General features: G+C 39.4%; 11 protein-coding genes, 1 non-coding gene and 1 pseudogene across 15 annotated transcripts; 7 read left to right on the top strand and 6 right to left on the bottom strand.

The window, feature by feature from the left end:
• The first annotated feature begins 62577 nt into the window (after positions 1-62577).
• LOC122022668 (rop guanine nucleotide exchange factor 1-like) lies at positions 62578-65880 on the top strand. The gene is made up of 5 exons (XM_042580720.1): positions 62578-62888; positions 62955-63071; positions 63142-63671; positions 64748-65098; positions 65296-65880. The coding sequence occupies exons 1-5, from the start codon at positions 62717-62719 to the stop codon at positions 65707-65709; spliced, it is 1584 nt and encodes a 527-aa protein (XP_042436654.1). The 5' UTR covers positions 62578-62716; the 3' UTR covers positions 65710-65880.
• A 112-nt stretch (positions 65881-65992) lies between these two features.
• LOC122022670 (RNA pseudouridine synthase 2, chloroplastic-like) lies at positions 65993-70932 on the bottom strand. Of its 2 annotated transcripts, none has more exons than XM_042580722.1 (8): positions 70552-70932; positions 70237-70380; positions 68467-68733; positions 67798-68000; positions 67156-67234; positions 66774-66949; positions 66629-66695; positions 65993-66314 (listed from the first exon to the last, which is right to left on the bottom strand). In XM_042580722.1, exons 1-8 carry the CDS (start codon positions 70888-70890, stop codon positions 66297-66299), a joined length of 1293 nt encoding a protein of 430 aa, XP_042436656.1. In that variant the 5' UTR covers positions 70891-70932; the 3' UTR covers positions 65993-66296. The 2 variants fall into 2 exon arrangements, with proteins under 2 accessions (XP_042436656.1, XP_042436655.1); XM_042580721.1 differs by lacking the exon at positions 65993-66314 and adding an exon at positions 66448-66547.
• Positions 70933-71261: 329 nt separating this feature from the next.
• Positions 71262-74579, top strand: LOC122022672 (trafficking protein particle complex subunit 2-like protein). Its single transcript, XM_042580723.1, has 5 exons — positions 71262-71431; positions 71495-71591; positions 73218-73296; positions 73395-73476; positions 74207-74579. Exons 1-5 carry the CDS (start codon positions 71399-71401, stop codon positions 74345-74347), a joined length of 432 nt encoding a protein of 143 aa, XP_042436657.1. The 5' UTR covers positions 71262-71398; the 3' UTR covers positions 74348-74579.
• Positions 74580-78741: 4162 nt separating this feature from the next.
• LOC122022671 lies at positions 78742-80305 on the top strand (annotated as a pseudogene).
• A 1583-nt stretch (positions 80306-81888) lies between these two features.
• On the bottom strand, positions 81889-87437 carry LOC122022779 (probable galacturonosyltransferase 3). Of its 2 annotated transcripts, none has more exons than XM_042580897.1 (8): positions 86501-87437; positions 86171-86419; positions 85423-85482; positions 85208-85345; positions 83887-84000; positions 83482-83816; positions 82459-83401; positions 81889-82311 (listed from the first exon to the last, which is right to left on the bottom strand). In XM_042580897.1, the coding sequence occupies exons 2-8, from the start codon at positions 86237-86239 to the stop codon at positions 82039-82041; spliced, it is 1932 nt and encodes a 643-aa protein (XP_042436831.1). In that variant the 5' UTR covers positions 86240-86419; positions 86501-87437; the 3' UTR covers positions 81889-82038. The 2 variants fall into 2 exon arrangements, with proteins under 2 accessions (XP_042436831.1, XP_042436832.1); XM_042580898.1 differs by having other exon boundaries at positions 82459-83398.
• Positions 87430-88712, top strand: LOC122022780 (probable long-chain-alcohol O-fatty-acyltransferase 4). The gene has a single exon (XM_042580899.1). The coding sequence runs from the start codon at positions 87464-87466 to the stop codon at positions 88478-88480; it is 1017 nt and encodes a 338-aa protein (XP_042436833.1). The 5' UTR covers positions 87430-87463; the 3' UTR covers positions 88481-88712.
• Positions 88713-100797: 12085 nt separating this feature from the next.
• On the top strand, positions 100798-103772 carry LOC122023387 (protein PLASTID MOVEMENT IMPAIRED 1-like). Its single transcript, XM_042581462.1, has one exon. The coding sequence runs from the start codon at positions 101053-101055 to the stop codon at positions 103606-103608; it is 2556 nt and encodes an 851-aa protein (XP_042437396.1). The 5' UTR covers positions 100798-101052; the 3' UTR covers positions 103609-103772.
• Positions 103660-105397, bottom strand: LOC122023388 (pentatricopeptide repeat-containing protein At1g50270-like). The gene has a single exon (XM_042581463.1). The coding sequence runs from the start codon at positions 105395-105397 to the stop codon at positions 103808-103810; it is 1590 nt and encodes a 529-aa protein (XP_042437397.1). The 3' UTR covers positions 103660-103807.
• A 39-nt stretch (positions 105398-105436) lies between these two features.
• LOC122023389 lies at positions 105437-107654 on the bottom strand. The gene is made up of 5 exons (XM_042581464.1): positions 107208-107654; positions 107054-107103; positions 106881-106968; positions 105788-105904; positions 105437-105693 (listed from the first exon to the last, which is right to left on the bottom strand). The coding sequence occupies exons 1-5, from the start codon at positions 107652-107654 to the stop codon at positions 105640-105642; spliced, it is 756 nt and encodes a 251-aa protein (XP_042437398.1). The 3' UTR covers positions 105437-105639.
• Positions 107655-108023: 369 nt separating this feature from the next.
• TRNAV-AAC lies at positions 108024-108097 on the bottom strand. Its single transcript has one exon. It is a non-coding gene; the product is annotated as a tRNA-Val (tRNA).
• Positions 108098-108262: 165 nt separating this feature from the next.
• On the bottom strand, positions 108263-110237 carry LOC122025757 (E3 ubiquitin-protein ligase RMA1-like). Its single transcript, XM_042584629.1, has 2 exons — positions 110027-110237; positions 108263-109207 (listed from the first exon to the last, which is right to left on the bottom strand). The coding sequence occupies exon 2, from the start codon at positions 109162-109164 to the stop codon at positions 108511-108513; it is 654 nt and encodes a 217-aa protein (XP_042440563.1). The 5' UTR covers positions 109165-109207; positions 110027-110237; the 3' UTR covers positions 108263-108510.
• Positions 110238-128198: 17961 nt separating this feature from the next.
• LOC122025091 (cysteine protease ATG4B-like) lies at positions 128199-133865 on the top strand. 2 transcript variants are annotated; one of them, XM_042583851.1, is made up of 9 exons: positions 128199-128369; positions 130495-130963; positions 131024-131109; positions 131206-131256; positions 131391-131776; positions 132476-132614; positions 133181-133236; positions 133323-133393; positions 133477-133865. In XM_042583851.1, exons 2-9 carry the CDS (start codon positions 130498-130500, stop codon positions 133701-133703), a joined length of 1482 nt encoding a protein of 493 aa, XP_042439785.1. In that variant the 5' UTR covers positions 128199-128369; positions 130495-130497; the 3' UTR covers positions 133704-133865. The 2 variants fall into 2 exon arrangements, with proteins under 2 accessions (XP_042439785.1, XP_042439784.1); XM_042583850.1 differs by having other exon boundaries at positions 128199-128387.
• An 882-nt stretch (positions 133866-134747) lies between these two features.
• Positions 134748-136092, top strand: LOC122024580 (aquaporin PIP1-1). Its single transcript, XM_042583235.1, has 4 exons — positions 134748-135155; positions 135244-135539; positions 135613-135753; positions 135838-136092. The coding sequence occupies exons 1-4, from the start codon at positions 134828-134830 to the stop codon at positions 135931-135933; spliced, it is 861 nt and encodes a 286-aa protein (XP_042439169.1). The 5' UTR covers positions 134748-134827; the 3' UTR covers positions 135934-136092.
• The last annotated feature ends 6925 nt before the right edge of the window (positions 136093-143017 follow it).

Raw genomic sequence — 143017 nt, 5'->3', positions numbered from 1 at the left:
AGGGCGAGACTCTAGGCCTTCTTGAGTATGGGATCATCCACCCCTTCCTAGACAGAATCGCTCAAAGTAATATATATTCAATTTCCTTTTTTTTTGAAACTCCTAGATTTAACTAGAAAGTATAAATTACGCCTAGATCCTTAAGCTATTCTAGTCTAAGCATGTATATTGCAAGAAAAAATAAATAAACAAGCATCAATCAGTTCTACTTATTGGTAAAGATGGTCTTTCTATAGGCTTCCCCTGGATCATAGACTCGATATGGTCTATCAAGGTAATGGATCTGATCTTTGGGGACCCAATAGTGACCAGGTCCAACTTGATTAACCAAGTTTGACTTGGGGCCCCATGCTTGAATTATGTTTCTATTATTTCTATTTACTAAAGATAGATATGATTTATATTTGTTCTTGGTTTTAAATCCAAGTCCGGATTTGTTGTAAATAGCTCATTATTTTCCAAGAATCAGATCCAAATTCTTGGAACTCATAGTGAACCGTTCCAACATGTCCTTGAGTTCTTTAATTTGAGTTTTCAAATTGGAATTTTCTTCCTCAAGTTGTTGGACTTGAGTTGAACTTCCAATTTGAATAGGCTCATTTAAAGGACTCAAGTTTGTCACTTCCTTAAGGGTTGTTACCTCCTTTTGGAGTGACTTGACATGAACATTGGATTTAGCCAATTTCTTAAGCAAGTAAGGAATTAACTTTTGCAAATCAAATTGAGTTTCAGCAAGTTGGGCACTTACAGTGGGGTTCGGTCCTTCGGAAACGGATACAGATTCGTGGCTTTGCTCGGACTCAGTTTCTGACTCGCTCTCGGTTTCGGACTCGAATTCGGACTCAGTTTCGTCAATATTTACTTGTGCTGGCAACGCGAGGAAGCTTGTTAGTTCTTCTTCATCGGACTCGGATTCATATGATGACTCGGACCAGGTTGCCTTTAATACCTTCCTTCTTGTTTGGACAATCTGGCTTGTAGTGCCCCTTCTGGTTACAGCCATAGCAGGTCACTTCGAATTTGTCCTTTGAGCTTGGTTGGGCTTCTTTGGACTGGATGACCTTTCTGACATCTTTTTGTTGAAGCCCTTCTTTTTGCAGAGTTTCTTTACCAGGTTGACTATTTCGGTTGTAAGCTCGTCGTCGTCGTCCGAATCTGGTTCTTCTTCTGACTCTGGTTCGATTCTGCGTTTTATCTTTGATTTGCGCATTCTCCCTGTTCCAACAACCAAAGCCAACCCTTTCTCGGCTGGGCGTGCATTAATCTGTTCATGAAGTTCAAATTCTGCAAAAAGTTCATCTAACTTAATGGTAGATAGGTCCTTAGAAACCTTGTAGGCATCTACCATGGATGCCCACAAGGTGTTCCTTGGAAAGGCGTTTAAAGAGTACCTTATGATATCCCGGTTATCTACCTTCTGTCCAATTACATGAAGTCCGTTGAGCAGATCTTGAATCCGGGCGTGGAGTTGGGCAGCTGTCTCACCTTCCTGCAGTTTGATATTAAATAATTTATTGAAGATCAGGTCTCTTTTACTTACTTTGGTGTCGGACGTTCCTTCGTGAAGTTCAATGAGCTTCTCCCATAGCTCCTTGGTTGAAGGGGCCGACGTGGTTAAGTTCTTCTTTTGATAGGCCACACTGGAGGGTGCAGGTCGCCTTGACATTAGCTTCCACCTTTTTAATCAGAGATGCGTCCCAATCCTCGTACGGTAGTGGCTTGCCGGCGCTGTCAGTTGGTAGTTGGAGTCCGGTTTTGATGATCATCCAGACTTCGAAATGAGTCTGAAGATATATCTCCATCCGACCCTTCCAGTACCCGAAGTCGTCTCCGGTGAATAGCTGTACTGTAGCCTTCTTGAAGGGCCATTTTAGATCAACTCGACAACAATAAACAACAAGAACATTCTAGGACTTGGTCCTGGATTAGTAGTGCGGGAAGTATATAAAAGTAGAACACGAACTCGGGTGGTGTTGCACCAACCTCGAGCAAAAATCGATTCGAGAAAAGAATTAGAATATAGCTATAAGGCTAAATTCTAATTGACTCCGAAAAAATCTAAAAATTACCACGAAAAAATTATTTTGAATAGTGGTTGCACCGATTCAAAACAACCCCGCTCTGATACCAATTGTTGGATCGAGATCGCGCTAGAGGGGGGGTGAATAGCGCTCGTGGCTATTTTAATGAGTTAAAACTAACAGTAGAAACACAGCGGAAAGTAAATGCAAACACATAGAAGACACAGTAGAATTACTTCGTGCGGAGCCTAGCTCGACTCCTACTCGAAGGCCCGCGATCCTTGATCGCTTTCGGTGGGCAACAACTATAGGCTCGTTAAATGATTACAATTTGAAGTACAATAATTAATAACCATAAAATATACCAACGACAATGAAAGATGGAAGAACTGAGCTCTGGGTCGTCGGAATGATGATGCAGCACTTAGGGATTGACTTGGTAGCAGCAGGAAGTAGAAAGTTCGCTTCTGTGATTCGAAGCTGCACCCCAAGGCTCCCTTTTATAGCTCTGTAGACGCTGATCCAGATCTCCAAGTCTCGGGATCAGGTTTGACCCGAAGCGGATCAGTCGACCGATCCCAATGTTCTGTCGACCGATCAGGCGATCTTCTCCCATCCGATCCGCCCGATCCTCTCGCTCCGCTGGTCAAACATTATCTGAGGTTCGATCGACCGATCACCGTTTTCGGTCGACCGATCAGCTGTTCTGACTCAGCCCAGGCATCTTGATCCAGTCGACGCCTATCCCAGGTTCGGTCGACCGATCCCAAGGTCCGGTCGACCGATCCCTGGTCGAGCCCGGTCTAACTCCTGGAAACCTGATCTGCCAGCTTGGGGGTTCGGTCGACCGATCCCAAGGTTCGGTCGACCGATCCCAGTCAGTTCTAACCCTGCACGAAAATATTAGTTTCCTGCAAAACAGAGTTAGAACATAGAAAGATAATACGATAAATAAAATTGTCAGTCATCGGACTGACCGGGTCTGATTTCGGGTTTCCCACCGGAAACCCTAGGTCGACCCGACGCCTATTGTGTTAGGATCCTTCGTACGGAGGCTAGAGAGGGGAGTGTGAATAGCCGACCCCAAATCGTCATTTCTTTCTACAAAACGTGTTAGCGCGGCGGAAAATAAACACAGAAACGAAAGGGAAAGAAGACGAACCTCAAACAAACCGATGTAACGAGGTTCGGAGATAAACTCCTACTCCTCGGCGTGTCCGTAAGGTGGACGAAGCCTATCAATCCGTCGGTGGATGAGTCCCCGGAGAACCGGCTAATAAATGCTCCTTGTGGGTGGAGAAACCTCGCCACAATACTTGTAACAACAAGAAAGGAGTACAAGGAAAGCAAGAAGCAAATACAAAAAACAATATGAATGCAACACTCGCTTGCCTTCTCTGTCGACCGGAGGCGATGAAGTAGCAACTTCACAACCCAACTGCAACAGCTGATCGACGACTGGAAGCTCACGCGAAGCTTCGGAAGCGAGCTCAACAAAGCTCAGAACCTCAGAGCACAGAAGCAGAAGCTTCAATCCAAGGAAGAAGAAGGAGAGGAAGAAGAGTGTCAGCCCTGTAGCCCTCGACCTCTTTATATTACCTGTGCCTGCGAAGAACCTGCAACGAAGACAGAAGACGCAGAACCTAGCCGTTGTTACTCACAACGGCTAGATCCAGACCGATCAGGCTTCACCCTGATCCGTCTGGGCCTTGCCTGATCGGTCGTGGGGACCGATCAGGCCCTGTGCTGATCGGTCCCCAGCTTCACAGAGAGTTGCCCAACTCTCAGTGGAATCTGATCGGTCCTCGACCGATCCCACCTCGTGGTAGCGTCCCCTGATCGGTCCGGGGCCGATCAGCCCATCTTGATCGGTCCCGCATCGAAGCCCACGTAACCATGATCGCCTTGTTTGTTATCCGATCGTTACTGCACCGATCGATACACAACGACATCGATCGGTCTCAGATCGATCCGAGCTTGGTTTTTGCCCAAACCAAGTCCCAAACCTTCCAAACCAATATCCGGTCAACCTTGACCTATTGGTACATCATGCTTAGCATCCGGTCACTCCCTTGACCTGCTAAGACTCCCCACCAAGTGTCCGGTCAATCCCTTTGACCCACTTGGACTTTCCTCTTCGTGCCAAGTATCCGATCACTCCCTTGATCTACTTGGACTTCCCAATATCAGATGTCTGATCACCCTTGATCCATCTGGATTTTCCCTTGCCCGGCTTAACTCACCAGGACTTTCACCTAGCTTCACTCACTAGGGTTTTCACCTGACTTCACTCACCAGGATTTCCAATCTGCCTGGCTTCACCCACCAGGACTTTCCCTTGCCTGGCTTCACTCACCAGGACTTTCACCTTCACCTAGCTTCACTCACTAGGATTTTCACCTGGCTTCACTCACCAGGATTTCCCGACTGCCTGGCTTCACTCACCAGGACTTCTCCGACTGCCTGGCTTCACTCACCAGGACTTTTCCCCGTGCCAAACTCCCTGTTTGGACTTTCCCCGTGCCAAGTCTCCATACTTGGACTTTCCGCGTGCCAAGCTACCTGCTTGGACTTTTCCCGAATCAGGTCAACCAGGTCAACCTTGACCTAAGGTTGCACCAAACACCTATTCTTGTCAAACATCAAGAATACAACTCTCTTCTCGTCAAACATCGTCAAACATCAAAACACAACTCGAGTCAGGTCAACCAGGTCAACCTTGACCTAAGGTTGCACCAACAATCTCCCCCTTTTTGATGTTTGACAAAATCCAAAATCAAGTTAGGTTAACCCGATAACCTAACTTAGGTTTTCCAATGTTCTTCCTTGAACATTCTTCCAAAACCTACACTCTCCCCCTTGGGACATCTCTCCCCCTTGGGACATCTCTCCCCCTTTTTGACACACATCAAAAAGAGGGAATCAAGGTCAAGAGTTTCTTCCTAATGAAAGTCCCATACCTTTCATTGAAACCCTTAATTTCCCCCTTGATACTAGACTCAACACTCAACTTAGTGACAATCCCATATCACTAATCCTCAAAAGTCTTAAGGAGTAAAAACTGTTAGGATCGGTTGAGCTAGAGGGGGGGGGGGGGGGTGAATGGCTCACTTCTTTTGCTGACCAACTTTGTTTTGCACAGCGGAAATCTGAAGGCAATGCTAACACCGGTATTTACTTGGTATCCACCTCCTCAAGGAGGTGACTAATCCAAGGATCCACACCACTCACACTCTTTCACTATCGAAAACCCTCCTTCTCGGAATCACACCGAAGGTGGAGAAACCTTAACAGAAATACACCTCTCCCTTTTCTTCAAAATAAATATCACAAACGCTACAAAGAAGAAGTAGAGAAGGATTACAAGATTTAACCAGCTTCTTCTTTGCAGGTGAGATTTCAGTACGTAGTAGAGAGGAGCTTAAACCCTTTGCTTTGAATCTTTATCACTTGAGAGCTTTCAAAAGGCTTGGAGAGCAATGGAACAGTATATGTTTCGTTGTGTTTGTTTTCCAGTTTCTTCCCGTGTTTTATACGTTGAGAAAACTAGCCGTTTCTCACGCCGCCATCGCCGTGGATCGATTGAGGTTATATTCCAATCGATTCACAACTATCCGTTGGAAGCCATCGCGTCAAGATCGACGGTGCAGATTCTTTTATTTGACTTGGATCGATTGGAGGCAGCGTTTGAATCGATTCAGCCGCTTGCTCATGAAATCGCAGCTGCTTGAATCGATCGGCCGATCGATTCAATACATTGAATCGATCGGCTGATCGATTCAGAGTGATTCTGTGCTTCGCACAGAATGTTCACGGATCGATCGACCGATCGATTCAATAACTTGAATCGATCGACTGATCGATTCAGAAGCTAGAATGTTCACGGATCGATCGGCCGATCGATTCAGTACCTTGAATCGATCGGCTGATCGATCCAGACGCATTCTGTGCTGCGCAGAACTTTACCAATCGATCAGCAAATCGATTGCCTTACCTTCAATCGATCGGCTGATCGATTCAGAGGCAATTTGCCGCACAGCCATGTCTGAATCGATTTTCCATTCGATCTCTGACAGTGAGCCTATCACACACATAATCTTGTGACTTGCAGGAGCTTCTCTTGCCAAGAATCCGGTCCCCGACCTTCTTGGACTTCTCTTGCCTTGCATCTGGTCTTCTGACCTGCAAGAACTCTTTTTGCCAAGAATCCAGTCCTCGACCTTCTTGGTCTTCTCTTGCATCTGGTCTTCTGACCTGCAAGAAACTCCTCCTGCAAACTCACAATGCATGTTAGTTCCACCGTATTATCCTAAACTTAAATAATTGTCAACACATTGAAACTTCCAGGGCATGATTGCACCAACAATCTCCCCCTTTTTGATGTTTGACAATCTATTTAAGTTTCAGCTAATTTCCAATACAATGATAAATAATGATTGTAGCTTGCTGAAATAATAATTGCATAATTGCAGTAAGCTTGATTTTAATTTACTAAGATAGTCATAAGCAATAAGCATAAACTTCAACATAGATCTCCCCCTTTGTCAAAAATCAAAAGCAAATAACTCCCCCTCAATAAGTGCACAAAGCAAATACGATAAATCCAAGGAATGCTCCCCCTAAAACACACATATATCAACAGAATAGAACAACACTGAAATGTAGAATCAAAAGGAGAGCGTAGCATAAAAGTATATCATACATTCAAAATAAAAGAGAGTTCACAAAAAGGACCCCAGAACAACCATCCATACAACAAGATAAAAATACATCAAATAGGAACGTAAAACTCGATAAGCTCGTCTCCAGGAGGGGTGAGATCAGGATCAGCAGCTGGAGCGGACGTAGTAGCCGGAGCAGGAACCGCCGCAGAGTCAGGATCAGGGGCATCCTCAGCAGGAGGAACAGGGTGATGGATGCGACTCGGAAAGCCTAGAGGTCCACTGTCCACTAGTTTTGAAGTCTGCTGCTGGACCACGGTATCCATCATGGTACGCAGGCTGGCTACCTCCAGGGTCAGCTCCTCAAGGCGAGTGGAAACCGTCTCCTCAAAACTCGGAGAAACTGGCCCATGGAACTCCTCCTCAGCCTCATCCTCCGCAGGAGCCAAGGCCTGTGCCTCCCCCCTGTGGCGAGCTCGGGGTCCCTCCCCAAAAGCACGGCCATCGATCCATCTAACTCCAGTTGGACCACCAATCAGACCCGACTTCTTGAAAGATCGTGAAGAAATCCGAGAATAAGCCACGGTCATGTGCTCCAAACGTCCCCTGGAGACATCAACCTTCTGGGACGCCAACCAATCTGTGATAAGATGCCTGAAAGGCATATGTATCGTCTGCTGTACGGGCTGGGTGAAATGGATGATGCAATGAAAGATATTCAGAGTGATGTTGATGTCAAGGGAATGACGAATGGCGTAGAGAGCAAACATATGAGGCGGTCGGAGAGTGGCTAGGGCACGAGAGGCAATGGGGAAAAGACAGTTGATGATCACTTTAAAAAAAGCGGCATTTTCAGCCGATAACTCAAGAGAAGAGAATTTGGTGACATGAGCATCTGGCCCATCCGGACGCGGACGACCAAAGAGAAATTGATGCATGGATGCGATGCTAATACGCTCAAAAGGTGGAGGGAGCTCATCGGGAAGAGTGGGATAAAAGACAAAATCATTATCTGAAGGTAGACATTTAAGATAAGATTGAAGAATCTCATAGGAGAAGTCTAGGCTCCGTTTTGCTACACGAGTACGATAATGTACACCATCTGTAGTGTGTAAATTATTATAAAATTCGAAAACTAGACCTATATTGATATCCCTCTCACAAGTCAACAAGGAGTCAAGTTTATAATGTTTGAACCTATTATAGGTATCAAAACAAGAGGATCTATAATATTGCAAGTTCACTGATCTAGGGGAAATAAGTTTGAAAGCATTTTTGGTGAAAGCTTGTTGCATTGCAGCATTTGGAAACCTAGGATCAGTGGGAGGTTGAGGACGTGAGGAAGGGACAGACGACCCTTCGCCCGATTCATGGACCTTTTGTTTCTTTCTATGGGATAGAAAACAAATGCACGACATGCCCAGGGTTGACAGTGAACGGGAAGGAATGCAAGTAATGCAAAGATTCAAGGGTAATGCAAGTAATGCAATACATGAGGGATAATGCAATGCATAAAGACACAAAAAAATACAGATTAGGGTAAAAATAGGAGCAAAAAGAGCAGACAAGGAGTAGAGCAACGAGTTTTACCTAGGTTTAGGGTTTTGAGTCCGCATTTTGTGTGAGGACGCGGAGAAGAGGAAAGGAGCTGCCCAGTGTGTCGAGAGAGAACTGGAAGAGAAGTGGAATAGCTCCTCTTCGCCGGAGAAGAACGCCGGAGTGACGATCGAGACAGGCAGAACCGTCGCCTGGGAAGTCGCCTAGGGCAAAAGCCGCATCGAGAGAGAGAAAGAGAAAAGAAAAAATTAAGGGATCGATTCGGATCCACGGGTTTAAGACGGGTTTTAGGGCTTCAATCGATCGACCGATCGATTGAGAGTAATTTAATCGATCGGTCGATCGATTCACAATGCTTCTGTGAAAGTCGAACAAAAGGCCGAATCGATCCATGGATCGATTCAGACGCCTTCTGTGGAAAAACGAAAGGGTGTCTCAATCGATCCATTGATCGATTGAGGTTCTCTAAATCGAACCATTGATCGATTCAGATGCCTTTTGTGGAAAACCGACGAGCGTCTCAATCGATCCATTGATCGATCGAGGTACGCTGAATCGATCGATTCAGGCGCCTTCTGTGGCCAAGTGCGAGCCTCCCAATCGATTGACCAATCGATTGGGAAGCCTGATAGTTCTGCATGTCTGAAAAACTTTCAGAACCAAGATTTGGAAAAACACAACTAATTGTACACTACTCCAAAAATCACGAAATTTTGCATAGACACTATATATGTCCCATATTATCAAGGAAAAATAAAGTTCAATAAAAATAAACTCGTCTTAATGAAAACTTACACAAAACCACAAATTATTGAAAACTTCAAAGATATGAGGAAGTTTGTATCTATCTTTTTCATAATAATCCCCATCCAATGACACACTTCAACTAATGTTTCAGAAGTGAGTTGTGACATGATCAATTGGAAATTTCCAATCATAATCGTAGGGCAACGGGCACATGAGTTGTACACTTGCTTTCCCTATGATTGGACAAATGAATGTTTCATGTGAAAATCATTTTTCTTGGCCAACTTAATGCATCATAACAAGCATTATGACCAAGATAAATGTTCCTAACCTCTCACCCCCATCTAAATCACACAAAGAAGATAACCCTATGTGTTTGTGAGAGGCAAAATTAAGGTGAAGAACCCAAAGGCTCTACCTATAAAGTGACCATGGAGGATTTGATTTAATCAATACAACACATTCCCAATTCTCTTCTAAGAAAGCTAAATTCAACTTCGGGAAGAGGTTTGGTGAAGATATCGGCTAAGTTAGATTTTGATCCAACATAATTTAAAATGATATCACCTCGAGTTACATGATCACGGATAAAATGATGTTTAACCTCTATGTGTTTCGTTCTTGAATGATGAACGGGATTTTTTGTTAAGTTGATTGTACTCACATTATCACAAAGTACTTAAACATTGTTATAGGTAAGTTTATAGTCTTCTAGAGTATGAGTCATCCACAATAATTGCGATACACACTCTCCCATGGCAATATATTCCGCTTCGGTTGTGGAGAGAGCTACACAATGTTGTTTTCTACTTGACCAACTTACTAAAGAGGACCCTAGAAATTGACAACTACCACTAGTGCTTTTGCGATCCAACTTACATCCGGCATAATCGGAATCGGTATAGCCCACTAGGTCAAAAGTTTCGGTTCTAGGATACCAAAGACCAACATTTTGAGTCCCCTTGAGATAACGAAGAATTCGCTTAACGGCACTCAAATGTGACTCCTTGGCACAAGATTGATACCTAGCACATATACCTACGGCGAAAAGTATATCCGGTCTACTAGCCGTGAGATAGAGAAGACTTCCTATAGCACTACGATACACTTTGGAGTCAACTTCTTTCCCCTCAATGTCTTTATCCAACTTAGTATTTGTGGCCATGGGGGTAGATATTTCCTTTGCATTTTTCATGCCAAATTTCTTAAATAGCTCTTTGACATATTTGGATTGATGAATGTAAATGCCCTCTTTTGTTTGCTTAATTTGTAATCCTAGGAAAAATGTCAACTCACCAACCAAACTCATTTCGAATTCACTCTCCATGTGATTAATGAATTCATTTAAAAAATCTTTATTTGTGGAACCACAAATAATGTCATCTACATATACTTGGGCCACAAACAAATCATTTCCAGTATTTTTCAAGAATAAAGTAGGATCAATTTTTCCTCTATGAAACCCTTTTGATACTAGAAATGTTGACAATCGTTCATACCAAGCCCGAGGAGCTTGTTTTAGTCCATATAAGGCCTTTTTAAGTTTATATACATGGGTTGGACACTCCAAATTTTCAAATCCCGGTGGTTGCTCAACATATACTTCTTCCTTTATTACACCATTTAAAAATGCTGATTTTACATCCATTTAGTACAATTTGAAGCCCTTGTGGGCGGCAAAGGCCAACATCATTCTAATTGACTCCAATCTTGCTACGGGTGCATAAGTTTCATCATAGTCCAACCCTTCTACTTGATTGAAACCCCTAGCGACCAATCTAGCTTTGTTTCTCACCACTATCCCTTTATCATCAAGTTTGTTCCTAAAAACCCATTTTGTATCAATAATTGTTTTGTTGTTAGGCCTAGGAACTAAATCCCAAACTTGACTTCTCTCAAATTGAGATAATTCATCTTGCATTGCTAAAATCCAATCCGGATCAAACAAGGCATCATCAATGGTTTTTGGTTCTATTTGAGATGTTAGGGCAACTTGACTTCCTTCATTTCTAAAGTAAGATCGAGTTCTCACTCCTTGAGTAATGTCTCCTACTACTTGATCTAAGGGATGATTTACATGAGTCCTAATAGGTCTTGAGTCTTGATTTGTTATAATTTCAGGTTCAAGTGGCAAAGGTTCATTTTTCTCACCATCACTTTCTTGATTTTCTTCTCCTTGATGATTTACCTCATTTAGTGTTAGTTTCTCTAACTCAAATTGTAATTCTTCATTGTTTGTTCTTATAGCGTTTAAAGAGGAATTTTCTTCAAATACAACATTTAGTGATTCTTCAACTAGTTTTGATCTTTTGTTGTAAATTCGGTATGCCTTGCTATAACTTGAGTATCCTACAAGAATCCCCTCATCCGCCTTAGCGGAAAACTTTCCCAAGTGATCCTTGGTGTTTAGAATATAGACCTTACACCCAAATACTCTAAGATGCTTAATTGTAGGTTGTTTACCAAACCACAATTCATGAGGTGTTTTTCCTAGAAACCTATGTATTAAAGTTCGATTTTGGACATAACAAGCCGTATTGATTGCTTCGGCCCATAGGAAACTATGTAGAGAATATTCATTTAACATACTCCTAGCGGCCTCTTGTAACACCCTATTTTTCGTCTCAACAACTCCATTTTGTTGAGGTGTTCTAGGGGTTGAAAACTCATGTTTGTAGCCTTTTTCCATACAAAAACTTGTGAATCTATCATTTTCAAACTCACCTCCATGATCACTTCTTATTTTGTTTATCTTATGAGCCTTTTCATTTTCTACTCTATTACAAAAAGCAATCAAGGTATCTAGAGTTTGATCCTTATGTTTCAAGAAAAACACCCATGTATATCTAGTGTAATCATCCACAATTACAAAGCAATATCTACTACCATTTAAAGAACTATATTTGCTACTATCAAATAAATTCATGTGAATGAGCTCTAAAGCATTTGAAGTACTTACAACATTTTTACCTTTATGAGTAGCTTTGGTTTGCTTACCCATTTGACATGCATCACATATTTTGTCCTTTTGAAACTTCAACTTTGGCAATCCGTACACCAACTCCTTCCTTGAGAGATTTTTGATATTCTTCATGTTGGTGTGAGCGAGTCTCCGGTGCCAAAGCCACGTCTCCTCTTCTTTGGACATGAGACACTTAGCAAACACATTAGTAGCACCAAATAGTTCAACTTGATAAATATTTTCTTTTCTATGGCCTATGAGAACATTGGTGTTTAGTTCACTATGTTTGACTAGGCATTGAGATGAGTTGAACTCAACTCTATACCCCGAGTCACATAGTTGACTAACACTCAAGAGATTAAAAGTCATGCCTTTTACTAGTAACACATTTTTTATTACAAATTTCTCAGAAATTCTAATATCTCCAATTCCTATAACTTTTAGCTCACCACTATTACCAAAAGAAACGGTACCTTTACTTTTGTGTCTAAATGATGAAAATTTTGATGAGTCTCCCGTCATATGCTTAGAGCATCCACTATCTATGAACCATGTTGTTGGATGCTCCCCCTTTGCGCATGCCTGTTTAAACACGATGAACCAAATGTTTTGGTACCCACACTTTGGGTCCGGTAGCATCAATAACAAATTACTTGGGTACCCAAGCTTGAACAACCTTAACCCTTGAAGCATGGTTTCTACTAATTAGGGACATGAATTTAACTTCCTTATCTTGAGATTTGAAACCTAGTCCCGCTTTATTGTACACGCCTCTTTGAGCTCCTAGAATCATGTCTAAGTATTTTAAGCTTGAAGTAAATTTTACTAGAGCACATCTAAGATCATCAACTTGTGATTTCAATGATACATTTTCTTTTTCAAGATCATCAACATCATTTTTGTCATTTTCATGAAGCATGCAACTTTCACATGGCACAATTTCATTTTTGAGTGATTTCAATTCATTTTGCAATCTTTTGACCTTCCCTTTTGATTTAGCTAGTGCATTGGTTAAGCATGCAATGGTGGCATACATCTTATCAAGCTTGGGAGAAATTACCTCATCATCACTAGAAGATGACTCACTTGAAGACTCCACATCTTCTTCATGACTATCTTCATCTTCACTATCTTCTACATGACTTAAGGCCATGAGAGCCATGTGCTTTGAGCTCTTCCTTTCATCTTCTTCCGATGAGCTTGATGATGAGTCATCCCATGTGGCTTTCAACGCCTTCTTCTTTTTCTTGATCTTTTCCTCTTGCTTCTTCAACTTTGGACACTCCGTTTTGTAGTGCCCCTTTTTCTTACATTCATAGCAAATTACATCAGTTTTATTCTTAGAATCCACAAGAGATTTACCTTTTCTTTTCTCATCATTGAAGATTTTCTTAACATCCTTTTTGTCAAACTTCCTTGAATGTCTCATCATTCTTCGAACAAAGTTTGCCATTTCACTTGATGATAGCTCTTCATCACTATCACTATCACTATCTTGTTCGGATTCCGAAGATGACTCCTTCTTCTCCTTTTCTTTTCCTTGTGCTTCTTTTTGCTCTTTTCACCTGCAACCAATGCTATACCTTTCTCCTTATGGCTTGTGTTAGCTTGCTCATGCAATTCAAGTTCACAAAATAATTCATCCAATTTCACTATTGACAAATCCCTTGAAACCTTATAAGCATCCACCATGGATGACCATAAAGAGTTTCTTGGGAAAGATTTTAAAGCATACCTTATGAGATCTCGGTTCTCCACACTCTCTCCAACTGAATGAAGACCATTTAGGAGTTCCTTGAATCTCCCATGTAGTGAGCTCACCGTTTCTCCATCCTTCATGGTGAAGTTTTGAAGTTGATTTATCAACAAATCCCTCTTTGCAATTCTTGAATCCTTGGTGCCTTCATTTAGTTCAATAAGCTTATCCCACAAATCCTTGGCACTCTTAAAGGGTCCAACTTTGTTGAGTTGTTCCGAGCTTAATCCACATTGAAGAGTCACAATCGCCTTTGCATTTGCTTGAGCCTTCATTTTTTGTTCAACAGTCCACTTGGATGACTCAAGCATTTTTCCATTTTCAGTTGGCGCCATGAATCCCTCCGTGATTGAGAACCACATATCAATTTCGGTCATGAGATAGTGTTCCATGCGGCTCTTCCAATAAGCAAAATTGCTGCCTTCATAGAATAGTGGTCGTGAAGTACTATGCCCCTCCTTCATTGACATCTTGTAGCTCTTTAACTTGTGCTTTCTTGACGATGAATCCTCAAAAGCAAACCAATGCTCTGATACTACTTGTTAGGATCGGTTGAGCTAGAGGGGGGAATGGCTTTCCTTTGCTGACCAACTTTGTTTTGCACAGCGGAAATCTGAAGGCAATGCTAACACCGGTATTTACTTGGTATCCACCTCCTCAAGGAGGTGACTAATCCAAGGATCCACACCACTCACACTCTTTCACTATCGAAAACCCTCCTTCTCGGAATCACACCGAAGGTGGAGAAACCTTAACAGAAATACACCTCTCCCTTTTCTTCAAAATAAATATCACAAACACTATAAAGAAGAAGTAGAGAAGGATTACAAGATTTAACCAGCTTCTTCTTTGCAGGTGAGATTTCAGTACGTAGTAGAGAGGAGCTTAAACCCTTTGCTTTGAATCTTTATCACTTGAGAGCTTTCAAAAGGCTTGGAGAGCAATGGAACAGTATATGTTTCGTTGTGTTTGTTTTCCAGTTTCTTCCCGTGTTTTATACGTTGAGAAAACTAGCCGTTTCTCACGCCGCCATCGCCGTGGATCGATTGAGGTTATATTCCAATCGATTCACAACTATCCGTTGGAAGCCATCGCGTCAAGATCGACGGTGCAGATTCTTTTATTTGACTTGGATCGATTGGAGGCAGCGTTTGAATCGATTCAGCCGCTTGCTCATGAAATCGCAGCTGCTTGAATCGATCGGCCGATCGATTCAATACATTGAATCGATCGGCTGATCGATTCAGAGTGATTCTGTGCTTCGCACAGAATGTTCACGGATCGATCGACCGATCGATTCAATAACTTTAATCGATCGGCTGATCGATTCAGAATGATTCTGTGCTTCGCACAGAATGTTCACGGATCGATCGGCCGATCGATTCAGTACCTTGAATCGATCGGCTGATCGATTCAGACGCATTCTGTGCTGCGCAGAACTTTACCAATCGATCAGCAAATCGATTGCCTTACCTTCAATCAATCGGCTGATCGATTCAGAGGCAATTTGCCGCACAGCCATGTCTGAATCGATTTTCCATTCGATCTCTGACAGTGAGCCTATCACACACATAATCTTGTGACTTGCAGGAGCTTCTCTTGCCAAGAATCCGGTCCCCGACCTTCTTGGACTTCTCTTGCCTTGCATCTGGTCTTCTGACCTGCAAGAACTCTTTTTGCCAAGAATCCAGTCCTCGACCTTCTTGGTCTTCTCTTGCATCTGGTCTTCTGACCTGCAAGAAACTCCTCCTGCAAACTCACAATGCATGTTAGTTCCACCGTATTATCCTAAACTTAAATAATTGTCAACACATTGAAACTTCCAGGGCATGATTGCACCAACAAAAACTCCCCCTAAAAGTCAACTCCTCCTTGACAATTAGTTAAGACTCCCCCTAAAGGTCAACTCCCCCTTGACCATTGCACCAACAATGTCTTGGAGAGTTTCAAACCTTTAGAAACCCGAAACTCAACTTCCACAGCTGAAATTTCAGACCACAGTCGAAATTCAGCAAATTCATCGTGCCTGATCGGTCACCGGACCGATCAGGACCCCTCTGGATCGGTCTCCAGACCGATCCAGCCTTCCCTGGATCGGTCCAGTGACCGATCCAAGTTCAGATCAGGCGGTTTCTGATTTCTTCTCTCCCGAAATTCAGAAACTCACAACAAATTCCAGAAAATTCGAAAAATTGTGAAATTTTGAGGATACATTTCTCATACCATATACTATCAAGGAAAAATAGTTTTCTATGAAAATAACTTTCATTTTCAAATCTTGATACAAAGTTCAAAAGTCTTTGAAATAGTTCAAAGTTAACTCATCTTTGTATCAATTTGCTCAATGATGAATGCTATCACTAGAAAAGCTTCATCAAGGTTTTTCAAACCAATTTCAAAATGATTTTAAACCTTTTAATTTAGGACCACAATCTTAGGGCTATATGTACATGACTTGTACATAAGCTTTCCCTATGATCCCCAATCTCTTGAGTTAGGCTCATCTAGGTACAAGAACTATGTACCTTGATCCTAACTCATGATCCTAATATCTCACACACATCTAAAGTGTATCAAACACATCCAAGTCAATTTTGATGTGAGATATGGGTTTAGGTTATCTTAGGCTAAGTTCTCATGCATTTTCTAAACACCAATTTGATCTCAATATCAAATTGTGTTTTTATCCTTAAATCAATTTCATTGATTATTAATGCAAGAGATGATGACATGGCATAAAATGATGTCATAAATAGAAGCATGTTCCAATTTCATGATGTCATGACATAAAGTATAAAACTTAAAATAAGCATGACATATAATTAGCCTAAGCATGATCATGACATTTCGAATGATAATAAGTTAAACATGATGTCATGGCATGGCATATGGCAAACAACCATGGTAAGTTAGCACAAATAAAATACCTAGATTACCTATCTAAGTATCCTTAACACCTTAGCTAACTTAAAATCTAAACCTAGATTGCTCAAAGTGCTTCAAGAAAATGCCCAAACCTAAGTTGGCATTCCTATTTTTCTTGATTGATTTATGTCACTTAACATTAAGTATATCTTCAAATATTGGCATATTTCATATTTCCTCAAGAATAGCACCTTTTTAATTAAGGCCTAGATTGTCTTAAATTCCTAAGAGAGTACCAAGACCCCAACTTGGTATTTCTCTAGGTTTTCCTAACTTGTGCCAATAAAGATTAAAGTCGATATAAATTTTTTTTTTTAAATATGGCACAATTTACTCTTCAAGGAGTAAATGATAAATCCATTTCATTTTCAAAAGTTCACAAAACCTTGAAAATGTTCTTTGAGTGTCAATTTCCTCAAAGTTGGGTTAACTACCCTTCTAATCGGAGTTGACACTTTATAACCCATCTATGGGGTAGAGAAGATGCTCCTAGGAACCCAATACCTATTAGAGCTCATTGGGTTCACTAAATATTCACTAGGGATAACTTCCCTAGCAACCCTCCTAATGACCCTCTTAGGCTTTAAAGCCTTGGCCATTTGGGACTCATCAAGATCAACTCTAGGGGTGACTCCCTTTGTGACCTTGGTGTTGGTCTTCCTAGCCCTAGGTTCTGTTCCATAATCGAATGGAACATTATGATAGGTGGGCTTGACCATTTGGGACTTAGGTTTGTGACCCAAACCTTTCTTGTCCTTGGGCTTTGAAATTTGACCCTTAGACCCTAGAGTTGACTTCTCTAAATTCTTTAGGGCCTTTTCTAGAGTGTCGAGTATCGACCTCAAGACTTGATTTTCTTTCTCTAAAACCTCAAATTTTAATTTATCATTCTTTCTTGAGGTGTTCCTAGGAATATGTCTAGTTGTCTTGGGGTTTCTACCTAGGTTCTCCTTAGCCTTAGATGAGTTAATCCTAGGATTGACATTTCTAGTATTATCCTTATCTAAGCTAACATGTTTAGCACCTAAGCACACATATGGTTTTCTATTGTTATCATGCCTATCATTATTAGCAATTGCAATCAAACTACTAGCATGCATCTTACTAATATTGCAATAATGAGCCTTAAAGGTTACCTTAGGGTTTGCCTTAGCTCCCCCTATCGATGTGCTTGGTTTCTTGTCCTTGTGAGGTTGCCTCCCCCTTGGACAATGGCTCCGATAATGTCCCCTTCGCTTGCATTGGAAGCACACCACGTGCTCCTTGCTCTTGCGTATCGGGACTCCGGCTTCCTTGATCTTTGCCGCCGGTGGAATCTTTCTAACCCTCTTTGGACATTTACTCTTGTAATGTCCAAATTCCCTACACTCAAAGCATAATATATGCAATTTACTAGAACTTAAATTGCTTGAGTTACCTAGGGTTGAGGTGGGATGAACGCTCTCTCCTTCATCCCTTCCGGAGGTAGAAGCTTCTTCTTCTTGCTCCGAACTTGAAGAAGAACTCTCCTCCTCTTCTTCTTTAGATGTTGAGTGGCCCTCAACTTCTAAATCCATCCCTCCATGATGTGAACTCCTTGGCTCACTTGACTCCTCTTCATGGCTTGAAGTGGAGTTCCCCTTATGGAACTTAGCCAAGTTATTCCACAACTCCTTGGCGTTGTTGTAACCACCTATTCTACACAAAATGTCATTAGGTAAAGAAAATTCAATGATTTTCGTTACCTCATCATTGATGGTTGATTGATGGATTTGCTCCTTGGTCCACTCCTTCTTCTCTAGGGTTTCTCCTTTCTTGTCCATCGGAGACTTGAAACCTAATTGAACACAACTCCAATTTTCATGGTTAGTCATAAGAAAATACCTCATTCTTACCTTCCAATACGCGAAGTCGCAGCACTCGTAGAATGGTGGAAACGTGATGTCTTCTCCGAGTCGATCCATTCTCTAGCATGTGCTCCCCCGGGTGTTAATCCGACGAAGAGCAACCTTGCTCTGATACCACTTGTTAGGATCCTTCGTACGGAGGCTAGAGAGGGGGGTGTTAATAGCCGACCCCAAATCGTCGTTTCTTTCTACAAAACGTGTTAGCGCGGCGGAAAATAAACATAGAAACGAAAGGGAAAGAAGACGAACCTCAAACAAACCGATGTAACGAGGTTCGGAGATAAACTCCTACTCCTCGGCGTGTCCGTAAGGTGGACGAAGCCTATCAATCCGTCGGTGGATGAGTCCCCGGAGAACCGGCTAATAAATGCTCCTTGTGGGTGGAGAAACCTCGCCACAATACTTGTAACAACAAGAAAGGAGTACAAGGAAAGCAAGAAGCAAATACAAACAACAATATGAATGCAACACTCGCTTGCCTTCTCTGTCGACCGGAGGCGATGAAGCAGCAACTTCACAACCCAACTGCAGCAGCTGATCGACGACTGGAAGCTCACGCGAAGCTTCGGAAGCGAGCTCAACAAAGCTCAGAACCTCAGAGCACAGAAGAAGAAGCTTCAATCCAAGGAAGAAGAAGGAGAGGAAGAAGAGTGTCAGCCCTGTAGCCCTCGACCTCTTTATATTACCTGTGCCTGCGAAGAACCTGCAACGAAGACAGAACCTAGCCGTTGTTACTCACAACGGCTAGATCCGCACCGATCGGGCTTCACCCTGATCGGTCTGGGGCTTGCCTGATCGGTCGTGGGGACCGATCAGGCCCTGTGCTGATCGGTCCCCAGACCGATCAGAAGGCTTCATAGGGCATCTCTGTGTGGAATCTGATCGGTCCCCGGACCGATCCCACCTCAGGTGGTAGCGTCCCTGATCGGTCCCGGGGACCGATCAGGCTCCATGCTGATCGGTCCCCAGACCGATCAGTAAGCCCACAGAACCATGATCGCCTTCTGTTTGTTATCTGATCGGTCACCAGACCGATCAGATACACAAACGTATCACTGGATCGGTCTGCAAACCGATCCAGAGCTTGGTTTTTGCCCAAACCAAGTCCCAAACCTTCCAAACCAATATCCGGTCAACCTTGACCTATTGGTACATCATGCTTAGCATCCGGTCACTCCCTTGACCTGCTAAGACTCCCCACCAAGTGTCCGGTCAATCCCTTTGACCCACTTGGACTTTCCTCTTCGTGCCAAGTATCCGATCACTCCCTTGATCTACTTGGACTTCCCAACATCAGATGTCCGATCACCCTTGTTCCATCTTGATTTTCCCTTGCCCGGCTTAACTCACCAGGACTTTCACCTAACTTCACTCACTAGGGTTTTCACCTGGCTTCACTCACCAGGATTTCCAATCTGCCTGGCTTCACTCACCAGGACTTTCCCTTGCCTGTCTTCACTCACCAGGACTTTCACCTTCACCTAGCTTCACTCACTATGATTTTCACCTGACTTCACTCACCAGGATTTCCCGACTGCCTGGCTTCACTCACCAGGACTTCTCCGACTGCCTGGCTTCACTCACCAGGACTTTTCCCCGTGCCAAACTCCCTGTTTGGACTTTCCCCGTGCCAAGTCTCCATACTTGGACTTTCCGCGTGCCAAGCTACCTGCTTTGACTTTTCCCGAATCAGGTCAACCAGGTCAACCTTGACCTAAGGTTGCACCAAACACCTATTCTTGTCAAACATCAAGAATACAACTCTCTTCTCGTCAAACATCGTCAAACATCAAAACACAACTCGAGTCAGGTCAACCAGGTCAACCTTGACCTAAGGTTGCACCAACATATTATTCCCTCTACGGGGAACGCGTCCTCATCTACTCCTCTCAGGAGATTTACCTTTTGCCAGTACGATCCTCCAGATCGACTGGACTTTTGCTCAGCGTCCGATGCTTCGGGTCTTCATGCTGGATGTCCGGTCCTCGACCCATCCAGACTTCTACCCGATTCGCGACACCAGGATTTTAACCTAGGGTTACCACCCCCTAGGATTTTTACCCGAAGTGTCGAACCGCCAAGACTTCCCGCATAGAGTTACCACCCCCTATGACCTAGGGTTACCGCCCCCCTAGGGTTTTCCCTTTACCTAACCGCAGCTAGGACTTTTCTCCACCTAGGGTTACCACCCCCTAGGACCTAGGGTTACCACCCCCTAGGGTTTTCACCTTGCCTAACCGCAGCTAGGACTTGCCTGAAACACTAAGTCATACACATTAGATAACAATTAAACTTAACTTTGAATCTCTTTGCCATTATCAAAACTAAGGTTCGATCGTCGGATGCTTCCCGCACCAACACATGGTGTGTGGTGTCACACATAAAATAATATTATCAGTTCCTTATAAATTATGAATAGTAGCTCACAACCAAGATGGATTGAGACAAACCATTGGAATGATTATAGTGTAATTTGGTATTAGTTTATCTTGACTATAAAATTACACTAGTACACTATGTGTGTATTGAGTAGGGCCATTTGAGGTTGTTTCTTTTTATACTGACTGCATAAAAGAACAAAACCTCTGTTACTATGGATGTGCGTCCTCTTAATCCCGATATAATAACAAACACATATACTTAGTATTTATTTCTTTAATTTATCAAAGGGTGAGATTCAGTCAGTTAAATCAATAGGCCCAATAAGTTGGGAAATAATATTATTTATATGGTGTGTTATTGATTATAAAAGGAAACTGTTGTTAGGACCGATGTGCCCGCTAGAGGGGGGTGAATAGCGGCTCACCCAAATCGTTCGCTTCCTACGTTGTTAGCTTGCGCAGCGGAATAATACAAAAATAAACAAGCTAAACAAAATATAAGACAAGAAAGAATGCAAACCAAGCTACACGATCATTTACGTGGTTCGGAGATAAAGCTCCTACTCCACGGCGTGTCCGTAAGGTGGACGATCCCTATCCGTCGGTGGATTACTCCCCGGAAGACCTCCGGCTAGCTCAAACTCCTTGTGGGTGGAGAAACCTCACCACAAACTCACCAAGACCTCTTGGACACAAGGAAAACTCTTGAGCACTTGTAGACTACTAATTAGACCTTAACCAAGTCTAATTTCGTCAACCCAAACCAAGCTCCCAAGCTTTGGTTTTATAGCCCGCGGGTTGAAAACCCCGCCTACCAGTCGACTGCTAAAACATGCAGTCGACTGCCCTCTGTGGAAATTCGACCGTTACACCCCAACGGCTCGATTTCACACATTCTGTTCGCTGCCAGTCGACTGCTAAAACATGCAGTCGACTGCTACAGTACTGCTACAGTAGCGCTACAGTACTGCTACAGTAAACCCTAATTCTAGTATTTTACTCCGAGTACAATCTCTCAGCACTCGTCCCTGCCCGACCAACCTAGACCTAGCCTTCTAGCCTCCTCCATCAGCCTTGCGTCCCTCGGATGCCTCCCTATCCTTCACGTCTTGCCTTCTGGAGCTTCCATCGGCCTTGTCATTGTTGTCAGGTCTTCCTTTGCCAAGAGGTCGTGCCTCCGAAACTTCATCCATTGCCAAGTTACACTTGGACTTACGTTGCCAAGACTACATGCTTGGACTTACACCGCCAAGACTCATCCTTGGACTTTCCTCCTTTGCCAAGATCACACTTGGACTTCCTTGTTGTACCTGTATCCTGCACACTCACAATGCATATCAAATACAACAATAAACCTAACTTAAACCTTTGCCCAAACATCAAAACCTAGGGTCACTAGATTGCTCCAACAACTGTGTCCTAGTAATCTAGGTTGATGAGAATTATCATGTAAACCCTGCAGGTGGATTTAATCCGACATGATAATAAGGTTGAGTGGTACTACTCTTGGAGCTAGATGTTAATTAAGTGAGTTGTCAGTAACTCATTTAATTAACGGACATACAATATCTTAAACACAGGGAGACTAACACACTCATGATAAGAAGGAGCCCATAATGTAATATGGGATTGGTGCAGTAGTTCAATAATAACTCTTTAGTGGTATGAGTTATTATTGATGAACTTGAGTTGGGTGTTCGGGTCGAACACAGGAAGATCAAGTCCATCAGGAAGGCAAAACCAATTCCTCCTCTCGGTCCCTGTTGTAGCCTCTATAAAACCTCACATTCACCCGTTTTGGTTTTGCTTCCTACCCAAGAAAGGGGCCGACCACATCCTTGCTTGGTGCCCAAGCAAGGGGTCAGCTAAGCCTTGCTTCCTACCCAAGAAAGGGGCCGACCAAGCCTTGCTTGGTGCCCAAGCAAGGGGTCGACCAAACCAAAAGAAAAAAAAAATAAAAAAAAAGAAAGATTTTTTCTCAACAGAATTAGAGATTTTTTAAAAAGAATTATGTTGATTCTTTCTTAGAAATTTTCTAAAAAGAATTACATTAATTCTTTCCTAAGAAATTTTCTAAAAAAAATTATGTTAATTCTTTCCTAGATATTTTTCTAAAAAGAATTATGTTGATTCTTTCTTAGAAATTTTCTGAAAAGAATTATACTAATTCTTTCTTAAGAAGTTTTTCTAAAAAAAATTATGTTAATTCTTTTCTAGAGATTTTTTCTAAACAAAAATCTATTACTTTTTCTCCTTTTTTTATCTAGGGTAAAGGGTTATAAAAGGAGAGGAGTTGTGCCACAAAAATCAATCAATTAAGAATTGATAAGTTTTTCTCCACAACCAAAAACCCTCTCCTTTCCCTTAAGGCCAGCGCCCCATTCTTTCTTTTCTTTCCTCTAGGGTCGGCGCCCCACTTCTTTTCTTCTTCCCTTTTCTTCCTTCTAGGGCCGACACCCCATCTTCTCTTTGTGGCTAGAGCTTGGAGGAAAAGAAAATGAAGAGACGAAGCACCTTGGTGGTCGGCGGTTTGGAGGAGAAGAAGAAGGAGGAGGCGCCTCTTTTCTTTGTATCTTTTGTGATAGGCGGCTTGGAAACAAAAAGGGTTCGGGTGTTTTTGTCTTGGTAAATCATTGCCCACACGACGTCCCAGAAGAGGAGAGGAATACGACAGAAGATCAAGAGGTCTTTGTCTACGAAGAAAGGTGCAACTAGTTATTTATTCCGCAACACAATTAGTTTTGTTTTCTTTGTATGGATCCTGAAATACCAACACAAGAGGCTAGCGATTTCATGTTTTCATTTTGTGCTTCAATTTTGTGTTTTGATCTTGTGCTTTGATTGAGGTCTCTGCAGTTAAACCTAAGGTTACTGTGAGAAGTTTAAATATTCAATTTCTTTGAGAGGCTTTGTCTAGGAAGCGGTGGATGATCCCATAACCAAGAATGCCTAGTACCTCGCTAACGACCTAGAAGCCAATCCTTGAAATAGATATTTAATCAACTTCTGTAATATGGTTTAACTTCTGAAGAACACAAGGGTTGAACTTGGAGTAAAAATATTAAGTTTCGTTTCTAATCCAAGTTTAACTTTGAAGAACGAACTTGGAGTAAAAATGTTAAGTTTCGTTTCCAATCCAAGTTTAACTTCTGAAGAGCACATGAGTTGCTAGGAAAAGTTCTGTGCTTGTATAAATTTTTTTATAGGGGAAACAGAATGGTATTCCAAGTAGCACCCAACAGAGAGTTCCTCGCACAGAGATTCGAAGAAGGGGAAAGCCATAGTCCTCCGGGAAGAGCTGAAGGAGATGCTCAAGGAGCAGGTACCCTTCTCTTTATGGGTACTCAAGGAAAAGCTACCAAAAGGGTACAAGACCCCAGCTATTGGAAAATATGATGGTAGCAAAGATCCAGAAGATCATCTCCGAAAATTTCAAAGCGCTGTGTTGCTGCACCAATACAGCGACGCCATCAAGTACTGAATGTTCTTAAACACTCTGTCTAGCTCAGCACAAAAATGATTCAATGGATTGTTGAACGGGTCTATCACCTATTTTCGAGACTTCAAGACCATTTTCCTATGTCATTTTGCCAGTAATAAGAAGTATCAAAAGACAGACCACTGTCTCTTCTCCCTCAAGCAAGGATCTGCAGAACCCTTGAGAAGCTATATCAAACGCTTCAACCAGGTAGCCTAGGATATCCCATCCGCTACCTCAGAGATCTTGATGAGCGCCTTCTCCCACAGTCTGGTGGAGGGCAAGTTCTTTCGAGCTCTCATCTGGGAGTCAGTAAAGAATTTTGATGAGATACTGGGGAAGGCAGCTAGCTACATCAATGTAGAAGAAGCCTAGGTAGCTCAGCGGAATGCAGATAAGGCACTTGCACCTGCCAACAAATTAGAGAAAAGGCCATCCCAACCTCTAGCTCGACCCTTTCCCCGCTCCAAGGATGCCCGATCAGGATTCTTCCTGGTCAGGACTCTAGGACGACGCAACGGGTAGAAGTGTTATGATTCCGCAAGTGCACAAATTCGTTGTCAGTAATATAAAAGATTGTCGAACCCACAAGGACTGGTTATAAGCACTAGTGAAGGCACACTTAGGATTGACTACACTATCGATGGTTGTAAGTAATCTAAGAGAAAAGATCGGGAAGCGAGGAATGGGAACTAGCAACGAGAGGAAATCAGCCTGGTTAATGAAGAGTTCTAGGAGTTCGATTTCATTGTGGTGGTATTAATGTTTCTCATACTATCCTATACTCATTGTCCTTCGGCATGCATTCGCCGGAAGCTAAAGCAACTATCTTTAAGCACCAGACAAAGACAATCCCTACGAAATCCTGTCACGGTTAACCCCTATCACTAGGGCGCCTCAGTAGATCGCAAGGACACGACTCTTACTGATGTTATCAAAGATAGAATTAAGAAACTAGGTTTGGTCTCTTACTTCCTTGTGAAAGAGTCACCTCTCCTTTCGAGGAAGTACCCTAGATGTCCATGAACAGGTTACCCCTGTCACTAGGACCTTTCGAGTGTATGATCTAAGGTATCCCCTCTATGAGGTTGGTAATTCCTACACAATCAATCCACACGACAAAGAGATTGAGGAATCGAAACAAAGCAAGTGAAATCATTTAATGAATATAAACATGTTATGAGTTTTACATCAAACCAGTCCACAATTACTCCCTCGTCCTAGAACAAAGACTCTACTCCATAGATGTTAGAGAAGAACCCGAAGATATGGTGAAACTAAACATACAATCCTCAAAAGCGAAGAGAGAAAGAATAAGTATGCTTATCCAATGACGATGAGTGATCTCCGGATCAAATCCTATGTCTCTGGAGTTGAGGTGGTGATGGAAGGTCGCTGGATCAATGTCCTGGATGACGTGGAATGACACTAGAATGAATCTCCTCTTGACGGCTCGCCTCCCGGCTCTATCCCCCCTGGAAAAGGGGTTAAAACCCCTTTTATAAGCTAGGGTATGGCGCGGCGGCACGACCGTGCAAGAATGGCATGGTCGTGACCTATCTGGGCTCTGGATGCGCTGCACGGCCGTGCCAATTGGCACGGCCGTGTGATGCTGGGGCTCGGATATGGGGTGCATGGTCGTGCAGGGTTGCACGGTCGTGGCTTGCTCCGCCTTGGTCATGGGGTGCATGGTCGTGCAGGGTTGCACAACCGTGGTCTGCTCCTCCTCTGGTTTGATCACACGGTTATGCAAGGGTTGTACGGCCGTGCATATCTTCCCTTCTGTTTGGCCACACAGTTGTGCAAGGTTTGCACGGCCGTATTCTCTAGTTCACTCCGGTGCTTCGACAAATGCTATTTTCGCTTTGAAAGTTGTTCCTATCAACACAACCAAATAAAGAGCAGATATCCATACAAAAGAGTGTATACACTTAGTTACATCGTTAGATCATAATAAACATAACTTAACTTACTTTGTCATTCATCAAAACCTGAGTTCGACCGTTAGTGCAACCTGCACCAATAATCTCCCTCTTTTTGATGAAATGACAACCTGAGTTAAGTTAAGAAAAAAAATAATATGAAAACATGATATGGCTTTTAAGTTAGTCTTGTTTTAATATTATATCTTTGGTATTTTGCTAACTTAAACCACCTAACCCTCCCCCTTTGACATTCATAAAAAAATTACAAATAGACAAGTCATGAAAAATTTGCTAAGTAAAGTAAGTAAAAAAATTGACAATAGAAAAGTTTTCAGGATTATTTGGGGAGTTAACTTATAAAATAAGTTAATTAACTTGAAGAAATTTTTGAAGATATCTTATAAAGTGATAAAAGTCAAAACTTTAAATATAAGATTTGAAATTATTTTAAAGATATCTTATATTTTTAAAGAAATTTTGAAAGTGTTTTTAAAATCCACTAAGTTTTCAAAATATAAGCTTTCCAAAAAAACTTGATAATTTTAAATATTAGAAAATTTAAAATTATTTTCAGAATTTACTAATTTTCCATAAGTCTTTCAAAAGAAAAGGTTTTTGTAGAAATAACTTTAAGATTTAGAAAGAAAAAATTTTGAAATCTGCACTATAAGCCTACATAAAAATCTGCACTATAAGCTTAATTAAAATCTACACTATAGGCTTAATTAAAAATCTACACCACAAGCTTAATTAAAATCTGCACTATAAGCCTACATAAAAATCTGCACTATAAGCTTAATTAAATTCTGCACTATAGGCTTAATTAAAAATCTGCACTATAAGCTTAATTAAAATCTGCACTATAGGCTTAATTAAAAATCTGCACTATAAGCGCTTCTCATGCTTCGAATTCAAGAAGAACAAAGGTCCGAAACTACTCCTACTGCAGGTGAGAAGCACTTACCTTGCTTCTTGGACTCACAACCGAACAAAAAGGGCTTCTAGGACCTTGGCCGGCCGCCGGAGACGATACCCTAACTCCCTTTCGTTTTCTGCCCGAGCTCCGCCATCGTACGCAGAAGAGAAGGAGAGAATGGTTTAAGTCACGGGAAAACAGAGCATCAACTTATCCCTTTTTATAACTTAATATTTCTGTTAACTCCTTAAATAAATTTGCTACCTTTTCTAAACAGACAAATCCAACATCAACTTATCCCTTTTATAATCCAATATTCTGTTAACTATCTTAAATAAATTCGCTACCTTTTCTAAACAGATAAATCTAACATCAACTTATCCCTTTTATAATCCAATATTCTGTTAACTATCTTAAATAAATTCACTACCTTTTCTAAACAGACAAATCCAACATCAACTTATCCCTTTTATAATATTCTGTTAACTATCTTAAATAAATTCGCTACCTTTTCTAAACAGACAAATCCAACATCAACTTATCCCTTTTATAATCCAATATTCTGTTAACTATCTTAAATAAATTTTGCTACCTTTTCTAAATAAAACTGCCTGCTTGACCACTTGGTCAGCCGGATTTGATTAAGTCTTGGTTCGGCCGAAGGTTGCAGGTTTGAATCTTGGAATTTTCTTTATTTTTTGCAACTTGTTTCTTTTGGTAAAAATATCAAACGAACTCCAAAAATTACATAAAAATACTCTAAAAATTTCTAAAAATCTCTAGAATTTTTCTAAAGCATTTCTAAATATTTCTAAGTACTATTAAGACTCGAAATGAGGAAATTTGGGTTGTTACAAGTTTAGTGAATATGTCAGTTAGGCTTGACTTGGACTCAATGTATTTGAGTTCAATGTCATCTGTAGTGACATGATTCCTGATAAAGTGATGTCTAATTTTGATGTGTTTAGTTTTTGAATGATGCACAAGATTTTTGGTTAAATTAATTGAACTGACATTATCAATTAGTACTTTTGTATTTGTAAAGTTTAAATTGAAGTCTTTTAAGGTGTGCATCATCCATAATAACTGGGCAACACATTCTCCTATAGCTATATATTCTGCCTCAGTAGTAGATAAGGCAACACAGTGTTGCTTCCTACTAAACTAGCTGACAAGTGATGGGTCAAGTAGCTGACACCCACCACTTGTACTTTTATGGTCCAGTTTATAGCCAACATAGTCTGAGTTAGAGTAGCCTATGAGTTCAAAATTGGGTGTTCTAGGATACCAGATTCCTACATTTGATGTTCCTTTGAGATATCTAAAGATTTTTTTGATGTTAGTTAAATGTGATTCTTTAGCACAAGTTTAGTACCTAGCACACATACTAACTACAAATAAAATATCAGGTCGACTTGCAATTAAGTATAGAAGGCTACCTATGACACTCTTATAGTATTTTAGGTCAACTGGTTTTCCATTTGGGTCATTATCTAAGGTTGTGTTAGTTGCCATAGGTGTCTTTATTTCTTTAGTATTTTTCATTCCAAATTTTTTAAGTAATTCCTTAATATATTTTTGTTGATAAATGTCGTTGCCTTCATTTGTTTGTTTAATTTGTAACCCTAAAAAGTAAGTTAGTTTGCCTACCAGGCTCATTTCAAATTCTTATTCCATTAGGGTTATAAATTCTTGTAAAAAGTCTGAATTGGTTTACCCAAAAATTATATGATCTACGTATACTTGAGCTATAAAAATATCTTGATTGATTGATTTGACAAATAGAGTTGGGTCAATTTATCCTTGGTTGAATCCTTTGGAAATTAGGTAAGAGGTTAACCTTTCATACCATGCTCTAGGTGCTTTTTTAAGACCATATAAGGCTTTTTTAAGTTTAAATACATGGTCAAGATGATCTAAACTTTCAAACCAGGTAGTTGACCTACATAAACTTTCTCTTTTATTAGCCCATTTAAAAAAGTAAATTTTACATCCATTTGATAAAGTTTAAAGCCTTTATGGGTTGAATAGCTAAGTAGCATTCTAATGGACTCTAGTTTGGCTACTAGGGCATATGTCTCATCATAATCAAGTCCCTCTACTTGACTAAATCCTTTGGCAACTAATCTAGCCTTGTTTCTAATAATCTCTCCATTTTCACTTAATTTGTTTCTAAATACCCATTTTGTTTATATTATCTTCTTGTTTTTAGGTGGTGGTACTAAGTCTCAGACTTTGTTTCTCTAAAATTGGGCTAACTCTTCTTGCATAGCTATGATCTAGTCTAGGTCAAGTAAAGATTCAGCTATTGTTTTGGGTTTAATTTTTTAGATTAGGGATATTTGACTTAAGTTTCTAAAGGATGACCTAGTTTGAACTCTTAGGTCTGGGTCACCAATTATTTGGTCAATTGGATGATTTGGGTTGACTCTTATGGTTCTAGTTGGTTCATTTGTTTGATGTTGATCTTCTTCTTCTTAACTTAGATTTTCACTGGCTCCCCCTTGATTAGTGTTACTTTGAACAAAATCAGTTGATTGAATCTGAGTTTGTTCTAAGTTTTGGTTGGACTCTTCAAATTTTACATTTGAGGTTTCCTCAATTTTTAATGTAACTTTATTGTATATTCTATAACCTCTACTATTTAATGAGTATCCTATAAAGATTCCATTTTCTATTTTTGATGCAAATTTTTCTAAGTGTTCTCTTATATTTAGTATGTGGGTTGGGCATCCAAATACTTTAAAGTATTCAATATTAGGTTGTTTATTATAATATATTTCAAATAAAATTTTATTATGAGTTTTATTTATTGTGATTCGATTTTGTACATAGCAGGTTGTGCTAATAGCTTCTGCCCAAAAATATTTTGATAGGTTATACTCATTTAGCATTGTCATGGAGGCTTCAAGTAAGGTTTTGTTCTTTCTTTCTACTATTCCATTTTGTTGAGGTGTTTTAGGGCATGAAAATTTGTGATAGTAACCGTTTTTAAAATAAAATTGGTTAAAGTTATGATTTTTAAATTCACCTCCGTTGTCGTTTCTAATTCTTTTAATTTTTAGGTCTTTTTCATTTTCAACCTGTTTGCAAAAATTAGTAAAATTTCAAATGTTTCATCTTTATTTCTTAAGAATTTTACCCAGACGAATTTAGAATAGTCATCTATTATTACTAGATAATATAAGCTTCTATTTACTGATTTTACCCCATGGGAATCAAATAAGTTTAAGTGCAATAGTTCTAATATTAAATTTGTTTAAAGTTGATTAGTTGGTTTGTGAATAGATTTTGTTTGTTTTCCTGGTTGACAAGTATTACAGATTGTTGAGTCTAAGTTAGGTAATTTTGATAGACCTCTAACTAATTCATTTAATTTACTCAGATTTCTGAAGTTTGTGTGTGACATTCTTCTATGGCATAACCAGGTTTCTTCTTTTTGTGTTAAATAGCACTTAAGTGAAGGTGAGGTTAGGTTAATTGCATAGATATTATATTTTCTAAACCCTTTTAGGCTTATAGTTGGGTTATCTAAGTGCTTAATTAAACATTCAGTAGAAAGAAACCTAACCTTATATCCAGAATCACACAATTGACTTATACTAAGAAGATTATACTTGAGTTTTTAAACAAGTAATACTTTCTTAATAATGAAATTGGTTTTGAGTTCAATATTACCTATCTCAATTACCTTGAGTTTACCGTTGTTTTCAAAGACAACAGTTCTTAAGCTTTTGTAGGTTAATTGAGTGAATTTGGTGTGATCTCCAGTCATATGTTTGGAGCAACCACTGTCCAATATCCATTTGGTTTCCTACAACAGGTAGGAGTTAAGATTAGTTATATTTTAAGTTTTAAGTCTTATGTTTTAATTTAAGTTTAAGTTTTAACTTTTAATTTAAGTTTAATTTAATTTTTTTAATTTTTAATTTTAGGTTTTTAATTTATTTTTTAAGTTTAATACTTTTTTTAAATTTTTAATTTTAAGTTAAGTTTAAGTATCTTAGTTTTAAAATGATATATAATTTTATTAAAGAATTTTAAAATAGTTTTTAAAATAATTTTTAAAATAGTTTTTAAAATAATTTTTAAAATAGTTTAATTTTAATTTAATTTTAATTTTAACTTAATTTTAATTTTAACTTAATTTTAATTTTAATTTTAATTTAATTTTAATTTAATTTTAATTTAATTTTAATTTTAATTTTAATTTTATTTTAATTTTAAATTTAATTTAATTTTAGCTTTAATTTTAATTTAATTCAATTTAATTTTAATTTTAATTTTAATTTTAATTTAAGTCCTTAGTCATTTCATGCAATCTATGTTTTCAATCAGGGAATCTTATAATTTTTATGAGATAAGTTAGGTTCAATTTCAGGGTTTGGTTTAACCTTTGTTAGATTCAAATTTAGCTTTGGACTCAACAAACAGATATTTTTGGATAAACTTCTGAGTTATGGTGAGTCACTTGGACATCATTAGAGTAACCATGCCTTCGAGGTTTTCTAAATAGTCTCATCCACTGAATTTAGTACAAAATCTTGGTCTAACTAGTTATGATCTGTAAAGGATAGTTTCAGTTAGTTCCACTAAGTCAAATGTATAAGGTCGAAATCATATCTTTCTAGACATGCATAGACAGAGCTTCCCTAACATACTATCATCCAAACTTCACCAGCACCGTAGGTCAAATTAAACTTTTGTCCCTTTTTACTCTAATCCTAATTACCCGGCAACCCTACCGGGTAGGTTACTTTTGGATGTGTCAACTAGTTTGAAGCCTCCCCCTAAATTATTGATCAAAATTTTTAAGTTTTAGTTTTGGGTTTATATCGATTACTTTTGTAATTATAATAGACTTGATGATAGTTTGGGTATGAGTTTATTTTATAGTTATTTTTATGATTTAATTTTGGTTTAGTTGATTTAGTTTTATAGTTAGGATTTTGAATTGGGTTGTTTGATTTTACATAATATATTTTATTTTTAGGTATATAGTATTGGTTAATTCCTACCTGTGTGTTTAGGCACGCTTTAGGAATCCAAGCTTTAGTTTGTGTTTTGTTTTGAGTTACAAGTGACATAAATGATTTATTTGTTGAGCTGAACTTGTATCCAAGCCCAGATTTGTTGATTACACCTTTTTTATTTTTTAGAATTAAATCCAAGTTTTTAGATCTTGTTGTAAAGTTTTCTAACAACCCTTTAAGTTTATTAATTCTATCTAACCATTGAAGAACATACTTACATCGCATTGTCACACTACGACACAAGCATAATCATCAACAGAACTAACATGAAAACATACCAAAGAACACAAACAAGCATAAATGAAGCAACAAGACAGTAATTAAGTAAATTCAACAGAATTAACCAAACAAAGCAAGTAAATCCTAATTAACCAATCCACTTCTCCACAATCAAACACGCAAAGTATTCCAGAATGGCTTCTGGAACTGAATCGACTCCGACCGCCAGAAATCAGGGGAGTTGGTTCCATCTCATTTTTTTTCTTTGTCTTTATGCTTGTATATATTTCTTTACATTGTTTGCTTTGTTTGCTAGGTTTACTTTTGTTGGGTAGTTCATTTTTAGTTTGCTTTATCGGTTTTCATAATAAATTCTCTATGCATTCTTTTTATCATTTTAGAAATTGTGAAAGTCAGTTAAATTGGATTGTCAAATTTGATGATTTATTGTCATGATTGGATTCTTGGATTACATGTGATTACAACTTGATGATGGATTCTATATTGATAGATTGAGATGATAATTTTTGATATACCTAGTGAGGATATTTTTAAGCCTATTATTCCTATTGATGTGTGATGCACTTGTGGTTAATGCTACTCTAGAACTTGTTTAATTCTTTCAAGACCACATTATCATAGGTTTGCATGATTTTTATGAAGGCTATCTCACTTTCTTTATTCATTCCTTTTGTTATTATATGTTTCTTGAATAAAATCCATATCATCCATCATATCATTCTTTTCTCTCTTCCATTTATTTCCATTTATTTCACTCTTATTCTCTTGGGATGTGGATATCTTGGATGTTACATGATGAGTGCTTTGCCCGAGACGGTCAAAAGTTTAAGTGTGGGGGAGAGAAATAGCTTAGTAGAATTTAAGAGAGGCATAGGTGAACCATGATTGATTACCATAGGTAAACCATGCTTTGTATCTTTTTATTTGAGCTATTGATGATGTTGTGATGCACATCGTGTTGAAAAAAAATCAGAAATAAATTAAAAAAAAAAAAGAGAGAAAGGTTCAAACAGAAAAAAAAAATGAAAAAAAAGAAAAAAAAAATAAAATAAAAAATAAAAATGGCAGTAACAGAAAAAAAAAACAAGAAAAAGAAAAAAAAAAGTGAAAAAAAAAACTTTTGACATGTTGTGCCATTTTTATTCATTTGTGGTAGAATTTTTGTGAGTGACAATTTTTACTTTAGCGATATTATGGAATTATTGTATATCATGTGTAGATTTTTAGTGTGAAATGTTAGAATAGGAGTTGTTCATATTTTTATTGTATTGGTGAAAGGTGATAGAATTTTTTGTGAGTGGCAATCTTTATTGTAGCGATATTTAGATTTTATTTTAGATCATGAGTAGGTGTTTATTGAAAAGTTATCGTAAAGATTGTTCATATTTTTATTGAGTTGTGAAAAGCTAGCTTAAGAGTTGGATGAAATATCTTTTTGGGCATTGTTCTATTGAACTCATCTATGCAATATTCCATTATGTCCATGTCTTCCACCAATAACTTGTTTTATCTTCTTCACTTCTTCTCTTATACTATCATTTGCTTGATTCATGCTTCCCTTATATTTCAAATAATGCTGTCATTATTTTATTGTGCATTCTTATGTATATAGTGGTGGAGATTAGAAGAAAATCAAGCTTATGGTAGTGCATTTATCATGAGTAGCTTGAGTGAGCTCCACTATTACATGTATGTGAGAGGAGAGCCACAATCACTGGCCTTGTGAGGTTATTTTGTTATCATTCTCAATTTATCTATTATGGATGTAAGTTATCATGCTTGTTAATTAGTGTATGAATTGAATCCATGATTGCTTTAGTCATTTGAATTTGACAATTTTAGGTAACTCTCTTTCACTATTTTCTATATATGATAGAGAATTGCTAGGGGAATGCATTTTGTTATTTTCTTCTTTTGTTTACTTGCTCGAGACGAGCAAGAATAAGTGTGGGGGAGTTGATAATTTGTATTTTGATGCACTATTTTGGCTCTGATATTTGGTATTTTATACTCTCTCATATGCTTAATTCCGTATTTATATCATGTTTTACGAGTTGAATTTTATTGGAGCGTTGAGATAATTTTTCCTATACTTTCTGGCATTTTATCTAAAATTGTGCATCTTATTTGTAGGGAAGCAATCTGGAAAATCTGGACTGTCCATAGAGATTATCCTCATCCAAGTACAATTCATCTCCAATTTGGATCAAGAGAAGAGCCCAATTTGAGCCAACAATTCAACTCTTAAAGCCCACTCTTCTCAAACCCATTCTAAGAGCTCCAATTCAAACCCAATCACAAAGGCCCAATTCATCCAATTTGAAGCCCAATTTGAACCTTACCTTAATGAACCGGATCTAGCTTTAGTGGATCTACCTTCTCAACCAAAACCCAAGATCCGGAACCCGTTAAGAAACCCTCTTCTTCTCCTCACGCACGGCACAATAGCTCTCGGCTCGTGATTCTTCTCCAGCGGCGGTTAGGGCACGCAGCCACCTCCCCTTCTTTCTTCTCCCCGGCAACGGCGCCAAAATTTGATAACGAATCAATCACACTCGTAAATCAAATTAATTCATTTATACTCAACCGAACCCCTTAACCTACACTAAGGTAGTATAGTAGAGGACCGGGTCGTCTCTCACGTGGAAACAGTGATAGGACGTTTGCTCTCAGACGAAATCGAACAATGGGGTTTGTTTTGGAATTTCTACACCTAATGCAAATAAGAAAATCCTAACTAAACAGCAAATATAAACTCATAATGCAGTGTCACTCTACACTATGAGGATCCTAGAAACATTAATAAAGAAAGCAATACTCAAAGACAATTAACTAAACAAACTTAACAACAATTATACGAAACCTAATTATGCATAAAAGCTAAACTTGTACCTGTTAGTTAGAGCCCTAGAGCCAATCATTTGATGATTGTATGGACTCATTATATCATATTCTTGTATATTAATAAAGGCATTTGTTTAGTTATTATACTTATTTGTATTAGTGCCAAATAGACTAAGTATAATAGCGTCCTTGAGTAGAGGGTTCATACCTATATCAATCGATCAGTTGAATCGATAGTGAGATGATATAGGGAACACTACTCTAAATCATTCCTAGTCGAGTATTAACATTCAGGGACAATGTTAATGCAATAAGACTAGCATGTAGGTCAGCTCGATGACTCGATCTCACAAGTCATGGATATAGAGATATCAAGCTGACACATGGGTATACATTGGAGAATGTATACTGAATGACTCGCCATGAGAAAGTATCATGGATCATTATATGAGTGTCATATACTTTCTCATGTGGCTATTAGTATGACTATTAGTCCTTTGACCTGAAGTCACCATGGATCCTTACATAAGGAGTTATGTACTTTGGTTTCGTCAAACGTCACCCGTAATAGGGTGGACTATAAAGGCGATTACTGGGTATGTAACAAATTATGCAGAGGGATGTGAGTGATGTAGATGGGATCTATCCCTCCCATATGACGGGAGCGACATCAATATTCTTGATAGAGTTAGACCACGAAGTGCATGGCCATGCCCAAGTGAGTCAACATGAGATGTTGAGCTCATTTGATTGAGTGAGTCTACTTGGAGTTCAAGATTTAGATTGATTAGAGGATGACACGGTCTATGTCTCACATTAATCAATCTAGATGTCTAGGATAGAAGGACAATGTCACATATTGTGAGGAGTCACAATTAGTAGTCACAAGGTGATGTTGGATCTCAACATTCTTGTAACTTGGGTAGTAATGATGTGTTGCTAGATACCGCTCATTACTTATGCTCCTAAATGAGTTTAGGGGCATTGCCAACGTTACAAGAACCTATAGGGTCACACAATAAGGACAATTAGATGGAGATTTGGTTCATACGATGAACCAAGAGGATTAGATTCATTTGATGAATCAAATTGGATTAAGAGTAATCCAAATTGGGCTAATTGAGTTAGACTCAAGTTGATTCATGTATTTAATGAGTCTAATTTAGATTATGACTCATTAGATCAATTTAATTTAATGAATTAGTTTCATTAAGTTGGCTTGAATCAAATGGTTAGATTAGATCAACCATGAGAGAGATTGAGTCAAGTTTGACTTGACTAGAGAGGAAGAGGAAGAGTCAAGTTTGACTTGACTCTTTACCACATCATGAGTGAGGTGGCAAGATGTGGACCAATAGTGTTGTTCCACATCATCTTGCTTTGCCACCTCATGGAGGTTACAAGCCTCCATTGCATTTAATGTGGGTTGGCCACATTAAATGAGTGGAGGTTACTCATTTGCCACATCATTGTGAGGTGGCAAGATGTGGACCAATGGTAATGGTCCACATCTTCATGATGTGCCACATCATAGGAGTTACACAACACCTCTTAATGGCTTCACATTAATTGTGATTAATGTGGAATGGGAGTTACACTCCATGGAGTGGCCGGCCACACAAAAGTGGTGAATGAAATTTGATTTTCATTCAAGGCATTACTTCTTCTTCTTCTTCCTCAAGAGAGCTCTCTCCCTCTCCTCCTTTTGCCGTGACCACACAAGGTGCTAGCACACCTTTGTGTGAGGTCTTCTCCACCTACGTGTCCGTGTGGATACTTCTAGAGGACCGACGCTTGACGGTCTAGAGATCCGGCAACTCCTTGGACGAGCGGGAACGCGAAAGGGCACGCAACAAGGGTAAAGCTCTCAACACATAGATCTAGGAGTAGATCTAAAGGTTTTTTTTTTTGAAACTCGTACTTGTATTTCGTTCGGTTTTCCTTGCACGGATCTACGGCTTTGGGTGATTCGGGGTTTCCGCGACGCGAAAAACGGTTTTCGCGGCCCGAAAAACCCAACAGTGGTATCAGAGCCACGTGCAAGGCTTGTACGAGTTTAATTTTTGGTTTTATGAAAACTAAAGTTTCTGTAATTTTTTGTAAAATTATGATTTTATAGTTTTTATGGGTAATTTTTCCGTAGAAGCGAAGCACAAGTGTCTCGGCACTTGTAGGCTTCGGCTACCGGAAAGATTTTTCCAAAACGACTTCGTTTTGCCCCAAATCCGTTTGGGACAGCGGGCTTGGGTGCCATTAGATCGCAAAGGAGTAACTCACGATGGTTAGATCGTGGGTAGGGGTACTGCCCCTAACCCCGCAAGGGGATTTGCTCCGTGATTGCACCCGAAATCGCTAAAAACGAACCTGCTGGGAAAATTTTTCCGAAACGGCAATGTCTCGACCCAAATCGTTTTGGGACAGCGAGTTTGGGCGCTGTTGGATCGCAAAGGAACCCTCGCGATGGTTAGATCGCGGGTAGGGGCGCTGCCCCTGGCCCTGCAAGGGGATACGTTCCGCGATTGCGCCCGAAACCATTAAACGGGACCGCCGGGAAATTTTACTCGTAAAAATTGTAAAAATTATTTTTAAAATTATAGAAAATTATGAAAATATATATTTTTGAATTATATATTAATTTTGTGATAGTTATGGCCCAAAAACCCAATATGATTGGATTGTGTTGTAATTCATAATACGGCCTGCGTGCCGTTATGTGTTTACGCGTGTTGTATGTTTTTATTTTTCCGCGACCTGCACGTCGTGCCTTTCTCTTATATTCTTGTTGTAAATTAGATTTAGACTCGAATGTAACTCGAGTTTCAAATTGTAATGTACAAATTGAAGCGGTGGAGGGTCCACACGAGACGGAGTTCCGAGGCGGGCACGAGCAACACAAGGTGGTCAAAGGGAGGAGCTTGGAGAAGCTGTTGACCCTAGGTTGACCATTCGATCTTCTCATTGGCTTGAGAAGATCATAGTAGGGCCATGACTAAATCACAAATAGATTAATTAGTTAATTGCTTATGTATATGATGCATGTTTAATAAGTAATTAATTAATTAGTGCCTTACGATTAGATTAGATCTAAGTCGTGCACATGATGCACCCTTGCGATTAGATTAGATCTAAGTCGTGCACAAGATGCATCCTTTTCGATTAGATTAGATCTCGATCGAACCAACTCTAAATGCCTAACCGTGCCGTGATACCTATCACTACCTCGATCACATGTATTGTTGAATCTGCCAAAGTAGAGCAATACATATTATCTTGGTAGGGTACGGAGGGACAATCTTGGTCCCGCCTATCAACGCATGGGTGAATACAAACTCAATTAGATTGAGTATTCCTAGTTACTCGGTTGGATCAAGTCAACTATAGGCATTCTTCCAATAGTTGGAAAGGTAGGATAAAATCACGTTTATATTAACTCTCGGGCGTATTAGCCAAAGCTAACTCGAGTTTTAATATAAATATGGATCTTGATCCTATAAACAAGAGTTGCATAGAGATGTAATTGGTAATCGTTACCTACCGATCATACTAAGCCTTGGGCGTATTAGCCAAAGCTAACTCAAGGGTTAGTATGATGTGGATCTTGTCCCACATGAATTATAGTATTCAGTGGGAGCATCATTTAGTTAAAGGCCTAATTAAATGATTTTAAAAGAATATGATATTTATTTCTGCAAATTTTCTGTTGTAGATAACCATGACGTCGAATACGAACTCTTTCTCCCTGCGTTCTGTCCTTAAGAAGGACAAGCTCAACGGAGCAAATTTCCTGGACTGGTACAGGAACCTGAGAATAGTTCTCACTCAAGAACGTAAATTGTACGTTCTGGAGCAGCCCATTCCGGAGGCTCCTCCTGCCACTGCCACGCGAGCAGACCGAGATGCTTACAAGAAGCATCAAGATGACGCATTAGATATGTCATGTCTTATGCTCGCAACCATGAACTCTGAGCTTCAGAAGCAACATGAGTTGATGAGCGCTTACGATATGGTTGAACATCTTTGTCACCTATATCAAGGACAAGCAAGGCACTGGAAGAGGAACTCCAAAGAATACCTGGAAGATCTTACGAAGAAGAGAAATAAGATTTCTACTTCAGGTATAAATGTTATAGAAGTCAACCTCTCTATTTCTTCGTCGTGGGTATTAGATACCGGGTGTGCTTCGCACATTTGTACTAATGTACAAGCACTGAGAAATAGCAGAGCATTGACAAAGGGCGAGATAAACCTACGAGTAGGCAATGGAGCACGGGTTGTTGCTGTTGCTGTAGGGACTTATTTTCTATCTCTGCCCTCTGGGCTTATACTAGAGTTATACGATTGTTGTTATGTGCCTGCATTGACAAAGAACATTATATCAGTTTCTTGTTTGGACAAGAAAGGATTCTCGTTTATAATAAAGAACAAATGTTGTTCTGTCTATTTAAACGATATATTTTATTGTAGTGCACCTCTGATGAACGGACTCTATATTCTAGACCTTGAGAGCTCTATCTATAACGTTAGTACCAAGAGGTTCAAATCGAACGATATGAACCACACCTATCTCTGGCACTGTCGCTTAGGTCATATAAATGACAAGCGCTTATCCCAGCTCCATAAGGATGGTTTGCTGGACTCATTTGATTTTGAATCATATGAGATATGCGAGTCATGCCTACGAGGCAAGATGACCAAGACTCTCTTTAGTGGGCACAGCGAGAGAGCGACTGATTTGTTAGGACTCATACATAGTGATGTATGTGGCCCTTTCAATGTCGCTGCTAGAGGCGGTTATAGGTACTTCATCACATTTACTGATGACTTCAGTAGATATGGTTATGTGTATTTGATGACACATAAATCTGAATCCTTTGAAAAGTTCAAAGAATTCAAGAATGAAGTACATAACCAGCTTGACAAGAGTATTAAGGTACTTCGATCAGATCGAGGTGGTGAATACTTAAGCCATGAGTTTCGTGACTACTTAGCTGAGTGTGGGATTTTATCTCAACTCACTCCTCCTGGAACACCACAGTGGAATGGTGTATCCGAAAGGAGGAATCATACCTTATTAGATATGGTACGATCTATGATGAGTCACACAGATCTTCTGACATATCTATGGGGATATGCTCTAGACACGGCAGCTTTCATTCTCAACCGAGTTCCATCCAAGGCCGTGATAAAGACACCATATAAGATATGGACTGGGAGAGATGCCCAGGTGTCTTTCATGAGGATTTGGGGCTGTGAGGCTTACGTACGACGTCAAGTCTCAGACAAATTAGGACTCAAGTCTGACAAGTGCTACTTTATTGGATATCCCAAGGAAACTAAGGGATATTACTTCTACATTCCCAGTCAGCACAAGGTAGTTGTGGCAAAGACTGGGGTCTTTCTAGAAAGGGACTTTGTTTCTAGAAAGACTAGTGGGAGCGCGTTCGATCTTGAAGAAGTTCAAGATGCGAACAATAGCACTGATGCCTCAATGGAAATTGAACTGGAACCACAAAGTGTTGTGGATGATGTTGTTCCACAAAGAGTTGAGGAACAACAACCGCAGTTCAAAAAACACACCCTTATAGGGGCGGTTATATTTACTTTTGTCTGACCATGATGACGTTGTGCTCATAGAGGATGAGCCTACCACCTATCAGGAAGCTGTGATGAGACCAGATTCTGACAAATGGCTAGAGGCCATGAGATCCGAGATGGAGTCCATGTACACCAACCAAGTATGGACTTTGGTTGATCCACCCGAAGGGGTAAAACCCATTGGGTGTAAGTGAGTTTTGAAAGACCGACATGGATGGACTTATCTATAAGGGTCGCTTAGTAGCTAAAGGTTTCAAGCGATTCATGGTATTGACTATGATGAAACCTTTTCTCGAAGAGCGATGTTTAAGTCCATTCGGATCATGCTTGTTATTGCGACTTACCACGATTACGAGATCTGGCGGATGGACGTCAAAACCGCGTTTCGAATGAAACCTACTCGAGGATGTGTACATGACACAACACGAGGGTTTTGTAGATCCACATAATACTGGTAGGATGCATAGGTCCATTTATGGACTAAAGCAAGCTTCTCGGAGCTGGAATCTTCGTTTCGATGATGCAATCAAACAGTTTGGTTTCATCAAGAACGAAGATGAACCTTGTGTCTACAAGAATGTTGTAGGGGACATAGTTGTCTTCCTCATATTGTATGTGGATGACATACTACTCATTGGGAAGGACATCCCTATGCTTCAGTCTGTCAAGACCTGGCTAGGGAGTTGCTTCTCAATGAAGGACTTAGGTGAGGCATCCCGCATTCTAGGGATACAGATCTATAGAGATAGATCTAAGAGATTGCTTGGCCTAAGTCAGAGTACATACATTGACAAGGTACTCCTACGGTTTGTCATGCAGAACTCCAAGAAGGGATTTCTGCCGATGTCACATGGCGTGAGTCTTTCGAAGACTCAAGGTCCCTCTTCTAGAGAGGAGAGAGACCACATGGATTAGATCCCTTATGCCTCAGCCATAGGATCGATCATGTACACCATGCTATGTACTCGACCTGATGTCTCGTATGCTTTGAGCATGACGAGCAGATACCAGTCAGATCCAGGTGAAAGTCACTGGATAGCGGTCAAGAATATTCTTAAGTACTTAAGAAGGACTAAAGAATATTTCTTGATATATGGAGGCAATGATGAGCTAGCTGTAAAGGGCTACAGTGATGCTAGCTTCCAGACCGATCAGGATGATTATAGATCGCAGTCGGAGTTCGTATTTTGCATTAATGGTGGTGCTGTCAGCTGGAAGAGTTCGAAGCATGATACAGTAGCTGATTCTACAACAGAAGCCGTTTGGATCCGCAAGTTCATCACTGAACTTGGGGTGGTTCCCAGCATTGCTGACCCCATTGAGCTCTATTGTGACAAAAATGGAGCTATAGCACAGGCGAAGGAACCTCGCTCACACCAGCGGACCAAGCATATACTACGGCGCTTCCATCTCATTCGAGAGATTATCGATAGAGGAGATGTGAAGATTTGCAGAGTACCTACAGATGCTAACATCGCAGGTCCATTGACCAAGGCTTTGGCACAGAGGAAGCATGATGGTCACACTAGGTCATTAGGCCTTAGAGCCTATACTGATTGGCACTACTGCTAGTGGAAGATTGTTAGTTAGAGCCCTAGAGCCAATCATTTGATGATTGTATGGACTCATTGTATCATATTCTTGTATATTAAAAAAGGTATTTGTTTGGTTATTATACTTATTTGTATTAGTACCAAATAGACTAAGTATAATAGCGTCCTTGAGTAGAGGGTTCATACCTATATCAATCGATCAGTTGAATCGATAGTGAGATGATATAGGGAACACTACTCTAAATCATTCCTAGTCGAGTATTAACATTCAGGGACAATGTTAATGCAATAAGACTAGCATGTAGGTCAGCTCGATGACTTGATCTCACAAGTCATGGATATAGAGATATCAAGCTGACACATGGGTATACATTGGAGAATGTATACTGAATGACCCGCCATGAGAAAGTATCATGGATCGTTATATGAGTGTCATATACTTTCTCATGTGGCTATTAGTATGACTATTAGTCCTTTGACCTGAAGTCACCATGGATCCCTACATAAGGAGTTATGTACTTTGGTTTCGTCAAACGTCACCCGTAACAGGGTGGACTATAAAGGCGATTACTGGGTATGTAACAAATTATGCAGAGGGATGTGAGTGATGTAGATGGGATCTATCCCTCCCATATGACGGGAGCGACATTAATATTCTTGAAAGAGTTAGACCACGAAGTGCATGGCCATGCCCAAGTGAGTCAACATGAGATGTCGAGCTCATTTGATTGAGTGAGTCTACTTGGAGTTCAAGATTTAGATTAATTAGAAGATGACACGGTCTATGCCTCACATTGATCAATCTAGATGTCTAGGATAGAAGGACAATGCCACATATTGTGAGGAGTCACAATTAGTAGTCACAAGGTGATGTTGGATCTCAACATTCTTGTAACTTGGGTAGTAATGATGTGTTGCTAGATACCGCTCATTACTTATGCTCCTAAATGAGTTTAGGGGCATTGCCAACGTTACAAGAACCTATAGGGTCACACACTAAGGACAATTAGATGGAGATTTGGTTCATACGATGAACCAAGAGGATTAGATTCATTTGATGAATCAAATTGGATTAAGAGTAATCCAAATTGGGCTAATTGAGTTAGACTCAAGTTGATTCATGTATTTAATGAGTCTAATTTAGATTATGACTCATTAGATCAATTTAATTTAATGAATTAGTTTTATTAAGTTGGCTTGAATCAAATGGTTAGATTAGATCAACCATGAGAGAGATTGAGTCAAGTTTGACTTGACTAGAGAGGAAGAGGAAGAGTCAAGTTTGACTTGACTCTTTACCACATCATGAGTGAGGTGGCAAGATGTGGACCAATAGTGTTGTTCCACATCATCTTGCTTTGCCACCTCATGGAGGTTACAAGCCTCCATTGCATTTAATGTGGGTTGGCCACATTAAATGAGTGGAGGTTACTTATTTGCCACATCATTGTGAGGTGGCAAGATGTGGACCAATGGTAATGGTCCACATCTTCATGATGTGCCACATCATAGGAGTTACACAACACCTCTTAATGGCTTCACATTAATTGTGATTAATGTGGAATGGGAGTTACACTCCATGGAGTGGCCGGCCACACAAAAGTGGTGAATGAAATTTGATTTTCATTCAAGGCATTACTTCTTCTTCTTCTTCCTCAAGAGAGCTCTCTCCCTCTCCTCCTTTTGCCGTGACCACACAAGGTGCTAGCACACCTTTGTGTGAGGTCTTCTCCACCTACGTGTCCGTGTGGATACTTCTAGAGGACCGACGCTTGACGGTCTAGAGATCCGGCAACTCCTTGGACGAGCGGGAACGCGAAAGGGCACGCAACAAGGGTAAAGCTCTCAACACATAGATCTAGGAGTAGATCTAAAGGTTTTTTTTTTTGAAACTCGTACTTGTATTTCGTTCGGTTTTCCTTGCACGGATCTATGGCTTTGGGTGATTCAGGGTTTCCGCGACGCGAAAAGCGGTTTTCGCGGCCCGAAAAACCCAACAGTACCATATTGTCACGCTATGATACAAGATCAACAATCATACATAATGAACTAAACAAAGTACCAAAACTAATTAACATGCATCATAAGAAGATCAAACATGAAATTAAGCTAACAACTACACATTAACAAGCATAAGAACTTAACTATAAAATGAAACAAGAACAACAAATAAATCCTAATTAACCAATCCACTTCTCCACAATCAAACATGCAAAGTATTCTGTCTGTCACTACAAAATCACCGAGGAAGAAGACCGCTGTCACTCGGAAAACTCCTGGATCCGGTGAACAGCTGACGTTACTGGTCGGAATTGCAATCAACGGCGATGGAAGCACGAAATCCTTAAAGAAACCTCTCCTTGGAAAGCTGCTGGAAACGAAGGAAAACTTCCAAGAACTGTCAACCCTACGCAGCCACCTCCCCTTCTTTCTTCTCTCCGGCCGGCGGCCTCTCCTCTTTCCTTCCTTGCCGCCGGCCGGTCCTCCACATCCTTTCCCTCTTCCTGACGTCTGCATCGGCTAGGGCTTGTGATTTCTACCCGACGTCCCTTTCCTCCTTCTCCCGATCGAAGACACGAAGACGATAGCGACGATTTCCGGCGGATCTGTAGCAGCGACGTTCACTGGGCCTCGCTGGAGAGGTTTCTCCAGAAGTTTCCTCATCTCCCTCGCATTCCCTCCGAGTTCCTCTGCCGGACACGGTGAAGAAGGTGGCGGTTCACTAAAGGCAGCGAGCTTCGGTTCTTCTCTGGCATCTCTCCATCCTCTGCTCCTTCGTATCCCACATCCATCTTGCATTCCAGTTAGGATCTCTGCTGGACACGGTGGAGAAAGCAGTGGCATCTCAACATGGATTCGAGTTTGGGTCTTTCCAAGCATTCATCACGTTCCTTGATTTCCAGCCAGAGCTCCAAGCTTCACTGCCTGAAACGGTGAGGAAGGCAGCGACTTAGGGTTCCAGCAGCACATATTTCCCCTTCGCCGGAGAATTTCCAGCCGGACTTCTTCCAAGCTCTGATACCACACAACTTGTACCTGCCGGACACGGTGAAGATGGCAGCGTAGGGTTGACAGTTCTTTGAAGTTTTCCTTCGTTTCCAGCAGCTTTCCAAGGAGAGGTTTCTTCAAGGATTTCGTGCTTCCACCACCATTGATTGCAGTTCCGACCAGTAATGTCAGCTGTCCACCGGATCCAGGAGTTTTCCGAGTGACAGCGGACTTCTTCCTCGGTGATTTTGTAGTGACAGACAGAATACTTTACGTGTTTGATTGTGGAGAAGTGGATTGGTTAATTAGGATTTATTTGTTGTTCTTGTTTCATTTTATAGTTAAGTTCTTATGCTTGTTAATGTGTAGCTGTTAGCTTAATTTCATGTTCGATCTTCTTATGATGCATGTTAATTAGTTTTGGTACTTTGTTTAGTTCATTATGTATGATTATTGATCTTGTATCATAGCGTGACAATATGGTACAAGTTTAGCTTTTATGCATAATTAGGTTTCGTATAATTGTCGTTAAGTTTGTTTAGTTAATTGTCTTTGAGTATTGCTTTCTTTATTAATGTTTCTTGGATCCTCATAGTGTAGAGTGACACTGCATTATGAGTTTATATTTGCTGTTTAGTTAGGATTTCCTTATTTGCATTAGGTGTAGAAATTCCAAAACAAAACCCCATTGTTTGATTTCGTCTGAGAGCAAACGTCCTATCACTGTTTCCACGTGAGAGACGACCCAGTCCTCTACTATACTACCTTAGTGTAGGTTAAGGGGTTCGGTTGAGTATAAATGAATTAATTTGATTTACGAGTGTGATAGATTCGTTATCAAATTTTGGCGTCGTTGCCGGGGAGAAGAAAGAAGGGGAGTGTTGGTGCAACCTTAGGTCAAGGTTGACCTGGGTGACCCGACTCGAGTTGACCTGACTCGAGGTATATTTTGATGTTTGACAAGAATGGAGAAGTTATATTTTGATGTTTGACAAGAATAGGAACTTGGGAGATTGTGGGTGCAACCTTTGGTCAAGGTTGACCTGGTTGACCCGACTTGAGTTGACTTGACACGGGAAAAGTCCAAGTATGGAGACTTGGCACGGAAAGGTCCAAGCAGGGAGCTTGGCACGGGAAAAGTCCAAGTATGGAGACTTGGCACGGAAAAGTCCAAGCAGGGAGACTTGGCACGGAAAAGTCCAAGCAGGGAGACTTGGCACGGAAAAGTCCAAGCAGGGAGCTTGGCACGGGAAAAGTCCAAGTATGGAAGCTTGGCATGGGAGGTCAGAGAGGGCTCGGTAGCTCGTTCTCTGGACTGGATGGAGTCGGAGAGGGCTCGGTAGCTCGTTCTCCGGACTAAGTCAGAGAGAGCTCGGTAGCTCGTTCTCTGGACTAGGTCAGAGAGGGCTCGGTAGCTCATTCTCTAGACTGGATGAAGTTGGAGAGGGCTCGGTAGCTCGTTCTCTGGACTAGGTCAAAGAGGGCTCGGTAGCTCGTTCTCTGGACCGGACGTGGAAGTCGGAGAGGGCTCAGTAGCTCGTTCTCAGGACTAGGTCAGAGAGGGCTCGGTAGCTCGTTCTCTAGACTAGGTCAGAGAGGGCTCGGTAGCTCGTTCTCTGGACCGGACGTGGAAGTCAGAGAGGGCTCGGTAGCTCGTTCTTCGGACTAGGTCAGAGAAGGCTCGGTAGCTCGTTCTCTAGATCAGGAAGGCTTTAGGGTTTAAGGCTGGGAAATTGGATCGGTCTGCTGATCGATCCAGTGATACTATGGGTATCTGGATCGGTCTGCTGACTGATCCAGTGATGCACTGATTCTCACTGTGGGTCATCCGATCGGTCTGGTGACCGATCAGTAACCAAACAGATTGGGAGAAGTAATAGGAGGAATCGGTCTGTGGACCGATCCACCTATGGCCTGATCGGTCCACAAACCGATCAGGGCTCTGCAACCAACTCTCTGTGAGAGTTGGGATCGGTCTGGGGACCGATCAGCCTAGGGCCTGATCGGTCCCCTGACCGATCAGATCCATCCTGGATCAATCAGGGTGGAGCATGATCGGTCCAGGTCTAGCCGTTGAGTCACAACGGCTAGATTTCTGTGTCTGTGTCTTCTTCTTCGCAGGTTCATATAAATCAAGAGGTGGAGGGCCTCTATAGGAAGTTGACTTCTTCTTGCTCCTGCGATCTGAGCTTTGTTGAGCTCTCCACTGCTGAAGCTTCATGTGAGCTTCCCTCGGCTGGACTCTAACTGATCAGTTGCTGCTGTTGTTGGCATCCGTGAAGTGGTTGCTTCATCACCAGTCGACGAGAAGGCAAGCAAACTAGTGTTTTTACATTCATATTGTTCTTGGCTTCTTGCTTTATCTTTGTACTCCGATCTTGCTGTTGCAAGAGAGATTGTGACGAGGTTTCTCTACCCAGAAGGAGTTTTTATTAGCCGATTTTCCTGGGTCTCATCCACCGACGGATTGATAGGATTCGTCCACCTTACGGACACGCCGAGGAGTAGGAGTATCATCTCCGAACCTCGTTATCTCATCGCGTTTGAGGTTTGATATTCTCCTGTTTCGTTTCTATCTTTTATTTCCACTGCGCTAACTAAAATTGTAGGAAGAAACGTGAATTTGGGGTCGGCTATTCACACCCCCCCTCTCTAGTCGCGTCTGAAGGTCCTAACAAGTGGTATCAGAGCGAGGTCGCTCTTCGTCGGATTAACACCCGGGGGAGCACGAGCTAGAGAATGGATCAACTTGGAGAAGACGTCACGATTCCACCCTTCTACGATCGCGACGACTTCGCGTATTGGAAGGTAAGAATGAAGTATTTTTTTATGACTAACCTAGTAAATTGGAATTGTGTACAAGTAGGTTTTATTCCTCCGGTGGATAAAGAAAGAGAACCTCTCGAGAAGAAGAAGTGGACGAAGGAATAAATCCACCAATCCATAATCAACAACGAGGTAACCAAAATCTTTGAATTTTCATTACCTAATGATATCTTGTGTAAGATAGGTGGATACAACAATGCCAAGGAGTTGTGGAATAACTTGGCTAAGTTCCATGAGGAGAGCTCCAATTCAAGTCATGAAGAGGAGTCAAGTGAGCCAAGTAGCTCACATCATGGAGGTATGGAATTAGAAGTTGAGGGCTACTCAACATCTAAGGAAGAAGAGAAGAGTTCTTCTTCAAGACTGGAGCAAGAAGAAGAAGCCTCTACCTCCGGAAGGGATGAAGGAGAGAGCTTATATCCATCCTCAACCCTAGGTAAATCAAGCAACTTAATTTCAAGTAAATTACATATAATGTGCTTTGAGTGTAGGGAATATGGGCATTACAAAAGCAAATGTCCAAAGAGGATTAGGAAGACTCCACCGGCACCAAAAGTCAAGGAAGCCGGAGTCCCGATACACAAGGGCAAGGAGCACGTGGTGTGCTTCCAATGCAAGCAAAGGAGACATTATAGGAGTCAATGTCCAAGGGGGAGGCAACCTCACAAGGACAAGAGACCAAACACATCTATGGGGGGAGCTAAGGCAAACCCTAAGGTATCCTTTAAGGCACATTCTTGCAATTCTAATAAGACACATGCTAGTAGTTTTATTGCAATTGTCAATAATGATAAGCATGATAACCATAGAAACCGATACATGTGCTTAGGTGCCAAACATGTTAGCCTAGATAAGGACAATGCTAGAAATGTCGACCCTAGAGTTAACTCATCTAACGTTAAGGAAAACCTAGATAGGAATCCCAAAACAACTAGACATATGCCTAGGAATACCTCAAAGAAAAATGGAAAATTAAAGCTTGAGGTATTAAAGAAGGAAAATCAAGTCTTGAGGTCAAGACTTGACACTTTAGAAAAGGCTCTTAAGAATTTGGAGAAGTCAACTCTAGGGTCTAAGGGTCAAAAATCAAAGTCCAAGGACATGAGAGGTTTGGGTCACAAACCTAAGTCTCAAGTGGTCAAGTCCTCTTATCATAATGTTCTATTCGATTATGGAACAAGACCTAGGGCTAAGAAGACCATCACCAAGGTCACAAGGGGAGTCACCCCCAAAGTTGATCTTGATGAGTCCCAAATGACCAAGGCTTTAAAGCCTAGGAAGGTCATTAGGAGGGTTGCTAGGGAAGTCATCCCTAGTGAATATTTAGTGAACCCAATGAGCTCAAATAGGTATTGGGTTCCTAGGAGCGTGATTCCTTCACGCTAGATGGTTTAGGGTGTGCAACCTTAATTGGATAGGTAGTTAACCTACTCATGGCATAAGGTGACATTTTAGGAATTTTCAAGGTGTAATCAAGCCTTGAAAATGAAATTAAAAATTATTCCTAAGGTGATTAGGATGTGCCAACCACATTTGAGGAGTTTTCTAGGGTCAATCTAATTGGCACATAGTGATCTAAAAATCTTTAGTATATGATTTTAGGTCTATTACACTTAGGAATATAGAATTTATGGTAAAATGATCAAAATTATCAAAAATGGCAACTAAGGCTAGAATTAGGTATTTTCTATACTTTTATATGTTATTTGCCATACATTGTTTGTCATATGTCATGTCATGACATCATATTTATTTTATTATCATTTGAAATGTCATGATAATGCTTAGGTTAGTTATATGTCATGCCTTATTTAAGTTTCATACTTGATGACATGACATCATGACATTGACACATGTTTCCACTTATGATATTATTTTATATCATGTCATCATCTCTTGCATTTATGATCAATTAATTTGATTTAAGGATAGAAACACAATTTGATATGGAGATCAAATTGTTGTTTAGAAAATGCATGATAACTTAGCTTAAGATGACCTAAACTCATATCTCACATCAAAATTGACTTGGATGTGTTTGATACACCTTAGATGTGTGTGGGATATTAGGATGATGAGTTAGGATTAAGGTGCATAGTTCTTGTACCTAGATGAGCCTAATTCGAAATTGAGGATCATAGGGAAAACTTGTGTACAAGGCATGTACATTTAGCCCTAAGATTGTGGTCCTAAATTGAATGGTTTAAGATCATTTCAAAATTGATTTGAAAAACCTTGATGAAGCTTTTCTAGTGATAGCATTCATCATTGAGCAAGTTGATACAAAGATGGATTAACCTTGAGCTATTTCAAAGTCTTTCGAACTTTGTATTAAGATTAAAAAATGGGAGTTATTTTCATAGAAAACTATTTTTCCATGATAATATATGTTATGAGGAATGTATCCTCAAAATTTTACAATTTTTGGAATTTTCTGTAATTTTTTAGGGGTTTCTGAATTTCGGGAGAAAAATCAGAAATCCTTATCAGAGAATTGTGGACCGATCAGAGAAGATTCTGATCGGTCCAGGGAAGTCTGGATCGGTCACTGGACTGATCCAGGGAAGTGTGGATCGGTCTGGTGACCGATCCAGTGGAGTCCTGATCGATCTGGTGACTGATCAGAGCGTGCCAAAATGCTGATTTTTGACTGTTGTCTGAAATTTCAGCTATGAAAGTTGGTGCTTTAGATTTCTAAAGGGTTGAAACTCTCCAAGACATTGTTGGTGCAATGGTCAAGGAGGAGTTGACCTTTAGGGGGAGTTTTACCTAATGGTCAAGGGGGAGTTGACTTTTAGGGGGAATTTTTGCTCGTCAAGTTTTTTTTTAATAAGTGATTATCACTAAGTTGATTGTTGATTTTAGTATCAAGGGGAAAATTAAGGGTTTCAATGAAGGATATGGGACTTTCATTAGAAAGAAATTCTTGACCTTGATTCACTCCTTTTGATGTGTGTCAAAAAGGGGGAGAATGTCCAGAGAATGTTCAAGGAAGAACATTGGAGTTTGAGGAGAATGTTCAGAGAATGTTCAAGGAAGAACATTGGAGAACTATTGGAAAACGTAAGTTAGGTTATCGGGTTAACCTAACTTGATTATGGTTTTTGTCAAACATCAAAAAGGGAGAGATTGTTGGTGCAACCTTAGGTCAAGGTTGACCTGGGTGACCCGACTCGAGTTGACCTGACTCGAGGTATATTTTGATGTTTGACAAGAATGGAGAAGTTATATTTTGATGTTTGACAAGAATAGGAACTTGGGGGATTGTGGGTGCAACCTTTGGTCAAGGTTGACTTGGTTGACCCGACTTGAGTTGACCTGACACGGGAAAAGTCCAAGTATGGAGACTTGGCACGGAAAGGTCCAAGCAGGGAGCTTGGCACGGGAAAAGTCCAAGTATGGAGACTTGGCACGGAAAAGTCCAAGCAGGGAGCTTGGCACGGGAAAAGTCCAAGTATGGAGACTTGGCACGGAAAAGTCCAAGCAGGGAGCTTGGCACGGGAAAAGTCCGAGCAGGGAGCTGGGCACGGGGAAAAGTCCAAGTATGGAAGCTTGGCATGGGAGGTCGGAGAGGGCTCGGTAGCTCGTTCTCTGGATTGGATGGAGTCGGAGAGGGTTCGGTAGCTCGTTCTCCGGACTAAGTCAGAGAGGGCTCGGTAGCTCGTTCTCCGGACTAGGTCAGAGAGGGCTCAGTAGCTCGTTCTCTGGACTGGATGGAGTCGGAGAGGGCTCGGTAGCTCGTTCTCTGGACTGGACGAAGTTGGAGAGGGCTCGGTAGCTCGTTCTCTGGACCGGACGTGGAAGTCGGAGAGGGCTCGGTAGCTCGTTCTCAGGACTAGATCAGAGAGGGCTCGGAAGCTCGTTCTTTGGACCAGACGAAGTTGGAGAGGGCTCGGTAGCTCGTTCTCTAGACTAGGTCAGAGAGGGCTCGATAGCTCATTCTCTGGACCAGACGTGGAAGTCGGAGAGGGCTCGGTAGCTCGTTCTCCGGACTAGGTCAGAGAAGGCTCGGTAGCTCGTTCTCTAGATCAGGAAGGCTTTAGGGTTTAAGGCTGAGAAATTGGATCGGTCTGCTGACCGATCCAGTGATACTATGGGTATCTGGATCGGTCTTCTGACCGATCCAGTGATGCACTGATTCTCATTGTGGGTCATCTGATCGGTCTGGTGATCGATCAGTAACCAAACAGATTGGGAGAAGGAATAGGAGGGATCGGTTTGTGGACCGATCCACCTATGGCCTGATCGGTCCACAGACCGATCAGGGCTCTGCAACCAACTCTCTGTGAGAGTTGGGATCGGTCTGGGGACCGATCAGCCTAGGGCCTGATCGGTCCCCTGACCGATCAGATCCGTCCTGGATCGATCAGGGTGGAACCTGATCGGTCCAGGTCTAGCCGTTGAGTCACAACGGTTAGATTTCTGTGTCTGTGTCTTCTTCTTCGCAGGTTCATATAAATCAAGAGGTGGAGGGCCTCTATAGGAAGTTGACTTCTTCTTACTCCTGCGATCTGAGCTTTGTTGAGCTCTCCACTGCTGAAGCTTCGTGTGAGCTTCCCTCGGCTGGACTCCAACTGATCAGTTGCTGCTGTTGTTGGCATCCGTGAAGTGGTTGCTTCATCACCAGTCGACGAGAAGGCAAGCAAACTAGTGTTTTTACATTCATATTGTTCTTGGCTTCTTGCTTTATCTTTGTACTCCGATCTTGCTGTTGCAAGAGAGATTGTGGCGAGGTTTCTCCACCCAGAAGGAGTTTTTATTAGCCGATTTTCCGGGGTCTCATCCACCGACGGATTGATAGGATTCGTCCACCTTACGGACACGCCGAGGAGTAGGAGTATCATCTCCGAACCTCGTTATATCATCGTGTTTGAGGTTTGATATTCTCCTGTTTCGTTTCTATCTTTTATTTCCGCTACGCTAACTAAAATTGTAGGAAGAAACGTGAATTTGGGGTCGGCTATTCACACCCCCCCCTCTCTAGCCACGTCCGAAGGTCCTAACAGGGAGGTGGCTGCGTTCCCTAACCGCAGCTGGAGAAGAATCGCGAGCAGAGAGCTACTGTGCCGTGCGTGAGGAGAAGAAGAGGGTTTCTTAACGGGTTCCGAATCTTGGGTTTTGGTTGAGAAGGTAGATCCACTAAAGCTAGATCCGGTTCATTAAGGTAAGGTTCAAATTGGGCTTCAAATTGGATGAATTGGGCCTTTGTGATTGGGTTTGAATTGGAGCTCTTAGAATGGGCTTGAGAAGAGTGAGCTTTAAGAGTTGAATTGTTGGCTCAAATTGGGCTCTTCTCTTGATCCAAATTGGAGATGAATTGTACTTGGATGAGGATAATCTCTATGGACGGTCCAGATCTTCCAGATTGCTTCCCTACAAATAAGATGCACAATTTTAGATAAAATACCAGAAAGTATAGGAAAAATTATCTCAACGCTCCAATAAAACTCAACTCATAAAACATGATATAAATACGGAATTAAGCATACGAGAGAGTATAAAATACCAAGTATCATAGCCAAAATAGTGCATCAAAATACAAATTATCAGTGACATAAATGATTTATTTGTTGAGCTGAACTTGTATCCAAGCCCAGATTTGTTGATTACAACTTTTTGATTTTTAGAATTAAATCCAAGTTTTTAGATCTAGTTGTAAAGTTTTCTAACAACCCTTTAAGTTTATTAATTTCAATTTTTAACATTGAGTTTTCCTCCTTAAGCTTTACAACTTGATTTGGATTTTCAATATGTTCCTTGAGTTGTTGGTTTTCCTCCAGAAGTATTTTATTTTGATTTTCATTTTCAATTAATTTTTTATTTAAGCATGCAATGACTTTAAAAAACTTTTTGCTTAAATTAAAGCATACCTCATCGGAACCTTCATAAACAAGTACAGACTCGTGGCTTGATTCGGGTTCAGACCCGTCTTCCGATTCGTTGTCTAATTCTGATTTGCAGGCCATCAGCGCGAGGTAGCTTCGGTGCTTTTGATCTTCGGCATCCGATTCATCTGATGATTCGTCCCACGTCGCCTTGAGTGCTTTCTTATTAGTTGTTTTATTTTTGTCATTCTTTAGCTTTGGGCACTCGTTCTTGTAGTGACCCTTCTTGTTGCATCCGAAGCAGGTCACATTTTTTAGTTTGTTAGTGGAGTTGATCTTCTGCAAGTCATTTCTATTGAAGTTCTTCTTTCTCTTAGTGAACATTTTTCTTACCAAGTTCACCAGGTATTCTTCATCTTCTGAGTCTTGGTCAGACTCACCTTCATATTCAGGCTTGGTTCTTGACTTTTCCATGAAGGAACCTGCAAAAAGAGCAATTCCTTTCTTGGGCTATTTTGAGTTAGTCTGCTCATGGAGTTCGAGTTCACAAAATAATTCGTCAAGTTTTAATTTAGAAAGATTCTTTGAAATCTTGTAAGCATCCACGATGGATGCCATAGTGCATTTCGAAGAAATGCGTTCAGGGCGTACCTTATTAGATCATAGGTCTCCATTTGGTGGTCGATAGTGTGAAGCCCGTTGAGGATGTCCTTTATCCTCGCGTGGAGTTGACTCACAAATTCTCCTTCCTACATTTTAATATTAAATAATTTATTTAAGTAGAGGTCTTGTTTGGTTACCTTCGCATCGCTGGTTCCCTTGTGCAGTTCGATGAGCTTGTCCCATGGTTCTTTTGCATTTTCATGTGGGCCAATGAGGTTCAGTTTCTCCTTCGTTAGCCCACACTAGAGGGTGTTGAGAGCTTTGAAGTCTATGTTGGATCGAGACGTGCTAGAGGGGGGGTGAATAGCGCTCGCGGCTATTCCGTTCGATTATCGGAATTGTAAAACGTTCGTAGAGTAATTAAAGCAGCGGAAAATGTAAATAAACACAAACACAGAGACACGGTCGTTTACTTCGTTCGGAGCCTAAGGCGACTCCTACTCGAAGGTCCGCGATCCTTGATCGCTTCCGGTGGGCAACAACTATAAGCTCGATAACCGATTACAAGTTGAAGTACAATAAACGACAGTAATTAATTATACCAACGACAAAGAAATGAAGATTCGGAGCTCTTGGTCGTCGGGCACAAGTAGCAGCACTTCGGAACGTCGTTTGGAGCAGCACGTAGCACTTGAGTCACTTAGAAGAAGATGTCTGAAGCTGCTGGTCGAGACCCCTTATAAAGGGGGTTCAAGGCGCCTTACACTGTTCATCAAGGCGCCTTGAACGAGCCGAGTCACCCGCGTGGATCAGCACTGACCTGGTCGAACTCTATCTGGTTCAAGGCGCCTTCAGCCTATCCAAGGCGCCTCCAACCTCCGGTCCAAGGCGCCTTGAACTCCATTCAAGGCGCCTCCATGGGTGCTTCGCACCCGAGGCGCCTCCAAGCTCCATGGAGGCGCCTCGGACACTGTTCATCCGAGTCCTTCTTTGTGTTTTTGGTACCTGCAAGTATGTTAATCCAAAGATACCTGCAACACAAAATTAACACAAAATAATAGTATGAATCCGAGTCTGACTTCGGGTTTTCGACCGGAAACCCTAGGTCGACGCCTACTGTTCCCTCTACGGGGAACGCGTCCTCACCTACTCCTCTCAGGAGATTTTATCTGTTGCCAGTACGATCCTCCAGATCGTCTGGACTTTTGCTCCGCACTCGATGCTCCCGGACTTTCTGCTGAACATCCGCTTCACCGGCCAGTTCAGACTTTCACCTGGTTCGCGACACCAGGACTTTCCACCTAGGGTTACCACCCCCTAGGACTTTTGCCTGAAGCCATCGACCTGCCAAGACTTTCCGCATAGGGTTACCACCCCCTAGGGTTTTACCTTGCCTAACCGCAGTTAGGACTTTCCTGAAACACTCAGCAAAAGCTGTCAGATAACAAAGCACCTTAACTTTGAATCCTTTGCCATTATCAAAACTTAGGTTCGATCGTCGGATGCTTCCCGCACCAACAGTCTATTTAGGCTTTCTTCTTCATTTCCAGATTCCACTATTCTGGGTCCATTGGATTTTTGGAGTTGTCGATGGGAGCCTATAGCCTATGATGGCGCCGAACCACTGGTCGAAGTCGGTCTTTAGATAGACCTTCATTCATTTCTTCCTGTATGGGAAGTCGTCACCATTGAAGAGGGGAGGATGGGCAGTGTTGAATCCCTCAATTTGGGTCATAACTCTTGCACACAAAGAAACAAGGAAGAAGATCCTAAGACTTGGTCTTGGATTTAGCAGTGTGGGAGAAAAAATTTAAGACTGAATTGGTGTTACACCAGTTCAATTTAATTTGCTACAAAAAAGAATTTTCCAAAGAGTTAATTATACCAATTTGGATTATGTCGAAAAACTTAAAATCAAAAAGAAAAAAAGACATCCCCTTTGCCTGATTGGTGGTTGCACCAAATCAGAGCGGTACCTGCTCTGATACTACTTGTTGGATCGTAAAGTTCGCTAGAGGGGGTGAATAGAGATCGTTAAAACTTAATCGAGTAAGAGGCGGAAATAGAAAAATTGAAGCAATGCTAACGAATCAATTTTACTTGGTTCGGAGCCTTCGACTCCTACTCCAAGGCCCGCACATGAGAGTGCTTTCGTTGGGCAATCACTAATAATTCACAAAATTATTACACAATTTAGTACAAGAACTATAAAAATATTAATACCGACAACAAGGAAAATGAAACTGAGTCGCAGGTTGTCGGAGGAGCTTCGCAGTGTCGCAGGAGCGTCTTTGGAGTAGCGCGCAAGAGAGCAATCATAGAAGAAGTTGTGTTTGGCTCTTGGTGGAAGACTGTTTATATAAACAATTCCGGGCACTTGGACCGTGATGTCGGCCCAGTCAATCAGCGCTCTCCATGTTTACGACGAGATAGAGTTTTGCATTCTGGGCGCCCGGAACCCTTTTTCCAGCAAAGCTTTTTCCTGAAGAAAAAGATTAATATGAGACAATAAACATTATACTACTCTACAAAACAAAAGTTAGCACAATTTATAAAAATAAAGTAGTAATTAGATTCTGTCTCCTCGAGAACAGAATCTAGTTAAGATCTCAACTTATGGATCTAAGTTGGATCGACGCCTACTGTTCCCTCAAACGGGGAACGCATCATTACCAAATCACTCCCCTCTAGTGACTTACCTTAACTTACTGTTTTGCCAGACATCCGGTCAGCCCGTCGACCTGTCTAGACTTCGTGCCAAATATTCGGTCGGCCCGTTGACCTAGCTGGTCTTCGTATCAGCTATCCGGTCGACCCGTCAACCTAACTGGACTTCGTGCCAAATATCCAATTACCCTGTCGACCTATCTAGACTTCGTACCAACTATCCGGCCAATCTGTCGACCTAGCTGAATTTCTTGTCAGATATCCGGTCAGCCCATTGACCTATCTGGACTTCTCCTGCACACTTAGTTACATCGTTAGATCATAACAAACTTAACTTAACTTAACTTACTTTATCATTCATTAAAACCTAAGTTCAACAGTTAGTGCAACTTGCACCAACACATACTAATGTACTTGTATTTCTTGTTTAAAGTTCTTATTCAATTTCTAGAATGCATGTGGCTTAGGTTTTACAACTTCTATTATGAAAAATATTTTTCTGTCTCTAAACAAAGTTTAGGACGAAATATTCCGTCTAAAAAATATATTAGTAAAAGCTCTGTCGTTAATTTTGAGATGAAAATATTCTGTCTCTAATTTTAGAAATGAATGAAAAAGCTATTTATAAATATGTTTTTAAGTTAATAAAAAAATTTAATTTCAAATGTAAATTTTGTCTCTAATTTTATTTTAAATATGTTATTAATCCGCCTCAAATAACATATTAAATATTATTTTAATGCTTTTATAAATTTATTTTTAATTCATTTATAAATGTATATAATTTTAATTTTAAATAAATCATTAAATTTTATTATATTTTATTTCTATATTTCTCAGGTATATATTACTTTATACGAAACAATCACATATGTCAAATAAATTAAAAATATTAAAAAGAATTAATTTTTAAATCCAAAAGTATGATACAATATTGAAATAAATAAATATTTAGATCATTTAGATAAATTCAACCAATAATCAAACCATAAGCAACTATATGAATTTTTAAATCTTACCTTAAGTAATCTAATCTTTATATTACATTATCTATCAAAGTGCTAAATGATTTTCTTTTCTTTACCTACCTTCCTCAATAAGTTTTTCTTTTCTCTACCTACTTTATGTGATAATGAGTTTCAATTTTTTTTTTACTTTTAATAATTTATTTCTCTATTCTTTTACTAGTAGCAGACATATCTTCAATTCCTTTACTCAGCCCTCCCTTGTCTTCAAACTCCATGAGATGGATTTCTTCTCTTGTACAAATTAATGAACCAACTAAATTTGTTGAGACAATCTAGCAAATCAAAATATGAAAGAAGTAAGTCTTACAATATCAAAAATTTTAATATAAATTGAGATAATACAAAAGTCATAATCAATGTCAATGTTTATCCGTTGATTAGTCCATAGTTAACTATCACTATTAAAGAATCAATAAGCTTGTTCATAAAATCTTTTTAGCTCTAAAATAATAGACATCACAAAATCATAAAAATTAGGTCAGTGTGTGAATAAATATTTAGGTAAGAATTTTTACAAATCTAAATACTAAGCTTAGAATCTTTAAGTACAGATAACCAAATGAAATACAAGACAATTGAAGAGATCATCTTACTACAAATTGATTAATTTAAATCATAAATTAAAAAAACTTAATATCCACAAATATAATACTATATAAACTCTAAACACTACTAAGAAATAATCCTGTAATATTAATAAATAAAACTATAGCAAATAATAAACAAATAGTACCTAGCGAAATATTAAAAGATGGTTGTGAATGCAATATTTACTCTTAGTTGCGTGACTAATGTACATTTGTCCTGCATGATACTAACTAGTGAAACACAAGTCACGATATAATATGCGAAACTAAACATAATTATCTAGTCCTTAGAAGAATTTTTTGTTTGCTGAAATAACATAAAAGGCTAAATTTGATTTGAAAGGAAAAATAAAATGAAAAAGGTCAAACATGTTCTCAAACCAATTTGATTTAGATTAAGGCTTCCAAAACATCTACAAAAATTTCCTCAGCGTTATTTTTTTATAATAGAATTCCTACCTTTTCTTTCAAATCTTTTCCGTCAAGGGTGTTTTCGTAATATCATCTAAGTAAATTTAAAAAAAAAAAACAAGACGTACTTTTTAAATTTAATTTTAAATAATATTCTTAGAAACATTAAACATATACAAAATGACCAGTTAAATTATTGTTTTAATTCTTAATATATTTTGCAAAAAAAGAAAAGTTTGGTGGCATTTTCGCCACAATTTATCGTTTGTTTATCGCCTCATTTTATCACGGAATTTGTTATTTTAAACTTGCCAATAAAAGCATGTATTTTAATTAGGTCATGCGTCAATTTAATTGGAGGGTAGATCCTCTGGACTGTAAAAAGCGATTCAAGGGATGATCCTTTGGTTTGGATTGATTCAGGAGATGGTCCCCATTCATAAAATAGATGGGGACCATTCATCTCCACGAATTTAAATCAAGGGATCATCCCCTAAACCATTTTTTACGGTCCAAGGATCTGGGCTGGTTTAATTGGAGGCTTAATATTTGTCCGACATTCATTGTTGCACTGTAGACGAAGTGTTTATTATTGCGGTGGCGGCAAAGTCGAGCACGACTTTACTTAAACAGGATTTGTTCTATATACTCGTACAACTGTATCCTTGAGTCTTAAGAAGACCGGCAAGATCGGAGCATGATTAATGGATCAGATCTCCTACGATTGATGGGTGTAGAGGATTGTTCTCAAATAATAATTCAACTGGAAGATAATAAGCTCAAGAACGCATTAAATTATATAAAACAGTGTAGTTTATTTTGTGGGTAGAATGAAAATAATAAAAATTGATATATATTTTTTGTTTCAAAGTTTCAATTTCATTTCCCATAAATGTAAAATATCAAATATCAATGCGAACCAAGAAAACTAAATCTTAGAAAAGTAACTAAAAAAATCACAAATATATAATAGAAAAACAAGGATTCAATATAAAAATTCTTCATACATACAAAATACATATTCTTCCTAGAAGACGGCTATTAAATACTGATCCTATTTATAGTTTGAATCAGATGAAGGCCGGATGAATTGTTACTGGTATTGACGAAGAGGCGACTATGACACCCTATCGTATGTGCCCCAAAGAGCGGACCCCCACGTGGCGATGACGGATGATAGTAACTAAGCCGGTGGTACTTAAACTCTGTGCGCACTTAGACAAGCACATAGAACGTTAGAGGCTAGAAATCAGAGAAAAAGTCCCCGGAGCAGACCCTCCGGGGCTCAAGTCAGGTACTTTTTCCCCAGAAGAACAGTGTACGAAGGAGAAAGAAAAGTAGAAGACAAGTGTGAATGTGCAAGAGACCGTACCTGCTCAAAGGAGAAAACCTCCTTTTTATATGACAGTGCATACCTCTGGAGCCTGACTGATGTTAGGGAATGTCGGGTGTCAGGACCTGTCTGGTGATGGAGGGCACATGGCACCCTCTTATGAACTAGAAGATAGTTCCATTCGCAGATGACCACATACCATTGGAATATTCCCTGACATACAACAGTTATTCTCTGACAGACAGTTATGATTCTCTAACTTTATTGTCGCGTAGCGCCTTTTGTCCCGCCCTGGTATGACTAGGGGCAGCTGGATGATCTATCAGGTATAACACCTGATCTAAGTCTTGAGGGGCAAGGAGACTTGTGGTGAGATCACTCAAGAGCTGACCGGGAGTTGGCCTACTTAGAAAATTAGGCCTGGACATAACCGAGTTATGAAAACCCGACCAGTCGGATCAGGTCAGGCATCACCCCGATTGCACATCCTGATTTAGATCTGGGATCCTGATATGTAAGCACCCGATCGGGCATCATTCGTCTGACGACACCAGGTGGTCCTACCTCTTCTTTCCCTAGTTGTTGACTGTCACGTCATCCTAATTGTTGACTACCACGTCCTCCTAACTGTTGACTGTCACGCTCCCTTGACTTCTGACTGGCACATCCCCTTGACTTCTGACTGTCACATCTCCTTATCTTCTGATTATCACGTCTCCTTGACTTCAGACTACCGGGCCCTACCATTATGCACCGTATCAAATACGATTTAAGGTATGATAATTTGAATAACTACTGGGTTCTACTTCTACGATCGCACTTTTTGTTTTTTTTATTCGTTCAACCTATTTCCTCACGATTTACTTAAATCATTTCATTCACCTAGTCCATTAGGTCCAATTTATGTGGTTCATCAATCAGCTCAATTTATTTTCACGGTACGATGATTAAAATATAGGGCATTGTCATATTAGATCATAGGATCGAAACTCAACATATTCGAATATATCTTCCTCCATATTTTGATCATTACACTTATAATTTGTAGTCATTCATGATTTATCTTTTTTATATTAGCATGGAGAGATTGTAGAAAACATTAAAAGTAGGTGAATTATTTTTTGTCACATCAATCAGTTCAATTCTTTCAAAACTTGTGCAATCTAACGAGCTATTCTTTATTCAATCATTAGCTTCTCTCCATCAAGACCATCGATCAGTTCAATCCATTCAGTTTGTTCAACTCTGGGCTTGCCAACTTAACTCCACTCAAAACAATAATATGTATTCTAATTCTATAGGCTTCTGGAAGAAGAGCCACCATTTATCTCTCTCTCTAATCACTGTAATTAGCATTAGATAAGACAGCATCAGGCATGTTGTTAGCATAAATTTGTTATAATTATACTCCATAAATAAAAGCTACATTATTTATTCATACTTAATGAATGTAAATAAGTCCTCATTAAATCAAGAATTCAATGAGTATAAATGAGTTCTTGTTAGATCTAAGATCGAATAGTATTTAATCAATTGGAGATTGAGTTTGTTAATGGATATTTATTTCATTTGCGATCCTATTTAAATATAATAAATAATAATTAAAATCACATACAAAAATAAAGTAAAAGGGAAAATAAAAGTGGGGAAATTTTCATTTGCCTCCTAAGATTTATATTATTTTTTAAACGTATTCTAGCTATAGCGGTATTTTGATGATTTTGGAACTCTGTGGGTGCTTTTGAAAGGATGTAAATATTGGGGGCGGGTTGGAAGTTTTCCTTAAAACAGCGTTGCATATTAAAAGGCACGGCGTGTTGCTTTGTGTGCGGGTTGGTTAGTAAAAAGAAGCCGAGCCGCTTGCTTTTACCTTTACTTGACTGTGAGCAGCGAGCAGCGGTGTTCATCGGCGAGGCCTAAGTCGCAGTCGCGATCTCTCCTCTCTCCGGCTGACCGCCTCCGACGCCGATGCGGAGCGTCTCGTCCGAGGAGGAGGAGGCGGACGACCAACCCAACGACCGCCTGCGTCGCACCTGCGCCTCCTCTTCGGAGGTTGGTGTGCCCGCGGAAGCGCTTCTGCCTGGATCCGATGCTCTCTGCTGGGAACCCAAATCGGAGAAGCGGCCGACCGATGTCTCCGGTTTGTTTCTTGCAACGCGTTCCGTTTCTATTTTGGATCAAGTTGATGAGTGAGATAATTTCTCAGAAGTGGAGATGATGAAGGAGAGGTTCGCGAAGCTTCTTCTCGGCGAAGACATGTCCGGCGGAGGAAAGGGCGTATCCACCGCACTCGCGATCTCGAACGCCATCACCAATCTCTCCGGTGAGACCCGATTCCTTCGCTCCCCTTCACTCCATTGCGTCATTGTTATCGTTTATGTGCTTCAAATCAGCTACTGTGTTTGGGGAGCTATGGAGGTTGGAGCCCCTGGCGCCGCAGAAGAGCGCGATGTGGCGGAGGGAGATGGAATGGCTACTAAGCGTGAGTGACCACATTGTGGAGCTAATCCCGGCCATCCAAGAGTTCCCCGGCGGGGGCACCTTCGAGGTGATGATCTCCCGCCCACGTGCCGACCTCCGGGCGAACCTTCCGGCTCTCAGGAAGCTGGATTCCATGCTCCTCGGCACGCTGGATGGGTTCCGAGAAACCGAGTTCTGGTATGTAGATCGGGGAATCCTGGTGGCTGATGCTGATGGGGATGGAACCAAGTCGCCGGCACGAAGGCCATCGTTCAGGCAGGAAGAGAAATGGTGGTTGCCAGTTCCGAGGGTTCCACCGGACGGTCTGTCGGAGGAGGCGAGGAAGAGGCTGCAGCAGTCTAGAGATTGTGTGAATCAGATCCTGAAGGCAGCAATGTCCATTAACAGTGGAGTGCTTGCTGAGATGGAGATTCCTGGCGTTTACTTTGAGGCACTACCTAAGGTTTGGTTTGCCACTTGCAACGTAGTTAATCTACTTCTTATGGTGTTGAATGATTTCAATGGAGATTCCTGTTGTTTACTATGAGACATTGTCTAAGGTATAGTTTGTTTCTTGCAACTTAGTTAAGCTACTTCATATGGTGTTGAATTATGTCAACTTCTTGAACAAGTGATTGCTGAACTACAGTTAGTGTAGAAACTTATGGAGCTATTAAGTTTATGAAACTCAGATCTGATTTAAATTTTCCAAGATCGATCAGCTTTGTTAGAAACACTAGTATAGGTGAAACTTTGTAGTTCTTGGGCCTTCGAGGAATTCCAACATGTATAAGGATTTTTTTGTTATTTTTCTTTTACTAAATGGTGGTAATGCACATACTTGAGAAGAATAATAGAAATATGTACCAAGGAACAATTTGAGAACAGTAGAATTTCATATATTTAGTAGTTAAAATTATGAAATTGCATGATAAATGTAGAACTCAATAAACAAACATCATTTGCAGAAACTGGAAATGGGAAGAAGGTACACTGAATTTAACACAATATCTGACGACACTATTCTGAGAAAGCATAAATTCTTTTATTTATCACTTTTATGATTTTTGCATAGAGTTCAGTGGAGAGATAAGATACCATAAATAATTGGGATAAACATGATGATAATAATGATCATGAAGCATTCGTTGAAGAAAGCTTTTTTTTTTTTTTTTTGAGAAACCTATACTGCTCATGCTTGGCTGACTGCACAAAGTTCACTAGAATTAACTGTATTACATCAATTTACTGCTTCTGTTTGTTGGTCCTTTTGACTAGTAGGACAAACATGACTTGATGATCATGACGATAATGACAACGATGCATTCTTTGAAGAAAGCATAATCTTGAGAAACCTATACGCTGACTACATTGGTAGGAGTAAACAAAATTTTTTACCTGGATTAACTATATTACATCAATCTACTGCAGTTTACCAGTATTAATTATATTACATCAATCTACGGCTTTTGTTTGTCAGTCTTGTCCTAGTTCATTTGTGATGTTTACTAGATTTTTGCTTTTTTTTATAAATTGCAGAGTGGGAAATCCTGTTTAGGCGACATCATTCACCGCTACATAACCGCCGAGCAATTTTCACCTGATTGTCTTCTGGACTTTTTGGACTTGTCTTCTGAGCACCATATTCTCGAAATAACAAATAGGATCGAGGCAGCAATATATGTTTGGCGGTTGAAAGGCCAAAAGAAACACCCAAAAACAAAAGGCAAGACAAAGTCATGGAGTGGAAAGGTTAAGGTTCTTGTTGGTGACAGTGAAAGAAACCTACTTTTTGCTTCCCGGGCTGATGGCCTCTTGCAAAGCCTCCGACTTCGTTTCCCTGGTCTCCCTCAGACTGATCTGGATATGAACAAGATTCAGTATAATCGGGTAGGTCGTACTGTTTTTCAATATCTATTGCTTCTGTAATATAATTGTTTCAAGCTGTGCATAACGGGCGTAATGTATGGCACGACTTGTATGCTATATTCTATCGAAACATGTCTAGTTTACTCTTGGAACTTATTTTCATACTTGAAAGACTTCCAAAATGGAACTAACCGTGCAAGCTTTTTCTGTTTTTGCAGGATGTGGGACTGTCCATTCTTGAGAGCTATTCGAGGGTAATGGAGAGTTTGGCTTTCAATATCGTGGCAAGAATTGATGACTTGATCTTTGTGGACGATGCTACAAAAAAATGTGCTGCTGCTGAAGCTATTGCAGTCTTTGATTATCGAGGACTAGGAGGACTTCCACTTCAAAAACGATTCTCGCCCAGCCCATTGTCCATGAATAGTTCACCACCTTATCCCTCACCATTTGATACACCCACATTTTGTGCTTCCACTCCAGTGACCGGAAGTCCATTGAGAATTCCATCGTTAAGCAACGGCAGGCTCCAAGGTCCAAAGCCTATTTCTCATGATATAGAGACAATATGGTCATATACTAGGAACTTAAGTGGCAGAAGAGAAACAGGAGATTCCCATGGGAGGGACTAACTTCAAAACGAAGCCGAGCAACACCCTTGCAAATGAGTCCAAGGCTGTTTATCACTTGGGAATTATCAAGCATATGAGATGCGGACCAGTAATTGTCGGGTGCTTAGAGTTGTCTGTGTACAGAAACAACGAATATCAAGTTTTGCGTTTTACTCTTCTTGGATTTCAGCAGATTCTGCTGTTTTCTATTGGCAATCGATTAGCTAGAGGTATTATAGCCAAAGAAACTTGCCATTGCCATAGAAAGGAATTCTAGGTCTCCCATTCACTTAAGGTTCCTGAATCATGACAGACGAAGGATAAGTATGTGCTCTCCCCAGGAAAACTCAAGAATTTCGTACATCCTGTCATCATCTTAGTTTATTTATGGCACAGAATAAAATAGTTTGAGTTCCGACCAGTGCAAACGCCAATTAGAGGAGAGGAAGAAAAAAAGGAAGACGATCCTAGTGCTGGTGTTCTGCAACTACCAAAACTCCAGCTATCTTTTTCTCCTTTTTGTCTCACAAAGATTGCTAGCAGATCTTCCCGTTCATCAGCTTCAAATTGCTGTTGATGAACACAATTCAACGTGATATTCTCGCATTTCAGTGCTTCCACCAGATCTGCATATCTCGATGGGATTTCAGCCATGCCACTGGTCTATTGTTGAGACGTTAACTAAAACTTGAAAAGAATCAATCATGGCTTCCTGATTCATACATAGGTTCCTTCCCAAAAACATCAAGTAAACCCTCATGCCATCCATACTACCGGTAGCAATTTATTCCTAGCTAGAAATTGTTTCAAAATGTTGTGCATTGTGTTCTCCTTTGTTATAATATTTAAAGAATTGCAGCTGTAATAATAGACAACCATAATTTTACATGAACTAATTATTTGAACAATGGCTAGACACAGACCGGAGCTGATCTAATACCTCAGAAAAATCTTCAGGTGGAGGGCATGAAAACCGTAGGAATTCACCTGTGTGAGGATGCTTAAATCTAAGAAAGAAGGGCAAGATTGAAGTTAGATTGGAAAGGAAAGAGTCTAATCACCAAAAAATTGCATTTGCTCCTTACCCTAGTGAGAAAGCATGGAGGCACGGCCTCTCTAACTTCGACAAAATGTTTGTGAGGTGACCATGGAGAGAAGATGGTATTCTTGGTCGAAGAAGCGACAACGCCATGCTTTTTGTGCCTCCATAAACTTCATCGCCTAATAAGGGAATCCCAAGGTACTTTGCATGTGCGCGGATCTACAAAACAATGAAAGATCAGAAGATACAATAGATATCTAATTCAAGCAACCTATAATTTCTGTTCTTTTTTCTCATGGTTTCAAAAGCATAAAGCCTATAAAGAAATTCTACATATTATCATAGCCACTAATATTAATAAGACTATCCAAACTTAATCTTTAGCGTCACTCATACATTGCAGAAGACTATCGAAACATTTGTACCTGATGTGTGCGTCCAGTTTCCAATCTCCATTGCACCATTGCAGCTCCCCCACGAGCAAAATCCTCAATTACTTTGTACCTAGAGTTTTAAAAGTTAGACATTGTTGGTAGTTTCGGAGCAAAATGGGAACTCTGAAACAAATGTAGAGATTCACTCAGACAAAACATTAATGCAGAAGGCAACAAACCAGAGGTTGAAAAAAATTTGCAGAAAAACTATGATCTTCACCAAACCAAACAAATCCCTTATACTATCATGAATGGGAAAGGACCTACCACAGAGAAATAGTTGTAAATGGGGCTTAAAATGTCTTAACCAAATGCATCCTTGGCTAACATCTAGCCTTCAAATTTTCTTTAAACAAACAATGCCCTTATACAGATTTCAAAAAAAAAAAAAAAACTATTTAATAGTCTATGTTTATCTAGTTGAATAAACAGACCAACCAATCAGAAAATTATAAGTTAACTTTTTCTACGTTGGATATCAACACTACATTGGATGCAAAAGGATCATAACTTGCCCTTTATCCAATATCTCCGTTAGGGTAAAGAAGGGAGGTCATTCACTTTTATTTCGTAATATAGAAAAAAAATAATGGAAACATCCTTCTCAATAGAACTGAAAAGAACATCAATCACCTACTAGCAGCATAGCGTGCATGCCTACTGTTGTTTAAACCAGACACAGCAGCCATTCGGATCCTGTTATTAGAATCGCGTGCTATTGGCACCTCTATTCTTCCAGAACTTGGGTTAGGGATGCCAGAAGTAAGACTGATGTACACTCTGTGGATGGTATGTTGTTTGAACTGTTCAGCTAGGTGGGAATGTGAATGGTCATCCTGTCACCAAAAAGGAAAAAGCTCAAATGTTAACATTCTCAGATTTCAAAGAAATATCTAATGTGCTACTCAAATTTTGCAATGCAAATGAACCCTTAGGGTTATTACTTGTGATTTGCTGTTCAACAAAGAGCGCGAACACAATGTAATTTTGTTCATCACACACATATTTAGAGTTGACATTCTGTGATAATTTCAAATTTTCAATATATTCATATGAGGAAGGATACACTAATGCAGTCATGCAAAAAGATTCTCCATTGCAGACCATGCCCAAAGTACCACACATTTGATGTCTGCTGAATAATGCTTAGCGCACAGTATAATAGTCTATAACCATTGCAAAATGAATAGAAACTGCTTCATGGAATGCTATGCGTATGGTCAAAAACATATGGAAGAGGATAAGAAGAAATCTGTATATCAGTAAAAAAAAAATTCAAAATTCCAAACTCTTTCTGCTCACCTTGGCTACAACAAGAAGGCCACTTGTCCCTTTGTCCAATCTGTGCACAATACCAGGTCTAATCAAAGCATCACAATTTTCTAGATCTATTCCTTCAGCTGTATACTGCTCGGTACAAAGGTCTTCGATTTCACTGTCAGAGTCGGAATATTCATCAGCTTCAGATGCTTGGTTACTTTTTACACATGCCATGGTTGGAAGCCTACAATGGTGGAGAATGGCATTCACCAATGTGCCATTCAGATTTCCAGGTGCAGGATGAACAACCTACATGCGGCACAAATAAGAAGCACAAAAAGAAAAGGGAATAATACAAGCCGGTCAGTAAAATAGAAAAAGGGTATGGCCTGCAAAATAGTGTCAAATAAAGAAGAATACAATTGAAAGCATTAACACAATCAAAACCTCAGAATGAATAACCCCATCCTATAGTGCATTTATAAGCATATATTGTGCATTTTTGCTAGCTCCAAATTTCAACACAAATTAGAGAGTAAAGTAATAAGTTCTTATACAATTCAGTATTTTCTGTGAGAAGAAGATGCCACTAACCAATTAGTCTGATATAAGTAAATTCTAGATTAGGCATTTCAGTATATTTCCAGGTTAGCTCTGATATAAAGTGGTTTTGCTCATGTCCTCAGCAATTTCTAATAATTTTGCAAGGAATAACTGAGAAGTTATAACTGAGAAGACAATCATGGAGGTGAACATTCATATTGATCCACCCAATAGGCAAGAATTTCATACACCATGATTACTCCTTTTTAGTTGAGTGTCTTATGAAGTTCTTATTTGTCCTTATAGTAACCCACAACCCAAAACTTGGTTCTTTCAATAGATTAATGATTGATCGAAGCCCATTCAAATGTTTATCTTTCACAAATGATATCCTACCTCTAGAAAGAACTCCTATGATCATCTACAAGTTCTAGAAATGTTGTCTTTTTTCAATGAACAAGCATATGATTTTTTTACTACAAAATCATGCAAAGTTCGGTAAAAAAAACTTTTGCAAGTTTTTCATCCTGTTGAACTAAGACATAATTTCTTATCCTTTATACTTGGACACTTATCCATCCTCTCCCTACCCAACAATTCTGTTGGTCAAAATGTAAAAAAAAAAAGAAAAAAAAAAAAGAGTTATGTTGACACACGGATCCTACACTAGTATTGAATACTCATACCCAAATCTGAGTAACATAACTCTCAACTCATATCAGAAAGATTTTGCTTCCATATGTTATGTATAGTTATGAGTTCTCTGAGACATTATGTATATAACACACAGTGAATATCCTATGAGGGCGCAATCAATGTCCATGTTGTTGTTTGTTGATTTTGTAGTATATGTTTTCAAAGAGGGAAAATGGTTATCTAATTTCTGAATGTACAATCATTGATGAATACTGAGACAATATTCTACTTAAAATTTGTTTTAGTCAATGTAACAATAATAGGTCATGTCTTAAGTATATCAATCAATCAATAACTAAAACATGGCAATCCCATAAATCATCTTGTATGAATTTGAGTTATCATTGCATAAAAGGGAAATGTAACAATGAATATGAGTTGTAAAAAATTATAGCTTCCTGAATTTTAAAAGAAAGTTTTCAGTTTCAATCTCTGTTTTTTAAAATAAAACTACAATATTGTCGTCATTTGATGCAAAATGTAAATGAGTAATAATGCTTCTTCCAAACACCCTTGAAATAAAAGATGTAAATAACAAGCAACACGACATGCACAAACTAGATTGAGATTTACCATATGTGCAGGTTTGTTCACGACTAGAACATGCTCATCTTCGTATACAATATCCAAAGGTATATCTTCTGGCTCAGCCCTCAAAGGCTGCAACTTAGAAACCATGCAGTAAACCATGTCCCCTCCTTTAACAACATGGGAAGCCTGACGAGATGAAGAACCATAGAAGATAAGCAAAGTGGCAAACAAAAAGGGGGAAATGGATAATATACTAAAATGCGAAAGAAAAAATGACAAATTTTTTGAAAGCGGCATGTGCGAAAACAAGATGGCGACTCAGTTTCTCCAAAACCAATAAGAGAGACGAGTTATTACCTTATTAACGGTTCGACCATTGACGGAAACGAGGCCAGACTTGATGCTGGATTGGATCCGAGCTCGGCTGACGCCACGAATCCGGGAGGAAATCCACGAATCAATCCTCGTCTTCTGCAACCCGACCTCGACCTTTTCCTCCAGCCTCAACCCCGCATGGTTGGCTCGGATCACAACCGGCGGAGGCGGCGATTCCGGCCCGGTAGATTGATTGCAGCAGCAGAGGGCTCTTCGAGGAACCCTGCACCGAGTAGGGCTTCGGAGAAGGAGATTGAGAGAAGAGGAGAAACACGAATACGAAGAGGAAGAGATCGCCGGAACAGGAGTCCGCCGCAGCATCGCCCGACGACGATAGGGATCGAATGGATCGAAGGACCACCAAATGAGGAAATGAAGGGTTAGATTTTGAAATGGATCTTATACGTCATCCGGGCCGTCGGTTTATATGGGAATATGATAGAAGCTAAGTGATATTTTTCAAACTGTAAGGGATAAAGTAAAAAGGTTGGATAAAAAATGGAGCAAGGTGACAATATCCTGCAAATCCTTCTCTCTCTCTTCTCTCTCTCTCTTTTTGCAAAGATTGAACCACGTCACCCAAACAGACGTCTCGCCTTTGGCTTGGCCCACGAGTTCTTCCCCAGCTGTCGACTAATAACACGCGAAGCTTCTCTGTTGGGTATATCATCGACTGCACGCGATCCTTCTCGTCCTCTTCCTCGCCGAAACCGATAAAGCTCAGACGCGGGCTTCCTGATCCAATCGAATCGCCCCCGCCTTCGCCGGCTGGAGTCGCATCACGCGCCGCCCTCGAGATCGCGCCCGTCGACGAAAGATCTCGGATGAGATGATCGCGTGCGTCGCAGTCGTCGGTCACCAGGTCGGTCTTCTGCACCTCTGGTTAGTTACCTGATCGGTTAGTAATGATTCTCGCATGCCGCAGAACAACCCGCTTTACCTGCAGAGCTTCACCGGTGCCGACGATGCCCTCAAGCTCCACCACATCGTCCACTGCTCCCTCGACGTTATTGACGAGAGAGGTTTCTTCCGTTTTTCCATGATTGTTCTTTTTACTCAACGCATATGGTTTTGGATGGAAAGGCCGTTTTCTTAGAAATTTTTGGTGAAGATAACCCTGTTTGTCTCTGGATACTTAACAAGGAAAGAGTAAACGGATTTGTTGAATGATAACAAAAATTCTCAAGCCCCGCGATGCGTTGCAATGCTTTTGTATCGAGAAACCCCTTTTCTTTTCTTTTCTTTTTTTTTTGACAAATTCAAAATGAGATGAATGTAATTCTTAGTGGATGGATCCTTCGGAATTCGGATGCACCATTCTGTTCTCTTTCCATTTGTTTTATCTGCGTTAAGGAATTGATCCTCAATCCATCATTGCAATAACAAATTAGTTAATTAGTTTCCAACATATATTTTGAACAATTAAACAGAGAATGCCAGAATATTATTTTATCTGAGAGTGCAAAATATCAAGATGTGATGAAGCATTTATCATTGATTCAAGTGGAAATCACCTGTGGTTGATGAGCTATATGCATAGAACTATTCACCTGAGAAGAATTCAATCTATTGAGTGAAACTTTTTTTATGATGAAACCATAGGAATGAAAGTAGAGTGCACTGTCACTACGATCAACGAAGAAAATTAGATGGAATGAGTACATCAGCCATTCATTTAGTGTGGAACTAGGTAGTAATGTCTCTTAGGTTGGGCTGCATTGTTGGTGATCTCGAGCCCATTAACACAAGTAGAAACCTAAGAATTCCAACAACATTTGGAATTCTTATTGCATATATTTCAATTCCTGTGAAATGTTAGACTGACTGAACAGAAAACTGAAGTAGAAACCTATGATGGTTGATTTTTTAAGTAAAAGAATTCTTAATCATTGTGTGCTGTGTTACAAAAATATTCTATTTTCATAGGTGGTCAAGGCCACTATATGAATATGTGAAGGGCAATAACTGAGCAAACTCCTCTAAGGGTGAATGTTCTTATCCTGATATTGACCAAAAAGAAGAAATTATTTCATAAAATCTTTTGGATTTTGGTTTTTCCAAACTTTTGGGTAGTTTTTATCCTCTAATTGAGGTTGCAATCACAGTACAGAAAAATGTTGTCATCGTAGACATTTCAGCACATCAAATAAAATTAATTAACTGGCCTTTTAGCCTAATTCAAATATTTTTCCAGTATGTTAGTGGTATTGAAATTTTTTCCCATTAGATTGGAAAGATACTGGAAGTTATCTTTCCTCTACATACTATGTCATGTAAATTCCGCAGTCAACTCATATGTCTTCCTTAGTAAGTAAAAACATCCAAAATCCAACTGGATTTGGTTTTAAGCTATCAGTTCTTGGTAAGCGAAATGGTAAATCTGGACGACTAAATACAGTCCATTACAAAGATCTGACTTTGCTTCGTCAAGTTCTTTTGTTTGGTTTTACCCTCTTTATGTGCATCTGGGTTACTCATCTTCTAAACCTTTGCTTTGAAAAGTTTTCTTAAATATCAAGTTATCTGTCGTATAGTCACAGCCAAATTTTCCTATCTTACTAAAGATGGCGTCCTAACTTGACAACCTGAGATTGTTTCCAAACGTTGTCACTTCTGCTGCTGATTGTTTTTTCTTTTCTTCTTGGCAGTGAATAATCCTAAGAGGTCCGTGATTACTCTAAATGAGAGTTATCTTGGTCTTTTATATCCTACAGAGAGTTACAAAGTGTAAGCTGTTTCCATTTCTTTTGGTTAAACTCATTATGCTTGCGTCTGACGTGTGCAGCATCTCTTTTGGAATTGTTTTTTATTTTATTTTTCTGCAGATATGGGTACTTGTCTAACACAAAGGTGAAATTCCTCGTGGTAACAACTGATTTGGATGTCAAAGATACTGATATTAGGAGTGTAAGATACACTATGCCTTCCTGGACTTTTTCTTTGTTCTTGTTTTTGATTCTTTCATAAACCAATTACAGAATTGTAAACTGCATGAATCTTAAAAATAAGCAAGAAGCAAAGTATTCTACGAGAAATAGATAACATTACTCCATGTTTTATTGTGAATTTTGCTAGTAGTATATTACTTCATATAAGTGATAAAATACTTTCAGTAAGGCTGGTTTTTGGATTGATAGGTTCTTTTGTGGTTGGTTGTTCACCATGTCTTTTTGAAACCTTTACTACTGATCAAGGTGGCCAGCCCAATCTATTTTTGGTCTTCGACTACACCATTTTTGTTCACTTTTAGGACAATGTAAGACACCACCTAAACCGCCCCTCGTCTTGTCTTGTCTCGTCTCATTCCTCTATCATGGTTCACAAAGTAAATATGGGGAGGGATACCCCTATTGTCCATTTCTTCTTCCTCAGGAGCAAACATACCCTAAAGCGCTAAAAGGTTTTCATTAGCAACATTGCCTAAGCATTAGTAAGTTAAATGAATTACAACACAGAGAAGCATCATGGACAGGTAAAACCATTATTCTAGATATGATCGATAGCTTTTAGATACACAGGGACTGATAAATCACATAGTTTAGTCATTTACTTATATGCTTCTTATTCTTCTATAAAATTTATAGATTAAACCTTCTTTTTTTTTTTTAATCATATTAGCTAGTTTCTTTGTGTTCAGTTCTTCAGGAGATTCCACGCTGCATACGTCGATGCTGTTTCCAACCCCTTCCATGTTCCAGGAAAGAAGATAATCTCCAGGATCTTTGCCGCGAGAGTCAGCGGCATCGTCAAAGCTTTTGCACCAGGCACATATGGATGAATCCTTCTGCCCCCTTTTCCTCCCTCGCTGAACAAGTTTTAAACTCAACTGTTATATTTGTAGACTATTTTTGATCTTCTGTTCTTGTAGTTGCCAAAATCCTTGATTTAAAATGCCGATAATAATACCACAGAATACAGATCTAATGGACGAACAGTTTCATTGGAGTTGAACTTTCCAAATGCAAAATAACTAACTTGTTGAAATATATGGGAAAATTTTATTTTGCTCATTGAAGTTTATCTCATTAAAATCATGTCATTGTTTGATTAGCACAACCCTAACATGTTATGTCATGCAGTAAAACTCTTTAGTTTGAATTATTTGTGATGCTAAGCCCCGCGTCAGGATTAATCTGTATTTTCTATTCATGTGGTGGTGGAAAATTTTGGTGTATTGATTCTTCACCTGTTTTACTGAATCACGTAGATAAATTTTTTAAATTATTAAAATATGTAGGGTAATTTTAAAATTATCAAATCCTGAAACATCAAATTTTAAGTAAATTAAATCAAATTTTGATTGATTTTATTTATTTTATTTTATTAAAGTTGATTTTAGAACAATCGGTTGATGGATTAAACAATCTTGAATTGACATGAAATCAATTTTTATATGTTTGTCTATTTCTCCTAATTATATTCATGCTCTCAAATATCAATTTAACCTAATATATTGATAGTAATAATTTTTTGAACATAAATATTTTTGAAAATTTTAATTTATGTTCAAAAAATGTGGCTGATAGACAAAACGATCTCGGATTGATATGAAAAATTTAATTCGTATTAAAAAAATCATTGTTCTCAATATATTAGGTCAAATTGATGTTCAAAGACATAAATATAATCAAGAGAGGTAGAGATTCACACATAAAAATTAGTTTCATATTAATCCTAGATTAATTAATTCATCAGTCGATTTTTAAATTTGAATTATTTGTGATGTTAAGCCCTGCATCATGATTGATCTGTATTTTTTGATTCATGTATAGTGGTGGAAAATTTTGGTGGGAATGAACCGATCAATTTATTGATTCATTGATTTTTTATTGGACCATGTAGATAAATTTTCAAAATTATTAAATCACGTAAGGTGATTTCAAAATTACTAAATTATATAACTATTTTCTTTTTTATCCTTATCAGTCAACTGATATTTTTGATCAGTTGAATCAATTTTGATTTGTACCAAAACTTTGAAATTTTAAGTAAATTAGTCGACTGATTTCTTTAATCAGTTGACTAATTTACTTCTTTTTTTTTATCAAAGTCAATTTTAAGTAAAATTAGTTGATAGATCAAATCATCTTGGATTGATATGAAACTAGTTCCTATGTGTTCATCTACCCCTTCTGATTATATTTATACCATCAAATATCAATTTGGCATAATATGGTGAAAGTAATGATTTTTAAAACATGAATATATTTAAAAAATTTAATTCATATTCAAAAAATCTAGCTAATGGATAAAAAACCTCGGATTGACATGAAACTAGATCCTATGTGTCTATCTAGTTTTACTGATTATATTCATATTCTCAAATATAAATTTACCCAATATATTGAGAGCAATGATTTTTTGAACATTAATTAAATTTTTCAAACATATTTATATTTAAAAAATCATTACGTTCAATATATTGAGTCAAATTGACATTTAAGGGCATAAATATAATTAGAAGAGGTAGATAAATATATAGAAACTAGTTTCACTTCAATCCGATGTCATTTGGTCCATCAATCGATTTTGCTCAAAATCAGTTGATGGATCAAATGACCTCGGACTGACATGAAACTAGTTCCTATATGTTTGTCTATCTTTCCTGATTATATTCATGCCCTCAAAAGAATTTAATCTAATATATTGGGAGCAATAATTTTTTAACACAAATGTCAAAATCAGTTGATGAACCAAATGATCTCGGATTGACATAAAACTAGTTACTATGTATTGATCTACCTCTCTTGATTATATCTATACCCTTAAATAACAATTTAACTTAATATATTGAGAGCAATAATTTTTTGACACAAATATATTTATGTTTAAATCATCATTGCTCTCAATATATTTGGTTAAATTAAAGTTTAAGGGCATAGATATAATCAAAAGAACTAACCGAATATATAGGATTTAGTTTCATGCCAATTCGAGGTCGTTTGGTTCATAATCAAGATTTTTTGAATACAAATTGAACTTTTCAAATATATTCGTATTCAAAAAATCATTGCTCTCAAAATATTAAGTCAAGTTAACGTTTGAGGGGATGGATATAATCAAGAGAGGTAAATGAACATATAGAAACTAGCTTTATGTTAATCCGAGGTCGTTTAGTCCATCAGCTGATTTTAGGCAAAATTGGCTGATGGACCAAACGACCTAGGATTAATATGAAACTAGTTTCTATGTATTCGTCTACCTCCCTTGATTATATTTATGTCCTCAAACGTTAACTTGACTCAATATATTGAGAGCACCAAATTTTTTAACATGAATATATTTGAAAAATTTATGTTCAAAAAATCATTCCTCTCAATATATTGGGTCAAATTAATATTCGATGGTATGGATATAATCAGGAGAGTGGTAGATGAACAAATAGGAACTAGTTTCATGTCAATCCGAGGTCATTTGGTCCATCAGCCGATTTTGTGAATATGTTTAAAAAATGTAATTTGTGTTCAAAAAATTATTGCTCTCACTATATTAGGTCAAATTGATGTTTGAGGAAATGGATATAATTAGGAGAATTATCCGAACACATATGATCTAGTTTCATATCAATCCGAGGTTATTTGGTTCATCAGTTGAATTTTTTGAACACAAATTGTAGTTTTCAAATATCTTCGTGTTAAAAAATCATTGATTTCAATACATTTAATCATATTGATGTTTGAGTACATAGATATAATTAGGAGAGGTAGACGAATATATAGGAATTAGTTTCATGTCAATCTGGTGTCATTTGGTCTATCAATTAGTTTTGCTCAAAATTGACCAAATGACCTCGGATTGATATGAAATTAATTTTTTATGTGTTCGTCTACCTCTCCTAATTATATTCATGTCTTCAAAAATCAATTTGACTTAATATATTAAAAACAATGATTTTTTGAACACGAATATACATGAAAATTTTAATTCATATTCAAAAAATCATTGCTCTCAATATATTGTGGCAATTTGATGTTTGAGAGCATAGATATAATCAGGAGAGGTAGACGAATATAGGAACTAGTTTTGTGTCAATCCGAGATCGTTTGGTTCATTAGTCGGTTCATATCCTCAAACATCAATTTTGACCTAATATATTGAAAGCAATGATTTTATAAACACGAATATATTTGAAAAATTAAATTCATGTTCAAAAAATCTGATGAACCAAATGATCTCGGATTGACATGAAACTAGATCCTATATGTTTAACTAGTTCTTTTAATTATATTCATGTTTTCAAATATCAATTTGACCTAATATATTAAAAACAATAATTTTTTGAACATAAATTAAAATTTTCAAATATATTCATATTTAAAAAATCATTGCTCTCAATGATTGCTCTCATTTTGTCAATTAGTTGATGGACTAAATGATCTCGAATTGATATAAAAGTAGTTCCTATGTGTTCATATACCTTTCATGATTATATCTATGTCCTCAAACGTAAATTTAACCTAATATATTGAGAGCAATAATTTTTTAAATATGAATATGTTTGAAAATTTTAATTTGTATTTAAAAAATCATTACTTTCAATATATTAGGTTAAATTGATATTTGAGAGGATGAATATAATTAAGAGAATTAGTCAAACATATAGGATCTAATTCCATGTTAATCCGAGGTTGTTTAGTCTATCAGTCGAATTTTTTGAATATGAATTAAATTTTTAAATATATTTGTATTCAAAAAATCATTGCTCTTAATATATTATATAAAATTGATATACGTGGACACGAATATAATCAGAAGAGATAGACGAACACATAAAAACTAATTTTATATTATTTTAAAATTATTTGATCATCAATTAATTTTATTTAAAATTAATTTTGATAAAATAAAATAATTAAATAAATCAATCAACTGATTTATTTAAAATTTTAACATTATTTTAACATTTTGGCCTTAATTAAAATTAACAGAGGTCATCAAAAGTCGTTCAATGTTCTGATTTTTCTGGTGCCGCCTCCCTATAAGTTTATATATATAAATATATATTAGTCAATTGGACTTTATAGTAAAATCAATCCGCATTTATTTTTTATATAAATATAATTCGTTTTAAAATACAATTTTTTATAAATTTATTTATGTATATATAATTATTTTAACGTTATTTAATATATTTATTATTTATTACGCCGAATAGGAAGCGGCGCCGGCCCCCAATTCGTCGGAAACGGGGTCTCCACTCTCGTATCTTCCTGCTGCCTTCTGATCTGATCAAGCATGGCGTCGTCCGACGCGGTGTGCGCCGACCTCCCTCCCCTCCTCGCCTCCTTCGTCGACTTCTCAGTCTCCGGCATTTTCTTCACTGTCCACCTTCACCCTAGTCCTAATCCTGAACCTGCCGCCGCCACCTGCACCTCCGCCCCTTCCCGCCTCGTCGCCATCGGATACCTTCACGGAGATTTCTACAAGTCCTTCTAGACCCTCTCTCTCTCTCCGGCCTCGTCGACCCCTCCTCCGCCCGCTCGACCGGCCGGGATGCCGTCGCCGTCCAGGTCGGCGACGTCCTCGACCGCGGTGACGATGAGCTCCGCCTTCTCTACCACTTCCACCGTCTCAAGCTCGGGGCTTCTCGCGCCGGAGGCGCCCTCCACATTCTCCACGGGAACCATGAAATCATGAACGCCCAAGGCGACTTCAGTTACGTCACCCGTGCTGGCCTCGACGAGTTCAAGCGTTGGGCCTTCTGGTACCGCTCCGGCGTAGCAAGGATGCGCCTGTACGCCAGCCTCGATTCGCCGCGAGACCCCTTCAAGGGCATCCCCAAGTCCTTCCATGGGATAAAAGAGGAATTCTGGGAGGGATTCCGTGCCCGGATCGCCGCCCTGCGGCCGAGCGGACCGATAGCCGTTCGATTCCTGGCTGGAAACCAGACAGCCCTGTCTATCGGCGAGTCGGTGTTCGTCCACGGTGATCTCCTCCAGAAGCACGTCGATCACGGGCTCGAAAAGATCAACGAGGAGGTGAGAGAGTGGATAATGGGGCTCAGCGGGGGCCGATCTCCACCACCCTGCCTCCGAGGCCTGGAAGGGCTGGTTTGGCTGCGCAAGTTCTCCAGATCCGACTGCGACTGTAGCCACCTGGAGGAAGTGCTCGCCATGATTCCCGGAGCGCGGCGGATGGTGATGGGGCACGCCATTCAGGAGCAGGGCATCAGCGAGGTGTGCGGCGCCCGGGCGATCAGGATCGACGTGGGGTTGTCGAGGGGGTGCGCCAATGCGCTGCCGGAGGTTCTGGAGGTGTACGACGGCGTCAAGTGGAGGATCTTGAAGTTGGATCCTGTGCAGAACGAGAGGTGGAAGCAGGACAGGGGCCGCCTGCTGTGGCCGGCGGCAAAGAAAGAGCTTGAGGGGCTTCGCATTTTGGTTCCGGAGACGGGGCCCCAAGAAGTGGAAGTCAAAGTCTCAAAGAAGTCGCAGGCCATCGAGCGCATGATCGACGACGGCTGCGCCGGCAACCGAACACCATCACTTGCTGCAAAAAGGTTGGAACCGCCAACCCAGCGGCCCCCTCAACCCGGCCCCACAAGTATGAGAGGGAGTAAATCACGGTGAATACGGGGCCGACTATGACATGGTGGTCTTAGGCATTTTAGCACGGACAGATATTGATGTTATCGCATATGCTGCCGCAGACCCTCGACCTCTCGACTCATGCTGTAGAATCCATGTCATAACCGGTTGATCCCGCCCGTGGGGGCAACCGAACACCATCACTTGGTATGGCAGACCATTGATTTTTATCTTAAATTAAAAATTAATCACGCCTTTGAAACAAATGAGCTTGACTATTTATTATTATTATTATTATTATTATTATTATTATGAGTTTAAATTTAATTTGAACGCCCGATTTAAATTTATTTAATTAATTAATTATTAAACTTATTTGTTTTATTTTTTAAAATTTATAAATTTAATAAGAATTTTATTAATGAACCTATTTCATAAATTATATTTATGAATATATTTGTTTTGATGAATTATTTAAATTTATTTATTTAAATAAATATCGAATGAACTAGTTAAATATTAAATTTATTCACTAAAGTTTAATTCATATATAACCCTAAGGTAGAAGGGAATCCAATAAATTGCAAAATGTGGCCTCTACGTCGGTTGTATAATTCGAAATGCCACCGTCAATTTAACTTGATCAAAATTAGTCAGCCAATGTAGAATAAAATTCCTTGGTAAAAATTATTTAACAAAACTATATAAAAATATAGAATTTATTTATACTTTCAAAAATAAATATATTAGTTATTAAATTTAATTTAACTTGGAAATTGAGCTAGTCTATATTACCTATTTAGATATTCAGATGGTGATGAATCATTTTTAAAATTCTTAATTTCATGTGAAGGTTTTTCTGTTACGAAGCCCCTCATTTACGGCTGACGGAATCAGGAAAAGATCAATCGCAATTTGCTCGTCTTAAGGTGGATAAACATATATGATCACTTACAGATACAAATTCAAGTACGAGCATATCAGGGTTTTGTAAATTATATTCTTGCTTAATAACTAGAGAAGAAAAACTCATTTTAATTTTACCATCTACAATTCACTCAATTTTTCAAAACACACTTTAAAATCTTAAAACCAGGAAAGCCCCTAACCAATAACACCATTTGTATAACAAATGATGATATAACGTAGGGGTGTCATCGGATGGGTTCGAATCAGATCAAAAAAACCCAATTCGAACCCCAACCCAAACTCAATTAAAAACCAAACCCAATCAATCCGAATAACCCATCCAATCCAAAAAAAAAAATATTATTATTATTTTCCTATAATTCTTAACTTTTAACTCAATATGTTATTATTATTATACTACTATTTGCTATATATATATAATAAAATTTAATTTAATTTAATTCTAAAAATATCCCTAAATTCTGAATTCAGGTTAATCCGGATCAATACAACCTACACTCAAAAACCTTTAATCCGAACCCAATTCAAATATGAAAATTCCTAATTCTAATCTTGACTTTTTTTTATTTGACTCAAGATGGATTGGCGGATCGGATCCATTTTTACACCCTTAATATAACATTAGTTTTAGCTTGCAGAGCCACAATGTCTACTGTTAAAGGGTAATATTAACAAAGTAAACAAATTATTTTTGACACACTTAATATAACATTAGTTTTAGATTACAGAGCCACAATGCCACTGTTAAAGGGTAATATTAACAAGGTAAACAAATAAGGCATTCTAACAATTTTTTTTTAAAAAAAAAATCGTTTTAATATATAACACAAGGATAAGATTACCAGATATAAAACTAATGTAATGAGTTCATGAAACAGCAATTACTTCATTAAGGTGATTGTGTCACATCGAATGGAGATAAAATTGATGCTAACAAAGACAATCAAGCAAAAGGCAAAAAACAAGAGAGGGAGGGAAGGAAAGCAAGACGAACTATTAATATTGCTCATCATCAGTAAGCATAGCATTCTTTAATATATGAGTTGTCAACATTAACATACCTAGACCAATACATCTTGTACTTGGTAAAGGCAAGATCCAACCATGGCTTGTAATTGCCATTATAGTGAATAACAGCAGCATTCTCTATGTCTGAAGGGTTTATGGCTGGATCATACCCAAGCCCTAAAACATGCCAACTACGATCCAATGGTAATGTCAAATTGTAGAAAGTAATCAGTCCCGGCGGCAGTGTCCCGAGCTTCCACAGTTTACGGTCCTCATTCTAAAGGAAAATAGAAAGTTATTCCCTATTTAGTTAGAAAATGCAGTATCTGATGAGGAAAGGGGGAAAAGAGATCAGTACCGGAAGAGATCATTAATTTGAATATCAATGTTAGCAGTGAATGAAGCGAAAGGTAATAATTCTTACCGAATCCTGCCAATAATGATAAATTCCAGTGATATTTCGTTTCTTCCATTCCTTTAGGTCGAATATATTCATCCCAAAGGCCCACCCACATGCTTGAGGATCAAAATTATGAGATATTAGTGGGTTCGAGAAATTGAGATAGGTATCAAACCGATGAAAGCTCTCTTTGCATGTCTCAACTGCACCATTGACCATTCCTTTCATATCTATGGACCAGAGCGGTGTCAGATCCTTTTGCACCACAATATCATCATCGAGGAAAAGCAACTTGTCAAGTTTAGGATAAACCTCTGGCATGTAGAATCTTAGATGGTTAAGCATTGACAAATACTTGGGATTCCTGTATTTAAGATTTTCATTTCCAGCAGAAAGAGATGATGGATGAGTCGCTTTGAAGTAGTACTCTTGGATTCTGGCAGATTCAAGTTGGCGAAGAACAGAGCAGTAGGAGGAATTAAGCCACTTGAATTCATCGATGTTTTCCACATTGACAGACGCTGGCAGGGGATGAGCAATGAACCACATCTTCATGGCTGCAAAGTTTAGTTTGTCTGTGACAATGTGAAACACATGCTTCTCTGGTTCTATGGCATTCATAACAGTAGAGTTGACAACAACTGAGGTAGCGAGAACATTATCGGAGAATATAGCATAATGGTAAAGTGAGGGATCCTCAAGCTTCTCATTTGATACTTCTTTGTTAATATTGTTGCTCATGAAGTAATCAGTTGTAAGTTGTAAAGATAGACAATGGACCGGTTTGGGCATTGTCTTTGCAGCATGCTGAACTAAAAATGTACTGTGTTTCTTAACTGTGTTTATGGTGTCCTCTAATGATTGAAGCATAGTCCGCAACTTTCTTGTGATAACAGCACCATCGTGTAGCTTGTCTTTTGCATCGGACAGGACATAGCCCATAGCTTTTGCTTGTTCAAGAGCACTGCTGAATTTAGAAAATTTGAAACTGCATTAGGGGAATGGACAATAAATAAGTTACTAGTAAACGAGTATTATTATGAATACCTCTCCTGTAGCTCAGAATCTGAATTTGCATTTCGAGTAGCATGTTGACTTTCTTTGATGCGTCTAATCAGAGAATCATAAAGGTCGAGTTTTCCAGTGGAACGAGCAACACTAGCATACACCTTAGCCATTACAATCTGATCTCTCATCAGTTTAAGAGTGGAATCAGAGAGAGGATTAAAATATTCTTTCCTCCATATGCTATACCATGACTTTCTTGTGTTGATGAACTCTTGTGTACGTCGGATGGCTGCTTTTTGCATCTGCATTTCAGTGTCTTTGCTCATATGAACAAGATCTGCAATTCGTTGTTCCTTCCTTTTTTCCCGCAATCGCTGCAGTCAAAAACACCAAGCCTTCAATAGCTAAATAACTAATAGCATTAGGTGTGATCAATTATTTTACCAGACGTCTAAGCTTGATTGGATCTATAGGATTGGATGGTTGATTATAGTAAGTTGGAGGATGAACACTCTCTTCGGTAACATTCATAGGGTGTTCAGTCAACTTTTCTGGGATCTGACAAACATAGAAATGTGTAAATCATATTTAAAAAGCTAGATGAGATAAATATTGAGGCATATATTCAAAGAGATGAATGATAAAGAAGTACATTCTAATATTATATTGATTTTTAGTAAGAGAACAAATCTTGTGAGAATAGGAAAACCAAGTATACACAGATCGAAGCGTGTGTTCATTAATGTCATCAGTTTCTAGCAAAATAATTAACTCCTCAATTTGGATTAGAAATGATAAATGAATGAAAGCTCCCAAACAGAAATGAAACAAAATTTCACATACACCAGGATTGATCCAGCATCAAGCTTCATTGAAGTGGAGATATCAAAGTAACATCTAGCAGTGGAATCCAAAACCTAATTCTAGCCTCAATAATCATTCTGCAACTTCCCCGTTCAACAGAATATGAGACTAAACTGACCTTAACTAATTAAAGCCAGAATAAAATGAGATCATATCAGTCTTTTTCTAGCACAATCTTTCCTGCAGATTTCCCAAGATAGGCCCATAAAGGTCCAAGCCTTCTTTTCCTGATAATATTATGGCCATCCACTGATGGAGATCACAAAATCGCAAACAACAGACTATCATGGTTGTTGTGAACAAAAAAACCACAAAAATAAAGTGAAGCTCGATACATAATTCATGGCACTAAAATAGAAAAGGCCTATACGCCAGTGAGAAAAATATTAACAAGCAACTGTATAACAAATTAGCTGTGTTATATCTATTAATCTACATACAAAATTGATTGCACAAATAAATACCTATGTTTTTACAAAACTTATTCAGCCAATATCATTTATATGTTTTATTTCATTTTCTCGTACTTTTCTGATTCTTTCTGTTCTGATCATTATTCAAAGCATGGGTGGATTTGCTGAAATGGAGAAAGTGGCCGGAGCAAAATAAAGTCTAGAGTATAGTAGAGAAGCTTTAGAACATGATTTAACTTCAAAATTTGAACAAGAACAAAATATGGTGTGAAAAATTGATCATTTTTTTTCAATGGTTTTAATGCTGCCAAGAATTTAGAGCAAAATTGATCTTGGGAAAAAAACTGGAATTGCAGCTTGCTGATATGAGCTTTACACCCAACATACGAACACTGTATATGATTCTATGTAAGAGATTGTGTACTTCTGTGAAATGAGAGAAATAGAAAGGCACACTTCAAACATATCCTGGAAAATAGAAAGAGCACCTGTCCAATAATTTGTTGGCTAAGATTTCCATCAATTGAACTCTCCCAGACCCAGGATGACGATAAGGTCTTTGAATCAACCTTCTGAGTTCGGAACTTACCAGAAGAGTCCACATAGGATACAGCTATATAAATATTCTGCGACAGGACAAAGATTACTAAAACCAGTAAATGTCTGTAATGAAGATGAATCTGATACGTTGATTTTGGGTTACCTCCTCTGGTTGCTGGAAATTTCCTTGTCCAAGTGAAGAATCTGCTGTGAAACCATGTACCTGTTCAGCCAGCATGGATAGCAAGGTTGTCAAAGTCAAGAAGTGATGATCAGTGCCCTTAAACTGACCATACTTCCATATATGAACAAATGGACCCATAACAAATAATCAAATTCAAGCAGTGATGAAGAGGATACTTCATTTCATATATAAAAATTTGAAAACCATAACTAGAAATGTTTAATATTTACAAAAAATATATCACGAGGTTTTATAACAACATACTTTACAAAGTTTAGTTCTTAGACATCAAAGAGAAATATATATGGACAATTATCTGATATAATGGTTATTATGCAACATGATAGTTGGATAGTTGCGAGTATAACTGCAACATCTATTTCTTCGAGGAGTTCACAAATTGTCCAAATTTAATGCCTACATAGTGTCCTACATTACAATAAATATGAAATGTTGGTTTAAGAAGACAATAAACTATCTTATATATGATGCTTATGACATTATGGGCAAAATTAAAAACAGAGCTATTATTGCAATAAGTAAATTCATTATAAGTGTAATATAAGATGCAGTTGTCTGGAATAAAGAATCATTTGGATGGCTTAATTTGCTCAATGAGAATTTATTCATGCAGATAGATCAGTTCCAATTTACTAGGCTACAGCCAGTGCCAGGTCAAGCCCTACGATCAGCATCACAGAGGAATGAGATGAAAATATCAACATACCTGAATGAAGAAAAAGGCTGCAGCCACTATGATGAGAAGGATTTGAATGTCGAAGAAACCTTTCTCCATCTCCGCGCCACAATCTCCTAGTTGGTTTCAGTAACGTCCCACACCAAGGTCAAACATTTTTTTTTTTGCTGAAACAAGGCAGTATGATACACTGGATTTAGAATATGGAACGCTAATCCATCAAATCGGTGCACAGATCCATCCCAAATCGATCGACTGGATCCAAAACCAAGTACGAGCCTAGCAATGAAGGCGATCGGTCAAATACGTCTACAAAACCAAAATCAATGAACAAGAAGAATCTGATACAAAGGATCCTACCTCAGTTGGAGATCGGGCTATGGAGTTGCTCGATTCATGCCAATGATGGAAACACGAGAGGGCGTAGAAGAGACAGAAGAAATTGGTAATATATCTCCGTGCCGCTTCACCTCCCCGCTGCTGTCTCCCGTAGGCGTCGTCAAGAGTGAAGGAGGTTGCCGCCGGTAGCCAAACATGGAAACAGTGAGGATGGAACGAGGCGAGGGATCGGCAAGAAAGCGAGAAGAAACGGTCCGATCCAATCCTTATGGTTAGACCGGGATTGATTAGATCGGGTTTGATTAGACCCGGTTCAGTAAGGCCTCTCAATTCACGGGCCGGATCTTCTGGTCCGTAATTTGCGGATCAGGGGATGCTCCACTGTATGAGGACCATTGATTTGGATGGAGCTCACCTTTAAATTGGTAAGGTCCATCCAAATCAAGGGTCTACACTAGTGGACCATCCCCTGGTCCGCAAATTGCGGACGAGAGGATTGTCCCCCTCAATTCAGAGCATAGATCTCTTGACCACTCTTTTATGGTCTAGGGGATGTGCCACTCGTATTTACGGTCAGATTATGATCGTGATCCGATCGTAAATTATTGCGATCTCTTCCAGGGTTCACCGTCCCCATCAGGTTATAGTTTTTATTTGGAGTTGATGACCGGAAGTCGTCCGAAGGCCTTTGATGGTGGATAAGTGGCCAAATTATTGGGCGCTGAGCGAGGGTGTCCTTCAAGCGACCTCTAACCGCCCGCTCAGAATAAAAATTATAACCTGATTGAGACGACGAACCCAAAAAGAGATCATAACCATTTACGACCGGATCACAATTATGATCTCACCGCAAATGAAAATGGCACATCCCCTGGTCCGCAATTTGCGGACCAGGAGATCCCTGCTCCGGCCCAATTCAATGATATGGATGCGATAAGGAGCCTGAAACACGAGACATTCTACGTTTTGAGAGCAGGAGTAAAGATGGAAGAGCTGAAGGCGGCGGGGAAGGTGGTTCTGTGGGTGATCGCGGCGATGGCCGGCGCCCGCTTCGTCGCCTCTCGGACAAAACCCGGCAGGCTCCGGTTCCTATTCCTCCTCCCTGTTGTCTGCCTCCTCCCTTTCCTCCCGATGCACTTCTCCACCATTCACCTCCGCAGCATCTCCGCCTTCTTCCTCGCCTGGCTCGCCTTGTTCAAGCTCTTTCTCCTCTCCGCCGGCTCCGGTCCACTCTCCGCCGACCTCCCCTTCTTCACCTTCCTCGCCTCAGCCACCCTCCCCGTCAAGCTGGTCCACCAAAAATCGCCACAAAAACCTAAAAACCCGACCACCACCGCCCTGTTCCTCCCCTCCGCCGCCAAGGCCGCCCTCCTCTCCGTTCTCATCTCCTGTTACCGATTCAAAGACACGATCCATCCTTACCTGCTCCTCTCCATTTACTCGATCCACGTGTACCTCGCCCTCGACCTGGTTCTCGCCGCGGCCGCCGTCGTCGCGTCGCTCCTCCTCCCGCGGGGCCTCCAGCTGGAACCACAGTTCGACGCGCCTTACCTCTCCGCCTCCCTCACCGACTTCTGGGGCCGCCGCTGGAACATCATGGTCTCCGCCATCCTCCGTCCGTCGGTCTATCTCCCCGTCCGCAACCGATGCGGCCGCCCGGCTGGCGTCCTCGCGACCTTCTTCGTCTCCGGCCTGATGCACGAGTTTATGTTCTGGTACCTGACCCTCGCACCGCCCACCGGGGAGGTGACTGCGTTCTTCGCGATCCACGCCGTCTGCGTCGTGGCGGAGGCGGTGGCCCGGCGGTTAGGGTGGCGACTGCCTGCGCCAGTGGCGACGCCGCTGACTCTGGGGTTCGTAGCGGCGACGGGCTTCTGGCTCTTCTTCCCGCCGATCCTCAGGAGCAGGGCGGATGAGGCGGTGTTGACGGAGTGTTCGGCGGTGCTGGCTTTTACGGCAGCCGCCGTCACGAAGATTCTGGAATGGGGCCGGTTGACTTGATCCCGACGCGAGATCGGATCGACATATTTCCATTCAGGTCACAAATTAATTTCAATTTTAATTTACTATTTTGCCATTGAACTGCATTTTGCCATTGAAATGGAAAAGTCTGTGTCTGAGTACGCAGCTACAATTTTTTTTTTTTAATTGGGCCCAGCTGGCTAACGTTGTGCTTTATTTTATTTGTTATTTTTATTGCTTATTTATTAAAATATTTTGCGTAGTTTCATTATTATTGTTAAAGAATTAAGCAAACTGTACGAAGCTATTGGTTGAATTTTGATATAATTCAATAACTCAACTTTAAAACGGCACATGACATAACCAGCTATATTATATAAATAAATAGATTGATAGGGTTAAAGTGGGGAGTTGAGGATTGGAATTAAACCCATAAAATAGTGTGGTGGCTGTGTGGGGCCACGATTAGAAAGTGGGCTGGCAGCGTAGTTGCCGTTAAAGCTGGAGAAGGCAAAGCCCCGTGTCATAAGCAAGTAGTGAAGTATTTAGAAAAAATAAAAAAAAAATTAAAAGTTTAAGTTTTAAATAGGATGAATATTAAATGCGTAAAATTGTACTTGACATGATTTTATTTTATTACTATTATCTGTTTGCATGATGCTTTAGAGCATGAGAGCTTACATTGCTAAGAAAGGAAGCAGCTTCCTCTCATAGGGGAGGGAGATCACATTCCTTTTTTTTAAAATATGTTTTAAGTTTAGTTTTTTTAAAAATAATAAAATAATAAATAATAATAATGTGTGAGAAAATGTAGGGCTATGAAAGAGTTGTTGAAAATTTATTTTTATAGTAAAGAGATATAATTTTTGTCCTTTTGATATGATGTGAATATGACAATAAAATAGCTCTCGAATATTGCAGGGGCTGTCTCAATCATTTTTAAGGTCTTAGGTGAAAAAAAAAATTTAATATTTTCCCTACAATTAAGCTGCAGTTGGTCATTGCGGGAAGAATATTTTTTTTTTATTTTGTCGAGATTTGACATCTTGCTCATTGTAACAATATCTATCCTGTATTAGCCAATTCAATCATGTTCCGAGACGATATTTAATTATTTATACAATTGGAAGCAATGACCAATTAAGTCACGTAGTAATAATTTTATCTTATGTTAAATCTTTTTTTTTTATTATTAGTAAAATTTAAAAATAAAAAATATTTTATATTAATTAATTTAGAAACAATTAATAAATTATTGTAATACTATTAATATACATTTTAATTATAATTTTTTTAAAAAATATCAATTATTTTTAATTTCGAGGAAGAAAAATCTCGACACAATAGTAAAATTATTATGTTTCTTAGAGAAAATAAGTTCGAGTACTAGATATAGTTATTACATATAATAAATTTTTCCTCATAATCTTATATCAATAGGAGTTTTGTGAACTAAATTATATTTTTATTAATTTTGATAAATTATTAATAAAATTTATTTAGTCAAAAATATTTAACTAAAAAATATATGAATTATTAAAAAAGTTAAAAGAAAAATGAAATTTAAGAAAGAAATAATAATACAATATTAAATATGCTTTTAAATATGCTTTTGATTTTAAAAAGTAGTTTTATAAAAAATATTAATTAAGTATAACTAATAAATATTTTAAATTTATTTACAAAATTTAATTTTGATTAATAAATTAAAAAATTATCAATAAATAATTAAAAAATAAAAATAAATTATCAAACAAATCTAATTTTAATAGTAAAAGATTAAAATTATCAATTAAATCTAAAAATTCAGATTTAATTTATAAAAATTTAAAATTTTTAATCAAATATAATTTAGTTGATAAAAAATTAAAATTATCAATAAAAATAAATCTTACTAAAATTTATTTTAATCATAATTTTAAATATTTAATATTCAAATTCATATGTTTTTAAGTTAATATTCATATATATATATATATATATATATATATATATATATATATATATATATATATATATATAAATGTAAAATTTATGGATCTTAATATATTAAGGGCCTACGCATAGCCATTAAAGCATAAACCTTAATGGCCCCTTGAGCCGGCCTTTCTTTTAATATCTCACATTAAAAAAATGGTACGCTACATTTAAAATGTTTTAGAAAGTTAGGAATGTTCAATGAATGTTTTTTTTTTCCTTTATCATCAAAATACTATTTTCCTACCTACATTCTATTCCTTTAAATAATGTTATTTTAACTTATTAAAATAAACGTAAAAATTAAGTCAAATTTATTTTAACTTGATTGTAAAAGGAAAAAAAATATTATCATATCACTAAAAAATGTACATACTTATGTGAAAAATTAGGAGTCCACTAAAAATAATTTTTTAAAATAAAACATAATTTAACATAAAAATAAACCTATTAACTTAAACAAAATAAACTAAACTCACCAATCTAACTCTATTATCTAACAATCTAAACAATCTAACTCTGAATGGTTCCGCACGGCAAATGAATAAATGATGCAGTGTAGTAGCAAAGTAGGTCTTAAAGGGGCCCTGTTTAGGCCCAATACTAACAGTATGGATCCACGCCCAATGATCTGCCTTCTCCCTGTGATCTGCCTCCTCCCTTTCATCCCAATGCACTTCACCATTCACCTCCGCATCATCTCCGCCTTCTTCCTCGTCTGGCCCGACTTGTTTAAGCTCTTGCTCCTCTCCGCCGACCTCCCCTTCTTCGCCGTCCTCGCCTTCGCCACCCTACCCCGTCAAGCTGGTCGACCGACAACCACCACGAAAACCTAAAAACCCCAGCATCACATCCCTTTGCCTGCCCTCTGCCACCAAGGGTGCCTTCATCTCCGTTCTCATCTCCAGTTACTGATTCATCTGCCGCGCCGGTGTCCTCGCAACCTTCTTAGCCTCCGGCCTGATGCACGAGGTTCATGTTATGAAACATCACGCTTGAGCTGATAAGATCTTTAATGCTTTATTTATTCAAATAAATATTTTAACTTTATTTTTTAAAAAATAAATTTTAAAATTTTTTTTCTAAATAAATTTTAATAAGATATTTTTTCTTAAAAATATATTTTTATTTTATTTTTCTTTTAGATCTTTTCTTTTGAAAAAATAGTTTAGGTATCTATTTAAAGAGACGTTATGTAATTTTGGAGGGTAAGTAATTTTTTTTTTAGTTAATCAATTTTATTTGATTATTGGAGGTCGATCCCCTCTAAGTGATCACCCTATCTCCTTTTTCATTTTTCTCTTTCGATTTTTCCACGTGATGGGTCCCCGGATTTCTATTAACTTGGTATCAGAGCACGTTCACTTCATCATCGCCCTATAGTATCTCGCTTCAACTTCAATAAGCGTATGATTTTAACCAAGAAAATCTATTTTGATATGATGATCGAAGGATCTTATCTTGACACCAAATGAGCTCTAGAGTTTGAAGCTAAGCATGAGACAAGGATGGATAAATTCGAAAAAACTATGGCATCATTGGTCACAATAGTGCAAGAATTGAAGGATCGTTTAGAAGAATATTTCAATTCAAGCCTACTAATCAAAAGGGAATAAATCAACAGTCTCGACAACAATAATATGACCATAAAGTGAACTCAAATGAAGATCGAGAGCACAACCTTCCACGTATGAAAGTGGAAATTTCTCGCTGGGAGAACAACTATCCGATTGGATGCATTTCAAGGGCTAAAAAATATTTTCGCTTCCACAGCACACCGGACTATGCAACGGTAGAATTAGCATATATAAACCTCGAAGGCGATGTCATCCAATGGTATGATTAGCTTGAAGCATACCATGGATCTCCAAAATAGGAGGAATTTAAAGAAGAACTCCTCAATTGATTTGGTCTCTCCGATTATGAGAATGTTGATGGAGAATTGGTCAAAATTCGACATACTACAACCGTACTAGAGTACCAAGGATGATTCGAGTGACTCTCTAATCGAACTCGTGATTGATCAGAAAAGTAATTACTAAGCACTTTTATTGAAGGACTTCTCCTTGATATACGATGAGAAGTAAAAATGAATCAACCTCGCACCATGAAAGTTGCCTTATCCTTTGCACGACTATAAGAAGAGATGATTAATGAGAAAGGAAGAAGACATAATAAGGTAATTCATGAAAATACATCGCATTGTTCAACACCCCGTAGATTGACAAAAGAAGAGATCAAGGAAAGAATGACAAAGAGATTATGCTGGCATTGCGATGAAAAGTGACATCATGGTCATCAATACAAGCAAAAGAGGATATTGATGATTGAACCAATAGAGAACTCTGAGGAAGAAAATGATTTTGATGAAGGTGAAACACAAGATAATATCAACGAAGTACAATATGACTCTATGGCAATATTAGTTCATGCTTTAGAAGGACTACAAACCCCGCAAATGATGAACGTAAAAGGATTCATTAAAAAATAACCAGTAATGATACTTATAAATTCAGGAAGCACTAACAATTTTCTAGACTCAACCTTGTCAAGCAAGCTTAAACAAAAAATAGAGCAAGCATCTACATTTGATGTTAAGGTGGCGGATGGAAGATCACTTACAAGTCCAAGAAAGTGCAATAGTATTAAAATTTTCTTACCAAATTATGAATTAATGACATATATCTTTCTTCTTCCCCTAGATGAATGTGATGTTGTACTTGGAGCACAATGGTTGAGAACATTAGGAGACATAATATGAAATTTCTCTCAACTAATAATGCGCTTCCAAGATTAAGGAAAAGAAGTTTGTATCAGAGGCAAGAGACAAGATACTATCACATCAATCAATAGTTATTAGGCAGAGCAGTTATTAAAGAAAGATTGCTCTATTTTTCTCATGCAACTCTCCATCAAAAAAAATCCTAAAGTAAATGTAGGCCTTATCGCTACCCTTACATACAGGAGGAAATTGAGAAGATTGTACAAGAGATGCTTCGGGCTAGTATTGTTCGCCCAAGTGTAATTCCATATTCTTCTCTAGTACTGCTTGTATAAAAGAAAGACGAAAATTGGTGCATGTGTGTAGATTACCGGGCACTCAATAAAATTACCGTGAAAGACAAGTACCCCATGTTGGGGTTGCAAGGTTGCAAATATAGTCCTACATTGAAAACACATAGAAAAGATCATACGTTTATAAGAGAAAAAGATATCTCTATTGGTATGAGACATTTTTGGAAGAACCCAAGAACAAAGCCATGAGGGTCTAGGCCCAAAGTGGACAATATCATACTATTATGGAGATATCTAAATTCTTTTCCATCCAACAATTGGTATTAGAGCCCGGACTGCCAGAAGGTTTAACCACTGACTGTGCATAAGAGCTATGGTCTGATTGAGTTATGTGGGTACAATATTGCCCTTGAACAAAGAAAGTGGGGGCTCCAATATTTAGATCAAGAAGACCAGACACCAGGCAGGAAGTCCTAGTTGCGGCTAGGCAAGGAAGTCCTAGTAAGTCAGGTGAACCGAGGGGCAGGAAGACCTCGGCTAGGTAAGGAAGTCCTAGTAAGTCAGGTGAACCGAGGGGCAGGAAGACCTGGTGGGTCGAGGATCGAACGTGGAAAGTCTGTGGTCCTTTGTTTAAGAGGGGATTGTTGGGGTTGCAAGGTTGCAAACATAGTCCTACATTGAAAACACATGGAAAAGATCATGGGTTTATAAGAGAAAAAGATATCTCCATTAGTATGAGGCATTTTGGGGAGAGCCCAAGAGCAAAGTCATGAGGGCCTAGACCCAAAGTGGACAATATCATGTCATTGTGGAGATATCTAAATTCTTTTCGATCCAACAATTGGTATTATATTTTTGGTGCGGTTAGCACTAACGGTCTAACTCAAGTTTTGATTAATGACAAAATAGGGTAAGTTAGTTTCATTGTTATTTAACACTCTGACCGAGTGTACAGGAGAAGCCCAGACAGGTCGACGGGCTGACCTGATGTCTGGTACGAAGACCAGCTAGGTCGACGGGCCGATCGGATAGCTGGCACGAAGTCCAAACGGGTCGATGGGCTGACCGGACGTTTGGGATGAAGTCCAGCTAGGTCGACGGGCTAACCGGATAGCTGGCATGAAACCTAAACAGGTCGAAGGGCTGACCGGACGTCTAGCAAGTAAGTGGAGGTAAGTCACTGGAGGGAAGTGACTGTGAGGACGCGTTCCCGGGAAGGGAACATTAGGCGTCAATCCGACTTAGATCCATTTCAGATATCTAAGTCGAGATCGTGACTAGATTCCGGTCTCGAGGAGACGAAATCTAATTAATATTTTATTTGATGATAAACTGTGCTAACACTCTATTTTGCAGGATATATATTTGCCTTGAACTAACATTTTCTTGCAGGAAGGAAACCGCTAGAAAACAAGGGTTCGGGTGCCCGGAGGTGAATTTTATCTCCAAACGTCACTTCGCCGCGTGGAGATCCCTGGTTGGCTCGGCTACGTCATATTCAGGACGCTCGAAAGGATCCAGGCGCCCCGAACCTCCTATATAAGGAGGGTAAAGGCCGAAGTCAAAAACACAATGAACGATCTGCTCTCCCGTGCTCTTGCGACGTCTCTCTGACAAAGTGTTGTTATTCTTCTTTCTTTTATTGTCGATTTCTGTTTCTTTACTAATTAATTCCTGTACTTCTTGTTATAACAATCATTCGAATTATTAGTGATTGTCCAACGAAAGCACTCAATGAGTACGGACCTTGAAGTAGGAGTCGCCGAAGGCTTCAAACCAAGTAAAAGAACTTGTGTTAGCGTTGCTCTGTCTTTTTGTTTATTCTTTTTCCGCTGTGTGCTTACTCTACGAAATTTTTAAATCGATATTCACCCTGCCTCTATCGAACTCTTTGATCCAACAAGTGGTATCAGAGCAGGTACCACTCTGACTTGGTGCAACCACCAATCAGGCAAAGGGGGGTCTTTTTAAAGAAAAATTAGATATCGTTTGTTCTTAAAATATATTTTTACGCCTTTCGTTTGTTTTCCCTCCAAAAATCTTTTTGAAAAATTCATTGCTATTTTTTCACCGTTGGTTAATATTAATAAAATATCGTATTTTCTAAAATTTGAAATAATATTTTTATTAATATTTTTTTAATTAGTGAAATATTATATCGTTTCTCCAGCACTGCTAATCCAAGATCAAGTCTTGGGATTTTTTTGTTTGTTTCCTTGTGTGCAAGACCAATGTCTCTTCTAGAAGGACGGAGCATCAACGAACCACCTCCATATGAGATGTACGAGAGACAAGAATTAAATTTGTGGAGGTTGCAGATGGAAAACTTCATTTTCATGAACGACTTTGATACTGGCTTGGCACTGAGAAGATCAACACAAAACTCAGAAGTAAACCAAAAGATAATAAAGTTAGTTTCAGATTTATTACCTAATAAAGTTAATTGTAGGATAGAAAAAGTCAAAGATGCTCATGAGTTTTGGAATTGTCTGACCAAGTTTCACGAGGAGCCGTTGGAGTTAGACGATCAAGTCAGAATTGAATCCGGACTCGAGTCAGATCCAATGGAAAAATCTACTGAATTAGGGGTTGCGCTCAAGGTTAGTAATATTTACCAACATACCCATGCTAATAGTAGTTTAAATAATATGCTTGTTAATTTGGATATTTCTGAAAATTTATGTGATAATAGTATAGCTGACAATACTTACAAAAATACCCCTAGGATATTTTCTGATAAAACAAATCTAATTAATTTAGAAAATACAGAAAATTTGAAAATAATTAATAAACCTAAAAATTCAAATTTAAACCTAAACAAATCTGAAAATTCTAATGATAAAGATGACAAGGTCAATATTGATCTAGATAAAATTAATAAATTTTTAAATAAATTATTTAATAATTTAGACAATATCAATCTAGAAAATCTTATCCAAACCCAAGATAATTTCATTAACAAAAAAATTAAATTTTACTGATAAGGTGAATCTAAAAAATTCCACTAATCATATCAACTTAAAAGGTAAAGAAAATATAAGAATAAAATCAAATACTTTGATTAAATCAAAACTAAATTTAACAAACTTAAAATTAAATGTTAAAGATAACATATTAAACAAAGGTAATCTAGAAAATTTAAAATTAATAATTAATAAAAGATTAAAAGATGAATTTTTAAAGAAATATAATTCAAATAATTTAATTAATTCAAATTTAAAAATTAATAAAAACTTAAACTTTAAGTATAGGACTATTTGGAAAACCTCGAAGGCATGATTACAGGTGACTCACCATAACCCAGAACTCCAAAAATTTTATCCAAAGAATGCTTATTTGTTGAGCCCAAGGCTAAACCTGAATCTAACATAAAGTTAAATCAAACCTTAAAAATTGAATCTAACTCATCTCACAAAAATTATAATATTCCCTGATTGAAAACCTAGATCGGGTGAGATGACTAAAGACTTCGAACCAAATCGAACCAAATTGAACCAAATCGAACCAAATCAAACCGAATCGAATCGAACCAAACCAAATTGAATCGAATCTAATCAAACTAAATTCAATTGAAAATTCAATTTCAATTTTTTTTAAAAAAACAAAAAATTCTCTTAAAAATTATGTTAAATTAAATTAACTTAAAAAGTTATTCTAACAAAAAAATATATTTTAAAATTAACTTAAATTAAAAATTATTTTAAAATTATTTTAAAAATCTTTTAAAAATTATTTAAAAAATTCTTTAAAAATTATATAAAAATTCTTCAAACATCATTATAAAAATTCTTCAAACATCATTTTAAAAATTCTTTTAAAATCATTTTAAAAATTATTTAAAAAATCATTTAAAAAACTCTTTTCAAAATCGTTTTAAAAATTCTTTAAAAATTATTTTAAAAATTCTTTTAAAAATTTATTTTAAAATCATTTTAAAAATTCTTTAAAAATCATTTTAAAAACACTTTTAAAAAGCCTTTTAAAAACTCTTTAAAAAAAATATCATTTTGAAAACTCTTTTTAAAACATTTTAAAAATTATTTAAATTTTTTTTAAAACCTTTTAAAAATTATTTAAAATTTAGACCTTCCAATCTTAGATTTAAAAGTTGGTATTGAAAAATAAATTTTATTCGGGTTTGTAACTTAGACTCTTCATTTTGAAAATTATATTCTATTTGGGTTTAGAAATATATTTTTGGAGATTTATTTAAAAAAAAAAATGGAAATTACAAACTTAGGTTTGAAAACAGAATTCACTTAATTGGATTTAATTTTGAAAACTTGATTTAAAAATTGAACTTAGCTCTAATAATCGCTTTATAAAAATGTTGTATTTGAAAATCATGTTTTCAATTTTTTTTTGGAAAATTAAAGTAAAAATCACAAATTTTAAAGTTAACTATTTTCAAATCATCTTTTTAAAGTTAATTGTCTTTTGAAAAACATATCTTTCTATATTTCTAACTTAAACTCCCCCAAGTTAATCTGACTTATATTTCTAAGACTTCTTTGCATTTTTTAAATATATTCTATGTTCAGTTTTGATGAATGCCAAAGGGGGAGGGTTAGGTGGTTTAAATTAGTTAAACAAACAACAAAAACAACAAAATTTAAAAAACTAACTTAACAACCTTATGCTTGTTTTTACTTGCATATCTTTTCAGTAACTTAATCAGGTTGTCATTGTATCAAAACGGGGGAGATTGTTGGTGCGGTTAGCACTAACGGTCTAACTCAAATTTTGATGAATGACAAAATAGGGTAAGTTAGTTTCATTGTTATCTAACACTCTGACCGAGTGTGCAGGAGAAGTCCAGACAGGTCGACGGGTTGACCTGATGTTTGGCATGAAGCCCAGCTTGGTCAACGAGCCGACCGGATAGTTGGCACGAAGTCCAAACGGGTCGATGGGCTAACCGGACGTTTGGTACGAAGTCTAGCTAGGTCGACGGACTGACCGGATAGCTGGCACGAAGCCCAGACGGGTCGAAGAGCTGATCGGACGTCTGACAGGTAAGTGGAGGTAAGTCATTGGAGGGGATTGACTGTGAGTACGCGTTCCCAGGAAGGGAACATTAGGCGTCGATCCGACTTACATCCATTTCGGATATCTAAGTCGAGATCGTGACTAGATTCTGGTCTCGAGGAAACGGAATCTAATTAATATTTTATTTGATGATAAACTGTGCTAACACTCTATTTTGTAGGATATATATTTGCCTCGAACTAACGTTTTCTTGCAGGAAGGAAACCGCTAAAAAACAAGAGTCCGGGCGCTCGGAGGTGAATTTTATCCCCAAACGTCACTTCGCCACGTGGAGATCCCTAGTTGGCTCGGCTACATCATATTCAGGGTGCCCAAAAGGATCCAGGCACTCCGAACCTCCTATATAAGGAGGGTAGCTGAAGTCAAAAATATAACGAACGATCTACTCTCCCGTGCTCTTGCGACGTCTCTCCGACAAAGTGTTGTTATTCTTCTTTCTTTTATTGTCGGTTTATGTTTCTTTACTAATTAATTCCTGTACTTCTTGTTGTAACAATCATTCGAATTATTAGTGATTGCCCAACGAAAGAACTCAACAAGTGCGGGCTTTGGAGTAGGAGTCGCCGAAGGCTCCGAATCAAGTAAAACAACTTGTGTTAGCGTTGCTCTGTCTTTTCTTTTATTCTTTTTCCGCTGCGTGCTTATTCTACGAAAATTTTAAATCGATATTCACCCTCTCTCTATCGAACTCTTCGATCCAACACCCCATCCCCATCATTAATGAATTATTTGATGAATTACGAGGTTCATCATTCTTTTCAAAGTTGAATCTTCACTCGGGCTTCGATCGGATAAGAATCCATCGGTCAAACATTCCAAAACAAACCTTTTAGACTCATGATGGTCATTATGAATTTTTAGTCATGCTTATCGGTTTAACTAATGCACCTTCTACATTCCCAAGTTTACTGAATGATATCTTCAAGCTTTATCTCCGTAAGTTTGTTTTGAATTTCTTTGATGAGGATCATTTGCATCACCTTTATAAAATACTCACTCTTTTGCGTGAGCATTCTCTTTCTGTGAAAAGAGCTAAGTGCAGCTTTGGAACAACTAAGGTGGAATAGCTTGGCCATATTGTAAGCCAAAAAGGAGTAGCTACTGATCCCTCAAAGGTGCTAGTTATGATGGAGTGTCCCACCCCAAAGAGTATCAAGACATTACGTGATTTTCTAGGTCTCACAGATGCATTTAGATGGTGTCTTGAAGTAAAAAAAGTATTCCAAAATTTAAAGGAGGCTATGATGACAACATTAATTCTTGCACTACCTAATAAGCAATTTGTCATTGAACTCGATGCATCCGAAGTTAGAATCGGAATAGTACTTATGAATTATATGAAATTATATAATATCATTCAAGAAAATATTCCAGAGTTTATTGCTAAACAAATAACCTTGAGGATAAGATTGTTTTGAAGGGTGGTGGAATGATAGGATTCTTTAATGGATCTATTCAAATAAATCCTTTAACCTTATTTTCTTTTCTAAAATAAATTTTAAACTTTTTCTTTTATTTTTCTAGATAAATTTTATAATTTTTCTCTTGAAAATATATTTTTATTTTATTTTTTTTAAACTTTTTTTTTCAAAAAATAATTTAGGCCTGTCATTTTTTTTTTTTTCATTTTTCTCTTTCAATTTATTCACGTAATACTCTCGGATTCCTATCCTGCACCGTCCACTGGAGAGGCGACGGTGTTCTTCGCCATCCACTCCGATGGCGACACCTCTGACGCTAGAATTCCTAGCGGCGACAGAGTTCTTGCTCTGCTTCCCCCCGATCCGGAGGAGACGGGCGGACGAGGTGATCTGGAGGAGTCTTCGACGGCGCTGGCTTTTTTTTGGAAGCCACCGCCGGGAAGGTTCTGGAATGGGCTGGTTGATCGGATCTCATTGCGAGATCGGATCCGAATAATCCCCTTCCTACCACAAAATCATTTGAATTGTAGGAACATATTTATATAATTCAATACAACTTTACAATAAATTAATTTATTTTAAAAAAATAAGAAAATTAAAGGGGCTCTCCTAAAACGCGTTTTTTTTCAAATTTTTTTTATTAAACCAGTATCTCATTTGTAATTTAATATTTAAAATAACAGCTGTTCAGTGACTTCAGTCTAAATGAAACAAAACTAAAATGGAGGCGGCTCTTTGTACAGTCACATGATGGATTCGATTAAATCCTGCCCGTTTGCAGTTCGAATCCGCATCCGAGTTCAAGAACAGCGAGTCGATGAAGCGATATTGTTCTTACATCCGAGTTCACTTGGAAGGTGATACCACCACCCATTAGATGACCCCTCAGTCATCTGTCTCCACGAGTTCAGTCTCTGATTCCTTCGCGCCAAGGAAACAACAAATAAGTCGTCCCTCCCCTGTCTCAATCCGATGAGTTCGTCGGCACATTTCGAACGCAAGCTCTTCTCGTCTCTCCTCCATTCGTTGCTGAGCAAACGTCCAAAACCTTAGCCTCAAGATCAATGGCGCCTGCTAGCCATAAATCTCTCTTCCGACTTGTTAGCTTATCGCAGGCAGCAGCTCCACCAGAATTTGATTGCTTCTCCGATGGCCGGCGGCGGCAAAGATTCCAACGCGCAGCTCCTCCACGAGCTGGACGCGCTCACCCACACCATGTACCAGTCCCACACCGCCCGCCGCACCGCCTCACTAGTTCTTCCCCGCGGCGGTGCCGGAGGCACCACCAGCACCGGAGATGCTGTCACGGCTCCTGCACCCTCCGAGCCTCGGCCTCGGTCCCGCCGCATGTCCATGTCCCCCTGGCGCTCTCGCCCCAAGTCGCAGAACGAGGCAGAACATGGGGACGCGGACGACCGCCGTCCGCCGGCGAAGCAGCAAAGTCTGCCTTCGGCGACGGAGGCTGCGGATAAGAAGGGGATATGGGGATGGAAGCCGATGCGCGCGCTGTCCCACATCGGAATGCAGCGACTGAGTTGCCTTTTCTCCGTGGAGGTGGTGGCGATCCAGGGCCTGCCGGCGTCCATGAACGGCCTCCGCCTATTGGTCTCCGTCCGCAAGAAGGAGACCAAGGATGGCGCGTTGCAGACGATGCCATCGCGGGTGCTGCAGGGGGCCGCCGACTTCGAGGAGACGCTCTTCGTCCGCTGCCACGTGTACTGCTCTGGGAGGCCGCTCAAGTTCGAACCACGGCCGTTTTTAATCTTCGCGATGGCGATCGACGCACCCGAGCTCGACTTCGGGCGGAGCACGGTAGACCTAAGCCAGATGGTGAAGGAGTCCATGGAGAAGAGCTTCGAAGGGGCGCGGGTGCGGCAGTGGAACTCGAGCTTGCCTCTCGCCGGAAAGGCCAAGGGAGGCGAGATCGTCGTCAAGTTGAGCTTCCAGATTATGGAGGACGGCGGCGTCGGGCTATACAAGCAACCGGAGAGCGGTGGTGGCCGGAGCAAGGGCAAGGAGTCTTCCTTCTCCTTCGCTCGCAAGAAGACCAAGTCCTCCTTCAGCATTTCGAGCCCAAAGATCACGAGGTCGGACTTGGAGAGACCTCTGACACTGACGGAGTCTTCAGCCGTTGATCCAAACGAGATCGAAGAGTTCAGCCTCGATGACCCCGCGCCGCAGGCCCCGCCACCGGCGGCGCCGCAGGCCCCGCCTCAAAATCCCGACGACCTCGACCTCCCGGATTTTGAAGTCGTAGATAAAGGAATCGAGATACAGGGAGAGAAAGAAAAGCGGAATGAAAAGGAAGAGGAGGAAGAAGCCGAGTCCGTGGAGGTGGCGTCGGCTGCGTCGAGCGAAGTGGTCAAAGAGGTGGTGGTGCACGACAGCGCTCACCTCAACCGCCTCACTGAGCTTGACGCCATCGCTCAGCAGATCAAAGCTCTCGAGTCATTGATGATTAAAGACGAGATCAACCCCTCGAAGGAGGAGCAAGAAGGTGAGTCCCAGCCACTGGATGCGGAGGAAGACGCGGTGACGAGAGAATTCCTTCAATTGCTCGAGCTCGAGGACGAGGAGGACCTAGCACTCAATCTGTTCGATAAAATTCCTCAACCAGAAACAGATCTAGGAAAGGGCAACGACGCCGGCGATAAGGGCGTCTACGTCTCAGACCTCGGAAAAGGTTTGGGTTCCGTGGTGCAGACGCGGGACGGCGGGTATTTGGCCGCCACCAATCCGTTCGACGCGCCGGTGGCGAGAAAGGAGACACCGAAGCTGGCAATGCAGATCTCCAAGCCGTTCATCCTCGGTGATCAGAATCTCACCAGTGGATTCGATCTGTTTCAAAAGCTGGCTTCGATCGGTGTAGAGGAACTCGGCGCAAAGTTGCAGTCTTTGACGTCGATGGACGAGCTGATGGGGAAGACGGCGGAGCAGATCGCGTTCGAGGGCATGGCGTCGTCGATCATCAGCGGGAGGAGCAAGGAGGGGGCGAGCTCCAGCGCGGCCAAGACCGTGGCGTTGCTGAAGACGATGGCGGCAGCGCTGGGCGATGGCCGCAAAGAGAGGATCTTGACGGGGATTTGGAATGCGAGGGAAGAGCCGGTGGCTGCGGAGGAGATTCTGGCCTTCGCGTTGCAGAAGATCGAGGCGATGGCTGTGGAAGCCCTAAAAATCCAGGCCGGGATGGCGGAGGAGGAAGCCCCTTTCGAGGTCTCCGCTGTCCTCCCGAACAAAGCGGAGAAACACCCGTTGGACTCGGCGATTCCGCCGGAAGGGTGGGAATCGACTCTCGCCGGAGCGAAGTCGGTGACGATGCTAGTGGTGGTGCAGCTGAGGGATCCGCTGCGGCGGTACGAGACAGTGGGGGCTCCGGCGATCGCAGTGATCCAGGCGTCAAAGTTGGAAGCAGGAGGAAGGGACGAGGAGGAGGAGGAGGCAAAATATAAGGTGGGGAGTTTGCACGTGGGAGGGATGCGGATGAGGACAGGGGGAGGAGCGCGGCGGAGCGGGTGGGACGGGGAGAGGCAGAGACTGACGGCGAGGCAGTGGCTGGTGGCGTACGGACTGGGAAAGGCGGGGAAGAAGAAGGCGGCGTCGGCAGCGCCGGGGAAGGAGGCAGTGTGGAGCTTGTCGTCGAGGATAATGGCCGACATGTGGCTGAAGCCGATGAGGAATCCGGACGTGAAGATTCCCGATCAATAAAAGGAATATTCCGTGTATCCTTCATTACTACGGCTTGAAAATGTAAGCAGCTGTAAGAAATCATCGTTTTGTCAAAAAGGGCAACAGCTTGAAAAATATTTCCATGTTAAAAAGAAAAACACAATAAAATAAAATAGAAAGATATCATAAAGTTAACATGTCTAGACTTCATCTTCCTCGTCAAACAACTATCCGCAACTTAGCTTTCGAGCTTCATCACGGTGCTTATCTCGTCCAGAGTTCGATATATCTCCTTGGATTCTGGATGTGTCACGTCCGTGGCAACGAATTCACGAAGGGCGCTATCGACTTCGATCCAACTGGACCCTCTCATCTTCTCCAACCCTCTCCCCTTCATGGCTTTCCTTAGATCAGCATCACTACCCGGTTTCTTCGCAAGCGAGTAGAGGTTAGCCAAAAGAGCATATCTGCCACTGTGATCCGGCTCCAATTTAACCAGATGCTGTCCTACTATTTCACCCAACTTGTAGTTTCTGTGGATGATGCAGGCATTCAGCAGAGCTCCCCATACTCCAGCACTCGGCTCAAGAGGCATCCTTCGAATCAAATTCAATGCTTCCTCGAACAGCCCTGCGCGCCCAAAGAGGTCGACCATACAGCCGTAGTGCTCCATCCTAGGCTCGACGCCGTAATCTGTTAGCATAGAGTTGAAATGGTATGTGCCTTGATCTACAAGTCCCCGATGAGAACACGCAGAAAGAACACCTATGAAAGTAACCTCATTGGGTTGCACTCCGCTCTTTATCATCCGAGAGAAGAGATCCAAACATTCCGCGGCACATCCATGAATTGCCAAACCATTGATCAAGGCAGTCCAAGGGTATACATCCTTGTGCGGCAAGCGGTTAAATACCGCAACAGCTTCGTCTATGCATCCACATTTAGAGTACATATCTATTAGTGCCGTCCCAACGAATGAGTTTGTTTCTAGCTTGCTTCTGTTCAGGCATCCATGGATCCACCTTCCTTGAACCAAAGCCCCCGTTCGCGCGCAGGATGTCAAAGCACTGACGATGGTAACTTCATTTGGTGTTTCACCTTCGACGAGCATATCATGGAACAAACATAGAGCGTCTGCCGGTCTATTGCACTGAACATATCCCGCAACCATGGTGCTCCAAGTGACCACATTTCGGTGAGGCATTTCGTCGAACAGACGCCTTGCATCATCGCAACGCCCGCACGTAGAGTACATATCCACAAGAGCACTTCCAATGAACAGATCCCACTTCACTCTCCCACACGCGATGTAGAAACCATGGACGCACATGCCAAGCCAGACGTCCCCTAGCAGTCCGCAGCACTTGAGCACACTGACGATAACCACCTCGTCGATCTCAATGCCCAAACATCTCATCTTGTGAAATAGTTCCAGAGCATCAGACGGTCGACTCTCCTGTATGCAACCGCGCATCAACGCAGTCCAAGGGACGGGGTCTCTCGTTGGCATTTCATCGAACAGATTGCGGGCGATGGGTAAACGGCCGCGCTTGGCGTAGGCAGATACCAAAGAATTCCGAACGAACGAGTCGGAGGTGTACCCAAACTTCCAGATCTGGGCGTGGATTTGATCCAGGTCGATGCCGCCATGACCGGAGACGATTTTGAGGAGGAGAGGAAAGGTGTGCTTGTCGGGAACCACGCCTTCTCGGAGCATTAGCTTGAACTGGGCGAAGGCTGTGCTGTGGCCAGCGAGCCGCGAGTGGCGTCTCAAGATGGAGTTCCACGAAGAAGCCGTGAGTGATTTGATCTGGAGGATAGATGCCATTTTCTTATGATTATGATGCAACAAACCTTTGTCATGGCGATGCCATATTCAAACTTCTATCAAGTAATTGATACACGCCTATTTGCAAATAAATACAACTTATAACACATACAATGCCCTTGGTTTATAAATCAAGTAGATTGTAAATAAGAATCGAGTTTCTCTTAAGCAACCTCAATCCCCTAGACAATGTACAACACTATCCTCCCTCTCACCAAATGTGGTATGCTCTATAGACGGAATCAAGATGAAGCATCTAAAACTACAAGTTTCTCCTGGAGTTTTGCGACCCGAGCCTGCATAATGGATATCGTGCAACAATGGAGAGATGTTTAAGCAATGCTCAAGGTTTATGATTGAATCATTGATTTGGAGAGGAAGGACATGAACCTTGAAAGATTTGGAACGGCGAATAGATGGATCAAGCTGCAAAGCGACTGAATATGCCTCCTCTGCACCATTCCATTCTTCCATTGCCAATAGTACATCACCTTCGCATATGTATGCCTACGAGCGAACGTAAGTACACAACATTGATACCTCGTCAGTGAATGATCTAAGAATAATAGCTAAGCGCATAAGGGACAATGCATATCGCACTAAGGCTGTACAATCATGTCACAGAAGTTCATAATGCTATTGAAAACCAAACTCTAGAAACTCAATCGCTTTCTTATCTTTGAAACTTCCTTATAAGCAAGTTTTCAATCCTTGTATAAACAATAGACAACTAATCCTAAGGATGCATTTTCCTCGGCAGAATGAATTAAGATGTGTAGTTTAACTAGATGGTTATTGTTTCAATGAAATTTAAACATACCATGCTAGGGGTTCCCAACTCAAATCAACTAGTCAAACCAAGCTTTTTCATCAAAACAAAAATAGGAACTGCATTTTGGTTGGAATCAATAGATGGTAAAATTGAACAATGCATATACAAATCACCCAAGTTGGATTGGTATGGGAAGTAGCCTATCCGATATTTTCTGAGAAATTATAAAAGTAGAGATTTTAAAATATATATATATAAATGAGTTAATATAGAATCCTTTAATTGAAAGTCAAAATGAATTAAGCATTATAGTGAAAAAAAAAATTGTCTGAAGGGTGTGGTGTGGTGCGGTAAAACAAAGGGCAAACCATTGATATCTACATTCTTTAGTGCTGCACTAAACTCTTTGTTTCATTATAAGTACCAACAGCTTATAATGAAAGACAAACCTAGAAAAAAAATGAGTGAGCTAGCTAATGAACTTGAATTCTCAGTATTGCTCATAAAATTTTTCATTAGAACTCGTGCAGTATCCTAGATCTTGCTATCGTTCCAAGTATACCAAGGCAGATTTTCTAATCAAATTTCTGGTTGAAAACAAGATCAAGATGAAAGAAATCTGTTCAGGAACTATATTTGATGCTTTCGTCTGTTTTCTAGCATTGATGCCTGAAACAGTAGGGAAATAAGCCAACCAAGAAACAAATTTACCTGTGCGAAATTAGGAGCTAAAAGAGAAGCTCTTTTAGCATCTTCAAGAGCACCAATTTTATCTCCCATTGTTAATCTCACTGAAGACCTAAGTAAAGAAGTAAAGAAATGCACCAAAATGGTTGAGCAGCAATGAATTACAATTGATAGCAACTATCTCAATATACGCAAACCTGCTTTTGTATATGAGATGCACACCACCAGAAGGCTGAAGATCAATGGCCTGCAAGCTAAAAAAAGCTGGTTAGAAGACGAAATTCTCAAAATTTTCTACCTCTTTTAAACCCTAATCGAACCTTAACAAAGAATCTCTCTCTTTTTCCTAACCTGGGAAAGGAGCGACTCGGCCTCGGCGGCGTTCCCCTTCTCGAGCGCGTTCTCCGCCTTCTTACTGAGAGCAAGCGCCTCGAGGTTCCTTCGAGGATCGAACCCTGGTCCGCAGATCTCGGCCAGGATCTGGCCAGCCTTAGCGGCGGTGCCGCAGTGGCCGATCAGGGCCCCCGCGGGGAGGACGGCGAGGTTGGGACCGCCTCCGCACCGACCGAGACAGCCGCAGGAGACCACAGATATGCCTGGAGGGCATATGGAGGAGAGAACGGCAAGGATCTCCCGGGATCCCTGTCGCCCGCAGGTCCGGTTGACGCAGACCCTAATCTCAGCCTCCGTTGCTCCGTCTGGAGGAGCAGCGGCCACGATCCGCCACCTGGTCTTGGATGAACCGTAGAGGCGGCGGGCGGCGGCGCAGTAACCAGCTGAGTGGATACCGAGCGCCATGCAAGCGAGTCTCGGAGTGCTTGGAACGGTGAAAGGAAATTTGGCTCGCGGGTCGTGGCTTATCCGGCTGAAGGATTTATTCCGAGTTGGCGAGGGGACATGGGGACACCCCATTTTGGGGACAGAGGATCTCAACTCATTTATTCCAAACAAGTTTTGAAAAAGGATGAAGCTGAAACTGTAAAAAAGTAAAAATAAAGTGGCGTCGCCCGGACTCGAACCGAGATATGATTTAACCCGGACTCGAACCGGAGACCTTCAGTGTGTTAGACTGACGTGAAAACTAACTACACCACGACACCAATGTCAAATTTCTAAACAAGTTTTTAAAAAGGAATAAGATGAAACTGTAAAAAAGCAAAAATAAAGTGGCGTCGCCCGGACTCGAACCGGAGACCTTCAGTGTGTTAGACTGACGTGATAACCAACTACACCACGACACCAATGCCAAATTTCTAAATTTTTTACTTTATATAATTTAATTAATCGACCTGTATCGAAAAAGATAGCGTATAACTTCTTTTCTCAAAAACATTTTATCCTTATTATCTATTTTTCCAAATAAATGGACCTTCAAGCATCGCTTATGTTCCATGGCTATTGTAAGGTAAAGGTGGCTTAATTTTGAGAGTTGATTTTTGATCGATACATTTCCGAAATGCTCATGGGTACAAATTACATTCTCAGAAAAAAAGAAGTATCATAGAGAAGCCATTTTATGCAAAAACAACTAGACCTTAACCCTCTCCAATCTCCTTCAAATGGTTAACAATCTACATGTTGACTTATATTAAACATGATCTTCTACCACTCCAAATAGTACTTGTTTAGAAACAAAATGCGTTTTAGAAAACAGCTAGAACAGCAGAAGACATACTACAACACACAAGAAGAGGAAGATCCAAATCTGATGCAGTAAGCATTCCAAATGCATCAACTGCCTAAGCCTGGTACTCTTCCCATTCAGTGTCAGATAGTAAGATTGCTCATGGTGTAAACTTTCTCCGTGGATGCCCGAAACAAATGGGGGATCGTCGCTAACGAAGCCGCCGAGCCCAAAAGACCCTGATACATGTCCGTTGTCTTGGTGGAATTGCGGCTGCTGCTGATGCATTGGATAAGATAATGGAGCATGATCATAGGGCATGCGGGTTGTTGGACGTCGTGGAACATCAGAGTCTCCCTTGGCTGCGGTCTGTTGGAGTCGTCCGCAGCCGTAGAGCGGGACAAGAGTGTCTTGGGAGAGACGGGCCTTGCACACGGGGCACTGCTTATGCGAGATGCTTTCAAGTTGAATCCACTGGTAGACGCAAGGCCAGCAGTAGAGATGGCCACAGAGCGTGACGACCGGCTCTACCGCGCAGTCGAAGCAGATATTGCAGTCGAAACAGGCGTCCACCGATCGTGCTGGTTCGGTGACACCTAATGTGCTGGAATTCGAGGGTGGTTCTTTCATTGGAGGTTTGTCCATTGTCTGAGCACAGGAGCAGACACCGACGCCGTGAGCCATCTGCACTTGGACCTTTTGAAGTGTGTTTGGTTACTGATGCTCACTGCAGAAAACAAAAGCAAAACATATTACGAAAATATTAAAAAAACATTTAAAATATACAATTTTTTGTATTCCTATGGGGTTTCTAGTTTTTATTTTTTCTATTTTAAAATAAATTTTAATTTTTATTATTATTTTATTTAGGAATATAAACCCGAGGGGTCTAGGTATGGGCCAAGTCAAGTCTGTGTTGGATACACTGCCCCCTTCTCAGCCTGACACGATACCCAAACAGACTAATCGAGTCAGGCCATTGTCTGTTGAATAACTCCATTTCGACACCACTCGAAAAACAAACTAATGAAATACATTGAAACAGATTTTTTACAAACTCAATCCTAACCAAACTAGAAAAGAAATAGACTACAATAATCACAAGAAAGAAGAAACTACGATTAAACTAAAACAAAAATGCCAAGCAATAATTCATCAATGTCCTAATTGAGTTAATCAACCAAGTTCATATGCAGTCAATTAACTCCGACAATAATAGTTTCCACCCCAAAATTGACTGCTCAACGCACACATGATTCCCCCCTTCTTCTTCTTCATTCACAAGTCAATAGAGAAACAAAATGAAAAGGGAAGAAGAATTCCTCTTTCCTTTTTCCTCCAATTTCCAAGAACCAAGTGCGTCGACTTAAGGGGGAAAAAAACGAAATGATTCAGGTTTACCGACGCATTGGATTAAAACCACGGCGTCCTTCAGGATCGCCAGTCTTTTCGAGATCTCTAAAGCAAACAAAAAAAATGGAAAGAAACGAAAACCCAACAAAAAAAGAGAGGCCAGAAGAGCGAGAGAAGTTCCGAGAGCACAAACCTAAGCAATCGGCGCAAGGAGCTACGAATGAAGAGCTCCAATGGCGAATCCCGCTCCAACGCTACCCGAATCGTTGAGGAGGACGGCCGATCTGCCCTCGCTTTATAGGGCGCTGCGGAGGCGAGACCGCAACGAAACCACAGTGAAGAAACCATACACTTGACGAGCGACGAACGCCTTTATTCTGTAATTATACAGAAAAAAAATAGGGGCATCACGAATAACAAACTTTTTCAACCTACGCCAGAAATTCTGACCCTACTTTAACCTGCGAGCACTGACAATGGACCCCATGCCAATCGCGAGTACGAGCAAAGGTATTGTTCGTAGAAAAGAACAACTATAAAGATTACCTTCTCACGTTTTCATGGACGATTTAGATTGGAACAGATTCGTGTTCATATTGTGCGCATTTCACGTGGAATCGATTTCATTTAATGACTAAAATAAAAAGGATACTCTTTTTAAATTTTTATAAAAATATTTGAACCAAATTTATTGGCGCAACATGAATATTTAAATATGGAATTGAATTGCCAAATTTCCAGTGCGTTATGCATGAAGCTGAATAGGTTATGGACTTGTGGTTGTTGGAAATTTCGCATTAATTAAGGTCTTATTCGTTTGTTTGAATCCTTTTATTTGTCGACTTGACTTTGAACAAAGTCCTTTGGCTTCCCACTTGACTTAAAGCTTAGTATTTCTTTAGATTTTACCGGAAAAGAAGTCTTCTTTTTTCATTGAGGGGAAATTTCATTTTCTTTTCTTAACCTCGTGTATGTTGCATTTTTTAGAATGCCCTTTACAATTTTTATTTTTTTAAAAATATCCTTTTTAAGGTTGGCATACTCTAGTCACCAGTGGGTTGTTTACCATGGAGCACGGACTATTCTTTATTATTTAGGTTAAAAAAGATCCGCGGATGGTTTATTTTATATGGCTCACATTGCGACTTGTCATCTTTAATAACGATGACAATAAGCGATGTCGCCAACACAAGGTCATTAGCCTCTGCTTTTACTTTGCCAACTTTTTCTATGACGACAATTTGCTCACTTGTGAATTAAATACATGAGCAATTATTATAGGCTATAATTGATATACTAGGTAAGTCAGAAAAGTAAATAATAATTACAATTAATCTTATTCATTATTTTTGAAAGTTTTTTAATCGATCATCAAAGTAAATTAGGAAGCACATACAACGAATAACCCAAAAATTCAACATCCTTTGATTACACTCTCTATTTGAAAAAAAAATTCCTGCAAATATACTGTAGTTGAGATTCAAATCGTGAGTATCTAGATGACAATCTAAATATTCTACCATAATATCATGGCCCCAAGGATAACAAGAGAGAAAAATAGATACAAGATGAAGTTGCTTTTGCATAATCCTTCGAGAAGAGCTTTAATTTATTTATGAGATCCCTAAAAATAAAGAAAGAAGAAAATGTCACTTGTAAAAAATATATTAAAGTCAAGTATTTTTCTAATAATCTTTATTTTTAGTAAAAATTTAATATGTATTTTTTGACAAATTTAATTTCGACATTTTTGATATTTTTTCAACTTGTTTTCTTTCTTCCTATATTTCACTATTGATAGGATATTAATAAAAAAAAAACTAAAGGAAGAAAATTTATTATTTTCATCCAATGTAAATGTAAATTATTTGTTATTCGATTTTTAATTATTTCAATGACTTTTATGATTTTAAAAGTGTTTTCAATCTAGAATTTTATAAACACTATAAAAATTTAATGGTATTCAAATTAGATTTTTGTAGAGTTTTAAAAAGTTATATAGTATTGAAATTTGATTTTTTAAAACTCTATGAAAATCTTTTGGTATCCAAACTTTTATAAATTTTTATGGATTCTTTTAAATTTCTTTAGATACAAATTTTAACCCTTTAGTAAACTTTAAAAAATAAAAGAAAAAAAATCATTTATTCATCCTTGATATTTCTATGGACTTTTAACCCAACGCGTCTCTCTCTTTTCGACCTCCATTGCCTCTCTTTTCCCTTTCTCCATGATTCTACCTCTTCCTTGCTCCAAGATCGACCTCCTCCGCCGTTGAATCTAAGCTTCATCTGCTAATCAAGTGTTCTCTTTCCAATGTAACACACGTCAAGCTTTTTTAGGATTGTGCCGGATTGCATAATTTTCTTTGCAAGGAGCGTCATTCTAATGAATTTTCAACATCATCCTTGCTGGATCAAGTTCATGATGATGATTACTTTGATCAATTATTTGATACTAAAAAATAACAACGAACAAATGACAATGTATGAAGAGATACAACAGCGAATTAAAAGTGGAGTAATATTCATCATATTGGCAATTGATGCAGCGATAAAGGAGAGTTCACCTGTCATGGGTCAATTGACACGGTGTCGGTCAAAATCAAGGCGGTCAACGCCGGGCTTACAGTTATCCCGGTCAGCAATGGAGTGGCCGAGCGAACATCACCCGGCCGGCCGGTCGGGGCATCATGAGTCGGTTGGCAGGGAAATGAGCCGCTCTGACCACTCGTCCGACGCAAGGAATGACATTACACAGGAGGAGACAAGAAAGCAAAAGGGAACATGCCATCTATCATTAAATATGAGGAAGCCAAGACAAAGAAGAACACTACATTTATCATCAATGCATGGAAGTCAAGACAAATAAATCTTCCTCTAGCAATTAATATCATTAAATAAGGGCAGATAAACGATCACAGAAAAAGGTATAAAAGGGTACACCAAGTATGAGGAAGGTAAGATTTTCTATTTTTTGGATTATTCATTCTCTTTCTGATTTTGACTTGAGCCTCGCAGGGCCAATGCCAGGGACCCCTTCCTTGGTTTTGGTTTTGTTTTGTAGGATCGAGGTCTTCATCCCGTTAGCGGTCATCCCATTCCCAGCTTTCCAGCTTCCTTCATTCGGGCGTGATCAATTTGGCGCCGTCTGTGGGAATGTTGCCTGCATCCGAATAAAAAGATAGAAGACGTTGGATGACTCACAATAGTGACACTGACGCAAGAGGAACTCGATGCACTAATACAAGCTCGAGTGACAAAAATATTGGAGCAACAGCAACAAGTGTTGGTCGATCGACCAATGCATGAGCCCGCTGCCTCTATAGCAGGTCGGCAGATTGAAAGAGAAAGAGAAGATCGAACGGATCAACTTTCCGCTCGAGAGCCAAATAGGAGACCGATCAGCTCCTATGGGGGCGCCTGTAATGCACCAATCCCTTCAACCGAGCACTATCATAGACTCCCCCAGTAAAAAGAGGCCGGGCGGATAGAGACCGAGGATCTTCCTCGGATGAAGCACCCATACAGGATGCACGAAAGGGAAAAGCACCGAGAGAAGATGACTCACTCGAACGGGTCAATTAATAATTTTCGGATGAGATCCTAAATGACCCTCTTCCGAAACATTATACCCCGCTAACGATCGGAGAGTACAATGGAACAACCGATCCTGATGACCATTTGGTCAAGTTTGATAATGCTGCTACTCTTCACCAGTACATGGACGGAGTGAAGTGCTGAGTCTTCCTTACTACTCTGTTTAGATCGGCGCAACGGTGGTTCAAGCGGTTGCCAGACAGCTCGATCTACAGCTTCAAAGACTTCTGTGTGGCATTTCTACACCACTTTGTTAGTAGTCGCCACCACCAGAAGACTAGTGTGAATTTCTTCTCGTTGAAGCAAGGGCCTCGAGAGGCCCTGAGGGCCTATATCCAACGCTTCAATCAAGTAGCAATGGACATTCCAGCAATCTCCTTAGATGTGTTGGTGAACACCTTCACCCAAGGGATCACCGAGGGAGAGTTCTTCTGATCGCTCATTTGACGGCCGCCGAAGGATTTTGGTCATCTCCAAAAGAAGACCAATGAGTACATTAATGTGGAAGAAGTCCATGCAGCAAAGAAGAAAGAGGTGACCGCCGAGCCCCAATAGCATTCGAGCGACGTTAATCGAGCAGTCATCAGTCACGTAAAGGGCCCTAGTCGAGAGCTCCTTCACACCAGGAGACTGAGCCACATGTCGTACAGTAGGTGGCGACCACTCATCCAAGAGGCAAGAGGTGGGCACTAGGGTTGTAAATGAACCAAGCGTTCGTGAACAAGCTTGGTGTTCGGCTTGGTAAGAGTTTGTTTATGTTCGTTCAATATACATAGGTTCGGCCACCACCACCAAGCTCCAAGGGATGCAAGAAACAAAGCCTCCTTTCTCTCCTTCTTCTCCTAGCAAGATCCGGCCACCTTCTAAGCTTCAAGAGATGATGAGGTTCGGCCAAGGAGAGGAAAGAAAAAAGGAAAAAGGAAAATAAGAGGGCCGGCCACACCAAGGAAGAGAGGAGAGGAATAGAATAGAGTTCGCACCCATGAAGGCACCCCTACCCCCTCTTTTATAATCCTTGGTCTTGGCAAATAAGGAAAATTTAAATAAAACCTTCCTTATTTTCTTTGCCATGAAAAGGAAAATTTAATTGATTAAAACCAATTTCCTTTTCTTAATTATAATGGTCGGCCACCTCATAGCTCCAAACAAGGAAAGATTTAATAACACAAGAATTAAAACTTCCTAATTTGTTTCCAGAAATTTTAAATAAAAATTTCTCTATTAATTTTTCCCTTCATGGCTGGTTATAAAAGGAAATTTTATAAATTAAAATCTTTCTTTTAAACATGTGGATGATTTCCAAAAAGGAAAGTTATATTTAAAATTAAAATCTCCTTTCAATCTATAAATAAGAAAAGATATCAAATCTTTTCTTAATCCTTTGTAGAAACTTATCAAAGGAAAAAATTTATAATTTTAAAACTCTCTTTTAAATCATGAACATGGTTACAAAAAAGGAAAGTTTTATCAAAATTAAAATCTTCCTTTCAATCTACAAATAAGGAAAGATATCATATCTTTTCTTAATCTTTTGTAGAAAGGAAAGATTTAAATTTTAAACTCTCTTTTAAAACCATGGAATCCACATAAGAAAAATTTTAAAAAGTAAAACCCTTTTAATTTGATTAGGGTTGGCCACTTATGCTTGGGCTCCAAGCATTGGCCGGCCACCTACTTGGCTCATCCTATTGGTCTTGGCCGACCCCATTAGGATAGGTAGGAAGGTGGTATAGGTGGGTATAATTTTCTATATACAAGAGGCTACAATAGGGACAGAGAGGAGGAATTAGTTTTGGTCTCCCGATGAAATTAGCTTCCCGTGTTCGCCCCGAACATCCAACTTAATTTCATCAATAATAATTCATAGCACTAAAGAATTATTATTGAACTACCGCACCAATCCCAAATTACATTTTGGGCTCCCTTTTATTATGAGTGTGTTATTCTCCCTGTGTTTAAGATGTCGAATGTCTACTAATTAAATGAGTTACTGACAACTCTCTTTAATTAATATCTTAGTCCAAGAGTAGTACCACTCAACTTTATCGTCATGTCGGACTAAGTCCACCTGCAGGATTTAACATGACAATCCTTATGAGCTCCTCTTGGGGACATTATCAACCTAGATTACTAGTGTTAGGATCTTCGGATGGCTAGAGAGGGGGGTGTGAATAACCTCCTCTAAAAGCTTAAAGAACTTCTTCCTACAAGTCGTTAACGCAGCGGAAATATGCAAACGAAAATATAATACAAGAAAAAGAGACAAACACTACTAACACCAGTATGTACGAGGTTCGGGGATAACTTGCCCCTACTCCTCGGCGTGTCCGTAAGGTGGACGATTCCTTGATCTTTCGGTAGATCACACCCCGGATAGATTCCGGCTAAAGATTTCCTCCTTCTCGGTAGAGTAACCTCTCCACAAAGTCTCAGAAGATATGTAAATAAAGCACAAGACTTACAATGATCAGTGGCTAAAGAGAATGAAGAATATGCTCACAGCCACGCGAAGACGACAGTGAAAGCAGAGCGCAAGAAGGAAGCAGCTTTTCAGCCAAGAGCTCAAAGCTTAGCACACTCGCTTGATTGACAGAGAGTTTTTTTCCTTTTTTTTTTCGAACATCTCTTCATCCTTCTTCTTATGCCTCTGCTTTTCCACTGCGTTCAGCCTGTACCGAATCGCTGTCAACCTGCATCGAATCGCTGCTGCAAGTTAAGGCGTCGCCAATCACGCTTCCTCCTCATCTGGTTCTCTGAACTCACACCAATAGAACCCATGGTCTTTACAGGTGTCTCTGAGCTCGAACCAATAAGCAGGAGTCAAGCTGATTGCCAACTGATCGCAGCCAGATCGCAGCCAGTAAATGTTGATGCTCCAATTGCACCATTTGCAGCGAAACACAGTAGAAAGAACACTTTGTCTTATTCTTCTGATGGAGCTTGATTTGAATTTAAGCATTGGCATGATACCTGCAACCTACAGATTTAAAAAGCTCACAGCACATGGTTAAATCAGACGAATCAAAAGTTGCAGAGAAACAGCAGAAACTACAGACATTATTGTGGATCGGTCAGCAGACCGATCCACAGACTTTTTGACCGATCAGACTACAGCCTGATCGGTCCAGGAGGGCTCTGATCGGTTTGTGGACCGATCAGGCTATAGGTGGATCGGTCCACAGACCGATCCCCTATCCTTTCTCCCGAACTCCGTTGCCTCCTGATCGATCTACAGACCGATCAGTAATTCTCGGTGAGTTCACAGAGTGTTACTGATTGGTTACTGATCGGTCTGGTGACCGATCAGATAACCATAGTATCACTGGATCGGTCAACAGATCAATCCAATGCCTATGTAGGTTTAGAGCTTCCCAACCCTAAACCCTAAAGCCTTCCTGGTCTAGAGAACGAGCTACCGAGCCCTCTCTGACCTAGTCCGGAGAACGAGCTACCGAGCCCTCTCCGACTTCGTCCGGTCCAGAGAACGAGCTACCGAGCCCTCTCTGACCTAGTCCGGAGAACGAGCTACCAAGCCCTCTCTGACCTAGTCCAGAGAACGAGCTACCGAGCCCTCTCCGACTTCGTCCGGTCCAAAGAACGAGCTACCGAGTCCTCTCCGACTTCGCGTGCCAAGTTTCCACACTTGGACTTTTCCCTTCCACCTGATCAACCTTGATCAGTAATCAATCTGAGTTTAATTAATATCTGATACAAACTTAAATCAGTGTCAACATCAAAACAACAGTCAGGTCAGACTGTATCAACAATCTCCCCCTTTTTGTTGTTTGACAACACGATTTAAGTTTAGATCAGAAATGCTCATATTTCCATAATTTTAGGGGAATCAAGATCCTCCCCCTAAGACGGATACAACTGTTGGTCCCTTTGGAGGCCGGCAAGAGGGGAGGGGTGAATTGCCCTACAAAATAAAACTCGAACCTTTCTCGGATTTCAACTATATCATAAACACTTGTAATAAAAAGTAGAGACTAAGTAAAAAAATCATACACCAGAGATTTACTTGGTTTGCAATCAGAGGATTGCTAATCCAAGGAAAGTAAGCGCACTATGATCTCCTCTGGGCGGAGAAGCCTCTTTACAATGTTGACAGCACAAATGAAAAGAACACAACTGAAAGCACAGAAAGAATTGATTACAAGTGAGTTAAATGATCTGTGCAAACCAGTGCTATATTTATAGCACTGGTCGGGGCGCCCCGAAGGGGTTCCGGGCGCCCTGGGGGGATAAAACTTTATCCCCGAACGTTCAGATCGAGTTTGACTCGATCTGGTCAAAAACTTCGGTCTGGGCGCCCCGGACCCCAAAAGTCAACTCTGGTTGACTTTTTCGTCCGGTCGCTCCGCTTCGGTTCAGCTCGTCTCGGTCCGGGTCTTCTGTTCCGGCTCCACTAGCTTGGTTGATCTTGGCCATCCGGAATAGGGCTCACCCGAACCCATGTTCCAGCCTTCTCCACGAGCAGCCTTCCTTCCCGGTTTCTCGTCCCTCGAACGTCGCGCACGTTCTTCTCGTCCACCGGTGTACTCTTCCGCGGTCACCTCGTCCCTCGGACGCACCGAGCCCGTCGGCTCTCTCCCGTGCCGTCCTTCTCGCTAGCTGCGTCTTCCGCTCGACTTCCTGTGTTCCTAAGCTCCTGCACACTTAGACACAAGGGTTAAACAAACGCAGGACCTAACTTAGCTTGTTTGATCACATCAAAACACCTTGGGGTTCCAACAATCTCCCCTTTTTGATGTGAGCAACCCAAGTTAAGTTAGGGTAAACACATGCAATAAAAACAGTTTATATTCAAATAAGTCCAAATCTTTTTCAAATGAAAAATTATATTACCTCCCCCTAGACTTAACATACTTCTCCCCCTTTGATCACATAAAAATTGGGATTATAAACAAGTCTAAGGTAAATTCAAACAAAACTTTGAGTGTAAAAAATGTCTAAGTAAAGACACTCTTCAGAATTTTTCTTTCGAGAAAAATTTAAGTAAAACATTTTTCAGATAAAAACAGTCATAAGTGTTAAAAAAATTTTAAGTTTGAAACTTATCTTAACATTCCCAAAAAAAACTTTTCTAATTAAAAAAAAATTCTAAGTTAATATTTATAAGAAACAATTCTAAGTCAATTTTAAGAAAAATTATAAGGCAATATTATCATAAAAAATTCTAAGATAACTTTCATAAAAAAAATTTCTAAGTCAATTTTTATAAAAATTTCTAAGATAAAAAACTTCTAAGAATTTTTTATTTTTTTAAAAATATTTTCTAACACAAATTGAATAACTCTTTTAAAGCATTAAATAATTAAAATTAATGCTTTTTCAGTTAGTCAATTAAACTTTTCATTTCGATACTTGGCTTCTAGGTCGTGGCGAGACACTAGGCCTTCTTGGTTATTGGTGTTGGTTGCTACTCGGAAAACCTAATGGTTCCACTGTACAAAAATTTTGTACAAAGATCTGAACATTTTCCTAGCTACCATGTGTTCTTTTAAATTAAACTTGGATCGCCTGCAGAACTTAACACGTTTGATCCAAAGTTTAATTTATTTGTTCTTTTAGGTTTAGACTTGGATCTCCTGCGGAACTTAACACTTTTGATCCAAATCACCTAGGTTATTAATTCTATTAAATATTAATTTTCAAAATTGTCTTCCAATACTGACGTGGCGAGGCACATGGCCTTCTTGGATATGGGAGCAACCACCACCGATTAGACAAAGCCTTTTAAGGAAAGCTAATATTTAATTTCCTTAAATAACTTTAGGTCAACCAAAAAAAATAATCAAATCACAAGGAAAAAGAAAAACAAAAGAACACAACATCGAAAATAAATTCGAAATACTAGAATCGCATGCCTCTTGTATTTGGTATTTTTACAAAGAAATAAAACTAGCATGATGCGGAAAAACATTACTAGTTATACCTTTCTTTTGAAGACAAAGACCTCTTGATCTTCTACCGTATTCCTCTTCTAACCTCGGACGTTGTGTGGGCAACGATCTTCCGAGATGAGAACCACCTTTCCACCTTCCTTCTTTCTCCTAGATTTCGGCCACAATAAATTTCTTCAAGGATGAAGAATTTCGGCCACCACCAATGCTCCAAGGGATGCTAGAGACGAGGCTTGCTTTCTCTTCTTCTTCTCCTTCCTTGATCCGGCCACAAACAAGAGCTCCACCAAGAAGATAGGTTTCGGCCAACAAGAGGAGAGGAGAGAAATAGGGCCGGCCACCAAAACCAAGGAAGAGAGGGAGGAAAAGAATAGAGGTTGTTCACCCATGAAGGCTCCTCTACCTCCTCTTTTATAATCCTTGGTCTTGGCAAATAAGGAAATTTTAATAAAAACTTCCTTAATTCTTTTGCCATGAAAAGAAAAATTTTATTTAATTAAAAATAATTTTTCTTCTCATTACTATAATGGCCGGCCACACCAAATCTCCAAGCAAATAAAAATTTTAAATACAAATTAAAACTTCCTTATTTGCTTCCGGAAATTTTATAAAAAATTTCTCCAATAATTTTTATCCCTTCATGATTGGTTAAAAGGAAATTTTATAAATTAAATCTTTCTTTAAACATGTGGATAATTTCTGAAAAGTTATCTCTAAAAATTAAAATCTCCTTTCAATCTACAAATAAGGAAAGATATCAAATCTTTTCTTAATCTTTTGTAGAAACTAATAAAAGAGAATTATTAATTTTTAAACTTTCTTTTAAATCATGAACATGGTTAAAAGGAAAGTTTTTACCAAAATTAAAATCAACCTTTTAATCTACAAATAAGGAAAGAGATTTAGCTCTTCTCTTAATCTTTTGTAGAATCTTATAAAAGGACAAATTTAAATTTTTAAACTCTTTTAAATTATGTTATCCACATAAGAAAAATTTTAAAAAATAAAAATCCTTTTATTTTAATTTGGGCCGGCCACACCAAGCTTGAACCCAAGCTAGGGCCGACCACCATGAAGCACCCATGAACCAAACTTTGGCCGACCCTAGCTTGGTCTCCAGGCTAGCTTGGCCGGCCCCTATGGGATGGGTAAGAATGTGGGTATAGTACTCTATAATTAAGAGGCTACGATAGGGACCGAGAGGAGGAATTAGTTTTGGTCTCCCGATAAAATTAAGCATCCCGTGTTCGCCCTGAACATACAACTTAATTTTATCAATAATAATTCATTCCACTAGAGAACTATTATTGAACTACCGCACCAATCCCAAATTACATTTTGGGCTCCTTCTTATTATGAGTGTGTTAGTCTCCCTGTGTTTAAGATAATAAATGTCCACTAATTAAGTAAGTTACTGATAACTCACTTAATTAATATCTAGCTCCAAGAGTAGTACCACTCAACTTCATCATCATGTCGGACTAAGTCCACCTGCAGGGTTTAACATGACAATCTTTATGAGCTCCTCTTGGGGACATTATCAACCTAAATTACTAGGACACAGTTTCCTTCTATAATCAACAACACACACTATAAGTGATATCATTTCCCAACTTATCGGGCTTATTGATTTATCGAACTAAATCTCACCTATTGATAAATTAAAGAAATAAATATCAAATATATGTGCTTGTTATTATATTAGGATTAAGAGCACACACTTCCATAATAACTGAGGTCTTCGTCCCTTTATAAAGTCAGTATAAAAGAGACGACCTCTAATGGTCCTACTCAATACACTCTAAGTGTACTAGTGTAATTATATAGTTAAGACAAACTAATACCTAATTACACTACGACCTTCCAATGGTTTGTTCCTTTCCATCTTGGTCGTGAGCTACTGTTTATAATTTATAAGGTACTGATAACATGATCCTCTGTGTGTGACACCACACACCATGTTATCTACAATATAAATTAATTGAACAACTACATTTATCATAAATGTAGACATTTGACCAATGTGATTCTTATTTCTAGATAAATGTTTATACCAAAAGCTAGACTTTTAGTATACATCCTAACAATTGGAGCAACAACCACTTCCTTAGACAAAGCCTCATAAAGAAATTAGTTGTTTAATTTCCTTGCTGAAAATGCTAAGTCTGACTTTAATTTTAAATTAAACAGGTTTTTGGAACCCAGTAGAGGTTCCTACCTACAGGATTAACCAAGTATTTCCTAGGTATATAGATTTTTGATATATTTCTAATTTGACTTTGATGAAATCTATAATACCAATTTAAACATCTATAATTTCTAAAAGTAGAGATATTTGAACCATTAGATTTTTTCAATCTTTCTATTTCTTCTTTTAGTTTTTCATTTTCAATTTTCAATTTTTCAAAATCCTCTATAAGACATGATTTTGCCAAGATTCTCTTTGTTTCTAAAATTTCATTTTCTAATTTGGCATTTTTATTTTCTAATTTATACATGGATTTAGTCATAGCTTTGATACCAAAGTAAAGTTCATCAGGGGGTAAGAGGCATACCTCACTTACCATATCAGACTTGAAGCCTGAATCTCCCCCTGCTTCGCTACTTCCATCTGAGGTCGCTCCCCCTTCATCGATGCTGGATTCTGATGTACTTTGTCCTTCGTAGCTTGCCATCAGTGCTATCCCGGCATATTCTTGAGCTTCTGATTCGGATGAAGAAGTGTCGTCCCAAGTTGCTTTTAGGTTGTGTTTCTTGGGTGTCTTCATTTTGACCTTCTTGAGTTCTGGGCAGTCTTCCCTTAGGTGCCCCTCCTTCTGACACTGGTAGCACCGTACCTTTCTTCTACCTTTTTGATTCTTTTTATTCTGCATTTTAAATTTATTAGATCTAAAAAACTTTTTAAAGTTTCTTACCATGTACGCTTCTTGATCGTCTTCGGAGTCTGACTCGGGTTCATCCTTGTTAGTTGCGTTCAGCGCCATAGTCTGGGTTGTGTCCTTTGATATCTCTGCACATCTAGTTTCGTGTAATTCAAGGGTAGAAAAACATTCCTCTAATGTACTTACCTCCAGGTCCTTTGAGATGTAGTAGGCGTCGATGATTGACGTCCACTCCAGAGTTCTTGGAAACGCGTTGAGTGCGTAGCGTATGCTGTCCCGATTTGTTACCGTTTCTCCGAGGTTCTCGAGATCAGTAATCAGTTCTTTTACCTTTGCGTGTAGATTAACTACCTTCTCACCTTTTTCCAGACGAATGTTCATCAACTTGTTCCGGAGGATGTCTCTTCTAGCAAGCTTCGCTTCAGACGTGCCTTCATGGAGTTCCAGGAACTTCTCCCAGAGTTCTTTAGCAGATGAATAGCTTCCGATGCGGTTGACCTCTTGAGGTGGTAATACACTCAGCAAGTGATATTCCGCACGGTTATTTGCTACAGATTCACTCTGCTCCTTCTTCGTCCAATTGCTCTCTTCTTTTTCTTTTCCATCTTGATTCGTCGGAGCTAAAAAACCATACTTCATTATAAACCGAATTTCGAAATCAGTTCTTAGGAATACCTCCATACGACGCTTCCAGTCTGCGAAGTTCCCCTCGAATTTTGGTGGAACGATGCTTGGTCCGACCATCTTGTTGCTTCGATCGGCGGTTAGTCCTCCTGAAGCGCCTTGCTCTGATACCACTTGTTGGTCCCTTTGGAGGCCGGCAAGAGGGGAGGGGTGAATTGCCCTACAAAATAAAACTCGAACCTTTCTCGGATTTCAACTATATCATAAACACTTGTAATAAAAAGTAGAGACTAAGTAAAGAAATCATACACCAGAGATTTACTTGGTTTGCAATCAGAGGATTGCTAATCCAAGGAAAGTAAGCGCACTATGATCTCCTCTGGGCGGAGAAACCTCTTTACAACATTGACAGCACAAATGAAAAGAACACAACTGAAAGCACAGAAAGAATTGATTACAAGTGAGTTAAATGATCTGTGCAAACCAGTGTTATATTTATAGCACTGGTCGGGGCGCCCCGAAGGGGTTCCGGGCGCCCTGGGGGGATAAAACTTTATCCCCCAACGTTCAGATCGAGTTTGACTCGATCTGGTCAAAAACTTCGGTCCAGGCGCCCCGGACCCCAAAAGTCAACTCTGGTTGACTTTTTCCGTCCGGTCGCTCCGCTTCGGTTCAGCTCGTCTCGGTCCGGGTCTTCTGTTCCGGCTCCACTAGCTTGGGTGATCTCGGCCATTCGAAATAGGGCTCACCCGAACCCATGTTCCGACCTTCTCCTCGAGCAGCTTTCCTTCCCGGTTTCTCGTCCCTCGAACGCCGCGCACGTTCTTCTCATCCACCGGTGTACTCTTCCGCGGTCACCTCGTCCCTCGGACGCACCGAGCCCGTTGGCTCTCTCCCGTGCCGTCCTTCTCGCTTGTCGCGTCTTCCGCTCGACTTCCTGTGTTCCTAAGCTCTTGCACACTTAGACACAAGGGTTAAACAAACGCAGGACCTAACTTAGCTTGTTTGATCACATCAAAACACCTTGGGGTTCCAACAACAACACTATGTAAGGAAGTCAATAATCCTCAAGGTTATCCTCTCCCCTAAAATCAAAACTTCATTCATCTCTAAACTTAGTCATCTTCTCCCCCTTTGTCAAACACCGAAAATGTGCGAATTAGGTAATAAGACTTAAAGTACTCCCTCTTAACTCATACTGTCTCTTTCTTAATCCACATAGAATTCCCTCTAAGTGTATTATCGGACAGTAAATAAGAGACAATCAAGACATGACATATGAAAAGCATATAAATAGCCAATAAGAACTGAAACATAAAGAGAAGCAAGTAATAGAAAAACGAGTAGCAAAATATATGAAAATAGCTAATATCCAGGTCAGACACATGTATCTATCAACCAGTATCCGAAACATAGGCAATTAAAATGACCAACATAAAACAAGGTGTATCAATCAACATCCTCAATATGAGGAGCATCATCATCATCAGCTGGAGGAATGAGTCCCTGAGGCGGCATGCTGTTGCTCGAGGGTGGATAGCATGAGTAATACTGCGGAGGTTGGTAGCTGGCCATCCATCCCAAAAGCACCTGCTGCGTCGCCAAATGCTGACTGCGTAGATCATCGTAATGCTGGTCAATCCGAACGCGCAACCCATGGAGCTTAGCAGCCAGCAGCTCATCGTGCTGATCGATAAGGCTCTCCAGCTCAGCGATCTACCTCTCCATACTCAGCAGCTGCAGGAGGAGGAGCAGCAACAGGAGCAACATCAACCTGTCGTGGAGGTGTCCGTGGTAACTCACCCAGTGCTCTCCCGTCCTTCCAACGAACCTCCCCATATTGTCTTATGATGCCAGACTTGGAAAATGCACGTTTTCCAAGTCTACAATCCTGCCTCACCATCTTGACTATCCTTCCCTTGGAGACATCAATCTGTAGGGTCTCGAGTCAATCCGTAATTATATGCCCATAAGGCATATAAACGGTGAAGCTGTTAGGCTCACTATAGGAGATGATAGACGAATAAATGCTCGACATGATGTCAAAATCAAGGCGCCGACACAATCCATAAAGCATCAGGCAGTGATATGGTCGGATCTCTGACAAGGGTTTAGATGTGATTGGCAGAAGGCAATTTGTGACAATCTTAAAGAGAATGTAATCTGGGGCAGATAGTCTCAGGGCTGCAAAGGTAGGAAAATCAACATCTAACTCATCTTGTCCACCCGGTCTAGGATGTCCGAAGAAATACTCATAAATGGAGTTAGATGAGACATCAAAGGGAGAATGAAGAATATATGTAAATACTCGGTGGAGTAACCTCTCCACAAAGTCTCAGAAGATATGTAAATAAAGCACAAGACTTACAATGATCAGTGGCTAAAGAGAATGAAGAATATGCTCACAGCCACGCGAAGACGACAGTGAAAGCAGAGCGCAAGAAGGAAGTAGCTTCTCAGCCAAGAGCTCAAAGCTTAGCACACTCGCTTGATCGACAGAGAGTTTTTTTCCTTTTTTTTTTTGAACATCTCTTCATCCTTCTTCTTATGCCTCTGCTTTTCCACTGCGTTCAGCCTGTACCGAATCGCTGTCAACCTGCACCGAATCCTTGCTGCAAGCTAAGGCGTCGCCAATCACTCTTCCTCCTCATATGGTTCTCTGAACTCACACCAATAGAACCCATGGTCTTCACAGGTGTCTCTGAGCTTGAACCAATAAGCAGGAGTCAAGCTGATTGCCAGCTGATCGCAGCCAGTAAACGTTGACACTCCAATTGCACCATTTACAGCGAAACACAGTAGAAAGAACACTTTGTCTTATTCTTCTGATGGAGCTTGATTTGAATTTAAGCATTGACATGATACCTGCAACCTGTAGATTTAAAAAGCTCACAGCAGATGGTTAAATCAGACGAATCAGAAGTTGCTGAGAAACAGCAGAAACTACAGACATTATTGTGGATCGGTCAGCAGACCGATCCACAGACTTTTTGACCGATCAGGCTACAGCCTGATCGGTCCAGGAGGGCTCTGATCGGTCTGTGGACCGATCAGGCTATAGGTGAATCGGTCCACAGACCGATCCCTTATCCTTTCTCCCGAACTCCGTTGCCTCCTGATCGATCTACAGACCGATCAGTAATTCTCGGTGAGTTCACAGAGAGTTACTGATTGGTTACTGATCGGTCTGGTGACCGATCAGATAACCACAGTATCACTGGATCGGTCAACAGACCGATCCAATGCCTATGTAGGTATAGAGCTTCCCAGCTCTAAACCCTATAGCCTTCCTGGTCTAGAGAACGAGCTACCGAGCCCTCTCTGACCTAGTCCGGAGAACGAGCTACCGAACCCTCTCTGACCTAGTCCGGAGAACGAGCTACCGAGCCCTCTCTGACCTAGTCCGGAGAACGAGCTACCGAGCCCTCTCCGACTTCGTCCGGTCCAGAGAACGAGCTACCGAGCCCTCTCCGACTTCGCGTGCCAAGTTTCCATACTTGGACTTTTTCCTTCCACCTGATCAACCTTGATCAGTAATCAATCTGAGTTTAATTAATATCTGATACAAACTTAAATCAGTGTCAACATCAAAACAACAGCGAGGTCAGACTGTATCAACAACTAGGACACAGTTTCCTTCTATAATCAACAACGCACACTATAAGTAATATCATTTCCCAACTTATCGGACCTTTTGATTTATCGAGCTAAATCTCACCCTTTGATAAGTCAAAGAAATAAATACTAAATATATGTGCTTGTTATTATATTAAGATTAAGAGCACACACTTCTATAATAACTAAGGTATTGTTCTTTTATTAAGTCAGTATAAAAGAACTTACCTTAAATGGTCCTGCTCAATACAGTCAAAGTGCACTAGTGTAATTTTAGAGTCAAGATAAACTAATATACCAAATTACACTACGACTAATCCAATGGTTTGTTTCTAACCATCTTAGTCGTGAACTATTGTTTATAATTTATAAGGAACTGATAATATGATCTTCTGTGTGTGACATCACACACCATGTTATCTACAATATAAATTAATTGAACAACTACACTTAGCATATATATGTAGACATTTGACTAATGTGATTCATTATTTCTAAATAAATGTTTATACAAAAGCTAGGCTTTTAGTATACATTCCAACAGGGAGAAGGCTCCAATCCGCAATCGCCTTCGCTACGAAGAGAAGTAAACGATCGACGTTTAAGGGAGACGATGTGCAGAAGCAGAGCCGAGCGGCTACCCTGCTCAGCCAGACAGCAGAGCTTTATATGGGTAGAGTTTAACTTCGGCCGATCGGCTACCCCGCTCGGCTTGACAATAGGTCTCGGTAGTGGCAAAGTGGACCTTCGGTCGAGCGGACACACGTGGAGGAATAGCGAGGTTCGGGCCGACCGGACGACCCACCAGAGCGGCTAAATTCTAGCTGAGCGGCCAACCCGCTCGGCCTAGAAGTACACTCCCTCTGATATCCAGCAATATCCTTTTGGAAGTTGGTGCCGCCGACACCAGACATGGACAACCAAAAGATCGTACAGCGGAAGCTTCCACTGTCACTTCAGATATATGCTCGGCCCGTTAAAGTACTGTGTTAGAGACACTTTATTGACAAGTCTGGAAAAATTTGAGAAGCGTGCTCGCCTTGGGGAGCGTGCACATGCGATACTGGAGCTCTATATATAGGGGGAGTCCAAGCATCGGCGGAGGTATGCGATATTCACTGTTTGTGCAACAGTTTTCTTGTTGCTCCGTCATATACTTTATCGTCGATGACTGACTCGAGCATCGGAGGGCCAACGCCGAGGACCGCTTCCCTGACTCGGCACTGACGTAGTTTGTGTTGCAAGTTCGAGCGAAATCTACAAGCAATCAGCGGGAGCACCATATTCTTGACTTTCTATCTTTTTGAATTTTGGAGAAGATCATATATAAGTAACATTACAAGCGCTCTAATTTATGAGATCTATATATAAAAATAAAGGAACAAGAAAATGTCAATTGTAAAAAATATATTTGAATTCAATTAGTTTTTTAAATAATCTTTATTTTTAGGAAACTTTATATAGCCTTTGTTGACAAATTTAATTTTAATATTATTGATTTTTTTTCAACTTATGTGATGGGATATTAATAAAAAAATTTAAAGGGATACAAATTATTATAATTATTTATTCTTTTCATCCAATGTAAAGCATATGGTAAAAAGGTAAATCGGAATTCGGAAAGTCCTAGCTAACTAGGACTATTTTTTATTTTCTCGCCATCGCTGACATAATTATAATAAAATACTTATGATAATAATTATTTTGTTATAAATTGTATTGAATTTGTTATCGGACAAGCTCTGCCAGTTTGCATCATCTTGAATGTTAGTTGAATCAACCCTAGAATCAAAGAAAGCGACCCTTGCCAGCGGGATTTTCTTTGATTTGCAGTGGAAGTTGATGCAAAATTCCCACCTCGATCCTGCTAGGTTTCGCTTGCCGTGCAGGCAACTCACGCCTTCCGCCTGGTCTCAATCTGTTTCCCTGTAGGTTTTTTTATCAATCCGATTCTTGTTTGGTTTGTTGAATGTTTAAATCGATGAAGCATCGTTTTAGTTTTGGCGATCCGAAGCATAATCGATTAAGGATTGTTCTGGGATTCATAATTTTTCATATTTCTCTACGCAAACTAGGTAACTTAGGGGATAGGTTATCGTGCTTGCTTTCTTCTTAAGTTCTTACCTCATATTGGACGTCAAGATTTTCTGGATAAATAGTCTTTTGAATCATTGCTAGACTAACGCAAAGTATATGCAGCAGAGGAATGAAATTATTGTGCTTCTTTTCTTAGGCAATAATAATCTTTAACTCATTTCATGTCGACATGCATTCTTGAACTATTAGTGCACTTAATTTTTATATTATTTCCATATTTTATTAAGCTTCCACTTTTACAATCAGCAGCCGCAATATTACATTCTTGGATTTACATGTTTTATGATCTGGATCTTCCTGGTGATCTGACTACAAAATCCATTTTGAGAAATACATTTAATGAAGTGTGTAAACATATTTTTCTTTGCTTATATTTTGGAGTTGGAGCCACTAGATATTTTGAAGCAAAAGCCACACACCCTGCTGCTAGCATGTTACTTTTGGCTCTTTCGGTTACAATTGGCAAATGACAAATAACAATGTTAGAACTGGTACCAAGCCTAGGAATACTATGTTCAACAATGGAAATTTAATTTCCAAATTGTTTCCTCTTTTTACTTACTATACACGGATTTACCTAGCACTCCTTTATATCTATTTTGTAACTACCATTTCATTTTTTTTGTCTCTTGTTCTTTGTCATATCAAATGATTCATTTTAAGCATTACTGTAATTCATTTGTTCTCTGAAAATATTCTCTTATAGTTCATTCTTCTTGATCATTGGAATCTTATCTTATAGCACCTTTTTTCTACAATTATCGTAGCTATAGCCATCATATGAATTCACTCTCCATATTATGCTTGTATCTACCAGACACAAAGTATGCATTTATGCTGATCCCAGAAAATGTTTATTTGCTAGCTTCTATCACAAATTATTTTACTCCTACTGTGTTCTCTAACATAGGCCATATTTTGTTATACAAACAACATGGTCTTGTATATTTACCCTGTACTAAAGCCCTGTTTTCTACAGATGAATAAAACTGGTAGGGAAAGAAAGAATGTAGAGAAAAGAACATGTAGGAAAAATATTGGGAAATATTTTCTTTCCAATTGCTTCCTTGGAGGAAAGGAAAGAGATAGGGAAACATAAAATTTTAAAGTGTTTTTCAAAAGCATAAAAAAATTATAAATAAAAAAATAGATTTGAAAGGAACTTTTTTTTAAAGAATTTTTTAAGCTCATATTGGAGATCCATAGCACAGGAGAGTTAGTTCTCCTTCCAAATCGGATAGAAGAAACATAGAGAAAAATTGGAAAAAGATGTTCCTAGTGTCTCCTTATTTTCTTTTTGATTTCTTTCCCTCGTATGAGGCACACCCTAAAAATTTACCGTATAGAAAACTTTGCTTCTGTTACTGCTTCTCAGGCAATCACTCACTGCCTCTTAATCGTACTCATCATTGCAATGTTTCTGCTTTTGTAAACTTTCTCTTTTTCTTTACTATCTAAATTTGTGTCTCTTGTCCCTTATGCAACAATAACAATTAACAAGAGGCATGCTAACATTGTACCATATTGCCAAAGCTATTTTGGGTCCAGTAGCACATGGAAGAAACTGCTTGCATTTCTTTTTGTTATCGTTATTGATTCAATGCCCCCACAATTCTTGCCTAGTTGGTAGTTGCTGTTGGATGTTCACATGGATTTGATGTATTCTTCTTGGCATTAGTATCCTTTCTACATGATTTCATGCATGTAACAGTCCATTTTTATTCTCTGGAGTTATCACCTAAAAATAAAGACATTAAAATTGTTATTTTCATTGGAATCAACTTTCTTATAATGGCCACTGTCCAAAATCTTCTGATGTGATTGGTGAAATTTCAGAATGGAACTTGGATTTCTTCTGTTTACTTTACCTAGCATTTTGATATACTCCTATTCATGCTATTCCTTTGGTTATATGAAATGTTTTGTATGATTCTCTAGGTAATGAAGGAATTGCCTAAGAGAGCTGCGGACTCAAATTTTTTTGATCCAAATTCAGATGAATTTGTAGATAGAGAATCTACAGCTGCTAATTCAGAACATAAGTCTCTTCACAGGAAGTCATCGAAGGCTTCTTCTTTCTTGGCAAGTTTCTTCACACCAACATTCTCAATCTTTGAAAGACACTCCAGCTTATTTCCGGATGAAGACAAACCTAGCAAATTCAGAAGTTATGGATGGACAACAGCTTTGAAGAAACTTATGGGTAGCGGCCCAATGAGGAGGCTCCAAGATCACATACTAGGGTTAAACAGGGCTTACACTTTGAGCTCAACCAGTGAAATATGGTTTCTTGGCAAGTGCTATAAACTCTCACCTGCTGAGTCAATATCAAATTCAGCTCATGGCAATAGCTTTGCTGCTTTTTTAGAAGATTTTTCTTCAAGAGTTTGGATCACTTACCGGAAAGGTTAGTTGACTCAAGTTACTATCTTCTACAGTTGTCAGGTTTTTGACACATATTCTACAGGTTTTGAACCCATTGGCAACTCAAAGTTTACATGTGATGTCAACTGGGGATGCATGATCAGAAGTAGTCAGATGCTTATTGCTCAGGTGGTTATCCCACTGAATACTTAAATTCTAGGTATTTCTTGTTTAGATGAAGCTAGTAGCGATGTGTGCTTACCTTGTTAGTAAAATTTCCAACAGACACTAATTCTTCATCATATGGGGAGATCTTGGCGAAAACCCATGCAGAAGGTGACAATTACATTACTAATCCATCTTTCTAAATCCTTCGAACAATAAAAAGTAACTATGTATTTCCAAACCTATTGTTGAACCTTCAGAATTTTCTGGCTGAATGCTTATAATGCTATAATGTTGATTTGCAGCCATATGATCTTCAGTATATTGAAATTCTGCATCTTTTTGGCGATTCTAGCTCACGTGTCTTTTCAATACACAGTCTTCTTGAAGCTGGGAAAGCTTATGGTTTAGCTGCCGGGTCATGGTTGGGTCCTTATGCTATGTGTCGAACATGGGAAACCATTATCAATGCTAACAAAGAACAAGATGATAACGACAAACATAAACAAAGGTTTCCCATGGTTCTGTATATTCTCTCAGGTGATAAAGATGGAGAACAAGGTGGAGCTCCAATTGTCTGCATTGAGGTTGCTGCTAGACTCTGTCATGATTTTAACAAGGGGCAGCAAGACTGGGCACCTATACTACTTTTGGTTCCTTTGGTTCTTGGTCTGGAAAAAATCAATCCCAGGTAAATTAGGCTGCAGCAATCCCTCTTTGAATGAATTAGGAATTTGCACTTTTTTTTTACGTGAAAATGTTTTCTTAGTTTTGTTTATTTTCTCATTGCATCTTCCAATATCAAAGGGTGATACTTCATATGCTTTTCTTTATTTTGAGACACTGTAATACATTCTAGATATTAATGATATCGATCTTCATTTTTTTTTCTGCTATGGTAATACTTGTAACTATTATTAGTTTCTTTGGACAATAGTTTTTCACTGTTGGTTTTTTGATGACTGCAAATGTGCACCAAACAAAGCGAAAATAAAATCTTTACTCCAGGAGGTGTTCCTTTATTCAAAATGTCATGTTAATCTAATTATATGACTATGGACTATATTTGCATTTGCCCATGATAATATCTAAACTGTTTCCTATTATGCACTATATCATTTTGAGCCACCCTGATGGCAAACTTAACTTAGGTCAGCTCTGGGGTTATATCTAACATGAACTATTATTTGTTATAGTTCTAGACTGGCTGCTAGGTGGCATGATGCTAGTGTTGCTTTTTCTTGATGTTTTTGTTTGTTATTCAAATTTTCTACAATTGTTTTTGTTGTTGGTTTATATTTGTGGTGTTTATCTACAAGAAGTGGCATTGTACATGCTGAAATCTTCTTAATTTTCTTCCATTTGCCCTGTGTAAACCATATTCTTGCAGGTATGTTCCTTTGCTACGGGAAACCTTTACTTTTCCACAATGCCTTGGCATTTTAGGCGGTAAACCTGGATCCTCGACCTATATTGTTGGTGTGCAAGATGAGAAGGCACTGTACTTGGATCCTCACGAAGTTCAATCGGTATATAAATTTATCAACGCTTAAAAGTTTTCTGTTTGACCCATTCTCAGCTTATGAACATTGAACACTTATCATTTTTATCTAAAACCAATTAATTTATATTATTATCAGTATTTTAACACATATTAAATTGAAAGCAGATGCTCTAAGTCAACAATTATTGCCATGTCAATTTATATTAACTGCCAAATTCATATTATTAGTGATGAAACTGTTTTGTGATAGCAATCTTTGCTTTCCCAATTTGTAGAAATAGTTTATTCAGATTAGGAAGATGCTTCAAATCCACTTGGTTTGAACTAACATGACCAGTTAAAACTGCAATTTGTTGTCAACAGGATGTTGACTTGAAAATCTCATAATTCTGTTTGATCTAGTTTAAAATTCTAATTCTGTGCAATCCTTTTCTAACAAAACATAGTCGACAAATGCTGAAAAAAACAAAGAAACTAGTTGGTGATGTATTTTTCTTCCTTCAGCATTCTTGTACTCATTTTTTGCACTAGGAAAGTTCCTTGCGCTCAATCAATAATGTCAGTGACACTAAACAACTACGGTTAAACTAGGCTGTTGATATCAAGATGGATGATAGGGAAGCGGATTGTTCTTCATATCATTGCAGGTATTGTTTTTTGCCCACGGACTTAGAACATGTTCCTTTTCCCTCTCAAGTATTTCACTAGTTGCATAACATATCGGGGTTTCCAGTACGGTCCGGCACTTGCCCCTAGATGCGATTGACTCATCATTGGCCATTGGGTTTTACTGCAGAGACAAAGGTTGGTTGATACAGTTGCCATAAGAATTTCCTCTAATAAAAACTTACAAATGCTTTTGTTTGCTGAATTTCAACATCGCACAGATGATTTCGAAGATTTCTGTTCCCGTGCCACTCGACTCGCAGACAACTCTAGTGGAACACCCCTCTTCACTGTCCTCCAAAGTGCTCAATCTGCTAGACCCATTCCTGATCATGACTCAGTGGCGGTCAGTACCAGTGGCCATATCCGCATGGATGACTACTCATTGGCCGAAAGTTTCAGTGAATTCGACGACCAGAACCAAGAAGGTGGGTGGCAAGTTATCTGAAGAGCTTACACATGACAAACCATTTTCTTACCCAAATGTATAGTGCTCGTTTTTTCACAGCTCAATCTAAGCTGCTCTGAAGCGTGTTCATAAAACAAATATATAGTTTTTTAATAAAAAAACTAAAATATAAATAAAAAATATAATAATTTTAATTAAAAATAATCATGTAATAATCTTTGTCAAAATTATATGATATATTTTTTTAAATTTTTTTTATCATGCTCATCAAGATACAAGTATAAATATTCACACATACAACCTACTTTCCTCCTATCATCCTTCAAATTAAAAAATAAATCATGGCAATCAAGAAGAACACTTGTCATAGGTAGCGTTCTGTTGGTGGAAATATACAACAATGCTTTCGTCATACGAAGCATCAAGCAGCATTCATTGTCAATACACAAAGAAACTCTTGTGGCCAGGAACAGAGAAGCGGCCAGGGCCTCCCTTAAATTATTCAACACTCCTCGCCGCCACCTCTACAAAATAAATAAACCACCCATGCAATATCACGGTTGGCGAGGTCGGTTCCGAGCTTAATTTTTTATAACCGACTTTTTAAATCATGAAGAAGACAAGTGGTCCATCAGTCGGCTATGGTGGGATGATGATAAAAGATGGACGGATTTTTTAGACAAGGACGGTTTAAATCTCATTAAAGATGTATTATTGGTGTAGTTTAAAAAATTTATGATGGTCGTTTATAAAAAAAGATTCATTCAAGTTTATAATGCAAAGTCCATACTTTTCCAGAATAAGACATTTAGGCTTGAAGAAAGAAGTATTAATCATGAGATTAAGCACTAAATAATTTGTTGTGGATAAGGTAGACCTACTGATCAGTCACATCTTTCCAGCACCAACTGTGGACAGCCCACAAAACCAGCATCATTTGTAATTTAATTAAAGGCTAAACTTGCATCATGACATTAATCATGCATCAAGAGGATAATGTGACTGACAGCACATAGAGCCAAAACATGTTCGTTTATTTATTCATTATGTTATTGTATGAGTCTATAAAGGCAGCACTTTCTCATGGCACGAGGCAGCTACTTGCCTTTCCCTTTGCAAGCTTTGATTGAGGGATTCAGTGTCGTTGGCTGGGAGAAGAAGAGATGGAGGGGAAGGAGGAGGATGTGAGACTCGGAGCCAACAAGTTCTCGGAGAGGCAGCCAATCGGGACTGCAGCGCAGGGGGACAAGGACTACACGGAGCCACCGGCAGCTCCCTTGTTCGAGCCAGGTGAACTGAGCTCATGGTCCTTTTACAGGGCTGGGATCGCAGAGTTCGTGGCCACCTTCCTCTTCCTCTACATCAGCATCCTCACCGTCATGGGGGTCGTCAAGTCCAACTCCAGGTGCTCCACTGTGGGCATCCAGGGCATCGCCTGGGCCTTCGGCGGCATGATCTTTGCCTTGGTCTACTGCACTGCTGGTATCTCAGGTAAAGAACAAACAAGTTTTAAATTAATCAGTTTCGAAATCAACAAGTTTGAGTACATACTTCAAGATACAAATTTGAATTTTGCTAGGTGGCCATATCAACCCGGCAGTGACCTTCGGGCTGTTCTTGGCGAGGAAGCTGTCCCTGACCAGGGCCGTGTTCTACATGGTGATGCAGTGCCTCGGCGCCATCTGCGGTGCAGGTGTGGTGAAGGGGTTCCAGAAGGGGGTGTACGAGAACAATGGAGGAGGAGCTAATGTTGTGGCTCATGGCTACACCAAAGGTGATGGCCTTGGTGCAGAGATCGTGGGCACCTTCATCCTCGTCTACACTGTCTTCTCTGCCACAGACGCCAAGAGGAGTGCTAGAGACTCCCATGTCCCTGTAAGTACTCCCTGTCAAATCCTTGAACATGTGCATTAGAACAAAACTTATGCCGATTGTGAAACTCGTGCAGATCCTTGCACCCTTGCCTATCGGTTTTGCAGTCTTCCTAGTTCACTTGGCTACCATCCCCATCACTGGGACGGGAATCAACCCTGCAAGGAGCCTTGGTGCTGCAATTATCTACAACAAGGACCATGCTTGGGATGACCATGTAAAATACCTGTTTTCTATTCTGTTCTGATCTTACTTCTGGGGCTAAGTGATGATCACCCACTAATGTTTTGTTTGTTGGCAGTGGATCTTCTGGGTTGGACCATTCATTGGAGCTGCTCTTGCTGCCGTTTACCACCAGATAGTGATCAGGGCAATTCCATTCAAGAGCAGGGACTGAGCTTTTCTGAAGAAAAAAAAACATAAGAGAGCAAAAAGAAAAAGATGATGTGTCGTAACTTGTGTGTTATGTTTCTCTTATCTCTAAGCGTATTCAGCACCCTGCTTGTCTTTAAGTGTGTAAATTGAATAATATTGCTATGTTTTGCTGTTGCTGCCACTTACCTACTCTTAAAGCATATGCTTTCTCTTGAAACCTTATCTCCATTATTTAAGAGTTCATTGATGCAATCCTTTGTCAGCATCGAGAGGTTAGGTAATGATTTAACAACTGAAATATTTGAAAACAAAATGTTAAATTCATCACTCACCCACTCTTAAGCAATAGTCTTCTCCTTGAATTTTTATGAACTTTTTTTTCCCAATCATTTAGCATTAAAAATGAAGTGATGAAACTGATAAAATTTTCAAGCAAATTAAATTAAATTGATAAGTAAATAGAATATTCAAGCTGCCTAATTCAACCCACTTCACCTTATATAGATCAAAAGAATCATGGAGGGTCAGATAAACCAATCTGACCAACATGTGAATCAACTGACTCAACAAAAGACCGTATAGATAAAAACGACTAAGTGAATTAAATGAAATAATCTAAATGAAGAAGACTAAGACGGCTATACAAATCAAATGAGACTAAAAAAACCTAAGTTAATAAAAATAACATAAAATAAAATATAGATGATAATATAATAGAGAATAGAGCTACATAGATTGACTCTATTAGGATAAGACTTGATGATTATTATTTATATTTCTATAAATTAAATATAGGAATGGTCGCGTCATTACTTATAATTCCACTAATTAACTAAATCAAGCACTACTTATCACTAATCTATCTTTTTTATTTTATTACTTATGAACAATTAATACTTTCCATGTATGATTTGAACAAAATATTCTATAAAAAAATCAAGAAAATAAAGTAGTTATTCATGCGAACAAGTACCATCAATTCATATCTATAAGAACACTTATTCCATAAAAATTCATGAAATAATAGATAAAAAAAACATAGTCATTCTTTGAACCAAAGACACCATCAATTTTATGAACATCATGTTTAAGTGACTCCGCTGGAGCCTTAGTTTCACATGAAAATGGAGAAAAAGTCTGCTGCAAATAATTTGAGCTGAGAATCTTCGTCCCTCTCAACTCAGTGTGAAAGTTAGTTGACACCTCATGGTTGGCTTGACTCGAGGAAGCATCGAGTGTTTATGAACAAACTAATTCAGATACTGAACCCATTAGACAAGTAGATTGACGACTGTAGCAGTTGGTTGTGAGTGGAAGAAGACCAATGATGGAACATGGCATGCATGTGCAACTATTAGGTTTTCTTGGCAGGCTGGAGTTGCACTACTACTGTGCCAACTCTGAAATCTGCCCCTTGTTTTGCCTTTTGAGCTCATGTGCAGAAATAACAAAGAAGAAGAAGAAGAAGAAGAAAAACTAAATGACTTACACCAAAACTAAGTTGGCATAATTCTGTCTCTCCTTAGTGGTTTGGGTATGCTACAGTATATATATTATGAGTTCTATAACAAGATAAGGTCCATGTGATCCAAAGCAATGAACTGATACATTATTAAGTTGTTGTTGCGATCGTCTAACCTAATATCGATTGGTGGATCACGAGGAATGAAAGTGCCTCAACCAAAATCTAGCGCGTGAAGAAGCCAATCAATCCATGGCAACCTAATCTGTAAAGCCTAACCTCAACCTATGATGTCACCATTTCCTCTCTAGAAGTAGCTATCTTTTTTTTCTTCCATGAAATGCTGAAACAGAGATCCTATGGATTAAGCACAGGTAAGTCTTCGAACCATTCGACTGTCAGAAGGGTTATAGGTGAGGTTTACAGGTAAAATACAAATGCTGCAAGTAGATTGCGAGTTATTTTAATCTAATCCCTTGAAGTTACAAAGATAAGCAAGGAAACAAGAGACACAGAAGAATACACAGTGAAACCAGTTCAATAACACACTGCAATTATTTCTTTGGTTCTTTGTCATGCATACTGATACGGGTTGTAACGAATTGACTCAGAAGATGATATGACAGTCAAAGTCAAAGTCAAAGAGATATAATAGTCAAAGTCAAGGTGATGAGATGATCAAAGTCAAGATAACATGATGGTCAAAGTCAAGGGAGGAGTGCATTCCCCCATTTGGCTTGATTGTGTGCCTAGCGCTAAGGCTTTCAGGTCTAGTCCGACCGGATTACAAGCCGGGTGGGAGAGGGTCAACCATCCCTTAAGCCGATCGAACGTAAGGGTTTTAGCCCTTCATTCTTGAATTGAAAAGATAACATTTCCGACCGGATTTAATGACGGTCGACTGTATAGGTCGGCCGGGATGTCTGACCCACCTTGCAATCAATTTGCTGTCGGGTTGATTAGAATAATAGTTGGTCTCTCTAATCCTCATAAATCTCTTATACAGGGCCGGCCAGATAAAGGGCTAGTCGGGCCTAAGACACTTAGCTTTATATTGATTCCCAAAGGGATTTCCGACATGCATATATAGTACGTCGTATAACTTCTTGAACAAATTTCCAGCACGTCCTATGCACCATATTATTTTTCGAGCGAATCGCTAATATTATGCAGAATATAACTGAGCAGCTTAATGCAAGGACAGATATAAAAGCGACCGGCTTTATTGATCGACCGAGATATATGTAGCATAATATATAACTGAGCAACTTAATACAAGAACAGACATATACTCAGCCGATAACATGAGCAGAGAATCCTAACAATCTATCAGAATGACAACCACTTGTCAGAGAATATTCTGCTGGAACCTTCTTTGAGGATTATTGTATCTCTCATCAGTCGACCACTTATAACAACATATTCTTTCAGTAACCTTAGCAATGGTGTAAACTATATAAATGACAAAAGAGATATATACATATGAGTAAATAAAAGATTCCTTGGATAATTATTGCACATTGCATAGGTTGTATACTCTGTTTTATTCCAACAAACTCTGACATCACTAGTCACCTTATGATTGCGGAGGTTATGAGAGGTGATATATAAAGAAGGGGATCTCCGCTGACAAGGTACGTGTTCTGAATATCTGACACTTACTCTCGTGCGCAAGTTCTTTATTGTTCTTCATTCATCTGTCCGGACTTGCACTGACTTGAGCGTCAGAGGACATTCGTCAAAGACTCCCTCTAATTTCTAGGCGTTGACATTTTGTTGGCTCATCTCCGTATATACAAAATCGAAAGGAAATTTCTCCATAGAGTAAAAGATCTCCTCTTAATCAACAATTAAACTATCATACCAAGTACGTCATCTCTATAATTTTTCGAAAAGATCACATACCATGCCCAAAAAGTACACAGAGGAAGAAGTTGATATGTGTTGATTCTGAGATGGACTGATGGAGACGATGAAATGAGCGTATTCTCCTTTTGTTTTTGTCCCTAGGAAGAAATTGAGATTCGAACGGCAAGCGTTTATGTAGAACGGCACGGGTAAGAGGTCGACATGCTGGCTTACCTACCGTCACTACAAAAGTATAGTGTCAATGCATACTGATCCACACTATGGCTTCAACCAAAAAACCAACACCTGGTGAAAATACTAGACCAATAGATTATTATAGCCTCTAAATTGGCCGTACAAAATAGATAAGGAATCAACATTCTTACAGTCAAGTAGTGCACTAGCTTCCAAAAGAGTGAGTTGTAAGATGTTGTAAAATCTTATAAAAGTCGAATACGAATTTAAAGAGAAAATATAACAAGAGTATAGATGCTATGTTATGAATCATGATATAATAAGAATAAAAGTTTAAAAGTAATAATATAGAACTTCATTACAGCGTAAGTGTCATTATAGTAGTGTCATCGCTTCTGGATCTCGTGCTCCTGTGAGAAAGTAGAAGAAAGAGGTGGAGAAAAAAGTTAGTCTTTTAAGTGGTTTAGGGTATAATAGTACTAAAAAGTTCTAGATCAATAGAAAATTAAAAGTTTTATCAAGATTATATCTAAATCCTTAGGGTACGTTTAGTTGAAAGTTATTCATGATAATCTTGATTATTCATCTAAAGTTATGAACGAAAATCTTATTTGATTTAGATAATCAGTAATTCCTAAGTAATGATCCATATATGATACGTTAGTAAAAGAGAAATGTAATTCGGAATCGAAAAAACTTATAAAAGTGAGATTTTTCTTGATTTCATATTAATAAATTTTTTTTTTGACCAAAAATGTCTTCCGATATTTTCATTATGGGATAAAAATATCTTAAAAATTTTTATAACAAAAATTTTATTTTAAATATAAAATTTAAATAAAAAATAAAAATATGTGATATTTTATAGAAAAGTTAAAAAAGTACTTAAAAACACGTAAAGTTTAAAAAAAACATAAGGTTTAAATAATAATAATAATAATAATAATAATAATAATATTATTATTATTATTATTATTATGTATTATTTGTTTTTTAACTGACGGTAATAAAATAAAATATTAACTAGGTTATGATCCTGTCTGAAAATATGAAGCTGGAAAGCTGGAGGTGGCGGCTTCATTGACTGGATGTGGACTTCGCTCCGCTCTGCAAAACAAACGGTGTCAGTGCTAGACCAAGGTCAAGGAAGGGGTCCCCGGCGTTGGCCCTCCGATGCTCAAGTCAGTTACCGAAATGTGGAGAAAAGAGAAGCAACAATAACAATAGTTGAATTCAAGAATCACGTGTACCTCTGCTGGTGAAGGACTTCCCTTTATATAGAGCCTTGGTGGGCAGCATGTGGGCTTCTCGAGGCATGGACACGCTCTCTCATGTGTCCCATGAAAGAGCCTTATCAGGAAAGTATCTCTGACACCATACCTTAACAGGGCATGTATATCCCTGATGCGACAGTAGAAGTTTCTGCCGTACGATCTGCCCGTCGACCATGTCTCGTGTCAGTGGCACTATCTCCCAAAAGGATGTCGAGAGATGCTACAGTTGTCATGCCCCAGGTAGTCCCTGCCAAAAGAAATTTCGGCAGCATCTTCCCTGTACGGGTGACAATCTGAAACTTTCTACAATGCCCTCAGGGCCACATATACCTCATCCAACACGGCCGGAACAATAACAATAAAAATAAGGCAAACACCCATGCAGTTTAATAGTAAAACTAAACTAATGCAACGATAAGGAAAACCATCTCAAAACTTATGCCCTACTCAACTACACATATAAAACACAAATCACAATGATACAAATAAAAGCAACTCACCTCTTCTGCCGCCTAGGCAGGCATGTAGCAGAACATATCCGAATATATATAAAAAGAAAACCCATCGACAAATAAGGGATCGTACAAGATCCAAGTGCCAAATCCAGAACAAGTCTGAAAACATAGACTAGTACAGTATAATAAGAAAACCAAAAAATAGAAACACACATCCTTGAGATCTGCAGGGGGACTAGCGATTGGAACTCTCCGGACAGTCTCAACCTGAAAATAGTAATAACAACAGGACGAGTCAACTCCTCAGCGGGTAACTACTGACATGTATAGTAAGAAATAACCAATAGCAATAATTATGCATACAGTTTCCTGATATCGGAATGATAAATGCAAACTGAAATATATAGGAGAAAAACGTTACTAACCAGGACCTGGTATAAGGATAACAAGGGTGTCAAACTCAGGGTATCATAAATCCTGTATGCATGTCAAACATATGCATCCACCAAATATGTAGCATATAAGTGTAGTAAACACAAGCAATAAATGCATCAATGCGTATGATGCCAATGACATGTCCTGGTCACCCCTACTGCCAGTCTGCCATCTCACACACGATGGTGAGACTGAGTGGGTAGGGCTGTGACAACCGTGCACTCTGCCATCATTGCTCCCAAGTGACCGAGTGGACGGGATGTTGTCGGAGTACACCTATCCTCCTACCCCAAATCATAAGTGGGGGAGCACAATGCTCTCATCTCCCTGAGCAAGTCCAGAGGAGGGATCCCTACCGGCTACCACGCTGCATCCCACTACCCATGAGCGGACCAACGGAGCCAAACAGAGCAAAACTGTCTGCCGGCTACAACGCTGCGTCTCCAGACCAGCGGAGCCTAATAGAGCAGAACTATCTACCAGTTACTACGCTGAGTCACCGGACCAGCGGAGCCTAACAGTAGAACTGCCACACACCCTGCATGACATACCACTAACCCATGAATAGTGGTGTGTGCAAATCTATGTAACTGGCGATGTGCTCAACAATAATGAAGCCGACTATCACACAGCATGCAATCATGCGAGATGGTGCATGACATTAAGCATGGAAATACCCTGATCCTATCCATCTCTACATAATGTGTACCATAGGATAAATAAACCCAATCAATAGTCTAGGTTCACATATCAGATAAGGTATAAAAACCTAGGTACTAAACATAATAAGGCATGGTTATGTCACTACCTCTATAAGGATATAAAATCAAGTGGGTACTAACATGGAATGCATAACAAGTAAGCAAAACAAACATGTAACAGGTATCCTGTAGTGACAAACCGATGCAGATAAGAAACATAATTATTACTACTTGTTAAAAACTACTATGCATATTAAATGACATATCTAAAAAGATAAGTCAAAGTACCCGCCTCCAATAGAAAGATCCAATCCAGTCCAAATCCGACGTCGAGATGCTCGTCTCGCGTCAAATTCATGTGTCACCAATATATATACATTTTTATTTAGCTACAACTCAAATGAATAGCTAAATAAAATCCTTAAGAACAATTTAGGGAAAAAATGCTAAACCATAAACCTCAACCTACCTAAATTAAATCCAACGGTTAATTAGGGTTAGTTACCTAATCCCCAAATCAACCCATTAGATTAAACATCCAAATCTAAATCCATTATACAAATTATGAAGTATACCTCATACCTAATTCAAACACATTATACAATATTCATTTCATTACCCTACTCCTTACCTCAATTCAAAAACTCACCCAAATCCGTATGCTCCGTAGTTGATTTACAACCGGAGAAGATCTAGTGGTGGTGGCACTGGTATTGCGTTAGGGAAAAACAGTGCC

The sequence above is a fragment of the Zingiber officinale genome, chromosome 9B (assembly GCF_018446385.1).
Source record: "Zingiber officinale cultivar Zhangliang chromosome 9B, Zo_v1.1, whole genome shotgun sequence".
Lineage (NCBI taxonomy): Eukaryota > Viridiplantae > Streptophyta > Magnoliopsida > Zingiberales > Zingiberaceae > Zingiber > Zingiber officinale.
The sequence above is the reverse complement of the archived record's forward strand: the minus strand, read 5'-3'. Positions and strand labels throughout refer to the sequence as shown.

What these genes read in the sequence shown, in the direction of transcription:
- LOC122022668 (XM_042580720.1), top strand. Translation starts at nt 62,717, where the DNA reads ATGCGGAGCGTCTCGTCCGAGGAGGAGGAGGCGGACGACCAACCCAAC. An exon ending in CGCCATCACCAATCTCTCCG is followed by an intron (nt 63,072 to 63,141) that starts GTGAGACCCGAT and finishes GCTTCAAATCAG; the next exon opens with CTACTGTGTTTGGGGAGCTA. An exon ending in ACAAGATTCAGTATAATCGG is followed by an intron (nt 65,099 to 65,295) that starts GTAGGTCGTACT and finishes CTGTTTTTGCAG; the next exon opens with GATGTGGGACTGTCCATTCT.
- LOC122022670 (XM_042580721.1), bottom strand. Translation starts at nt 70,890, where the DNA reads ATGCTGCGGCGGACTCCTGTTCCGGCGATCTCTTCCTCTTCGTATTCG. An exon ending in TGAACAAACCTGCACATATG is followed by an intron (nt 68,734 to 70,236) that starts GTAAATCTCAAT and finishes TGCCGCATGTAG; the next exon opens with GTTGTTCATCCTGCACCTGG. An exon ending in AAACTGGACGCACACATCAG is followed by an intron (nt 66,950 to 67,155) that starts GTACAAATGTTT and finishes ATTGTTTTGTAG; the next exon opens with ATCCGCGCACATGCAAAGTA.
- LOC122022672 (XM_042580723.1), top strand. Translation starts at nt 71,399, where the DNA reads ATGATCGCGTGCGTCGCAGTCGTCGGTCACCAG. An exon ending in TCGCAGTCGTCGGTCACCAG is followed by an intron (nt 71,432 to 71,494) that starts GTCGGTCTTCTG and finishes CGCATGCCGCAG; the next exon opens with AACAACCCGCTTTACCTGCA. An exon ending in AAGATACTGATATTAGGAGT is followed by an intron (nt 73,477 to 74,206) that starts GTAAGATACACT and finishes CTTTGTGTTCAG; the next exon opens with TTCTTCAGGAGATTCCACGC.
- LOC122022779 (XM_042580897.1), bottom strand. Translation starts at nt 86,239, where the DNA reads ATGGAGAAAGGTTTCTTCGACATTCAAATCCTTCTCATCATAGTGGCT. An exon ending in GCCAACAAATTATTGGACAG is followed by an intron (nt 84,001 to 85,207) that starts GTGCTCTTTCTA and finishes TATGTTTGTCAG; the next exon opens with ATCCCAGAAAAGTTGACTGA. An exon ending in GATTCTGAGCTACAGGAGAG is followed by an intron (nt 83,402 to 83,481) that starts GTATTCATAATA and finishes TTCTAAATTCAG; the next exon opens with CAGTGCTCTTGAACAAGCAA.
- LOC122022780 (XM_042580899.1), top strand. Translation starts at nt 87,464, where the DNA reads ATGGAAGAGCTGAAGGCGGCGGGGAAGGTGGTTCTGTGGGTGATCGCG.
- LOC122023387 (XM_042581462.1), top strand. Translation starts at nt 101,053, where the DNA reads ATGGCCGGCGGCGGCAAAGATTCCAACGCGCAGCTCCTCCACGAGCTG.
- LOC122023388 (XM_042581463.1), bottom strand. Translation starts at nt 105,397, where the DNA reads ATGGCATCTATCCTCCAGATCAAATCACTCACGGCTTCTTCGTGGAAC.
- LOC122023389 (XM_042581464.1), bottom strand. Translation starts at nt 107,654, where the DNA reads ATGGCGCTCGGTATCCACTCAGCTGGTTACTGCGCCGCCGCCCGCCGC. An exon ending in CCGAGTCGCTCCTTTCCCAG is followed by an intron (nt 107,104 to 107,207) that starts GTTAGGAAAAAG and finishes TTTAGCTTGCAG; the next exon opens with GCCATTGATCTTCAGCCTTC. An exon ending in CATCTCATATACAAAAGCAG is followed by an intron (nt 106,969 to 107,053) that starts GTTTGCGTATAT and finishes TTCTTTACTTAG; the next exon opens with GTCTTCAGTGAGATTAACAA.
- LOC122025757 (XM_042584629.1), bottom strand. Translation starts at nt 109,164, where the DNA reads ATGGCTCACGGCGTCGGTGTCTGCTCCTGTGCTCAGACAATGGACAAA.
- LOC122025091 (XM_042583851.1), top strand. Translation starts at nt 130,498, where the DNA reads ATGAAGGAATTGCCTAAGAGAGCTGCGGACTCAAATTTTTTTGATCCA. An exon ending in TTGGATCACTTACCGGAAAG is followed by an intron (nt 130,964 to 131,023) that starts GTTAGTTGACTC and finishes CATATTCTACAG; the next exon opens with GTTTTGAACCCATTGGCAAC. An exon ending in GGCGAAAACCCATGCAGAAG is followed by an intron (nt 131,257 to 131,390) that starts GTGACAATTACA and finishes GTTGATTTGCAG; the next exon opens with CCATATGATCTTCAGTATAT.
- LOC122024580 (XM_042583235.1), top strand. Translation starts at nt 134,828, where the DNA reads ATGGAGGGGAAGGAGGAGGATGTGAGACTCGGAGCCAACAAGTTCTCG. An exon ending in CTGCACTGCTGGTATCTCAG is followed by an intron (nt 135,156 to 135,243) that starts GTAAAGAACAAA and finishes GAATTTTGCTAG; the next exon opens with GTGGCCATATCAACCCGGCA. An exon ending in CTAGAGACTCCCATGTCCCT is followed by an intron (nt 135,540 to 135,612) that starts GTAAGTACTCCC and finishes AAACTCGTGCAG; the next exon opens with ATCCTTGCACCCTTGCCTAT.